General features: G+C 37.5%; 1 protein-coding gene and 3 pseudogenes across 1 annotated transcript; all 4 read right to left on the reverse strand.

Annotated features, from left to right (window-relative positions):
• Positions 1-23542: 23542 nt before the first annotated feature.
• Positions 23543-53378, reverse strand: LOC129551934 (deacylase AADAC-like; annotated as a pseudogene).
• Positions 53379-57079: 3701 nt separating this feature from the next.
• LOC129551098 (deacylase AADAC) lies at positions 57080-80600 on the reverse strand. Its single transcript, XM_055418836.2, has 5 exons — positions 80418-80600; positions 65214-65436; positions 64188-64257; positions 62811-62982; positions 57080-59477 (listed from the first exon to the last, which is right to left on the reverse strand). The coding sequence occupies exons 1-5, from the start codon at positions 80598-80600 to the stop codon at positions 58881-58883; spliced, it is 1245 nt and encodes a 414-aa protein (XP_055274811.2). The 3' UTR covers positions 57080-58880.
• A 12261-nt stretch (positions 80601-92861) lies between these two features.
• On the reverse strand, positions 92862-105112 carry LOC129551944 (deacylase AADAC-like; annotated as a pseudogene).
• On the reverse strand, positions 93727-95195 carry LOC148778864 (S-adenosylmethionine decarboxylase proenzyme pseudogene; annotated as a pseudogene).
• Positions 105113-128566: the final 23454 nt, after the last annotated feature.

Genomic DNA, 128566 nt, shown 5'->3' on the forward strand with positions numbered 1-128566 from the left:
TGTATTTCTCTTATTCTTATGGCAACTTCATAGTTTGATTGAAATCTTGTTTTATTTATTAATTTTTGGCCAGGCTGAGTGACTTAGACTAGTTCCCAAGCCAGGGATTGAACCCTTGTGATTCTCAATGAAAGCACCAGCTCCTTATCACTGGACTGCAAAGGAAGTCCCTTGATTAAAACTTTTAAACATCCCTCTGTATTTACTGAAGGTAATTTGATTAGCTGGGAAAAATATTTTCTAACAGAAGCTATTTTTTTTTTCCCAGCAAAGTATATTTGTGTGTGCTCATCTATCTAAAAAAGATAACTATTGTGTAACAATTATAGGACTAACACATTGAAAACCATCCTTTGGGACAGAGGAAAAACCTCATGCTTTCATTTATCCTTAATAATTAACCGAATGCTTTGTTCATGAAGACTTAATGCCTGTTTAGAATGAAGAAAAGATCTTCACTGAAGTCAACATTTTGATCTATTATAAATAAGTGAGATTTAGCTAACAAATTAATCTACATTTCTAGATTCAACTAGATTTAAAAGTGGGAGTTATCTAACAGCTTACATATTTAAATATATCCAAGTAAGGTATTTCATTTAAATTATTACAGATAAAAGGTTTCCCAGGCAGCACTAGTGGTAAAGAATCCATCAGCCTGCCAATTCAGAAGATGCAGGAGATATGGGTTCAATCTTTGGGTTGAGAAGATCCCTTGGAGGAGGACATGGCAACCCATTCCAGTATTCTTACCTGGAAAATCCCATGGACAGAGGAGTCTGGTAGGCTATAGTCCATGGGGTTGAAGAAAGAAATGATTGAGCAACTGAGCACGCACACAAGCATTACAGATAAAACATTAAGTTTCCTATTCACTTAGCCCCTGTCTCTAATTCCAAATTACTGCTCGAGATCTAGCCCAGATATAATGCTTCCTACACTCCAATACTCACAATTTAATCTCACTGCTATTCTTTTTTTTAGATTTTAAAAATACATACATTTAAATTTGATATTTAATTTGCAGGATAAAATTTTTTAAAGTTATGAAATTGTGGTTAGGTCTTTAAACAGATACCATATATCTCAACTTAAGGATAAAGAGAGTGAAACAGCAACTGAAATTACAACTATTTACAGCTGAAAAGCCACTCCACATGTCATCCTGCTGAACTGAACCCCACCCCTTAGCAAGAAAGCTTTGAGTAAGAGGAAGTACATATTCTAAACTTCAACTCTTTTACAGGCATAGAGTTTTAAAGATCACAGCTAAACTTGATAATGATCCTTGCTTAGAATCAGCCTCTTTTTAGGGAGGAAGAGATTTAATTTCCAGGCAGTATAATTTTGGGGACTGTTAGGGTCAGGATATAAGCTTTAGCTTTAGTCACACTATGTTTTTGGTTAACAGGACCTGAACTGGTATACCTAGTTCATCTTGTCAGTAGTTAGAGCATGTCTTTCTGACTGCAGGCTTTCTGGGTTCTACCGCAGGCATAATAGTGGGAGTCCCTGCAGAGTGAGTTACCACCTGAAAACTTATGGAAGTCAAGGCTTCAGCTTGGAAAAGAAGAGTGATATCATATTGCTAAGAGACAAATGGAGTATATGCTTATCACACAGTCAACCGTTTAGAGATTTTCTTGTAAGAGAGATATCTCACTCAGATATACCCTCTGAATGGCGTCAACATACTCTGAGGGGAAACAGCTCCAGAATGAAACATGCATTCTTATGCAGGCATCTCATCTTCTCAGAGTCTTAAATGTACCACACATACACACACAAAGTCTCCTATTTTCTAGAAACTGAAGAATGAGACACTTCCCTAACCCACCCTTGGCCTCCTTTCAGAACTCTACAATCTTTTATGAGATTTAAGTTTTAAGGGATCTTAGGCTTTCCAAAAAGGGTTGTAATTTTATTTTATAATGATGAAAATAGCCTAGAGCTTCAGGGAATAGAAGAGCTGAGAATCTTAGAAATACAATTAGAAATAATTCCAATTCTAATCAGGAGAGAGAAGAAAATACCAGTCCTGGGAGAACATTCCTATGTAGAATACTGCCTACCAAGATTAGACTCCAGTATATAAAAAAAAAAAAAGATTAAAAAACACTTGAAAAAGACAAGTCAAAATTTGTAAAATTTTAAAGACTAGAAAGGTAGTTATCAATTATAATCAATTATATTCGGTGATCTCACATTTGAACATAAAGATTTGACGTATTTCAGCTAAAATGTTCTAAAATTACCAGCCACAAGTGTGTGACTTTCCCCAACAGATTCCTTTTTTGAAAGGTTCAGCTCAGTTGCTCAATCATGTCCGACTCTCCGCGACCCCATGAATCACAGCACGCCAGACCTCCCTGTCCATCACCAACTCCCGGAGTTCACTCAAACTCATGTCCACAGAGTCGGTGATGCCATCCAGCCATCTCATTCACTGTCGTCCCCTTCTCCTACCGCACACAACATTTCCCAGCATCAGAGTCTTTTCCAGTGAGTCAGCTCATCACATGAGGTGGCCAAAGTACTGCAGTTTAAACTTTAGCATCAGTCCTTCCAATGAACACCCAGGATTGATCTCCTTTAGAATGGACTGGTTGGATCTCCTTGCAGTACAAGGGACTCTCAAGAGTCTTCTCCAACACCACAGTTCAAAAGCAAAATTCTTCGGGGATCAGCTTTCTTCACAGTCCAACTCTCACATCCATGCATGACTACGGGAAAAACCATAGCCTTGATTAGATGGACCTTTGTTGGCAAAGTAATGTCTCTGCTTTTTAATATACTATCAAGGTTGGTCATAACTTTCCTTCCAAGGAGCAAGCGTCTTTTAATTTCATGGCTGCAATCAGCATCTGCCGTGATTTGGAGCCCCAAAAAATAAAGTCTGACACTGTTTCCACTGTTTTTCCATCTATTTCCCATGAAGTGATGGGACCAGATGCCATGATCTTTGTTTTCTGAATGTTGAGCTTCAAGCCAACCTTTTTACTCTCCTCTTTCATCAAGAGGCTTTTTAGTTCCTCTTCACTTTCTGCCATAAGGGTAGTGTCATCTGCATATCTGAGGTTATTGATATTTCTTCCAGCAATCTTGATTCCAGCTTGTGCTTATTCCAGCCCAGCGTTCCTCATGATGTACTCTGCATATAAGTTAAATAAACAAGGTGACAATATACAGCCTTGACGTACTCCTTTTCCTATTTGGAACCAGTCTGTGGTTCCATGTCCAGTTCTGACTGTTGCTTCCTGACCTGCATACAGGTTTCTCAAGAGGCAGGTCAGGTGGTCTGGTATTCCCATCTTTCAGAATGTTCCACAGTTTATTGTGATCCACACAGTCAAAGGCTTTGGCATAGTCAATGAAGCAGAAATAGATGTTTTTCTGGAACTCTCTTGCTTTCTCCGTAATCCAGCGGATGTTGGCAATTTGATCACTGGTGCCTCTGCCTTTTCTAAAACCTGCTTGAGCATCTGGGAGTTCACGGTTCACATATTGCTGAAGCCTGGCTTGGAGAATTTTGAGCATGACTTTACTAGTGTGTGAGATGAGTGCAAGTGTGCGGTAGTTTGAACATTCTTTGGCATTGCCTTTCTTTGGGATTGGAATGAAGACTGACCTTTTCCAGTCCTGTGGCCACTGCTGAGTTTTCCAAATTTGCTGGCATATTGAGTGCAGCACTTTCACACCATCATCTTTCAAGATTTGAAATAGCTCAACTGGAATTCCATTACCTCCACTATCTTTGTTCATCGTGATGCTTTCTAAGGCCCACTTGACTTCACATTCCAAGATGTCTGGCTCTAGGTCAGTGATCAAGTTATCGTGAGTATCTTGGTCGTGAACATCTTTTTTGTACAGTTCTTCTGTGTATTCTTGCCACCTCTTCTTAGTATCTTCTGCTTCTGTTAGGTCCATACCATTTCTGTCCTTTATCGAGCCCATCTTTGCATGAAATGTTCCCTTGGAATCTAATTTTCTTGAAGAGATCTCTTGTTTTTCCTATTTTGTTGTTTTCCTCTATTTCTTTGCATTGATCACTGAGGAAGGCTTTCTTATCTCTCCTTGCTATTCTTTGGAACTCTGCATTCAGATGCTTATATCTTTCCTTTTCTCCTTTGCTTTTCACTTCTCTTCATTTCACAGCTATTTGTAAGTCCTCCTCAGAAAGCCATGCTTCTTTGCATTTCTTTTCCATGGGGATGGTCTTGATCCCTGTCTCCTGTACAATGTCACGAACCTCCGTCCAGAGTTCATCAGACACTCTATCTATCAGATCTAGTCCCTTAAATCTATTTCTCACTTTCTCTGTATAATCATAAGGGGTTTGATTTAGGTCATATCTGAATGGTCTAGTGGTTTTCCTTACTTTCTTCAATTTAAGTCTGAATTTGGCAATAAGGAGTTCATGATCTGAACCACAGTCAGCTCTTGGTCTTGTTTTTGCTAACTGTATACTGCTTCTCCATCTTTGCCTGCAAAGAATATAATCAATCTGATTTCGGTGTTGACCATCTGGTGATGTCCATGTGTAGAGTCTTCTCTTATGTTGTTGGAAGAGGGTGTTTGCTATGACCAGTGCGTTCTCTTGACAAAACTCTATTAGCCTTTGCCCTGCTTCATTCCATGCTCCAAGGCCAAATTTGCCTATTACTCCAGGTGTTTCTTGACTTCCTACTTTTGCATTCCAGTCCCCTATAATGAAGAGGACATCTTTTTTGGGTGTTAGTTCTAAAAGGTCTTGTAGGTCTTCATAGAACCGTTCAACTTCGGCTTCTTCATCGTTACTGGTTGGGGCATAGGCCTGGATTACTGTAATATTGAATGGTTTGCCTTGGAAATGAACAGAAATCATTCTGTTGTTTTTAAGATTGCATCCAAGTACTGCATTTCAGACTCTTTTGTTGACCATGATGACTATTCCATTTCTTCTAAGGAATTCCTGCCCACATTAGTAGATATAATGGTAGCTGGGCAGATTCTCCTCAGTTCCATGTTAAAATGCTCAGAGCACAAAGAAAATCTTAATCCTTTCTTCTGGTCACTCTGTCTCCTGCTGTCTCTGGAATCTGATGAGTTTCTAAATACTTGGGTACTTTTGTGCAGCTCAGACACTCCCCTGCCCTTCTCCCAACACATCTACCTGGGGAAAGAAACAGCTTGAGCGTAATCTATTAAGAAGAATACATGCTATTATTTGTGGGGATTGTTATGCAGGAGTTAAATGATGCTTGCACTATAGAGGTACCTCAGAAATATGTTCAAAATTGGTGTATATGATTGGTGTGTATGATAAACAACTGGTTTAGCCCCTAAGTCATGTCCAACTCTTGCTACCCCATGGACTATAGCCTGCCAGACTTCTCTATCCATGGGATTTCCCAGGCAAGAATACTGGAGTGCTTTGCCATTTCCTTCTCCAGGGGATCCCTGACCCAGGGATCGAATGTGGGTCTCCTGCATCGCAGGCAGATTCTTTACTGACTGAGTAATGAAGGAAGCATTCTTTCTGGTTTATGTGATACACTATCCCCAATGGAGTCGTGGAGCTTTGGGGCAGACACAGGAAACCCGAGACTTGCCTGAGGTGACCTAGGTAGTTAACAGTTTTATAGTTATCCCTCTTCTCCCAATCCCCTCCCTAAGGAAGAAGAGAGTAGCCTCCAATATCACTAAATCATTGATAGGACAGGCTTTGAAACTGAGCTGTCTGGGCTTGATTTCCAGACTTACCACTTACTAGCCACGTGTCCATGGGAACCTATCTAATCTCTACTCCTCCTTTTCCTTCTCTGCAGACTACAAATTAATATTTCCCCCATAAAGTTGTGAGAACTAAATGAGTAGATGTGTGTAGATACTCACACACACACTATATATATATATATATATATATACTACAAATTAATATTTCCCCCATAAAGTTATGAGAACTAAATGAGTAGATGTGTGTATATACTCACACACACACACACACACACTATATATATATATATATATTTATATTTATATTTAGATGTTCATTTAGTTCTATGATAAGTATTATGATGGTCTAAGATTTCTGTCTTTAGGAGACAGATCTCTTTAGGAGTAAGGTCTGACACGTTTTAAGTGATGCTGATTATCATTGAGAAATAAAATCACTTACTTTTAGGTCTTCTTTTCCCCTGAATAACACACACACATACATGTTTTTTTTCTTGATTCTGATCAGCATAGGCCTAGCCTTCACTTTCCATTACTTATTCAATCTTATCTAAAAAGCACTATTATTGTTACTTTTTGGTGTAATCATGCATCAGCCAATAAATCTGAGAATCTTGGTATGTAACTCATCCGGTCTGAAAACAAACCAACACAGCTCTTGGTTGGTTGATATGACAATAGCATATCTGTCCATCTTGAGAGTTGGTCATAATTTTGTGAAGTTGAAATGAAAGGAATAGAAGCAGGGTATTAGTAAGAGTGAACACATGAAAAGAACTGCATTTCCTTCATAAGAATTCTACTGTACTTATTTTATATTCTGGCAGCTATCCATCTGTTCCACATTGAAATACTAAGGAGGCAAATTTAATGCTGGACTTTATAAGAAAGCACTCTTTCAAGAACAGTAGAACTGGAGTTTCTCAGTGAACCCCCTGACTTCTCTGTCTCGTTTATCTTCTGTCCTGCATATTTGATCATTGGCTATTTTAAACCAGCTTCATTCCTGAAAGACTAATTCTAACTCACTTATAGGGAGAGATGTCAATTTACCTCTGTGTTAGGTGATGAATATTTAAACATAAAAAGACAAATCATTGACTTGACCAATGTGCTATTAGATATGTGAGCCAAGGACATATAAACAGAATTGTGGTAATATAGAAGGACCACCTAAATCTTCAAGGAAAATAGCAAAATTTCTAAAAATAAGCAACATAGAACTGTATGTATTCTCTTAAAACGCAAAGCTGGAATGCCTTCATTAATTGCTTTTGTCTGCTTTAGTATCCTAAAAATGTATCTGGCTAAAACTTGTCTTTGCCTCCTTTCGTTTTGTTCAGGAGGAAACACCAATGTTCCTTGTATGCATCTCCAATCCATCTACTCCGGTTGCTCAGTTGGTAAAGAATCTGCCTGCAATGTAGGAGACCCAAGTTCAATCCCTGAGTGGGAAAGATCCCCTGGAGAAGGAAATTGCAACCCATTCCAGTATTTTTGCATGGGAAATCCCATGGATAGAGGAGCCTGGTGGGCTACAGTCCATGGGATCTCAAAGAGTCAGACACAACTTTGCAACTAAATCACCAAGCCTTCTATCCACATGTGATTCTTTGTCGGTGTTCTGAATCTTCCTCCCTCTTATTTTCTCTGGGATGTTCACCCATTGGTCAAAATTTCCAACTCATCTATTTCGCTAACATATTGCTATTAATTAACCTTACTTTTTTCAGTTTACGAACTTTGTCAGGTCTCTCCCACATTAAAAGATTAAAATTAAATGTTTCTTTATTCTTCCTTCAATCTATCATCCTCTCGCTTATTACTTTCACAACTAAATCCCTTTAAGGCCAATGTTTAAAAAGTAATTAGCTGAAGGACTCATAGAAATAATAATCAAGGATCTCACAAGTTATAGCGCAAAAAGCAACTATGAGAAAAAAAAAAAAATGTTTTACTGCTTGAAACTCTTCAATAACTCTACAGTGCCCAAAGAATGAAAGCAAAATTGGCTGCCATTGCCCACAGACCACTGTGGGTTTTTTTGTTTCTGGTATTTATTTACTTATTTAGCTACACCGGCCCTTAGTTGTAGTATGTGGGATCTCCTATCTTCATTGAGGCATGTGGAATCTAGTTTTGGGAAGTCTTGTCGACAGATCACTGTTCTAACATCTTTGAATTAAATTACAGCTTCCCCATCAATCCCAAATATCTCATAGGATTTCTTGAAATTGTTAGTATTTTTGTGAAACTTTTGCTCTTTTTTACTAGCTCTGCTAGGAAACTTCAACACTCAGGGTGGCTGTTTCCTTTTTCAATATTCCAGTCTCTAAGCAGATGTTTCCTCTTCAGAGAGGATCTCTGACCACACAGCCCAACCCCTCCCATCCGCCCAAATTGCTCTTATTTATCTCCTTCAGAGCATTTCTCCTGATCTTAAATGGCTAATTTATTCATTAATTTGAGGTTAATTTGTTAATTTTCTCCACCACTAGACTGTAAGCTTTGTGGGGACAGACTCCTTATTTGACTGGTAGTATTTAATAAAGAATTCATTGTTGAATAAAAGAGAAAGAATATACCATCTTTAGAAAAAGAGTTTTTTCAAGGGAGTGAATAAAATAATCAAAGAAATAATAGGAAAACATACCCAAGAGGTTATACAGAGTCAAACATTTTTTTGCAGGTCAACATTAGAGCTACCCTGGCAGGCATAGTTGCTATGACATCCTGAAGTCCTCCCCTCCTTCCATTTCTGCATATCATGTGTCTCATGGTTAACCCAGAGCACATGTCAATCAGCTTGCTTATAGAGCATTTCCTTGAAGACTTCCTCACATGCCTTTTGTTTATACTCTGGATCCCCAGATGATGGCCTAATAGTATACAACTAACACAGGGTCAGATTATCTCTGACATATTGGTGAAGTTAAACAACATCGCAGATGAGAATTTCAAAGAGCTGCCAGAGTCTATTAAGTATACATAGATTGCAAGCTCAGTACAGTTCAATTCAGCCACTCAGTCATGTCTGACTCTTTGCGACCCCATGAACCGCAGCATGCCAGGCCTCCCTGTCTATCACCAACTCCTGGAGTCTACCCAAACCCATGTCCATCAAGTCGGTGATGCCATCCAACCATCTCATCCTCTGTCGTCCCCTTCTTCTCCTGCCCTCAATCTTTCCAAGCATCAGGGTCTTTTCAAATGAGTCAGCTCTTCGCATAAGGTGGCCAAAGTATTGGAGTTTCAGCTTCAGCATCAGTCCTTCCAATGAACACCCAGGACTGACATTAATGCTACTTAAACAAAGAATTTTTATGTAAAAGCTGCTCAAATGCCTCCTTGCTTATTTTTGTTGATTTTTAAAACCACGATTTCTATTATTAATATATAAACTAGAAAGCAAACAAACAAGGAACCAACATTTATAAACAATAAATAGACAAAAAATGGTGGTGGTGGTTTAGTCGCTAAGTCATGTCCGATTCTTGCTGACCCCATGGACTGTTGCCTACCAGGCTCCTCTGCCCATGGGATTCTCCAGGCAAGAATACTAGAATGGATTTCCATTTCCTTCTCCAGAGGATCTTCCTGAACCAGGGATTGAATGTGGGTCTCCTGCATTGCAGGCAAATTCTTTACCAACTGAGCCAGGAGGAAAGCTCTAGTGATTTACATATAGACCAGTCCAAATAATAGATTTATGAGACCAGAATTATTGTTTTCTCATCAATGAATAAAATGAGTTTTCAGAAGTTTAAGTAACTGGGCCAAGATGCTATATCTTAAGTACTACAGCCAGAAGAACTGAGGTGGCTAAGGATGGTAAAGAATCAGTCGGTAAAGAATGGCCTGCAATGTAGGAGACCTGGTTAGATCCCTGGGTCAGGAAGATCCCCAGGAGAAGGAAATGGCAACCCACACCAGTATTCTTGCCTGAAGAATTCCATGGACATAGAAGCCTGGCAGGTGACAGTCCATGAGATTACAAAGGGTTGAACTTGATTGAGTGACTAACACTTTCACTTTCAAAGCTGTAAACAGAAAAAATTTTAAACTTTTAATTTTTATCCCCAGATGGCCTTCCCTTGTGGCTCAGTTGGTAAAGAATCTTCCTGCAATGCAGGAGACCTGGGTTTGATCCCTGGATTGGGAAGATCCCCTGAAGAAGGGAAAGGATACCCACTCCAGTATTCTGGCCTGGAGAATTCCATGGACTGTACAGTCCAAGGGGTCACAAAGAGTTGGACACAACTGAGTAACTTTCACTACACTCTAGAATGTTTGGAAATACAAAAGGAAAATAATAATTTAAAAAATCACATCTCTACATTGCTGAGATCAGTACATTGACACCTTAGTATATTTTCTGCCATAATTTTTTTCTGTCTTAAAACTTGAGATAACCATTTTTTCAAGGAGTCCTGGATTCCTTTAGTGGGGAATGAAAGTAGAGAAAAAAATTGGCACATACTCATTGACATTAGTCTATTTTAATGTACAGAGCTAAAAAAATTCATATTTTAAAAATACATACATGAGTTTACAATGATATAAATTTAACAATACAGGATTGTTTCTTAACCTTTTATTTTTATAATTGCATATACCTTTTAAAGTAAGCATTTTATTTTATATTACCAAAATTTTGTTTCTTATGATTGTAAAATTAGAAAACATTGGTATGCAAAAAAGGAAAATAAAAAACTTTAAAGTACTCCATGGAATATTGCTTTTAAAACAAAAGAGTAAGAGAATAATTAAACTCAATAGATATTTTTTATATTCTCTGTGTATTCATTTTGGGTTTAGAAGTGGTATCATAACAATAAAAATGTAGATTTTAAAAATTAATGCAACAAATCAATGCTTACCCACCTACCTGACTTGATGACATTTCTACTTGTACACATTCAGGGGTATGTTTGCTTATGCACCTGGTAATTTAGGATTTGCTTTACAAGATATTACTTTGCCAACAAAGGTCCGTCTGGTCAAGGCTATGGTTTTTCCCGTGGTCATGTATGGATGTGAGAGTTGGACTGTGAAGAAAGCTGATCGCCAAAGAATTGATGCTTTTGAACTGTGGTGCTGGAGAAGACTCTTGAGAGTCCCTTGGACTGCAAGGAAAAACAACCAGTCCATTCTGGAGGAGATCAATCCTGGGTGTTCATTGGAAGGACTGATGCTAAAGCTGAAACTGCAATACTTTGGCCACCTCATGCGACGAGTTGACTCACTGGAAAAGACTCTGATGCTAGGAAAGGTTGGGGGTGGGAGGAGAAGGGGACGACCGAGAATGAGATGACTGATGGCATCACCGACTCTGTGGACATGAGTTTGAGTGAACTCCGGGAGTTGGTGATGGACAGGGAGGCCTGGCCTGCTGTGATTCATGGGGTCACGGAGAGTCAGACACGACTGAGCGACTGAACTGAACTGAACTTAACTTACTCTTTTGTGGTGATGTTTAACTTCCTGTGATGATGTTTACTACCCTGAAATGAGGTGAATCTGTGTCACATTTTATTGAACCTCCATAGGAATTATGTTTTTACCATTTGAGGCAGTCACCTGTGGTCTGTTCTATAAGGAACTTCCCAGAAGTCTTGGCTTCTTCAGGTAGTAATTATAATAATTATATTTAACATCACTGATGCACATGGTTTTCTCATTTAATTCTCTTCACAAGCATTGATGAATTGTTACTATCTACATATTAAAAATGAGGAAACCGTGGCACAGAGAGGTTAATTAACTCACCAATGTCGTATAGCTAATTATCTTTCTCTATCACAGTAGCTTCTTATTACAAATGAATAATTTACTTCAGTGTGAAATTGTATCTTTTTTCACTCTCGCTTTTTAATCTCTTTAAAGCAAGACATTCTGGGCTTGCATTTGGTTTATCACCCATTAGTTGTATATCTTTATTATCCTGAACACTTTATTGCTGATAATTATTTCATATTTGATTTACACAGAAAATGTCTCAAAATATTAATAATATTTGCCCAGGTGGCTCAGTGGTAAAGAATTTGCCTACAATGAAGGAGATATGGATGATGTTGATTCCATCCCTGGGTCAGGAGGAACCCCTGGAGGAGGAAATGGCAACTCACTGTAGTATTATTGCCTGAGAAATCCCATGGACAGAAGAGCCTGACTTGTTACAGTTCATGAGGGTCACAAAGAGCCGAACACGATTGAGCAACTGAGCACACACATGCATATTAATAATAATTTATTATAATTAATAAAATCACCTAGAGATTATTTAAATTTCTTTGCTGTACTTTCTACCTTGAATTCATCCATTTGCCTCAATTACACAATAAAATCACTAGAAATTCATTATTTTGTAACGTTATCAATATAAAATATGGTTAGGTTCATTTGTTTCCATTTGTGTTCAATTAGTGCAATATTCTGTATCTAAATTATTTTTATAAAGCTCAACATTCAAGAAACGAAGATCATGGCATTCAGTCCTATCACTTCATGGCAAATAGGGGAAAAGTAGAAACAGTGGCAGATTTTATACTGTTAGGCTTCAAAATCACTGTGGACAGTGACTACAGCCACAAAATTAAAAAACACTCCTTGAAAGAAAAGCTATGACAAACTTAGACAATGTATTACTTTGCTGACAAATATCCATATAGTCAAAGCTATGGATTTCCAGTAGTCATGTATGGATGTGAGAGTTGGACCATAAAGAGGGCTGAGGGCCAAAAAATTTGTGCTTTTGAACTGTAGTGCTGGAGAAGACTCTTGAGAGTCCCTTGAACTGCAAGGAGATCCAACCAGTCCATCCTAAAGGAAATCAACCCTAAATATTCATTGGAAGGACTGATACTGAAACTGAAGCTCCAATACTTTGGACACCTTATGTGAAGGGTTAACTTATTGGAAAAGACCCTGATGCTGGGAAAGACTGAGGGCAGGAGGAGAAGAGGGCAACAGAGGATGAGATGGTTGGATGTTGTCCTCTACTCAATGGACATGAGTTTGAGCAAACTCCAGGAGATAGTGAAGGAGAGGAAAGCCTGGTATGCTGCAGTCCATGCAGTTGCAAAGATTTGGACATGATTTAGCAATTCAACAACAAAAATATTTAACAATATACTACTGTATCTCTGATTATAACCCACCTTTCTGTATTCTTCTCTGTAAGGCTAGGGATGGACTTCTATAAACTGTTTTCAAACTCTTGTCCTCTGGATACTGATTACTTTCTGCCAGTAGAAAGTACTAATACAAGATTGAACAATGGGAAAGAAGAAAAATGATTCTTCTTCCTACTTTTGGTTTCTTTTGGCAGCCTTCTAATAGCCAAAGACATACAGCTCCAGCATCTTTCTGAATGACCAGCAAGAGCCCAACCACTGCCTGCTGAAGGTTTAAACACCTGCAGTATCAACATCAGTCACGTGGCCTCTCTGAGAGGTCTGAACACCAAGGTGTGCAACTGCCCTTCTTCTGTACACCTGGATTATGACCACTATCCCTTCCCTTGTGTTCATGGGTTCCTGAGTTTTTGAGGGAAGCCTGCCTTCATATCCCTTGCCATGGGAGCCTCTCCACAGGGCAACTCAACATGTTGGCTGGCTTCATTAGAGTAACACAGGGAAAGTGGGCGTGGCATAAAAAAAGAAGTCACAGTCTTCTACAACCTAGTATTGGAAATGCCGTGTCCTCATTATTGCCCTATTCTATACCTAAAAGGGAAAGCATGAAGTCCAGCTCATAGAAAGGGAAAAGATAACATGCATCTATGTGTGTGAAGAAGAAGAGACAGGGAGTCATTTTAGAAACTATCTACTACTAAGGAGATAATTTTTTAAAAAATACAAAATACTAACACTGATATTTAAAAAATTAAGGTGCTACAGTCCTATATATTCATCACAGAAGCTAAATTCATAATTAAAAATCTCACAAAGAAAACTGTAGTACTAGGTGTCTTTGAATTTGAGTTATTTCAAATATTTAAGGAAGACATACTATGAATGCTACACAAAATGATATTTCTACTCATTTTAGGAGACCTGCATTATAATGATACTAAAGCAGACAGGGCATTACAAAGAAAAGAGAAATACATCTCAATGTTCTTCAAGGACATAGATAAAAGTCTTGAGCAAAGTATTAGCAAATTACTCTTACTGAAAAAGTAATATTTTAAGATATCTTGTCTTCAGCAGAGGGAATAAAGCCAAATGTGATGTTATGGTGTGATGGTGACCAGGGTCTTTTGAATTATCCCAACCTAGCCAATTCAAGATATTTAGAGAAAATACTGCAGGAAAATGTGATTTTCTTGGAAAACCATTCTGAGTAGAATGTCCACCAAAAAATTACCATATCTTCAAAAAGGTGGCCTCATGAAAATACTGAGTTTTCTCTTTTTTGACCACTTATACTTTTTAGTTGTTTTTTTTTCTAAAAATATACATTTTCTAATTTGTATCATTAAAAAACTTTTTAATACAATTTTTAAAGGTTATGTTCCATTTACAGTTACAGCAAAATATCAGCTATATTCCCCATGTTGCACAATACATCCTTCTAGCCTATCTTACACCCAATAGTTTGTACCTCCTGCTCCCTGACTCTTATATCTCTCCCATCCCTGTAATCACCAGTACATCCTTTATTTCTGTGTCTGTTTCTTTTGGTTGTATTCACTAGTTTGTTGTAGATTTTAGATTCCACATATAAGTGATATCATACAGTATTTGCCTTTCTTTCCATTTTAAAATATGTAAATTTATTTAAAATAGCAGCCAGATGAAAGTCTTGTCAAGAGGAGGTGGGGTAGAGAATATTTGTGTTCTTTTTATTTCTTTTTAGAGTAGCTACTACTGATGCTATCTCTCCAGATAAATTAGAAGCTCAGATTGCATCAAGCAGTTGCAAAATGTAGAGATGAAGAAGGATATACACAGAGGTTGCCAGAAACAACTATGATTAAATTATCAAAGATGAATAAGTCAAAAGAAAAGGCAAAAGGCAAAGTAGAATGTCAAAGCTGAGCAAAAAGTCATTGACTTCAAAAGCTAGTAAGAAGACAAATGCATGAAAACAAGAGACCTCACATGCTATGGGATAGTCCGGGAGTCTCTTGAAGACCTTTAAAAAAATAAGTAGGCTTGGCTGTAGATTGAATGGAATGATACAGTGCCAGTATTGTGGGGAATTACACATGAGAGCACATTGTGCTGTGGTTTTTGTTGTGCATTTTTATCCCACCTGACAGAAATTTCTATTGATGATTTCTCCTTTTCGTCAGTAGAGAGCAAAGGCATCATGATAGGCAGTTGATAAAAATGTGGGGATGAATTTATAGTCATTCACTGACTGTTATGTACCCTGATGCTGACAGAGCACAATTAAGAGTCTCTAATTGGAATAAAAATCTGTTCTTTAAATAAAGAAAGGAAGAAAAGTATTATATAAAGTATTGTATGCCATTATGGAATTCATCTCTTGAATACAAAAACTGATCAATTTTGTAGATTAATCAACCAGATAAAATGAATTTTATAAAAGCATATTTTATCTTACTTTATGTAGCAACCATATTAGACAAAATCCAACAGTTATTTTCTGGTCCCAAAATCACCAAGGAAACTTGAGTCAGAAGAAAATACACACATTTGGTGAACACCAGCTCAAGACCAGGAGCTGACTGTGGCTCAGATCATGAACTCCTTATTGCCAAATTCAGACTTAAATTGAACAAAGTAGGGAAAACCACGAGACCATTCAGATATGACCTCAATCAAATCCCTTATGATTATACAGAGGAAGTGAGAAATAGATTTAAGGGACTAGATCTGATAGAGTGCCTGATGAACTCCGGACGGAGGTTCGTGACATTGTACAGGAGACAGGGACCAAGACCATCCCCATGGAAAAGAAATGCAAAAAAGTGAAATGGCTGTCTGAGGAGGCCTTACAAATAGCTGTGAAAAGAAGAGAAGCGAAAACCAAAGGAGAAAAGGAAAGATATAAGCATCTGAATGCAGAATTCCAAAGAATAGCAAGGAGAGATAAGAAAGCCTTCTTCAGTGATCAATGCAAATTAATAGAGGAAAACAACAGAATAGGACAAACAAGAGATCTCTTCAAGAAAATTAGAGATTCCAAGGGAACATTTCAGGCAAAGATGGGCTCAATAAAGGACAGAAATGGTATGAACCTAACAGAAGCAGAAGATATTAAGAAGAGGTGGCAAGAATACACTGAAGAATGTACAAAAAAGATGTTCACGACCAAGATAGTCACGATAACGTGATCACTGACCTAGAGCGAGACATCTTGGAATGTGAAGTCAAGTGGGCCTTAGAAAGCATCATTACGAGCAAAGCTAGTGGAGGTGATGGAATTCCAGTTGAGCTATTTCAAATCTTGAAAGATGATGGTGTGAAAGTGCTACACTCAATATGCCAGCAAATTTGGAAAACTCAGCAGTGGCCACAGGACTGGAAAAGGTCAGTCTTCATTCCAATCCCAAAGAAAGGCAATGCCAAAGAATGCTCAAACTCCCGCACAATTGCACTGATCTCACACGCTAGTAAAGTCATGCTCAAAATTCTCCAAGCGAGGCTTCAGCAATATGTGAACCGTGAACTCCCAGATGCTCAAGCAGGTTTTAGAAAAGGCAGAGGCACCAGATATCAAATTGCCAACATCTGCTGGATCATGGAGAAAGAAAGACAGTTCCAGAAAAACATCTATTTCTGCTTCATTGACTATGCCAAAGCCTTTGACTGTGTGGATCACAATCAACTGTGGAACATTCTGAAAGAGATGGGAATCCCAGACCACCTGACCTGCCTCTTGAGAAACCTGTATGTAGGTCAGGAAGCAACAGTCAGAACTGGACATGGAACCACAGACTGGTTCCAAATAGGAAAAGGAGTACGTCAAGGCTGTATATTGTCACCTTGTTTATTTAACTTATATGCAGAGTACATCATGAGGAACGCTGGGCTGGAAGAAGCACAAGCTGGAATCAAGATAGCTGGGAGAAATATCAATAACCTCAGATATGCAGATGACACTACCCTTATGGCAGAAAGTGAAGAGAAACTCAAAAGCCTCTTGATGAAAGTGAAAGAGGAGAGTGAAAAGGTTGACTTGAAGCTCAACATTCAGAAAACAAAGATCATGGCATCTGGTCCCATCACTTCTTGGGAAATAGATGGAAAAACAGTGGAAACAGTGTCAGACTTTATTTTTTTGGGCTCCAAAATCACTGCAGATGCTGATTGCAGCCATGAAATTAAAAGACGCTTACCCTTGGAAGGAAAGTTATGACCAACCTTGATAGTATATAAAAAAGCAGAGACATTACTTTGCCAACAAAGGTCCGTCTAGTCAAGGCTATGGTTTTTCCCGTGGTCATGTATGGATGTCAGAGTTAGACTGTGAAGAAAGTTGATCGCCGAAGAATCTATGCTTTTGAACTGTGGTGTTGGAGAAGACTCTTGAGAGTCCCTTGTACTGCAAGGAGATCCAACCAGTCCATTCTGAAGGAGATCAATCCTGGATGTTCATTGGAAGGTCTGATGCTAAATCTGAAACTGCAATACTTTGGCCACCTCATGCGACGAGTTGACTCACTGGAAAAGAGTCTGATGCTGGGAAATGTTGGGGGCGGGAGGAGAAGGGGACGACCGAGAATGAGATGGCTGGATGGCATCACCGACTCTGTGGACATGAGTTTGAGTGAACCCTGGGAGTTGGTGATGGACAGGGAGGCTTGACATGCTGTGATTCATGGGGTGGCGGAGAGTCGGACACGACTGAGTGACTGAAGTGAACTGAACTGAGCTCTAAAATACAGACCTAAAATCAAACAGTTAAATGATAGACCTAATATCAAATAGTTAAAATCTGAACACTGGAAAAACACAATAGTCTCCATTCTCCTCAATCTTTCTGTCCCTAAAATTATACTGGAGATCGTACACAGTGCAATAAGACATGAAAGAGACATAAAAAACATACATATTTTTAAGGAGTAATTAAAACAATTAGTCACAGATGACAGGATTACCTACAAAGAAAATCATAAATCATTTAGTCTAAAGCTATTACAACTAATAAGTAAATTAAGCAAGGTCTTGAGATATAATAAGATCAAAATATAAAAGCAAGTGTGCTTCTATATTCCTGATATCAACAATTATAAATGAAAATTACAAAAACTCTGAAATTTGCAATGGCCTTAAATATTAAATAATGACGTATAAGCTTGCTGCAGCTAAGTCACTTCAGTCGTGTCCGACTCTGTGTGACCCCATAGATGGAAGCCCACCAGGCTCCCCCGTCCCTGGGATTCTCCAGGCAAGAACACTGGAGAGGGTTGCCATTTCCTTCTCCAATGTGTGAAAGTGAAAAGTGAAAGTGAAGTCGCTCAGTAGTGTCCGACCCATAGCGACCCCACGGACTGCAGCCTACGAGGTTCCTCCATCCATGGGATTTTCCAGACAAGAGTACTGGAGTGGCTTGCCATTGCAAGAAAGTATAAATAGTAATCATATAGGAATTACATTTCTGAACCTCTGTTTTTGTCAAATTTATCAGTCAGTCACTCAGTCATGTCCAACTCTTTGTGACCCCATGGACTGCAGCACACCAGGCTTCCCTGTCCCTCACCAACTCCCTTCATGTTCATTCACTTATTTGGCAGAGATTTTGCTTGTTTTATGTTAAAATATCACATATAATATACACTAATTCAGTTAAGCACGAATTTTTGGTACACTGAACTCTGAGTAATATTGGACCATCTTTATTAGCTAAATTTTTCTGTTGCAGCACCCTTTGAGACAAGCAGAGGATAATGACAAACATCAGTAATGAAAGTATTCCACAAAGATTTCTGAAATATGTTTTTGAATTATTGAATTCATAATGTTTCAGGAAGTCTCCATTTAGAGGCACACACAATTTTTAAAAATCAATTTATTTCATGTAAAACATCTTCAAACTTACCTATTTCATTCCTCAATAATTTATTTTACCAGAATTATTTTAGAATACATATTAAGGATTCTTCAATATCTGCAAATCAATCAATGTAATACATCACATTAACAAATTGAAAAATAAAAGCAATATGATTTTCCCAATGGCTGCAGAGAAAGCTTTTGACAAAACTCAACATCTATTTATGATAAAAACCCTCAGAAAGCAGGAATAGAAGGAACATACCTCAACATAATAAAAGATATATATGACAAACCCACAGCAAACATTATCCTCAATGGTGAAAAAATGAAAGCATTTCCCCTAAGGTCAGGAACAAGACAAGGGTGCCCACTCTCACCACTACTATTCAACATAGTTTTGGAAGTTTTGGCCACAGCAATCAGAGTAGAAAAAGACATAAAAGGAATCCAGATTGGAAAAGAAGAAGAAAAACTCTCACAGTTTGCAGATGACATGATCTCTACATAGAAAACCCTAAAGATTCCACCAGAAAATTACTAGAGCAAATCAATGAATACAGTAAAGTTGCAGGATATAAAGTCAACACACTAAAATCTGTTGCATTCCTATACAGTAATAATGAGAAAATAAAGAAATTAAGGAAACAATTCCATTCAACATTGCAACGAAAAGAATAAAATACTTAGGGATATATCTACCTAAAGAAACAAAAGAACTATATATAGAAAACTATAAAACCCTGGTGAAAGAAATCAAAGAGGACACTAATAGATGGAGAAATATATCATATTCATGGATCAGAAAAATCAATATAGTGAAAATGAGTATACTACCCAAAGCAATCTATAGATTCAATGCAATCCCTATCAAGCTACCAATGGTATTTTTCACAGAGCTAGAATAAATAATTTCAAGATCTGTAAGGATATACAAAAAGCCTCGAATAGCTAAAGCAATCTTGGGAAAGAAGAATGGAACTGGAGGAAGCAACCTGCCGGACTTCAGGCTCTACTACAAAGCCACAGTCATCAAGACAGTATCGTACTGGCACAAAGGCAGAAACATAGATCAATGGAACAAAATAGAAAGCCCAGAGATAAATCCATGCACCTATGGACACCTTATCTTTGACAAAGCAGGCAAGAATATTCAATGGAGAGAAGACAATGTCTTTAACAAGTAGTGCTGGAAAAACTGGTCAACCACTTGTAAAAGAATGAAACTAGAACACTCCTTAACACCATACACAGAAATAAATTCACAATGGGTTAAAGATCTAAATGTAAGACCAGAAACTATAAAACTCCTAGAGGAAAACACAGGCAAAACACTCTCCAACATAAATCACAGCAGGATCCTCTATGACCCAGCTCCAAGAATATTGGAAATAAAAGCAAAAATAAACAAATGGGACCTGATTAAAATTAAAAACTTCTGCACAACAAAGGAAACTATAAGCCAGGTGAAAATACAACCTTCAGAATGGAAGAAAATAATAGCAAATGAAGCAACTGACAATGAATTAATCTCAAAAATATATAAGCAACTCCTGCAGCTCAATTTTAGAAAAATAAATGACCCAATCAAAAAAATGGGCTAAAGAACTAAACAGACATTTCTCCAAAGAAGACATACAGATGGCTAACAAACACATGAAATGATGCTCAACATCACTCATTATCAGAGAGATGCAAATCAAAACCACAGTGAGGTACTATTTCACGCCAGTCAGAAAGGCTGCTATCCAAAAGTCTACAAACAATAAATGCTGGAGAGGGTGTGGAGAAAGGGAGCCCTCTTACACTGTTGGTTGGAATGCAAACTAGTACAGCCACTATGGAGAACACTGTGGAGATTCCTTAAAAACCTGGAAATAGAACTGCCATACAACCCAGCAATCACACTGCTGGGAATACACACCGAAGAAACCAGAATTGAAAGAGACACACGTACCCCAATGTTCATCACAGCACTGTTTACAATAGCTAGGACATGGAAACATCCTAGATGCTTCATTAGACGACAAATGGATAAGAAAACTGTGGTACATACAGACCATGGAATATTCAGTTCAGTTCAGTTCAGTCGCTCAGTCGTGTCCGACTCTCTGCGACCCCATGAATCACAGCACGCCAGGCCTCCCTGTCCATCACCAACTCCCAGAGTTCACTCAAACTCATGTCCACAGAGTCGGTGATGCTATCCAGCCATCTCATTCTCTGTCGTCCCCTTCTCCTCCCGCCCCCAACCTTTCCTAGCATCAGACTCTTTTCCAGTGAGTCAACTCATCGCATGAGTTACACAGCCATTAAAAAGAACACATTTGAATCAGTTCTAATGAGGTGGATGAAACCGAAGCCTATTATGCAGAGTAAAGTAAGCCAGAAAGAAAAACACCAGTACAGTATACTAACCCAGGTGGAGAAGGGGACGGCAGAGAATGAGATGGCTGGATGGCATCACCAACTCGATGGACATGAGTTTGAGTGAACTCTGGGAGTTGGTGATGGACAGGGAGGCCTGGCGTTCTGCCATTCATGGGGTCTCAAAGAGTTGGACACGACTGAACGATTGAACTGAACTGAACGCATATATATATAGAATTTAGAAAATGTTAACGATAACCCTGTATGTGAGATAGCAAAAGAGACACAGATGTATAGAACAGTCTTTTGGACTCTGTGGGAGAGGGTGAGGATGGGATGATTTGGGCGAATGGCATTGAAACATGTATATTATCATATGTGGAATGAATCGCCAGTCCAGGTTCGATGCATGATAAGGATGCTTGGGGCTGGTACACTGGGATGACCCAGAGGGATGGGATGGGAAGGGAGGTGGGAAGGGGTTCAGGATGGGGAACAAGTGTACACCCGTGGCAGATTCATATTGATGTATGGCAAAACCAATACAATATTGCAAAGCAAAATAAATTAAAATAAATTGCAATAAAAAAAAGAATACATATTACTCTATTGAGGTTTGGCGTGTGGATATGGATATATGTATGGTGTGTGTGTTTACACATATATACACATAGTTCAGTTCAGTTCAGTTCAGTTCAGTTGCTCAGTCGTATCCAACTCTTTGCAACCCCATGAATCACAGCACGCCAGGTACCCCTGTTCATCACCAATTCCTGGAATTTACCCAAATACATGTCCATCAAGTCGGTGATGCCATCCAGCCATCTCATCCTCTGTCGTCCCCCCCCCTCCCTCCCCCAATCCTTCCCAGCATTAGGGTCTTTTCCAATGAGTCAACACTTCCCATGAGGTGGCTAATCTATTGGAGTTTCAGCTTCAAAATCAGTCCTTCCAATGAACACCCAGGACTGATCTCCTTTAGGATGGACTGGTTGGATCTTCTTGCAGTCCAAGGGACTCTCAAGAGTCTTCTCTAACACCACAGTTCAAAAGCATCAATTCTTTGGCGCTCAGCTTTTTCACAGTCCAACTCTCACATCCATACATGACCATTGGAAAAACCATAGCCTTGATTAGACGGACCTTGGTTGGCAAAGCATTGTCTCTGCTTTTAAATAAGCTATCTAGGTTAGTCATAACTTTCTTTCCAAGGAGTAAGTGTCTTTGAATTTCACAGCTGCAGTCAGAATCCACAGTGATTTTGGAACCCCCCAAAAAATAAAGTTTGACACTGTTTCCACTGTTTCCCCGTCTATTTCCCATGAAGTGATGGGACCTGATGACATGATCCTAGTTTTCAGAATGTTGAGCTTTAAGCCAACTTTTTAACTATCCTTCTTCACTTATATACATATACAAGAATATGTCACACACACATGTGTATATATATATACATATATTATTTGTTTACTTGTGTTTCTCCTGTTTGGAATTATTTACTTATACTTCAGTTCAGTTCAGTTCAGTCTCTCAGTCGTGTCCGACTCTCTGCGACCCCATGAATCACAGCACGCCAGGCCTCCCTGTCCATCACCAACTCCCGGAGTACACTCAAACTCATGTCCACAGAGTCGGTGATGCCATCCAGCCATCTCATTCTCGGTCGTCCCCTTCTCCTCCCGCCCCCAACCTTTCCCAGCATCAGAGTCTTTTCCAGTGAGTCAGCTCGTCGCATGAGGAGGCCAAAGTATTGCAGTTTCAGCTTTAGCATCAGTCCCTCCAATGAACATCCAGGATTGATCTCCTTTAGAATGGACTGGTTGGATCTCCTTGCAGTATAAGGGACTCTCAAGAGTCTTCTCCAACACCACAGTTCAAAAGCATCGATTCTTCGGCGATCAGCTTTCTTCACAGTCCAGCTCTCACATCCATACATGACCACGGGAAAAACCATTGCCTTGACTAGACGGACCTTGGTTGGCAAAGTAATGTCTCTGCTTTTTAATATACTACTTACTCTTCGCCAATCTCAAGGACCCAGATTAACCAAATGTATACGTTGCTTTTGTCTGGTTAAAGTAAGTTTTCCCTACCATCTCATCAAAATTCAAGAGATCCCGATATCTTTAATATATAATGACTTATATTTCATTTTCCTGGACTAAGGATATGAATTGTGCACTAAGAAATGTATTTTGCAATGGTGAACAGCTGATATTGAACTGGGACAAAAATATACTTTGAGAAACAACTTAATTCATGCTAGAGATATATAATATCTATCTATCTATTCTGAGGAACAAAAGTGAGTGAATTACTCTGAGACTAACCTATAAAAATCATTCCTTGACAACAACAACAGTTATGTACCTGTGGATTTTGGAAGACTGTGGTCGATAAAAAGTGTTCCTAACAGGAATCCTTTGGGTTATTATCCTTTTTTCCTGAAATTCTGGGGCTTATCTTTTTCTATATTGATCAGATTTTTACAACAGGTTTTCATGTAGCCAATTAATATACTGATTGGCTGTTCTATAACCAACTTTAGTAAAAAGAAAAGAAAGTGTTCCATGAAATGCACCCTCTATGTGGCTATGGATCACTCGAACTTCAGAATTCTGAAATCGAGTGACATACATGAGTCCATCATCTCTTTCAGTTCAGTCCAGTTCAGTCGCTCATTCGTGTCCAATTCTTTGCGACCCCATGAATCACAGCATGCCAGGCCTCCCTGTCCATCACCAACTCCCGGAGTTCACTCAAACTCATGTCCATCGAGTCAGTGATACCATCCAGCCATCTCATCCTCTGTCGTCCCCTTCTCCTCCTGCCCCCAATCCCTCCCAGTATCAGAGTCTTTTCCAGTGAGTCAACTTGTCGTATGAGGTGGCCAAAGTATTGGAGTTTCAGCTTTAGCATCAGTCCTTCTAATGAACACCCAGGATTGATCTCCTTTAGAATGGACTGGTTGGATCTCCTTGCAGTCCAAGGGACTCTCAAGAGTCTTCTCCAGCACCACAGTTCAAAAGCATCAATTCTTCAGTGATCAGCTTTCTTCACAGTCCAGCTCTCACATCCATACATGACCACAGGAAAAACCATAGCCTTGACTAGATGGACCTTGGCTGGCAAAGTAATGTCTAAGATATCATATTGACAAGTGATGACATAGGTCAGCAGTAAACCATGCAACTTGCTGTCATCAGCCAGCAATGGTGAAGCTTTCACATCTAGAAATCCCTGTATATTTTTAGCCAGCTCTGAACTACCATTAGTGGGAGTCTTATAAATGTGACCTTTCTTAAACTTCTCAGAGAGCAAAGAACTCCAATTAACAGATTTGAACAGATGGCTTGATTCCAGAGGAATGTGTTGGTTGGAAAGCATTGCTTTCTTAAGTGATCTATCTGTGGTAAAATATTCACTCCAGAATTTCACCGTGAGTAACTTGAGCAGAACTGGATAATGTGCATTTTCTCTATATGATGGTAAATCAAATCAAAATTCCGAAGGGCAGGATCTATTAAAAATTGAAACTTGAGCTTGATCTTGACATCTGGATCTTCTAAGAGCTGAAAAAATTAAAATGTTTTTTAAATAAATCTCTTAAATGAAAAAAAGAAATAACTACAATGCAAAAATGTATCCTTAAATATAAAATCCTTAAAAATACAACATAACACAACATTTTGATAAAAAATAGACATTAATATCAAGTAAATTTTAGTACTAGATATTCATAAATTATATGCAACTTTTAACTTCCAAGGCAAAAATAATGTCTTGATTGTGTAAGGTAGACAGTGTAAGATCTTGTATTTTGATGTTAATTTTATACACAAGTAACCTGAATTTGTAATTTGAAGCATTGCACATATTTAATCATCTCTTTTCCATTATTAAGAATATTTTACATATCTAAGAATGTCAACAATCATAGAGATGAGAAGGAGATAGTTCTAATACTGAAGAGATGTTTGTTCTTGCATAAATCTACACCATGTGGAATAATATTTTTTTCTTTCTTTGAGTATTACTCTGTCTTTTCTAGGGCTAGTCCCCATCTTTCCAGGAATGGTAGAAATTTATAGTTTCCTTCTAAGTTTATTTTCCTCCTATATACTTCTGCTACTGAAACAAGGAAATTATTGTACCTGTCATGAAATATGTATCTAGTAACCCATGTGTTTTCCTTTTTGCACAATAATATATGGGCAAATTAAAATTTTCAGACTCTCAAAAGTTTGTTTTTTCAAACACTACCAACTTTACTTTGCATTAATATATGCTTGGAGCACTGGCCTACTCAAGAGAAGTCAGACTGATTAGCACAGTGAAAGACAGTATTGCTTACACAATATTCAGAGCACTGGCCAGGACTTCAGGTGCAATTTGATAGTGGTAGTGTGTATCTAATTCCAAGACAATATTTTTAATAACTAACCATTAAGTATGATGTTTCTTCTAATAGTTTTTGTTTACATACAAAGTTAGAAATCTCTCTTTTTACTATTAATAAATTAACTAATAGTTTACTATTTTGCTTCATCTTAAAGATGTTGAATATTATATCTAAACAGTTTAATTTGAGATTATCATAATATTTTTTAAATTTAACTATTAATTTGGATAATTGTATTAATAGCTATTTTAATGTTAAACCTATCACATTCTACTGGAATAAATGCAAGATAATCATGCTATGCTACCTTTTTGATGTATTGCTTAATTTTTTGGCTAGTATTTCATTTCAGGATTTTGTATCTATGCTCAAAAATGTGAATGCCTGTAATTTTTCCTTCTTAAACTGACCTTGTCAGGTTAAGAATCATGACATATCAACTTCTCAAAATGCAACTTTTATTAATTTTCTGAATTCTTTTTTAGAAGTAGAGATATTTGTTTTAAAAATACATGATAGAGTTTGTGTTTAAATTTATCTGGCCCTTCGCTAAGTATGTGTCTGTGTGTAAAAATATTAAAATGACTATTCATTTTATTTCATGATAGTAGGATAATTCTTGTTCTATATTTCACCTACAGTCAGTTCTTCCTTTGGTGAATCTTTCAATTTCATCAAATTTAACAGCATAGCAGTAAAAGTGTTCAAAGTATACTGCTGCTGCTACTGCTAAGTCACTTCAGTCGTTTCCGACTCTGTGTGACCCCATAGACGGCAGCCCACCAGGCTCCCCTGTCCCTGAGATTCTCCAGGCAAGAACACTGGAGTGGGTTGCCATTTACTTCTCCAATGTGTGAAAGTGAAAAGTGAAAATGAAGTCGTTCAGTCATGTCTGACTCGTAGCGACCCCATGGACTGCAGCCTACCAGGCTCCTCTGTCCATGGGATTTTCTAGGCAAGAGTACTGGAGTGGCTTGCCAATGCCTTCTCCATCCTTTTAATATCTGTGAGATATGTAGTTATAGTCCCCTCTTCATTCTTAATATTGATTTATTAAGATTCGCCTCTTTTTTCTTGTTTTGGTCTATCTCACCAGAAATTAGGTCTTCCCTGATGGCTCAGTGGTAAAGTATTCACCTGTAGTGCAGGAGGGAAGATTCCCCTGGAAAAGGAAATAGCAACCCACACCAGTATTCTTGTTTGGGAAATCCCGTGGACAGGGGAGCCTGGCAATTAAAGTTCATGGGGATGCAACAGAGTCAGATACAACTTAAGCGAGTAACCACCACCACCAGAGATTAATCAGTGGAAGTATATTGGTTGACTGTACTGATTCTATTGTGTTTGTTTTCAACTTCATTTGTATGTTTTTCTATCTCTCATATCCTTCTATTATTTTATCTTTCCTTCTAATTTCTAGGCACTCTTTACTTTTTTAAATTTCATGAAATAGTTGCTGACTGGTTCATTTCAATAATTTTTATATATTTAGTTAAGGCTGTATATTTTCCCCTGGATATTTATATAGATGTATTTCATAAAGCATAATAATATTTTCATTGTATTGTGAAAGTCGCTTAGTTGTCTCTGACTCTTTGTTTCCCCATGGACTATACAGTCCATGGAATTCTCCAGGCCAGAATATTGGAGTGGGTAGCTTTTCCCTTCTCCAGGGGATCTTCTAAACCCAGGGATTGAACTCAGGTCCCCCTCATTGCAGACAGATTCTTTACCAGCTAAGCCACAAGGGAAGTCCAAGAATACTGGACTGGGTAGCAGTTCAAATATTTTTTCATTTGCATCGTTATTTCTTCTTTCACACTTGGATTAATCAGGAATGAGCATTTTACTATCAAAAAATAGACTGTTCTCTTGACATTTTATTGGTAATCCAAAGTATTATGCTAACTGTGGATAGAGATATAATCAAAATAACTTGATTTCTCAAATTTTATTGTGCATACAAATCACTTGAAACCGTTGCTAATATGCATATTGTTGTTCAGGAACTCTGTGGTAAGAGCAATAATTCTGCCTGTCTAATAAGTGCCCAGATACTGCTGATACTGCTAGTCCACAGACTATGCTATGAATATCAGGGGTCTATTTTGTTTCTGTTCTTTGAATTGATTGAGACTTGGTTATAACCCTGCATATGCTTAATTAGAAAAAAAATATTTTGTGTGCTTGAAAAGAATGTATTTTCTGACGATTATTATTTTATGTTCACTGTTAAATTTATTAGCCAAGCTGTTCTATTACTGAAAGAGATTAGTAAAATTCTTCCAATTTTGCTATTAATTTGTCATTTTTTCCTTTATTTCTATCAGTTTTTCTCTGTGTATTTGGAGACTATGTTATTAATTGCATATAAATTGATAGGATTTTTTTCATCTACCAGTGGAATGGAATTAAAATTAGGAAAGTTGCATGCTAACTCTAGTGATAAGGTTTTCTTCTAAGACTAATTAATCTGATTATAAAGTATTAATGATCATACTAATTAGCATTTGCATGACATATCTTTTACTAACTTTTAAATTTCCATCTAACTATTTACCTATATTTTATTGCATCTTTCACATGACTTATGGTTATGTAAAAATTTTATCATTTCCTTATTTTATATTCTACCAGATGTTTTGGTACTTCTACACTAAAACCTTATTAATATATTTGGTTTAAATTTGTAAAATGTGTCTATTATTGTACATTCTGTTTATCTCATCTATTCTTTTTTCTGTCTTTTGCATTTTTTGATGTATTGTCTCATCATTCTATTTTCATGTGATATTTTATTATTTGTACTTTTTTAAAGAAATTTTTATAGGTTACACTAAGAATTAAAATAAAATTCATTAATTTATCCATGTCTAAACTTCAAGGGAAATAGATGGAGAAACAGTGGAAACAGTGTTAGACTTTATTTTGGGGGGCTCCAAAATCACTACCGATGCTGATTGCAGCCATGAAATATTAAAAGACACTTACTACTTGGAAGGAAAGTTATGACCAACATAGATAGCATATTAAAAAGCAGAGACATTACTTTGCCAACCAAGGTCTGTCTAGTCAAGGCTATGGTTTTTCCAGGAGTCAGGTATGGGTGTGAGAGTTGGACGGAAAAGAAAGCTGAGCACCGAAGATTGATGCTTTTGAACTGTGCTGTTGGAGAAGATGCTTCAGAGTTTTCTGGACTGCAAGGAGATCCAAACAGTCCATTCTAAAGGAGATCAATCCTGGGTGTTCATTGGAAGGAATGATGCTAAAGCTGAAACTCCAATACTTTGTCCACCTCATACGACAAGTTGACTCACTGGAAAAGACTCTGATACTGGGAGGGATAGGGGGCAGGAGGAGAAGGGGATGACAGAGGATGAGATGGCTGGATGGTATCACCGACTCGATGGACATGAGGTTGAGTGAACTCCGGGAGTTGGTGATGGACAGGGAGGCCTGGCGTGCTGTGATTCATGGGGTCACAGGAGTCGGACAAGACTGAGCAACCGAACTGAACTGAATATGAATTGTATTTTTTTTATCTTCTTAGACAATAGAAAGCTATTACAATACTACAATTTTGAAATTAGTCCCTTCATGCGTGTGTTATTATCAATTTTTAATATTAATTTCTTTCTATTTTAAAAATCACAAAGCACAGCTATTAAAGTTTTATATGGTCAACATTCATTTAAATTTTTGGTTTGTCAATATATTTACCATTTTTGTTTCCTGTTCTTTATTTTTTCCTAACTTTTTGACCCTCCATCTAGGGTTAATTTTCTTTTGCTTGAAATAATCCTCTTTAAAGTCCAAAGTAACAGTCAAATTTGGACTTGGAGCACAAAATGAAGCAGGGCAAAGGCTAATAGAACTTTGCCAAGAGAATGCACTGGTCATAGCAAACACCCTCTTCCAACAACACAAGAGAAGACTCTACACATGGACATCACCAGATGGTCAACACCGAAATCAGATTGATTATATTCTTTGCAACCAAAGATGGAGAAGCTGTATACAGTTAGCGAAAACAAGACCAGGAGCTGACTGTGGCTCAGATCATGAACTCCTTATTGCCAAATTCAGACTGAAATTGAAGAAAGTAGGGAAAACCACTAGACCATTCAGATATGACCTAAATCAAATCCCTTAGGATTATACAGTGGAAGTGAGAAATAGATTTAAGGGTCTAGATCCGATAGATAGAGTGCCTGATGATCTCTGGACGGACGTTCGTGACATTGTACAGGAGACAGGGATCAAGACCATCCCCATGGAAAAGAAATGCAAAAAGGCAAAATGGCTGTCTGAGGAGGCCTTACAAATAGCTGTGAAAAGAAGAGAAGTGAAAAGCAAAGGAGAAAAGGAAAGATATAAGCATCTGAATGCAGAGTTCCAAAGAATAGCAAGGAGAGATAAGAAAGCCTTCCTCAGTGATCAATGCAAAGAAATCGAGGAAAACAACAGAATAGGCAAAACAAGAGATCTTTTCAAGAAAATTAGAGATATCAAGGGAAAATTTCATGCAAGGATGGGCTCGATAAAGGACAGAAATGGTATGGACCTAACAGAAGTAGAAGATATTAAGAAGAGGTGACAAGACTATAGAGAAGAACTGTACAAAAAAGATCTTCATGACCAAGATAATCACGATGGTGATCACCTGGAACCAGACATCTTGGAATGTGAAGTCAAGTGGGCCTTAGAGAGCATCACTATGAACAAAGCTAGTGGAGGTGATGGAATTCCAATTGAGCTACTTTAAATCCTGAGAAATGATGGTGTGAAAGTGCTGCACTCAATATACCAGTAAATTTGGAAAACTCAGCAGTGGCCAAAGGACTGGAAAAAGTCAGTCTTCATTCCAATCGCAAAGAAAGGGAATGCCAAAGAATGCTCCAACTACTGCACAATTGCACTCATCTCATGTGCTAGTAAAGTCATGATCAAAATTCTCCAAGCCAGGCTTCAGCAAAATGTGACCCGTGAACTTCCAGTAGTTCAAGCAGGTTTTAGAAAAGGCAGAGGAACCAGAGATCAAATTGCCAACATCCGCTGGATCATGGAGAAAGAAAGACAGTTCCAGAAAAACATCTATTTCAGCTTCATTGACTATGCCAAAGCTTTAGACTGTGTGGATCACAATAAACTGTGGAACATTCTGAAAGTAATAGGAATACCAGACCACCTGACCTGCCTCTTGAGAAACCTGTATGCAGGTTAGGAAGCAACAGTTAGAACTGGACATGGAACAACAGACTGGTTCCAAACAGGAAAATGAGTACATCAAGGTTGTATATTGTCACCCTGCTTATTTAACTTCTATGCAGAGTACATCATGAGGAACGCTGGGCTGGAAGAAGCACAAGCTGGAATCAAGATTGCTGGGAGAAATATCAATAACCTCAGATATGCAGATGACACTACCCTTATGGCAGAAAGTGAAGAGGAACTCAAAAGCCTCTTGATGAAAGTGAAAGAGGAGAGTGAAAAGTTTGGCTTGAAGATCACCATTCAGAAAACGAAGACCATGGCATCTGGTCCCATCACTTCATGGGAAATAGATGGGGAAACAGTGGAAACAGTGTCAGACTTTATTTTTTTGGCTCCAAAATCACTGCAGATGCTGATTGCAGCCATGAAATTAAAAGATGCTTACTCCTTTGAAGGAAAGTTATGACCAACCTAGATAGCATATTAAAAAGCAGAGACATTACTTTGCCAACCAAGGTCCGTCTAGTCAAGGCTATGATTTTTCCTGTGGCCATGTATGGATGTGAGAGTTGGACTGTGAAGAAAGCTGATCGCCAAAGAATTGATGCTTTTGAACTGTGGTGTTGGAGAAGAGTCTTGAGAGTCCCTTGGCCTGCAAGGAGATCCAACCAGTCCATTCTAAAGGAGATCAATCCTGGGTGTTCATTGGAAGGACTGATGCTCAAGCTGAAACTGCAATACTGTGGCCACCTCATGCGACGAGTTGACTCACTGGAAAAGAGTCTGATGCTGGGAGGGATTGGGGGTGGGAGGAGACGGGGACGACAGAGAATGAGATGGCTGGATGGCATCACCAACTCGATGTACATGAGTCTGAGTGAACTCCGGGAGTTGGTGATGGACAGGGAGGCCTGGCGTGCTGTGATTCATGGGGTCGCAAAGAGTCGGACACGACTGAGTGACTGAACTGAACTGAGCTGAAAGTCCAAATGATATTACGTTGGATTGTGAACTCTCTTGAATTTTATTTGTAAGAAAAGTACTCATTTTGTCCTCAGACTAGAAAAATATATTCATATTAGTGTTTTGTAGTGCTTTTTCTGTGCTAAGTCGCTTTCGTTTGACTCTATGGACTGTAGCCTCTCAGGCTCCTTTGTCCATGTGATTGTCCAAGGAAACAACTGGAGTGGGTTGCCATTCCGTCCTCCAGGGGATCTTCCTGAACCAGGGAATGAACCCGTAGTTCTTGCATTGGCAGGCAGGGTCTTTACTACTAGTCATGCATGGGAAGCCCTTTCACCATATGCTTAATGAATATTCTCACTTATTTTATTTTCTGTCTTTTAATTTCTCCGTTCAAATTACAATTTGTCTGACCTTTCCCAACATTCTATACTGTATTAAGTCAATATATTGACCAACTTCTACATTGTAAAACCGAGAGTGAACTCCAACATAAACTATGAACTTTAGATGATTATGAGGTGTAAATACAAATTCATTAACAGTAATAAATGTATTACTGTGAGTGGGAACATTGAAAATGAAGGAGGTTATGTTATGCATGGCAGAGGGTATGTTGGAAATTAAAGAATATATATATATTTGTTTAGGCTATGCTGTGTCTTCACTGCTATGAAGACTTTTCTGTAGTGTGGGGAGCAGGGGCTACTCTCTCGAGTTGTGGTGTGTGGACTTCTCATTGTGATGACTTCTCTTGTTATGGAGCATGGGCTCTAGGGCACATGGGCTCAGTAGTTATGGTTCCCAGGATCTATAGCACAAGATCAATAGTTGTGGTGCATGGGTTTAGTTGCTCTGTGGCATGTGGGATCTTCCCAGACCAGGGATCAAGCCCATGTCTCCTGCATTAGCAGGCGGATTCTTTATCACTGAGCCACCAGGGAAGTCCTGGAATATTCATATCTTCTCAATTTTTCTATGGATCTAAAACTGCTCTAAAAGTACAAAATCTTAAAAAAAACCCTACATTGAATGCTTAATTTTGATAGCTAATATTTTTACTTATTGAAGTTCTTGTTTATTTTTCAAATAAGTCATATTACTTTTAGCTTCTTCCATGAATATATTTCCAAGTTTTAAAATATATTGTTATTTATATTAAACAGATTCTACTAAAACATTTTTTCTAAGATAACTATCTAATTCTGGGTGATTGTTTTCCTGTTAAGTAGTTCTTATTTTCCTCTTTGTGTATCTGTGTACCTTTAGATTTCTATTGATAATTAAAGTAAAAAATTAGTTTTAGGGTGAAAAATGAAAAAAAGAGTTAGCTTTAGGAATAAATTGAAATCTAAGATGACATTGCCTCTTGAAATGATGACCTGTTTCTGGCAAGCCTATATACACATATATTATACCATAATATACAATATTCTGAATACATATCATGAATATACTCAGATAACATACTTTATTCTGATTCTCTAATTATGGTTATTTCTATCATTTATTGATTTCCTTTCACTAAAAATGCCTGTAAACTATATAGGAAATTGTTATCAGCATTTTATATAAAAAGAAGTATTAAAATGTGAAATTATTCTTCATAATTTTCCCTAAATAAGTAAAATTAAAAATAATGACATATTATATTTATAATATACATGTAAAAATCAAAAATTATTAAATGAAAGATAAATAAAACATGGTGGCTCAGGTAGTACAGAATCTGCCCACAATGCAGGAGACCTGGGTTCCATCTGTGGGTTGGTAAGATTCCCTGCAGAAAACAACCCACTCCAGTATTCTTACCTGGAGAATTCCATGGACAGAGGAGCCTGGCTACAATCCATGGGATGACAAACAGACACAAATGAGCGACTAACACTTTTCACTTTTTATTTTGTCAGTTTTGTGTTTACTTTTTTTTTTTAATTGGAGGCTAATTACTCTACAATATTATATTGGTTGGTTTGGCCATACATTGACATGAATCTGCCCTGGGTGTACATGTGTTCCCCTTCTTGAACCCCCCTCCCAACTCCCTCCTCCCCATATCCTCCCTCCGGGTCATCCCCATGCACCAGCCCCGAGCATCCTGTATCATGTGTGGAACTTGGACTGGTGATTCGTTTCACATATGATAATATACATGCTTCAATGCCATTCTCCCAAATCATCCCACACTCACCCTCTCCCACAGAGTCCCAAAGACTGTTCTATACACCTACGTCTCTTTTGCTGTCTCGTATACAGGGTTAAGGTTACCATCTTTCTAAATTCCATATATATGCGTTAGTATACTGTATTGGTGTTTTTCTTTCTGGCTTACTTCACTCTGTATAATAGGCTCCAATTTCATCCATCTCATTAGAACTGATTCAAATGTATTCTTTTTGATGGCTGAATAATACTCCATTGTGTATATGTACCACTGCTTTCTTATCCATTTGTCTGCAGATGGACATCTAGGTTGGTTCCATGTCCTGGCTATTATAAACATTGTTTCAATGAACATTGGAGTATATGTGTCTCTTTCAATTCTGGTTTCCTCGGTGTGTATGCCCAGAAGTGCGACTGCTGGATCATATGGCAGTTCTATTTCCAAATTTTGAGGAATCTCCACACTGTTCTCCATAGTGGCTGTAATAGTTTGCATTCCCACCAACAGTGTAAGAGGGTTCCCTTTTCTCCACACCCTCTCCAGCATTTATTGCATGTAGATTTTTGGATGGCAGCCATTCTGACTGGTGTAAAATGGTATCTCATTGTGGTTTTGATTTGCATTTCTCTGATTATGAGGGATGTCGAGCATTTTTTCATGTGTTTGTTAGCCATCTGTATGTCTTCTTTGGAGAAATGTCTGTTTAGATCTTCGGCCCATTTTCTGATTGTATCGTTTACTTTTCTGGGATTGAGCTGCAGGAGCTGCTTGTATATTTTGGAGATTAACTCTTTGTCAGTTGTTTCATTTCTATTATTTTCTCCCATTCTGAAGGCTGTCTTTTCACCTTGCTTAGAGTTTCCTTTGCTGTGCAGAAGCTTTTGATTTTAATTAGGTCCCATTTGTTTATTTTTGCTTTTATTTCCAATATTCTGGGAGGTGGGTCTTGGAGGATCCTGCTGTGATTTATGCTGGAGAGTGTTTTGCCTATGTTCTCCTTTAGGAGTTTTATACTTTCTGATCTTACATTTAGATCTTTAATTCATTTTGAGTTTATTTTTGTGTATGGTGTTAGGAAGTGTTCTAGTTTCATTCTTTTACAAGTGGCTGACCAGTTTTCCCAGCACCACTTGTTAAAAAGACTGTCTTTTCTTCATTTTATATTCTTGCCTCCTTTGTCAAAGATAAGGTGTCCATAGGTGCATGGATTTATCTCTGGGTTTTCTATTTTCTTCCATTGATCTATATTTCTGTCTTTATGCCAGTACCATACTCTCTTGATGACTGTTGCTTTGTAGTAGAGCCTGAAGTCTGGCAGGTTAATTCCCCCAGTTCCATTTTTCTTCCTCGAGATTGCTTTGGCTATTCGAGGTTTTTTGTATTTCCATACAAACTGTGAGATTATTTGTTCTATCTCTGTGAAAAATATCGTTGGTAGCTTGATAGAGATTGCATTGAATGTATAAATTACTTTGGGTAGTATACTCATTTTCATAATATTTATTCTTCCAATCCACGAACACGGTATATTTCTCCATCTATCAGTGTCCTCTTTGATTACTTTCACCAGTGTTTTATAGTTTTCTATGTACAAGTCTTTTGTTTCTTTAGGTAGATATATTCCTAAGTATTTAATTCTTTTCGTTGCAACAGTGAATGGAATAGTTTCCTTAATTTCTCTTTCTATTTTCTCATTATTAGTGTATAGGAATGCAAGGGATTTCTGTGTGTTGACTTTATATCTAGCAACTTTACTGTATTCAATGATTAGCTCTAGTAGTTTTCTGGTAGAGTCTTTAGGGTTTTCTGTGTATAGGATCATGTCATCAGCGAACAGTGAAGGTTTTACTTCTTTTCCAATTTGTATTCCTTTTATGTCTTTTTCTGCTCTGATTGCTGTGGCCAAAACTTCCAGAACTATGTTGAATAGTAGAGGTGAGGGTGGACACCCTTATCTTGTTCCTGACTTTAGGGGAAATGCTTTCAGTTATTTACCATTGAGGATAATGTTTGCTGTGGGTTTGTCATATATAGCTTTTATTATGTTGAGGTATGTCCCTTCTATTCCCACTTTCTGGAAGGTTTTTTTCATAAATGGATGTTGAATTTTGTTGAAGGCTTTGTCTGTATCTATTGAGATGATCATATGATTTTTATTTTTCATTTTGTTAATGTGGTGTGTTACATTGATTGATTTGCGGATATTGAAGAATACTTGCATTCCTTGGATAAAGCCCACTTGGTCATGATGTATGATCTTTTTAATGTGTTGTTGGATTCTGATTGTTAGAATTTTGTTAAGGATTTTTGCATCTATGTTCATCAGTGATATTGGCCTGTATTTTTCTTTTTTTGTGGGATCTTTACCAGGTTTTTTGGATTAGGGTGATGGTGGCCTCATAGAATGAGTTAGGAGGTTTCTCCTCATCAGCAATTTTCTGGCAGAGCTTGAGTAGAATAGGTGTTAGCTTTTCTCTAAATTTTTGGTAGAATTCAACTGTGAAGCCATCTGAACCTGGGCTTTTGTTTGCTGGAAGATCACAGCAATCTAGTTCTGTGCTTGTGATGGGTCTATTCAGATTTTCTATTTCTTCCTGGTTCAGTTTTGGAAAGTTGTACTTTTCTAAGTATTTGTCTACTTCTTCCAAGTTATTCATTTTATTGACATATAATTGCTGATAGTATTCTCTAATAATCCTTTGTATTTCTGTGTTGTCGGTAGTGATCTCTCCATTTTCATTTCTAATTTTATTGATTTGGTTCTTCTCCCTTTGTTTCTTGATCAGTCTGGCTAGTGGTTTGTCAATTTTATTTACCTTCTCAAAGAACCAGCTTTTGGCTTTGTTGATTTTTGCTATGGTCTCTTTTGTTTCTTTTGCATTTATTTCTGCCCTAATTTTTAAGATTTCTTTCCTTCTACTAACCCTGGGGTTCTTCATTTCTTATTTTTCTAGTTTCTTTAGATGTAGAGTTAGGTTATTTAGTTGACTTTTTTGTTGTTTCTTGAGGTGTGCCTGTGTTGCTATGAACCTTCCCCTTCAGTTCAGTTCAGTTCAGTTCAGTCGCTCAGTTGTGTCCAACTCTTTGCGACCCCATGAATCACAGCACGCCAGGCCTCCCTGTCCATCACCAACTCCCGGAGTACACTCAAACTCATGTACATCGAGTTGGTGATGCCATCCAGCCATCTCATTCTCTGTCGTCCCCGTCTCCTCCCACCCCCAATCCCTCCCAGCATCAGACTCTTTTCAGTTAGTCAACTCGTCACATGAGGTGGCCAAAGTATTGGAGTTTCAGTTTTAGCATCAGTCCTTCCAATGAACACCCAGGATTGATCTCCTCCAGAATGGACTGGTTGTTTCTCCTTGCAGTCCAAGGGACTCTCAAGACTCTTCTCCAGCACCACAGTTCAAAAGCATCAATTCTTTGGCGATCAGCTTTCTTCACAGTCCAACTCTCACATCCATACATGGCCACGGGAAAAATCATAGCCTTGACTAGATGGACCTTGGTTGGCAAAGTAATGTCTCTGCTTTTTAATATGCTATCTAGATTGGTCATAACAGTGTCCCAGAGGTTTTGGGTTGTTGTGTTTCATTTACATTCATTTCTATGCATATTTTGATTTCTCTTTTGATTTATTTTATGATTTGTTCATTATTCAGCAGCGTGTTGTTCAGCCTCCATATGTTGGCATTTTTAATAGTTTTTCTCCTGTAATTGAGATCTAATCTTACTGCACTGTGGTCAGAAAAGATGCTTGGAATGACTTCAATTTTTTTGAATTTACCAAGGCTAGATTTATGGCTCAGGATGTGATCTATCCTGGAAAAGGTTCCATGTGCGCTTGAGAAAAAGGTGAAATTCATTGTTTTGGGGTGAAATGTCCTATAGAGATCTATTAGGTCTAACTGGTCTATTGTATCATTTAAAGTTTGTGTTTCCTTTTTAATTTTCTGTTTAGTTGATCTAACCATAGGTGTGAGTGGGGTATTAAAGTCTCCCACTATTGTTGCATTGTTGTTAATTTCCCCTTTCATACTTGTTAGTAATTGTCTTACTTACTGCAGTATTCCTATGTTGGGTGCATAAATATTTATAATTGTTATATCTTCTTCTTGGATTGATCCTTTGATCATTATGTAGTTTCCTTCTTTGTCTCTTTTCACAGCCTTTGTTTTAAAATCTATTTTATCTGATATGAGTATTGCTACTCTTGCTTTCTTTTGGTCCCTATTTGCATGGAATATCTTTTTCCAACCCTTCACTTTCAGTCTGTATGTGTCCCTTGTTTTGAGGTGGGTCTCTTGTAGACAACATACATAGGGGTCTTGTTTTTGTATCCATTCAGCCAGCCTTTGTCTTTTGGTTGGGCCATTTATCCCATTTACGTTTAAGGTGATTATTGATAAGTATGATCCCGTTGCCATTTTCTTTATTGTTTTGGGTTCGAGTTCATATACCCTTTCTGTGTTTCCTGTCTAGAGAAGATCCTTTAGCATTTGTTGGAGAGCTGGTTTGGTGATGCTGAATTCTCTGAGCGTTTGCTTGTCTATAAAGCTTTTGATTTTTCCTTCATATTTGAATGAGATCCTTGCTGGGTATAGTAATCTGGGCTGTAGGTTACTTTCTTTCATCACTTTAAGTGTGACTTGCTATTCCCTCCTGGCCTGAAGAGTTTCTGTTGAAAGATCAGCTGTTATCCTTATGGGAATTCCCCTTGTGTGTTATTTGTTGCTTTTCCCTTGCTGCTTTTTTTTTGTTTGTTTTTGTCTTTGATTTTTGTTAATTTGTTAATTTGATATGTGTCTTGGGGTATTTCACCTTGGGTTTATCCTATTAGGGACTCTCTGGATTTCTTGGACTTGGGTGATTATTTCCTTCCCCATTTTAGTGAAATTTTCAACTATTATCTCCTCAAGTATTCTCTCATGGTCTTTCTTTTTGTCTTCTTCTGGGACTCCTATGATTCGAACGTTGGGGCATTTAACATTGTCCCAGAGGTCTCTAATATTGTCCTTATTTCTTTTAATTCGTTTTCTTTTTCCATCTCTGTTACATTTATTTCTACAATTCTATCTTCTAGCTCGATTATCCTGTCTTCTGCCTCCGTTATTCTACTGTTTGATCCCTCGAGAGTGTTTCTGATCTCATCCATTGCATTTTTCATTGTATATTGATTCTTTTTTATTTCCTTTGATTCCTTGTTAAATATTTCTTGCATCTTCTCAATCCTTTTCTCCAGGTTTTTTATCTGTAACTCCATTTTGCTTTCCAGATTTTGAATCATTTTCACAATTAAAATTCGAAATTCTTTATCAGGTAGGTTCCCTATATCTTCCTCTTTTGTTTGTGTTGGTGGGCATTTATCCTGTTCCTTTACTTACTGGGTATTTCTCTGCCTCTTCATCTTGTTATATTGCTGTGCTTGGGGTGGCCTTTCCGTCTTCTGACAGTTTGTGGAGTTCTCTTTATTATGTAGTTTCCTCGCTGTGTGTGGGGTTGGACGGGTTACTTGTCAAGGTTCCCTGGTTAGGGAAGCTTGTGTCAGTGTTCTGGTGGGTGGAGCTGGATTTCTTCTCTCTGGAGTGCAATGAAGTGTCCAGTAATGAGTTTGAGATGTCAGTGGGTTTGGATTGGCTTTGGGCAGCCTGTATATTGAAGCTCAGGACTAGTCTCCTGTGTTGCTGGAGAATTTGCATGGTATGTCTTTCTCTGAAACTTGTTGACCCTTGGGTGTTGCCTGGTTTCAGTGTATGTATGGAGGCATTTGGTGAACACCTATCAATTAATGTTCCCTGGAACAGGAGATCTCTGGTGTTCTCAGGATTTGAACTTTAGCCTCTGCCTCTGGTTTTCAGTCTTATTCTTGCAGTAGGCTCAAGACTTCTCCATCTGCTACTTCCAAGGCAGTTCCTTCTGTTAAAGCTCTTCTGTTTGCTGGTCTCTTCAGTGTCTAATTCCCATCCTGACACCAGGGGGCGGTGGTGGACACTTTTTCTGCTCACCTGTTCGGTCCTGCTGTGGGGAGGGAGGAACGCTGCTAACAAATATCCCTGGTGTCTGTGGGGAGTGCTCACAGTGTCTCAGCTGCACTGGGATTGCTCCCGCTCATGGCGTGTGTGCTTTCCCTGTTCATGCTGCTCAGGCTCTAGGTTGCTCTGCCAGGAGCTGTCCGTGGCCGGAGCTAGGTTGCATGCACTTCCCAGATCTGAGTGGCTCAGGTTCAGGTACTCGGGTACTCCACAAAGGTGCAGACTTGTTTGGGCCTGCGTTTTGTGTCTTCCCCGGTCCGGGCAGCTCAGGTGATCAGGCGTTTGACAAGAGCGGTTGCTGTAACTTATCGCCTTCCCAGTCCCTGCCTCTCGGTTTTCTAGGTGTACAACCAGCCCACCTTCTCAGGCGGATATTGACCGACCTGAACCCAAGAAGTCTCAGTTACCAATGAAGCCTGCCTGCAGCTTGGTATGGGAAGCCTCTCTGGGGCCGCAGTTGCCCCTTCCAGCTCTGGCCGCCCTCCCTGTCTCTGCGGGGGATGGGAGTGGGCCAACCTCAGCTGGCTCGCTCTGTTCAGTCCTTTGTTCTGTGAGCAGGGCTGGAGGAGTCTTAGGTTGGGGCTTTACGCCTTTTCACAGGCTTTTCGCCTTTTAGTTGCACAGTCTGCTTAGCTATCTCCTGTTAGCACCCTCAGATTGCCCTCAGGGCTTTCAGGCCCAGTCCTCTCTCTAAGCACTACCGTCGCGCCTCCCTGCCCGCCCCTGCTTGCTAGTGGGGGGTGCGGGCGTCTGCGCCACTTCTCCATTGAGAGTTTCCTCTGGGCACTTAGTCTGTGTGTTTTAATTATTTATTTTTTCTCCCAGTTATGTGGTCCTCTGAGGTTCCAAGTCTTGCCACAGACTCACCTGTGAGTGTTTCCAGGTGTTTGGAAACTTCTCTCTCTTTTTTTTTTAGGCCTCCCTTCCTGGGATGGAGCTCTGTCCCTCCCTCTTTTGTCTCTCTTTTTATCTTTTATACTATTTCCTACCTCCTTTCTCAGACAACGGGCTGCTTTTCTGGGTGCCTGATGTCCTCTGCCAGCATTCAGAAGTTGTTTTGTGGGATTTACTCAGCGTTCAAATGTTCTTTTGCTGATTTTGTGGGGAAGAAAGTGGTTGCCCCATCCTATTCCTCTGCCATCTTCTATCCCACTTTTCACTCTTCAAAGAACACATAGCAAGTGAAAATGCTGAGCATTTACCTGCTGTGTCACTGCTGCAGCTAAATTCCCTCCAGCACTGTCTCCAGAGATACCAATTCTTTCAGGATCTACACCATAGCTTTCGAGAATTTGGGGGTCTAAAAACCATTTTAATGCAATGTACACATCTTCAAATTGAACTGGAAAATGATACTTTGGGGCTAGTCTGTAGCTGTAGATAGAAAAACAATATTTCTTCAATCAGAGATATTTTGGTCATTTAAATTTTTATTTTATTTTTAATTAAATTTTATTCTATTTTTGAGATATAGTTGATTTACAATGTTGTGTTAGTTTCAAGTGTACAGCAAAGTAGCTCAGTTATACATATGTGCATCTCCATTGTTATTCAGATTTTTTCCACATATATGTTAAAAAAGAATATTGAGTAGAGTTCCCTGTGCTATCATCAAATCACGTACTAAAACTAGATCTGGACTCTTGATCCAAAATTGAAAGCAAAAATTTGTTTTTCACCAACATATTTGTTGGAAAGCATGCTTTTCTTAATCATAAGATTTAACAATCTCTATATCACATCTATAAAATCAAAATTTAAAGTTCAAATGTTAAATTTGGTTCAATCTTAGGGGAAAACCTTTTTAACTGTTTTCTTTTCTTGGTGGTGGTTAGATCCATGTGATATGTGTGTGTGTGTGTGTGTGTGTGTGTGTGCACACGTGCATGCATGCTGTTGCTTCAGTTGTGTCTGACTCTTTACAACGCCATGGACTGTAGCCCATTAGGCTCCTCTGCACATGGCATTCTCCAGGCAAGAATACTGAAGAGGTTTGCCATGCCCTCCTCCAGGGAGTGAACTCAGGTCTCTTATGTCTCCTGCCTTGACAGGCAGATTCTTTACCACTAGTGATATCTGGGAAGCCCAGGTCCATGTGATACTGTTGGTTAATTTCACTTGAACTGTTTCTTGACTCTCTAGCTTTTGCCCCCTCTTGAAATATGTGTACGTGCGTTTTCTCTCTGATGCTAGACTGGACAGCTTCTGACAGTAGGTTTCTCTGTCCATAGTTAATGTCATCAGAGGCATGGATTAATTTTGGCCATAATTAGACACTCTATAGTTGAATGTATATTGATATGTAAGACATATGACCTAAAATCAAATGACCACAGCTCTTACTTGGTTGATATGATGACTGCATCAAGTCTGTTCGCTGTCCATCTTAACAGAAGGTCATAGGTATAATAATCTGAATAAAAGAAAAAATATTGGACCACTTATAAGAATTGAAAAATGATATTGTTAAGAATAATGTTTACTATTGTGGCTTTATGATTACTTCTTGAAATACTACCTAAAGAATCTAACTCTAGGATCATGTGATCAATGCACATATTCATCTCAATAGAATGTGAATCATTTCCTTCAGTGATCCTTGCACTTGTCAGCTATCCTGTCGATTTGCCAAAGTTTTCAATGGGTTAGTCAAATTCACTTTGTGTAGCTGCCTATTATGTGATTTTGCCTCTGTGTGATTACAGGCTGGGAACTAAAGTTTTAAGATATGCTTTCTAACATTAAGGAACTCAAATCTATAGGGTATAAGGGAAATAATAAAAACAAGCAAAAAGATATCTGCTTTAATTGAGGTGGGTAGAAAGATATGCTAAGATATAGTGGAGAAGTCTCTCATTAATCTTTCCACTGGTTCTGAGTAGAATTTAGAAAGGATTTGAGTAGAGACTGCAAGTTTGTATAAATGTTTTCTATGAGTCTGTACATATAGGTGTGTGAGTTTGTGTGTGTGTTTTTGGAATTGGCACTCATGCAGGTACAAATTTAGCAAAATAGTTTAAGGATTAAAGCTTTGAGCAGTTGGGGCCATTTGAAAGACAAACCCACCATAGTAAAAAATTTTGTTTAAAAACAACCTTTTCAATAGCGATTAACAATATCACCTTTCATGGTAATCATTAATTAGCACTCCTTCAATTACTTTTTATGCTCCCTCTGCCAAGAGGCAATCTCTTTATCAATAGCGATTAACAATATCACCTATTCATGGTAATCATTAATTAGCACTCCCTCAATTACTTTTTATGCTCCCTCTGCCAAGAGGCAACCTGTCCACTGAAGTCCTCTTTTTCTTCCTTCTCATGGCGAGACCTGATCCTCCTTCTGTTTGCTGGTAAAACTTTGCCCTTTTATCTCTTTCAGTATTCACCCATCATAACTGAGTTAATATCCTACCATTCTACAGTTTCTGACCTCATAAAATCCATGAAATTGTCAATGAGGTTTTTTTTTAACATTTCAAGGTTCCTTCAGCATTTGGTACTATCTCCACCTTCTTTCCTGATATTTTTTTCTCTCTACTTTTCTCTTATATCTCTAACCATTCTTTGTCATGGAATGACTGTCATCTTTTCCTTCACCGTTGAAAAGTAGTTTCATGCCAACACCCACACAACCTAGAACAGTGGCAATCAGAATTCACTTCTGACTTGGGGAGCTGAAGCCCTGCTCTGGGCCCTGCATTTTGAAGAGCTGTTTGGATTTTTCTGGTTGCCTGCTTCACAATAGGATACAGACCCAACAAAGAAAAGTGGCATGTCTTACCCTTACAAACAATACTCTCATACCTTGGACCTTGGTTCTTGAACATAGTCTTTCTACTTTTAATCCACAATCCTATCTATGGTGTTATCGTACATGAAAAATGGTCCTAAATTTCTACTTTCAACATAAACATTAATCTATTTTTCTGGAGTACATCTTGATCTGGGGAAGGGATAGAATTCTCTTGGAAAAAAAGAAAAGAGAAAACACAACCTATTACTTATTCCTATGTTCTTAAGCAGTAGATGGTTTCAAGAAAGTAGACTATACCTTAACATTTAACTAACTGGGAATTTTTTCTACTTCTATATGAGCCCCTTTGGATACTTGGAAAATAATCATTCAGTCTTGAAGAATAAATCAAAAGTTTTCAGCAGTGTGTTAGTGAGTTCAAAAGACAAAAAGGCTTTTTTATTTCCTTGGTTCAGTTCAGTCACTCAGTCATGTCTGACTCTTTGCGATCCCGTGGAGTGTAGTACACCAGTCTTCCCTGTCCATCACCAACTCCTGGAACTTACTCAAACTTATGTCCATCAAGTTGGTGATGCCAGCAAACCATCTCATCCTCTGTTATCCCTTTTTCCTCCTGCCTAAAATATTTCCAAGCATCAGGGCTTTTCCAATGAGTCAGTTCTTCACATCAGGTGGCCAAAGAATTGGAGTTTCAGCTTCAGCATCAGTCCTTCCAATGAATATTCAGGATTGATTTCCTTTAGGATTGACTGGTTTGATCTCCTTATAGTCCAAGGGACTCTCAAGTGTTGTCTCAAACACCACAGTTCAAAAGCATCAATTCTTCAGTGCTCAGCTTTCTTTATAGTCCAACTCTCATATGGCTCAAATTGTAAAGCATCTGCCTGCAATGTGGGAGACCCGGATTCAGTCCCTGGGTTGGGAAGATCTCCTGGAGAAGGAAATGGCAACTCACTCCAGTATTCTTGCCTGGAAAATTCCATGGACTGAGGAGCCTGGTGGGCTACAGTCCATGGGGTCGAAAGAGTCGGACATGGCTTAATGACTTCACATATCCATACATGACTACTGGAAAAACCATAGCTTTGAGTAGATGGACCTTTGTTGGCAAAGTAATGACTCTACATTTTAATATGCTGTCTCAGTTGGTCATAACTTTTCTCCCAAGGAGCAAGGATCTTTTAATTTCATGGCTGCAGTCACCATCTGTAGTGATTTTGGAACTCCCAAAAAATAAAGTCTGCCACTGTTTCCATTGTTTTCCCATCTATTTGCCATGAAGTGATGGAACTGGATACCACGATCTTAGTTTTCTGAATGTTGAGTTATATATATCCAAGATGGAGGAGTAGAAGGACATACACTCAACTTCTCCTGTGAGAACTCCAAAATTACAACTTGTTGCTGAACAACAGTCGACAGGAGAATGTTGGATCCCACCAAAAATAGATATCCCATGTCCAGGGGTAAAGGAGAAGCTCCAACAAGACAGTAGGAGGAGTGAAATTGGATTTAGAATCAAACCCTGTACTACCCAGAGATGCTTGGAGGGCCCAAATAAAACCTTGTGCACATCAGGAGAACCCACAGAGACTGAGTCAGACCTGCCTTTGAGTGTTTGTGTGTCTTCTGCAGAGGTATGGGCCAGCAGTGGCCTGCCACAGGGCAGGGCCTCTGGGTGCAGCAGACCTGGATATGGCATAAGCCCTCTTGGAGGAGGTCGCTATTAACCCCACCATAGAGCCACGAGATCTTACACAGGACAGGGGAAACAGACTCTTGGAGGGCACAAACAAAACCTTCTGCACACCAGGACCCAGGAGAAAGGATCAGTGACCCCACAAGAGACTGACCCAGACTTGCCCATGAGTGTCCAGGAGTCTCTGGTGGGAGTGTGGGTTGGTGGTGGCCTGCTGCAGGGTTGGGGGCACTAAGTGTGCAGTACATGCACAAGACCTTTTAAAGGAGGTTGCCATTATCTTCATCACCTCCATAATAGTTTGGCCTCAGGTCAAACAACAGGGAGGGAACACAACCCTGCCCATCAACAGAAAATTGGATTAAAGATTTTATTTCCTAAGGAGCTTAATTCTGCAAAACTTGTAAGTTCTGTCTGTGAGTGATAGGATCAGAAGCTCTCATAATTTTTGTAACAAAAGTGTTTTAAATTCCAAATGTTAATAAACTTTTATTTTGACTGAGATTTCAAAAACTCCATTAATTCACATTGTTTGAATGAAATGAATTTCACAAACAGGAACATGATATTTAATTTTTAAATCATAATATAATAGTAATCATATACATTATATGAAGTAAATCTTTCAACATATCACCCTTACCATTGCTACCCAAACACCAGCCACCACCATGAACATAAAACAAGCCACCTCTTAATGATTTTGTCTTCCATTCCATTCTGACAGGAATGTTGTTAAATGTTGTATCTCTCACAGTTATATTTTTATCTGATGTTGGTGAAACACATTGAAAGCTTGAAAAGAATAGGATATCTTCCATGAAGTGGCTTAGCCCCAGTGTTTCAGCAAACAAGGCCTAAAATGAAACACATTCACATACATGTGTCTTCTAAATGTAAAGAAAGCTTTTGAGCCAAGAATTGCACATTAATCTTCAACATGTTCATAAGTGTTAGGCAGTCTCAGAAAAGTCAGTCATGATACCACCAGAAGATATATGAACCCAGATGCTTTATTACCATATGATGAATGAGCATCAGTGACATCAATCTTTCTTATACATTTACCCAATAGTAATGAACTCCGGGGGTTGGTGATGGACAGGGAGGCCTGGCGTGCTGTGATTCATGGGGTCGTGGAGAGTCGGACATGACTGAGCAACTGAACTGAACTGAATATTAATATGAAACATATTATTCTGTGTTAAATATTATCAGTATCCTGCAGACCCAGGCAAACTCTTCATTCTCATAAAAAAAGAAAGAAAGAAAGAAAAGAAAAATCAGAGTCAAATTTGTTATAAAAGGACATCCTAACATAAAATATGGCTAAAATTCTTTGAAATAGTTGTGAAAATTCTGGGGAAGGAAAAGGTTTTTGACTTATAGTTGAAGAGAAACTTTAATGGGAAAGTAGAGTTTGGATAATCAACTGAGCAGAAGGCCTTTCAGTCAGATAAAATTAGCTTAACCTAGAGAATAACAAAATTATGGTGTTAGAGAAATACAGGTCATTTGCTATTCCTATACTTCTAGACTTCATGAGGTTAAGTAAGAGGAAAGAATCCTTAAGAAATATTGTACGAAATATATACACACTTATTAAAAGCAAAACAAAACCCTAGAAGCTATGATGCATATATTAAAATTTCAGTTTTGTTGAGATTAAGAATTTATTTTTTAAAAAGTTATAAAGTATTTGAAAATACAACCACAATGTGAATAATGATACTTGCATTATTTTAATTGTGAAAATACTATTCTTTAGAATTGGCTTCCCTGGTATCTCAGATGGTAGAAAATCTGCCTGTAATGTGAGCAATCTGACTTAAACCCCAGGGTCAGTAAGATCCCCTGGAGAAGGGAATGGCTACCCACGCCAGTATTCTTGACTGGAGATATATAACAAACTCATAAAAATAAGAAATAGACTAACACTTCAATACACAAAAGACTTCAGTACCTGTTTCATCAAAGGTATAGAATGATTGGGGTTCTAAGGAACAAAAATGTTCATTTTCAAATATATCATTCCAAAGAAATGGCAGACACAAAACAATGGTGGAATAAGCATTGTTTTAACCTTCCTTCATTTCTCCTAATTTTATAAAAATGATAGTAAAAAAGAAATCTTAATATTAATACAATTATGCTAAGGAAGCAAAATACAATTGGCCCTCCACATTTTAGGGATTTTTTTAATCTGTGGTTCGTTGAAACCATGGATTTAAAATTCACTGATAGGACAACTGACTGTGTTCATGGTTCTGTACTATTTTATATAAGGGGCCTGAAAATCCACAGATTTGTTATCTGATTTGTTACCAATCTCCTGCCAGCTCTGATAATGAGGGACAACTATATTATCATCTATACCTCTTAAAAAGGTGATTCTTTATATATCTCTTATAGATGATTCTTGACTATTATCAAGAATCAGAATAACAAAAGACCTAGTTCTCCAGGAAGACACAGCAATCCTAAAATGTGTCTGCATTCAGTAACAGAGCTTCATAACAAAGGGAGCAAGAACTGAAAAAAAATGAAAGGAAAAACAGAAATATCTGAAATTGCTAGTTGGCAATTGACACTCCTATCTCATTAATTGATAGAGCAAGTAAACAGGAAAATAGTCAGTATATAGAAAATTTGAAAAACACTCTGAACCCAACAGAACTAATTGACATATTGAAGATATTCCACTTAGTGACAACAGAATACACATTCTTTCCAATTGCATGCAGAAATTTCACAAAGATGCTGTTGTTGTTGTCCAGTTATTAAGCCGTGTCTTTGTGTCCCATGGAATGCAGCACACCAGGCTTCCCTGCCCACCATCTCCAAGAATTTGCCCAAGTTCATATCCTTTGAGTCAGTGATGCTATCCAATCATCTCATCCTCTGCCACCTCCTCTCCTTTTGCCTTCAATCTTTCCCAGCATCAGGGTCTTCTCCAAAGATGTAGCTCTTCACATCACGTGGCCAAAATGTTGGAGCTTAAACTTCAGCATCAGTCCTTCCAATGAATATTCAGAACTGATTTCCTTTAGGATTGACTGGTTTGATCTCCTGGCAGTCTCAAGAGTCTTCTCCAGCACCACAGTTATAAAGCATGAATTCTTTGGTGCCCAGATTGCTATGGTGCAACTTTTACAACTGTACATGACTACTGGAAAAACCATAGCTTTGACTATATGGACCTTTGTTGGCAAAGTGATGTCTTTACTTTTTAATACTCTGTCTTGGTTTGTCATAGCTTTCCTTCCAAAAAACAAGTGTCTTCTAATTTCATGGCTGTAGTCACCATCCACAGTGATTTTGGAGTTTAATAAAATAAAATCTGTCACTGCTTATACTTTATCCCCATCTATTTGCCAAGAAGTGATGGATCTAGATTGCCATGATCTTAGTTTTTTGAATGTTGAGTTTTAAGTCAGCTTTTCCACTCTCTGCTTCCACCTTCATCAAAAGACTCTTTAGTTCCTCTCCACTTTCTGCCATTACAGTAGTATCATCTGCACTTCTGAGACTATCGATAATAGTCTGGAAATTTTGAGTTCAGCTTCTGATACATCCAGCCCGACATTTTGCATGATATACTCTGCATGTACTTTAGGTAAGCAGGGTAACAATATACAGCCTGTCACACTCGTTTCCCAATTTTAAACCAATTTTTCCACGTAAGGTTCTAACTGTTGTTTCTTGACCTGCATACAGGTTTCTCAGGAGACAGATAAGATGGTCAGGTATTCCTATCTCTTTAAGAATTTTCCACAGTTGGTGTGATCCACACAGTCAAAGGTGAAAAGCAGAAGTAGATGTACCATATGACATATTTGGGGAAAAAATCAGCAATTAGAAAGGATTAAAATAATACAGACTATGTTGTCTGTCCATTGTATAATTAAAATAAAAATCTGAAAAAAATGATTTATGAGGAATCCCCACATATTTGGAAATTAAACAATATACTCCTAAATAATTCGTTAGTCAAGGAAGAGATCACTTTAGACAAATTGGAAAAAAAAAAAAGCATTCTGAAGCAATTGAAAATGAAATCATACCATATCAAAATTTGTAGAGAGCAGGTGAAACATTGACTGACGGAAAATTCATAGCTTTAAATACATATATTAGAAGAGAAAAAAGGTCTAAGGGAAGTGAATTAAGCTTCTTCCACTAAGAATTTACAGTTAGATTATCAAATTAAACCAAAAGTATGGAGGAAAGATGTAGGGCAAACAAAACCCCAGAAATCAATAAAGTCAAAATAGATAAATAAAACCAAAGATTTATTCCTTGAAAAGAAACTATAAAATTAATTGGCCTCAGGTCAGACTAGTCAAAAACAAGAGAAGATGCAGCTTACCAATATCAGAAATAAAGGAAAGGACATCATTTTAGATGCTCAGACTCATAGGCATCAATCAGTGTGTGCTCAGATCAATTGGCCTGGCCACTCAGTGAGTGTGCAATGTAAGGCATAGTGGGACTAGTACTTGGAAAAGTATAAGACATTGAGAAAAGAAATCAAAGAATAAACAAAAATATGGAAAGATATATGATGATTATGAATGAGAACAATCAATATTGCTAAAATGACCATACTCCCCAAAGCAATCTATAGAGTCAATGCAATCTCTATCAAAATACCAATGACATTTTTCACTAGAAAAAATAATTTTAAATATGTATGAAAACACAAAAGACTACAAAAGCCAAAACAATCTTGATAAAAAAGAACAATGCTGGATGTAACATGCTCTCTTAAAACTACACTACAAAGCTACAGTAATCAAACAGTATGATATGGGAATAAAACAGATCCATACATCAATAGAATAGAATTGAGAGCTCAGAAATAAACCCACACTTATATGGGCAATTAACCTATGACAAAGGAGGCAAAAATATATAATGGGAAAAAGACAGCCTCTTCAATAAATGCTGTTGTAAAAACTGGACAGCTACATGATAAGAATCAAACTAGACTAGTTTCTCACAACCTATAAAAATAAATTTAAAATATATTAAAGACTTAATGTAATATCTGAGACCATAAAACTCTTAAAAATTCGGCAATATGTTCTTTGACATCAATATTAGTAATTATTTTTGAATATGTCTCTGAGGCAAGGGAGACAGAAGAAAAAATAAATAGGGCTACATCAAATTAAAAAGCTTTTGCAAGAAAGCTATCAACAAAATGAAAAGGCTGTCTACTGAATGGGAGAAGATATTTGCAAATTATATAACTGATAAGGAGTTAATATCAAAAATGTACAAAGATTATTAAAAATTAATCATGATCTTGCATTTGCCAAAAGTAGCTAATTTCGCTTTTAGTGATATGAACTGAAAATGAAGTTGTCTAAGTACATATTTTGTTGACCCGATGAATAAATTAATAGAAAAGGAAGCCAGAAAAATCTTGTGATCAACCAAAAACATAACATTAATAAATTATTATTTTTCATTATAACACACGTTATATCAAACTATAATTTTACAGTTTGTAACTTTTGCTATTCATGTATTCACTATTACCCATATTTTATTAGTAATGAAATGTTTTTAAAGGAAAAGTTTTACGTTTTAATGCCTTTGTGCTTTTCTCTCCAACTTTTGAACAAGGGTGCTTGCCTTTTTATCTTGAATCAGGCTCTACAAATAATGTAGTCAGCTCCTCTTGATGTACACTTGATATGCATATTATGGATGAATATAGATGCACACACAAGGGCTAGACTACTCTTTTGTTTCCATAATGTAGTATTTATGTCAGTCATTGTCATCTACACTAAATGCACCTATTAAAACACAAAGCTGGTAGTTACAAAGGTGAAGGTATTTGATATTTGCTTAGCCTGGTGCAAGCACTCCCAGACTTGTCACACAACAGCAGCATTATGACTCAGCTTAAGGGACTAACTGCGGGAAAATTTGTTTCCTGAGCTTCTTAGGCAGAATCTAAGAGAAACACAAAATAAAATTATACTAAGATATAACTTATCATTTATGTTGATAAAACAAAATTGAGAAAAATTACAATGTACTTTGTTGAGAAATTGACAGAGCATGGATATTCTCATGTCTTGTTGATTGGAGTGGAAAATATAACAGGGCAGTTTTGCAATAATTAGCAAAATTCCAAAATGCTCAACAAGCCCACTTCATGGATTTATCATAGACAAAACTCAGCCTCTGAATGTTTTTCATGTATTATCATTTTATTATTCATAACAAAATCCCCAAAAGAAAAAATTCTTGAACTTCAATAAGCCTGATTAAATGAACTGTGGTTTATATTCATACTAAATCCTTTGCAGTATGTAAGTGAATGAGGGGGCTTTATATGTGAAGCAGTGGAAACATCTACAGGCTATATAACAAAATGAAAACTGTAAGAAACACAATAGAATACTTGCTATGTTGTTTCTCATGTAAGAATGAAAAGAGGATAAGAATATATGCTTTTTATTACTGTATTATAGGTATTATTTGTATAAAGAAGCCCCAGGATGAATCACAAGAGGCTAATAAACTGGTTTTCTTCAGAGGCCTGGACTGAGAATAGAATGGATGAAGACAGGAATAGGAGCAGAAATTCTCAATGTTTACTTTTTTCATATTGATTTGATTTTTGAACTATATGGATGCTTGTGTGCATGTTCAGTCACATCAGTCATGTCTGACTGTTTGAAACCCTATGGACTGCAGCCTGCCAGGCTTTTCTGTCCATGGGATTCTCCATGCAGGAATACTGGAATGGGTTGTCATGTCCTCCTCTGGGGATCTTCCCAACCCAAGGATGGAACCTGCATTTCCAGCATCTTCCATATTCCAGGCAGATTCTTTACTGCTGAACCACTGGGGATGCCCATATGGATGCATTACTATTCAAAAAATAAAATTTATTTAAAATTATTTTTTTTAATGGAGTGGACTACATAAAACAGTAGTGAACTCTCCATTCCTGGAAATATGCATGTTGAGTTTAGAGATGTCTAGCGGTTGGAACTCTAGCAGCCTCCAGTCTCTACCACCAAACAATCTTTGTTGATTACTCTTTTTTATATACAGTGAAAGAAGGAGACAGGGACAGATGAGAAGGTTAGTTTTTCAGGGAGAGTGTTAGAGGAATAAACTGGATTAGGTTCCCAATGAAGTAGTCATAATAGAAACAAATGATCCAGTGGCAATAATCCATTGCCACTAACTACACATCTCATGCTTTTTATTAGGCATTTGCAGTCAGTGAATATGTACCACTAGAACCTATTAACATGCCTACTGTATACACTTTGGCCACCTCATGCGACAAGTTGACTCACTGGAAAAGACTCTGATGCTGGGAAGGATTGGGGGCAGGAGGAGAAGGGGATGACAGAGAATGAGATGGCTGGATGGCATCACCGACTCTGTGGACATGAGTTTGAGTGAACTCCGGGAGTTGGTGATGGACAGGGAGGCCTGGCGTGCTGTGATTCATGGGGTCATGGAGAGTCGGACACGACTGAGTGACTGAACTGAACTGAACTGTATACACTGTACTCCAAACCCATTATTAGTGTTTAATTGTCACAGTTAACTAGAAGAAGCTCAAGCACATGATTTCTGAGTTTTATAGGGAAATTAAAATTCACATAAAAGTAAAAGTAGAGAAAGTAAAACAAGATTGTCACACAAACACACACATGCATGCATACACATGATCACATTTTTACTCTACTGCTAGCAGAATAGATCACTTTAAAATTACAACCTGAATGTCTCCTTGGTCATCGTGTTAGCAGTCTGCTCTGAGATCGTTTAGAGGTATAGCATTTCACAACACCAGCAGAATTTGACAATAGGAAGCTAAGGCTATGCAGAACTTGCAGAAACAAAACAAACAAATTGGGAAATTTAGAAAATTTGCCTTTTTTGATTAGCAAGTGTTTTCATTTACCAAATATGTTGATGTTAGTAAAGAAATTTCTAACAGCATTATTTTCCATGTTTCTTCAACATTATCTGGGAGGGGTTTATAAATATAAGCTGCTAAGAAGATTCCCAATATCAGAAAGCCTAAGGATGTTTTCCCCATATTGTAACTGTTCCTTTCCTAAGCAAGACAGTATTAAGTGAAAGTGAAGTCGCTCAGTCGTGTCTGACTCTGCGATCCCATGGACTGTAGTCTACCAGGCTACTCTGTCCATGGGATTCTCCAGGCAAGAGTACTGGAGTGGGTTGCCATTTCCTTCTCCAGGGGATCTTCTTGAAGCAGGGATCGAACCCAGGTCTTCTGCATTGCTCATTTAAATGCCTGAAACTAAATAGTCTTGGGGCAAATCCCTCCCAAAATTATTACATAACTTCTGAGTCAAGGAGATTTCTCATTGGCACAAGTTGCCACAGGGCAACTTGGTTAATATATAACCTTGACATATAGATTGTTAAATAACTCCACTATAAAATATTGGAAGTGAAGACGTCTTACATGGGTCCTTAAGCTAACTCTGCTGACTTTAAGGTAAAATGAGTGGTTTTTTTTTTTTTTTTTTGTCATGATTCTGCTTTCTAAAGAACAAGAAAAAGAATTTGGATAACTACTTTTTCTATGCTTTCAAAGGAATTCCTGTATAGAGGTTGGTTGGTATAAAAGGAAAAATTTTAATGCGCAAATCTACTTGCCCAGGAGAGAGAGAATCAAAACTTAATTCTATATTTCACTAGAACACTTCTGACACTCATTTTCTTAACAAACCATGAACTTTAAATAACCCTGACTTGAATCTAACTGGAGATTCTTTCATGACTAATGATTAAGGGCATTTGTATACAGACCTATGGACCCAACAGTACTACATGGACAGCTACCTTTCAGTTCTTAATGACCATAACCATTGTGACAGATGACCTTTCACTTTTCTGTTCTCAAAAAGTCTGCTTTTCCTCCTTCAAAAATGACTCAGCAAATTTCTTGTCTGATATGCAGTCTTTGCCTGGAAATTAACTTAGCATTAAAACAAAAACATAAAGATTTTTCATATAGTCTGCTTTATTATTTGACAGTAGGGAGAAGTCAATGGACAGGATTAAATGACAGGTTAAGACTCGGGGGGAAACGTTTAAAGATTACCTATCACTCTTTTCTCTCTGTCTCTGTCTCTCTCATTTTGACTGGTTCAACAATTTCTTTTCTTAAAATATATATTTAATTTTAAAAGCATTCAGGTGAAATTAGTAATAAGTCATGGTAATAGATATAAGTAATAGAAATTGTGGGGAATAATTTTCTTAACCAAAGGCAAATCTTTCTCAGGTTAAAATAGATATGTAGAAATTAAACTTCATCCTTAAGATGCTATCTTTTAAAAAAAAAAAGGTCTTGAGGAATCTGCATACCATTTTTCAGACTGGCATTACCAGTTTACATTCCTTCCAACATTGGATCAAGGTTTTCTTTTCTTCACATTGTCACTAGCATCTCTCTCTTGTCTGTTTTTAAAATCATCATCCTAACTGGTGTGAGGTGATATCTCACTGTGGTTTTGATTTGTATTTCCTTGATGATTAGTGATATTGAGTACTTTTTCATGTAATTGTTGATGAGTTTGATGGAGGAAATTTATATATGTTGAGGTATAGGGAAGTCATTTTGGCTTATACATGATTTGGCTTGAACTTTATGCCAACCCAAAAGAGTCTGTCTTATGGCCTGTCAAACATCCACTTGCTTTAGCCAACTTTTAAAAATACAATTACTAGACTGTGTAGAAGGTCCAACTTTGAAGACAGGGATAAATACCTCCACTTCCTATGTCACTGATGCTACTTCTCCCTTGATTAGGTTTTCTTCCCAAACACCAACGTCATGCTGATTCACTGTGTACGTTCTAGTCCATCTCTTTTGAAAGCTTGTAGGAATGTACCCATCATGTTTGATATTTGTTCTTTATCTGACGGGATATAAAACTGTGGATCAGGCACCCAAAATGGGGCCAGGTAGTCATTTTATGGATGTAGTTTTGGATATGTTCCTGCATCACTGAAAACTTGAACTTTCTGAACTGTATAAAATTCAAGGACAGTATCAGCCATTCTCAAAATATCATCTGCTAGTGTTAGTGAACATGAATTTGGGTCTGTTTATCCAAAATACAGCAAAGTCAATCTATTGACCCTGGATTGTGGTGAACGAAAGCACAGCATTTAATGCAGGGTGTCAAGCAAAGAGAATGAGCAGTTAATGCTCAAAAGATCTGAACTCCCCAATGGTTTTTGGAGATGTATTTTTAAAGGCAATTCTTGTAGTGTGGTTGCAGAGTGCCTGAGAATCTTTCAGACCTTTTTAAATTGGTTGTTGGTTGAGGGTGATATTTTGGGAGTCAACATCATCAACCTTGTTTCCCCAACTGGTTTGAGGTCCGTATGCTGGTTGTTAGTAGTTTCCATCTGTGGGAGTCTGGTGTCTATAAAAACAACTTAGGAGGAACTTCTCTGGTGGTCCAGTGTTGAAGACTGCCCTCCCAATCCATGGAGTCCAGCTTTGAACCCTGCTCAGGAAACTAGATGCCCCATACAGCAATGAATATGAAAGATCCCATGGCCCCCAACTAAGACTGGTACAGCCAAATAAATATATAAACACTTTTTTTTTTAAGTACACTAGGACTGTGTTTCAGACACTGTTATCAATGTTCTACTGGGAGGCTCTGTGTCTCTGCTATATGATTGATCTATTGTTTAAAGTGTTATCAGTTTCCTGGCCATATCACTATTCTTTGTTGGTACATGTTCACATTTGCTTAATCATCAGCATTCTAAAAATTGGAGTATAATTGCTTTTACAACGTTGTCTTAGTTTCTGTTGTATGATGAAGAAATCAGCTATATTTACACATATATCCCCTCTCACTTGTGTCTTCCTCCCCTCCCCCATATTCAAACACACAATGTCATCACAGAGTACCAAGCTGAGCTCCCCTCATTATACAGAAACTTCCCTCTAGCTATCTACTTTTATACATAAAACTTACTCTCTCAATTCGTCCCACCCTCCCCTTTCCCACCATGTCTGCATGTCCATACCCCATGTCTACATCTCTATTCCAGCACTGCAAACAGATTTTCTCAAAAACCTCTATCAAAACAAATAGGCTTGGCACTAGATTGAATGGAATGAGACAGTGTCCGTCTTGTCGTAGGGATGCACACACGAAAGCACTTTGCGTGGTTTTCTTTGTTGTGCGTTTCTACCCCGCCTGACAGAACTTTCCATTGATGTTTCCTGTGTTGCTTCAGCAGAGAGCAAAGGCATCATGGTGGGAAGTTGACAAAAATGAGGGTTTAATTTACATAGTCATTCACTGACTGTCATGTATAAGGAGCACAATTAAGAGTCTCTAATTGGAATAAAAATCTGTTCTTTAAAAAATGAAGAAAGAAAAAATAATAAAGAATTGTATGACTTTGTGGAATTCATCTCTGGAGTACAAAAATTGATTGACCTTGGTGATTAAACAACCAGATAAATTGAATACTGAGAAAATAGTATGTAATTATTTCAATTTATGTAGCAACTATTTTCTTGTCCCAAATTCAACAAGCAAACTTGAAGGAGAAGAGAATAAATACATTTAGCAAAAAGCAGCTCTAAAATGTAGACCTACTATCAAGCTGTTAGATAATACACTTAATATCAAATGATTAAAATCTGAACACTGGAAAAAACACAAGAGTATCCATTCTTGCCACTCTTTCTTTCCCTAACACTTTATTGGAGATCCTAGACAGAACAATATGACTAGAAAGAGACATAAAAGGCATGAAGACTATTAATTAATAATTAGTGATAAAACTCTTATTCACAGTTGAAACAATTGTCTATATAGAAAATCATAAATCATTTAGTGTAGAGCTTTCAGAACTACTAAGTGTATTAAGCAAAGGCTTAGGATACAAGGTCAATATATAAAAGCAACTGGCTTCTATATCCCTGATGTCAACAACTAGAAAATGAAAATTACAAGAAAATATTGTAATTTTGAACAGGTTTAAATATGAAAAAAATCAGGTATAAATTTAAGAAAATAGCATAATAATACATGAATTGTTTCTGGACTTCTGTTCTTGTCTAATTCACATCCATTCACTTATTCATCAATGTTTTTGCTTATTTTATTTTAAATACACTAATTCAGTTAAGGAAATATTTTTTAGTGTGCTGAACTCAAACACTGGACTGTCTTTATTTGATAAAGTTTTCCACTGAAGAATACTTTGAGGTAGGCAGAGGATAATGACAAACACCAATAACAGAGGTATTCAACAAAAGATTTTTAAAACACTTTTTTCAAATAATTGAATTCATAATGTTTATCATAAAGTCTCTATTTAGAGGCACACATGCAATTTTCTAAAATAAATTTATTTCATATAAAACATCTTCAAACTTACCTGTCTCACTACTCAATAATTTATTTTCCCAAAACTATTTTTAAATTTATAATGTTATAGTGTGGTTTGGTATACATATGAGGACATGTATATGTGTATGTGTGTGTGTATATGTAGATGTAGATTAAATACATTGGTATATGAGCATATGTGCAAACTTATATGCACACACATATACATTTTTGTTTCCTTGTTCTTCTCCTATTACTGCTCAGCCACTCATATTTGGAGTTATTTTTTTTAGCTGACTCCTTGCCAGTTTCAAGGAATCAGATTATCCAAAAGTAAATGGTGCTTTTGTCTGGCTAAAATAATCTTTCAGCACCTCTCATCAAAATATCAAGAGATTGAGATATCTTTAGTATGTAATTATTTATATTTTGTTTTCCTTGACTAAGGAGCTGTGAATTAGAAAATAAATTTTGCAGTGGTGGACAGTTGATATAGAACTGGGACAAAAATACATAGAAAGAATAACAACTTCATTCACACCAGCATTAAATGGATCTTATCCAAGGACCTGAAACCACGCAGAGTAAATAGTTGGTATTAAACAAGCAGGCATTTCTTCTAACTGAAATAACTTATGAAGCAAGTAAAATGAAAGGAATGTAAGAAAACTAGATGCTTGAAAATGATAGCTAAAAGTGAAAAATAAAATCTAATATGCTCTGAGAAACAAAAGTGAGTGAATTACTCTGAGACTAACCTATAAAAATCATTCCTTGACAATAACAATGATTCAGTTCAGTTCATTTCAGTCGCTCAGTCGTGTCCGACTCTTTGCGACCCCATGAATCACAGCACGCCAGGCCTCCCTGTCCATCACCAACTCCCGGAGTTCACTCAAACTCATGTCCTTCGAGTCGGTGATGCCATCCAGCCATCTCATTCTCGGGCGTCCCCTTCTCCTCCCACCCCCAATCCCTCCTAGCATCAGACTCTTTTCCAGTGAGTCAACTCATACCATGAGGTGGCCAAAGTATTGGAGTTTCAGCTTTAGCATCATGAACAATGATTACCTACATGCAGATTTGGAAAGAATGCAGTCTATAAAACACCTATTCCTAATTTGAATACTCTCAGTGTTTGTCCTTTTTTCCTGAAATTCTGGGGCTTACTTTTTTCTATATTGCTCATGTTTTTACTACAGGTTTTCATGTAGCCAATTAATATACTGATTGGCTGCTCTATAACCAACTTTAGTAAAAAGAAAAGAAAGTGTTCCATGGAATGCACCCTCTATGTGGTTATGGATCACTCGAACTCCAGAATTCTGAAGTCGAGTAACATACATGAGTCCATCATCTCTTAAGACATCATATTGACAAGTGATGACATAGGTCAGGGGTAAACCACGCAACTTGCTGTCATCAGCTAGCAATGGTGAAGCTTTCACATCTAGAATCCCTGGATATTTTTTAGCTAGCTCTGAACTACCATGAGTTGGAGTCTTATAAATGTGGCCTTTCTTAAACTTCTCAGGGAGCAAAGAACTCCAATTAACAAATTTGAACAGATGGCTTGATTCCAGAGGAATGTGTTGTTTGGAAAGCATTGCTTTCTTAAGTGATTTATCTGTAGTAAAATATTCACTCCAGAATCTGACCATGAGTGATTTCGACAGAACTGGATAATGTGCATTTTCTTGATATGATGGTAAATCAAAATCAAAATTCTGAAGGGCAGGATATATTAAAGATTGAACTTTGAGCTTGATCTTGACATCTGGATCTTCTAAGAGCTGAAAAGAATTATAATATATTGTTTTAATAAGTCCTTTTAATGAAAAAGTTAACCACAATGTTAAAATAATATATTATTAAGGTTCTTAAAAATACAATTCAACTACAAATTTGATAAAAAATAGAAATCTTAATATCAAGTAAATTTTATTGTTCAGTTCAATTGAGTTGCTCAGTCGTGTCCAACTCTTTGCAACCCCATGAGCCCCCCAGCATTCCAGGCCTGCCTGTATATTAGATGTTCATAAATTTAATATGTTTTAATTTTCAAAGCAAAATTAATTCGTATCCTCCTCGTACACTGTGCAAGAGAATCATTTTTTTTAAGAGGATCCTTTACTAAATGTAATTTCTACTTATGGAACTTGGATTTATAATCTGAAGTTCTATAAATTTATAATCATATACTTGATCTTCTCTTTTCTATTATTGAGTTTCCCTGGTGGAGCAGATGGTAAGGAATCCACCTGCAATGCCGGAGACCTGTATTCAAACCCTGGTTAGGGAAAATCCCCTGGAGAAGGGAATGGCTATCCACTCCAGTATTCTTGCCTAGAAAATTCCATGGACAGAGGAGCCTGGCAGGACTCTACAGTCCATGGGATAAAGAGTCAGACACGACTGAGTGATTAACATATTTTTCTATTATTAGAATTATTTTAAATATCTAAATATGCTAACAAGCACTGAGATGGGAAGGAGATAGCTTGAGTTTTAGAGATGCTTGATTCTGGATAAGTTTAAATTATACAGAACTATTAAGTTTTTAATATTTGAACTTATTTGATATTTTAAATTATTACTCAAATTTAGTATTAAACTTAATAGTTCAAATAATATTTGAATTTTTGTGCTTTTCTAAATATAGTCCCCATCTTCCAGAAAGAGTAGAATTCTATATTTTACTTCAAAGCTAATTTTCCTGCACTGTGCTTTTGCTACTGGAACAAACTGATCATTTTATGAGTCATAAAATATGTGTCTAGTTTACTGCATAGTTATGTTTGGTAAGTTAAAATTTTCAGAACCAACTTTATCTTGTATATGCCTGAAGCACTGACATACTCAGGAAGAATCAAACTGATAAGCACACGGAAAAATAGTATCACTTGCTTATCATTCAGAGCACTGGCCAGGATTTCAACTACAATTCAGTTCAGTTCAGTTCAGTTCAGTTCAGTTCAGTCGCTCATTCGTGTCCGACTCTTTGCGACCCCGTGAATCACAGCACGCCAGGCCTCCTTGTCCATCACCAACTCCCGGAGTTCACGCAAACTCATGTCCATAGAGTCGGTGATGCCATCCAGCCATCTCATTCTCTGTCGTCCCTATCTCCTCCCATCCCTAATCCCTCCCAGCATCAGTCTTTTCCAGTGAGTCAACTCGTCGTATGAGGTGGTTGCATGTAAATAGATGTGGGTTTTTTTTTTCCATCTTCCAGTAAATGGAATTATAGTTATGAAGTTGAATGTTAATTCTAGGAATAGTATTTTTCCTCTAAGATTATTTAATATGATTATAAAATAATTATACTGATTAGTATTTGCTTAACGTATCTTTTACTATCTTTTTCTTGCATCTATCTATATACCTATGTTTTAAAGCATCCTATTCACACAACTTCTTTTGGAATTTAAAATTTTATTGTTTCCATTTTTTGTATTCTACCAGAATTTTTAGTACATCTACATCAAAACATTTATTAATATTTTTGGTTTAAATTTATAATTTATGTATTATTGTGCATTCTATTTATCTCATCTATTCTATTATTCTTTCTTCCTTTTGTATTCTTTGAAATATTTTTTATTATTCAATTTTCCTGTGATATCATTTTATTGGTACATTTTAGTAAAATTTTTTATATGTACACTACGGATAAACATAAAATCCATGACTTTATCAATATCTAATACTAATTATATCTTTATTACCTTCTTACAGAATAGAAAGTTATTGGAATAATATTTTGATATTCCAATTTGCCCTTCTGTGCATGGGTTATTGTTATCTTGCATATTAAAGTATTTCTATTTTTACATCACATGAAACAATTATTATTGCTTTATAGAGTCATGTTCATTTTCATTTTAGTTTGTGAATTTATTCCTTCTCTTTATTTTTTCCTACCTTTTTGATCTTCCATCTATGGTTAATTTTCTTCTGCCTGAAATAATCCTCTTTAAAATCCAAAGGGAGAGTATGTTGGGTTGTGAATTTTCTGGAATTTTATTTCTTAAAAAGTCATCATTTTGTCCTCAGATTAGAAGGATGTATTCATATTAGTCTTTTTGCCATATATTTAATGACTTCTCATTATTTTGTATTTTTTGTCTTTTAATCTCTCTGTTCAATACTACAAACAATTTTCTGATCTCTCTTCCAATTTTCTATATTGCTGTATTGCAGTCAATATACTAACACTTCTACATAGTAAAACCTAGAGTGAACCCTAATATAAACTATGGACTTTGGAGGATTATAATGTGCAAATATAAGTTCATTAACTGTAACAAATGTGCCACTCTGGGTGGGATTGTTGATAATGAACTAGTCTGTGAATGTGTGGCAGAGGGTAGACTGTAAATTTCTCATTTTCTCAATTTTTATATGAATCTAAAATTGCTCAAAAAGAATAAAATCTTAAAATAACTACACTGAAAGCTTAATTTTGATGGGTAATGTTTTTATTTATTGAGATTTTATTTATTTTTCAAATATCTTATATTAGCTTTATAGCTTCTTTCATATTTTCAAATTTTAAAATACACTTTTATTTATTTTAAACAGATTCTACTAAAACATTTTTCTAACAATAACATTATCTGAATCTGGGTGATATCTTTTTCCTGTTAACTTGTTTTTATTTTCCTCTTTATATATCTGCTTACCTTCAACTCTCTGTTGATTACTGAAAAAAAATCAGTTTTAGGAATAAATTGGAAGCTAGGATCATGTTGACTTCTCTCAGTGAGGACTTATATTTCTTTCTGGCAAGTATATATACACATATTAAAGTATATTATAATATACAATATTTTGAACATATGTCATGAATATACTTAGATTACACACAATATTCTGATTTCTTAATTATACTTATTGTTACCCTTTATTGATTTTCTCTCATTAAAAATGCCAATGGACTATATAGGAAATTGTTTCAGCATTTTATATACAAAGAAGTATCAAAGTATGAAATCATTCTTCTCAATGTTCCCTAAATAAGTAAAATAAAATTAGTGACAAATTTATAATCTTGATGTATGAGTCAAAAGTTAGTAAATGAAATATAAAGAAAATACAATAAGTGAAAATGCTGAGCATCTTACCTGCTGTGCCACTGCTGCAGCTAAATTCCCTCCAGCACTGTCTCCAGAGATACCGATTCTTCCAGGATCTACACCATAGCTTTCAAGAATTTGGGGGTCTAAAAACCATTTTAATGCAGTGTACACATCTTCAAATTGAACTGGAAAATGGTAGTTTGGGGCTAGTCTGTAGCTGTAGATAGGAAAACAATGCTTTCTTAATCATTGATTTTCTTATCATTTAAAATTTTTTATTTAATTTTTACTTTATATTGGCTTATATTTGATTAACACTGTTGTGTTAGTTTCAAGTATACAGCAAGGTGATTTCATTACACATATACATATATCTATTCTTTTTCAGATTCCTTTCCCATATAGTTTATAACAGAATATTGAGCAGATTTCCCTGTGCTATAACCATTGATTTTCCTGGACTCCTGACCCAAAATCAAAAGTAAAATTTTGCTTTTACCAACATATTTGTTGGAAACATGTTTTTCCTAACCATAAAATTTGACTGGGAATCTCTAAATTTTGCCATTTTTATAATAAAAATGTAAAGTCTAATTGCTAAATTTGGTTCAGTCTTGGGGAAAAACTTACTAGCTGCTATCTTTTCCAGAAAAAAAATATTTGCAGAGTGATTATTTTTGGTAAATGTTTTTTTTTTTAAATATCATTTTTACTTGTTTCTTTAGAATTACTATTATTTTATCAAAATATATCAGTTTATTATGCTAATTATTCCATTAATCCATTAACTGGATTTTCTGAAGTTTATATTTAAGAAGGTTCTCACAGTGTGTTCTATAGAAAATTTAAACCCTTTTCCTACTCTTTCTAAAGTGTGTATTAGAATGGACTTTGAGATAGGTTTTGTCTTACTTTCATGGTAAATATGGATAATATTAATGGATTACTAACTTCTAGGAACCTTTCTAAGCACTGTTACATGTATTATAACATGTAGTCCCCATGTCAATAATGAGATATGCAAATCACTAATACTTAGAGTTCAATATCCTTTAAAATATCACGCAGTTACCAATCTGCAGAGCTGACATTCAACCCCAATCCTCTGGCTCCAAAATTTTCTTAATATCCTGCTAATTATAGGGAAAGATCCAGAGGTAGTAGTTAAATCCATGTGATACTGTTGGCTAACTTCACTTGAACAACATCTTGCCTTTCTGACCTCTGTTCCTTCTTCAAATATGGTGTATGCCTTTTCTCTCCATTGCTGGAGTGGACAGCTTCGGACATTAGGTTTCTCTGTCCATAGTCAATGTCATCAGAAGCACAGATTAATTTTTGTCATAATAAGACAATCTATATAGTTGAGTGTATATTGACATGTAAGCCATATGGCCTAAAATCAAATAATACAGCTCTTACTTGGTTGATATGACAACTGCATCAAGTCTGTCTGCTGTCCATCTTGACAGAAGGTCATAGGTATAATAATCTGAAATAAACAAAAAAGTACTGGTCCACTATAAGAATTGAAAAATGATACTGTCAAGAATAAAGTTTACTGTTATAACTTTATATTTCTTCCCTTTATCTTAAAATATTACTTAAAGAAAAAAATCTAATAGTTTCCTGTTGATCAGTTTGCATATTCACATGTCAGTAGAATATGAATCATTAAGTCTGGTGATCCTTTCACTTGTCCCTGATCAGCTTTCATTTTCATTTGCCAAAGTTTTCAGCAGAGCACAGTGGCATGTCTTACCCTTGCCAACCATACTCTCAGTACACTGGACCTTGGGCCATGAACACCGTCTTCCTACTTTCAATCCACAGTCCTGTCCATTGTGATAACATACATGAAAAACGGTACTAAATGTCCTCTTTCAACATAAAAAATATACTTTTTCTGGAGTACAACTTGATCTGGGAAAGGATAGAAATGTTCTTCAAGGAAAAAGAAAGAGAAAATGAAACCCATTATTTAGTCCTATACTGTTAAGCAGGAGATGATTTCGAGAAAGCTGACTATACCTTAACATTTAATTATGTAATTGGAAAGTTTTCTCACATCTATATTGGGCCATTAGGAACTTGGAAAATAATCATTTGAGTATTGAAGGATAAATAAGACATTTCCAGCAATATATTAATGAGTTCAAAAAACAAAAAGTTTTTACTTTCTAAGGTGCTTAACCTCCATTCTGCAAAATTTGTAGGTTCTGACAGTGAGTGGCAGGATCAGAAACAGTCTTAATTTTTGTAACAAAAATGTGTTAAATTCTGAATGTTAATAAAATTTTATTCAGACTGAGATTTCAAAAACTTAATTCATGTTGCTTTCATGAAAAGAATTTCAGAAACAGGAGCATGATATTTAATTTGTAGCTCCTAATATGGGAATCATCATTTACATTATATGAAATGAATCTACCAATGTATCACCCTTACCATTACTACCAAAACACCAGCCACCACCATGAATATAAAACAAGCCTCTTCTTAATGACTTTGTCTTCTGTTGGGGCACATATATACGGACAGGAATATCGTTGAATGTTGTATCTCTCACAATTATGTTTTCATCTGATGTTGGTGGAAAACCTTGAATGCTTGAAAAGAGAGTCATTGATTTCATGAAATGGTTTAGCCCCAATATTTCAGCAAACAAAGCCTAAAATGAAATAAAAATAATAAATTTAAAATCAGAATCCAACAACACAAAAAGATCATACATAATGACCAAGTGTGCTTTATCCCAGGGATGCAAGGATTCTTCAATATCCACAAATCAATCAATATAATACACCACATTAACAAAATGAAAAATAAAAACCATATGATTATCTCAATAGATGCAGAGAAAGCCTTTGACAAAATTCAACATCCATTTATGATCAAAACCCTCCAGAAGGTGGGAATAGAAGGAACATTCCTCAACATAATAAAAGCTATATATGACAAACCCACAGCAAACATTATCCTCAATGATGAAAAATTGAAAGCGTTTCCCCTTAAGTCAGGAACAAGACAAGGGTGCCCACTCTCACCACTACTATTCAACATAGTTCTGGAAGTTTTGGCCACAGCAATCAGAGCAGAAAAAGACATAAAAGGAATACAAATTGGAAAAGAAGAAGTAAAACTCTCACTGTTTGCAGATGACATGATCCTCTACACAGAAAACCCTAAAGACTCTACCAGAAAATTATTAGAGCTAATCAATGAATACAGTAAAGTTGCAGGATATAAAATCAACGCACAGAAATCCCTTGCATTCCTATACACTAATAGTGAGAAAATAGAAAGAGAAATTAAGGAAACAATTCCATTCACCGTTGCAACGAAAAGAATAAAATACTTAGGGATATATCTACCTAAAGAAACAAAAGACCAATATATAGAAAACTATAAAACACTGGTGAAAGAAATCAAAGAGGACACTAATAGATGGAGAAATACACCGTGTTCATGAATTGGAAGAATAAATATTGTAAAAATGAATATATTATCCAAAGTCATTTATAGGTTCAATGCAATCCCTATCAAGCTACTAACAGTATTTTTCACAGTGGTAGAACAAATAATTTCAGAATTTGTATGGAAATACAAAAAACCTTGAATAGCCAAAGCAATCTTGAGAAAGAAGAATGGAACTGGGGGAATCAACCTGCCGGACTTCTGGCTCTACTACAAAGCCACAGTCATCAAGACAGTATGGTACTGGCATAAAGACAGAAATATAGATCAATGGAACAAAATAGAAAGCCCAGAGATAAATCCATGCACCTATGGACATGGAGAAGGCATGGCAAGCCACTCCAGTACTATTGCCTAGAAAATCCCATGGATGGAGGAGCCTGGTAGGCTGCAGTCCGTGGGGTCGCTAAGGGTCGGACACAACTGAGCGACTTCACTTTCACTCTTCACTTTCCACTTTCACACATTGGAGAAGGAAATGGCAACCCACTCCAGTGTTCTTGCCTGGAGAATCCCAGGGACGGGGGAGCCTGGTGGGCTGCCATCTACGGGGTTGTACAGAGTTGGACACGACTGAAGTGACTTAGCAGCAGCATGGACACCTTATCTTTTACAAGGGAGGCAAGAATATTCAATGGAGAAAAGACAATGTCTTTAACAAGTGGTGCTGGGAAAACTGATCAACCACTTGTAAAAGAATGAAACTAGAACATTCCCAAACACCATACACAAAAATAAACTCAAAATGAGTTAAAGATCTAAACGTAAGACCAGAAACTATAAAACTCCTAGAGGAGAACGTAGGCAAAACACTCTCTGACATAAACCTCAGCAAGATCCTCCATTACCCACCTCCCACAATGTTGGAAATAAAAGCAAAAATAAACAAATGGGACCTAATTAAAATTAAAAGCTTCTGTACAGCAAAGGAAACTATAAGCAAGGTGAAAAGACAGCCTTCAGAATGGGAGAAAATAATAGCAAATGAAGCAACTGATAAAGGATTAATCTCCAAAATATACAAGCAGCTCCTGCAGCTCAATTTCAGAAAAATAAACGACCCAATCAAAAAATGGGCCAAATATCTAAACAGACATTTCTCCAAAGAAGACATACAGATGGCTAACAAACACATGAAAAGATGTTCAACATCACTTATAATCAGAGAAATGCAAATCAAAACCACAATGAGCTACCATTTCATGCCAGCCAAAATGGCTGCTATCTAAAAGTCTACAAGCAATAAATGCTGGAGAGGATGTGGAGAAAAGGGAACCCTCTTACACTGTTGGTGGGAATGCAAACTAGTACAACCACTATGGAGAACACTGTGGAGATTCCTTAAAAAACTGGAAATAGAACTGTCATACGACCCAGCAATCGCACTCCTGGGAATACACAGGAGGAAACCAGAATTGAAAGAGACACATGTACTCCAATGATCATCGCAGCACTGTTTATAATAGCCAGGACATGGAAACAACCTAGATGTCCGTCTGCAGACGAATGGATAAGAAAGCTGTGATATATTTACAAAATGGAGTATTACTCAGCAATTAAAAAGAATACATTTGAATCAGTTCTAATGAGGTGGATGAAACTGGAGCCTATTATCCAGAGTGAAGTAAGCCAGAAAGAAAAACACCAATACAGTATACTAATGCATATATATGGAATATAGAAAGATGGTAACGATAATCTTGTATACGAGACAGCAAAAGAGACACAGATGTATAGAACAGTCTTTTGGACTCTGTGGAAGAGGGCGAGCGTGGGATGATTTGGGAGAATGGTATCGAAACATGTATATTATCATATGTGAAATGAATCGCCAGTCCAGGTTCAATGCATGATACAGGATGCTCAGGGCTGATGTACTGGGATGAACCAGAGGGATGGGATGGGGAGGGAAATGGGAGGGGGGTTCATGATGGGGAACACTTGTACACCCCGGGCAGATTCATGTCAATGTATGGCAAAACCAATACAACAATGTAAAGTAGTTAGCTTCCAATTAAAATAAATAATTTTTTTAAAAAAAGAGAAAAAATAAATAAATAAACAAAACATAAAAAAATACACATATACTCTAACTGTAAAAACTGTTTTGAGTCAAGAGGTGTACATAAATATTCAATATGACTCCAAAAATCTTAGTTATAAATTCAAAAAAATCAATGATTGTACCACCAGAAGATATACAAACCCAGATGCTTTATTACTGTGTGATGAATAACCCGACACTAATCCTCACTTATAAACTCACCCAATATATATTAATATGGACTATATAATTCTGTCGTCAGTGCCCAGTAGAATTAGGCAAATTATTCATCCTCAAAAAAAAAGAAGAAAAGAAAAGAAAAAATCACAGTCAAATGAAAGACTTAAGTTATAAAAGGACATTGTAATATAAATATGGGAAAATTCTTTGGAATAACTGTCAAGGTGAGGAAAAGGTTTTTAACTTCTACTTTAACTAAGACTTAAAATGAAAATAGAGTTTGGATGATTAACTGAAGAGAAAACTTTTCAGTCAGATTAAGTAAGCTTAGTCTAGAGAAAAACAAAATGTGGTTATACAGAAATACAGGTTGTTTCCTTTTCCTATAGTTTCAGACTCCAAGAGGTTGAATGAAAGGAAAGAGTCCATAAGAAGAATTTAATAAAATATACAACACACATATATTAAAAACCAAATAAAACCCAAAGGCTATGAAAGACATATTGATAAATGAAGTTTTGTTAAATTTAACCGTAATATTTTAAAAATCTAGTAAAGTGGTTGAAAAGTCAAAGCACAATGTAAATAATAAACTTGCAATTATGAAAATGATAGTCTTTAGAATATATAGCAAACTGATTACAGTAAGAAATAGAGTAACAATTCAATAGACAAAAGACTCCAACAGTTTTTTCATGAAAGGTCTAGAATGACTGAGTCTCTAAGGAAGAAAAAATACTCAATTTTCAAATATATAATTCAAAAGGAATGGCAAATACAATAAAATGGTGGAATAAGCACTGTTTTAACCTTCTTTCATTTCTCCTAATTTTATTAAAATGATGGTAAAATAAAAATCTTAATACAGTTATGCTAAGAAAGCAAAATACAACTGGTCCTCAGTATACCTAGGGTTGTGATCTCTGGTGGGTTGAATCCAGGCTTCCCAGGTGACGCTTTTGGTAAAGAACCCACCTGCCAATGCAGGAGACATAGAGGCCAGTTTGATCCCTTGGATAGGGAAGATCCCCTGGAGGAGGGCATGGCAACCCACTGCAGTATTCTTGCCTGGAGAATCTCATGGACAGAGGATCCTGGCAGTCTACAGTCCATAGTATTGCACAGAGTCGGACATAACAAGTGACTTAGCAGGCACACACAAGTTGAATCCACAGATACAAAATCCACTGATAGGAGGATTGGCTATATTAATTGGTCTGTGCCATTTAATATAAAGGTCTTCAGAATTGATATTGGTTTCTGAGGGGGTTTCTGCAACCAATTGCCTGCCACTCTGATAAAAAGACTATATTATAATATATGCTTCTGAAAAAAGGCACAGTATTAGGAATCATAATAACAAAAAACCTAGTTCTCCAAGACACAGCAATACTAAAATGTGTATGCAAACATTAACAGAGCTTAATAATGCAGGAACTGAGAACTGAAAAATTGAAAGGAGAAACAAAAAAAATCCAAAATTATTAGTTGGAAATTGACATTCTTATCTCATTTATTGATAGTAAAAGCAAATGGGAAAATAGTAAGCATATAGAAAATCTGAAAAATCTATCAACTCAACAGAATTAATGTGTTAAGGACATTTCACCCAATGAAAACAGAATACACATTCTTTTCAACTGCATAAAGAGATTTCACAAAGATGTACCACATGACAAATTTGGGGGGGGAAATATCTCAACAAGCCAAAAAAATTAAGATCATACAGAGTAGTTGTCAATCCATAGCGTAAGTAAAATAAAAACTGGAAGCATAATAGTGTATGAAGAATCCCTACACATTTGGAATTTAAAAAACATATTCTTAAATAACTCATTGACCAAGGAAAAGATACCTCTAGACAAATTGAAAAAAATATTCTTAAGCAATTGAAAATGAAATTATAGCATATCAAAATTTGTAGAGTTCAGAAAAACATTGACTGAAGGAAAATTCTTAGCTTTAACTGCATTATTAGAGGAGAAGAAAGGTCTAAAGGAATTGATCTAAGCTTCCTCCACTACAAATTTAGAGTTAGATTAGCATATTAAACTCAAAGTATGAAGGAAAGAATAAAGGGGAAAAAACCCCTAGAAATCAATAAAATCATAATAGATAAAGAAAATTAAAGATTTATTCCTCGAAAAAAGATCCCATAAAATTGATCAGCCTCCAGTCAGAATAATCAGAAAAAAAGAGAAGTTGCAGTTTACCAATATCAGAAAGAAATGAAAGGACACAATTTTAAATGCTCAGACCCATAGACACAATAGGCAACAGTCAGTGTGTGCTCAGATCAACAGGGCTGGCCACCCAGGGAGTGTGAACTATAGGGAAAAATGGGACCAGGACTTGGATAACTTGTAAGACATGTGGAAAGAAATTGAAGATGACACAAACAAACAGATATACAATTCTTATGAATTAGAAGAATTGATATTATTACTGTTAAAATGACCATACTCCCCAAGGCAATCTACAAAGTCAAAGTAATCTCTGTCAAAATACCAATGGCATGTTTCATAGAACTAGAATAAAGAACTCTAAAATTGTATGGAAATAGGAAAGACTCTGAATAACCCAAAAAATTCTGATAAAAAAGAACAATGCTGGAGGGATCATGCTTTCTGATTTCAAGCTATACTACTAAGCTATATTGATCAAATAAGGACTATACTGGAAAAAAACAAACCCAGACATCAATGGATTAGAATTGTGATACTGGAAAAAAACAGATCCAGACATCAATGGATTAGAATCTCAAGACCAGAAATAAACTCACACTTATATGAGCAATTAATCTATGAAAAAGGGCAAGAATATACAATGGGGAAAAGACAGCCTCTTCAATAAATGGTGTTAGGAAAACTGGACAGATATATGCTAAGAATCAAACAGAACTACTTTCTCACATCATTTGAAAAATATACTCAAGGAATCTTGAAAAGTAATTAGCCTCCAATTAAAATTAGAAAAATTTAAAAAAAATTAAAAAAAAAACAAAGGAATGTAGAAAAGTCTGACATGTTGCAAATGCTATTAATGTTATTGGTTAAATAATTAAAACATCAGTTCAGTTCAGTTCAGTTGCTCAGTCGTGTCCGACTCTCCGACCCCATGAATCACAGCACGCCAGGCCTCCCTGTCCATCACCAACTACCGGAGTTCACTCAAACTCATGTCCACAGAGTCGGTGATGCCATCCAGCCATCTCATTCTCCGTCGTCCCCTTCTCCTCCCGCCCCCAACCCTTCCCAGCATCAGAGTCTTTTCCAGTGAGTCGACTAGTCGCATGAGGCGGCAAAAGTATTGCAGTTTCAGCTTCAGCATCAGTCCTTCCAATGAACACCCAGGATTGATCTCCCTTAGAATAGACTGGTTGGATCTCCTTGCAGTCCAAGGGACTCTCAAGACTTCTCCAACACCACAGTTCAAAAGCATCGATTCTTCGGCGATCAGCTTTCTTCACAGTCCAGCTCTCACATCCATACATGACCACAGGAAAAACCATAGCCTTAACTAGACGGACCTTGGTTGGCAAAGTAATGTCTCTGCTTTTTAGTATATTATCAAGGTTGGTCATAACTTTCCTTCCAAGGAGTAAGCGTCTTTTAATTTCATGGCTGCAATCAGCATCTGCAGTAATTTTGGAGCCCCCAAAAATAAAGTCTGACACTGTTTCCACTGTTTTTCCATCTATTTCCCATGAAGTGATGGGACCAGATGCCATGATCTTTGTTTTCTGAATGTTGAGCTTCAAGCCAACCTTTTCACTCTCCTCTTTCACTTTCATCAAGAGGCTTTTGAGTTTCTCTTCACTTTCTGCCATAAGGGTAGTGTCATCAGCATATCTGAGATTATTGATATTTCTCCCATAGTAGAATAAAATATATATATATACTCAAAATATATTAAAGACATAAATATAAGACCTGAATCAATAAAACTCTTTAAAAAATAGGCAGTATGCTCTCTGACATCAGTCACTGCAATATTTTTTTGGAAAGGTCTCTTCAGACAAGGGAAACAAAAACAAAAATAAACAAATGGGGCTGCTGCTGCTGAGTCACTTCAGTCATGTCCGACTCTGTGTGACCCCTTAGACGGAAGCCCACCAGGCTCCCCCGTCCCTGGGATTCTCCAGGCAAGAACACTGGAGTGGGTTGCCATTTCCTTCTCCAATGTGTGAAAGTGAAAAGTGAAAGTGAAGTCGCTCAGTCGTGTCCGACCCTTAGCGATCCCACAGACTGCAGCCTACCAGGCTCCTCCATCCATGGGATTTTCTAGGCAAGAGTACTGGAGTGGCTTGCCATTGCCTTCTCCGAAACAAATGGGACTACATCAAATTAAAAAGCTTTTGCACAGTGAAGGAAACAATCAACAAAATGAAAAGTCTGTCTACTGAATGGGCGAGGATGTTATATAAATGATATAACTGATAAAGAGTTAATATCTAAAATATACAAATTATTAAAAATTAATGTGACCTTTTGTTTGCCATAAGCAATTGGTTTCACTTTCAATTATATGTATTGAAAATGAAGTTGTTAAAAGTATAGATCTTGTTGACTTGAATGAATAACTTTATAGAAAAATGAGAAAATACTTGATAAATCAAAAGCATTACATTAATAAGTTATTATTATTCATTGTAACTCATAAATTACATACATATTTTTGTAATTTGTATATGTTATTCATATATTCACTATTACCTGTATTATTTGTTGCTCCTGTTTAGTTGCTAAGTGGTGCTTGACTTTTTGTGACCCCGTGGACTGTAGTCTGCCAGGTTCCTCTGTCCATGGGATTTTCCAGGCAAGAATACTGGAATAGGTTGACATTTCCTCCTCCAGGGGATCTTCCCAACCCAGGGATCAAACCTGCATCTTCTACATTGGCAGGCAGATTCTTTACCGCTGAACAACCAGAGAAGCCCAAACATACCTAGCTCAACATTGTGTGTGTGATCAGTCGTGTCTGACTTTTGCAACCCCTGAACTGTAGCCCACAGGCTCCTCTGTCGAAGGGATTTTCCAGGCAAGAATACTAAAGTGGTTTCCATTTCCTACTTCAGTGGATCTTCCCAACCCATAGATCGAACCCTTGTCTTTTGCATCTCCTGCATTGGCAGGTAGATTCTTTGCCATTGTGTCATCTGGGAAGCTCACATATATTATATATCATGAGTAATAAATGTTTTTAAAGAAAAAGCTTTATGATTAAATATCTTTGTGTATTTTTCTCCCTGCCTTTTGAACAAGGGTTCTCGAGTTTTCGTTTTGTACCAGGCTCGAAAAATTTAGTCAGCTCTACTTGATACACACAAACTGGGGCTAGACTACTATTTTGCTTCCATAACGGAGTACACATGTCAGCCATTATCATGAAACTAGTGCACACATAGACACTGAAACAAAGCTGGTGTTACAAACAGGAAGACATTTGCTATTTCCTTAGCCTTATTGGAGCACTCCCAGACTTGTCTCACAATAGAAGCAGTATGAATCAGCTTAAAGGACTACCTGTGGGAAACAAAGTTTCAGCTTCTTGAGCTTCTTAGGCAGAATCTAATGGGGTCGCAGAGAGTCTGACATGACTGAGTGACTGAACTGAACTGAACTGAAGAGGGGCAGAAGGAGAAGGGGACGACAGGGAATGAGATGGCTGGATGGCATCACCGACTCAATAGACATGAGTTTGAGTGAACTCCGGGAGTTGGTGATGGACAGGGAGGCCTGGCAGTGCTGTGATTCATGGGGTCTCAAAGAGTCGGACACAACTGAGCAACTGAACTGAACTGAACTGAAGGGAAACCCAAAATAAAATTGTACTAGGATACAATTTATCATTTATTTGATTAAAAAAAATCAAGAAAAATTACAATATATTTTTGTTGAGAACTGAGAGAATATGGGTATTTTCATGCCTTGCTGGTTGGAGTGAATAATATTACAGAATGACTTTGCAATAATTAGCAAAATTCCAACTGACTCAGCAATCCCACTTCATGGATTTATCATAGACAAAATGTAACCTCCAAAAAGATGTTCATGTATTACTATTTTATTGCTTGTAATACCAAAATACTAAAAATAACCAAACTTTGCACATCAGTAGGGCTGAGTGAGTGAACTATATTTTATACACCTACTGAATTCTTTGCATTATGTAAAAGAATGAGGGGACTTTTTACATGAAGATATGGAAAGATCTATAAGATATATGATTAAATGAGAAATGCAAAAAACCCAACAGAATACTTGTTATGTTGTTTCTTATAGAAGAATGTAAAGGAGACAAAAATATGTTTTTATTGCTGTATTCATTATTATTAGCATCATGTGTAAAAAGCAACCCCAGGGTGAATCACAATAGCTAATAAAACTGGTGTTTTCCAACGGCCTGGGAGAAAAGAATGGAAAGAGACAAGAATGGGAGCAGGAATTCTCGATGTCCACTTTTTTCATATTGTTTTGATTTTTGAAATATATGAGTACATTACTATTCAAAAAATAAAATTTATTTAAAATTATTTTTATTTTTTTTTAATTTTTTATTTTATTTTATTTTTTTACAGTTAAAAGTATTTTTATTAAAAAAGCACAAATGCAAAGAAATGAACAGAGGAAAATTTATGCGTCGAACCTGGACTGGTCACTTATGATAATATACATGCTACAATTCCATTCTCCCCAATCATTCCACCTTCACCCTCTCCCACAGAGTCCCAAAGACTGTTCTAAATGCCTATGTCTCTTTTGCAGTCTCTTATACAGGGTTCAGGTTACCATTTTTCTAAATTCCATATATATGCGTTAATATACAGTATTGATGTTCTTCTTTCTGGCTTACTTCACTCTGTATAATTGGCTCCAATTTCATCCACCTCATTAAAACTGATTCAAATGCATTCTTTTTGATGGCTGAGAAATACTCCATTGTGTATATGTACCAAAGCTTTGTTATCCATTCATCTGCAGATGGACATCTAGGTTGCTTCCATGTCCTGGCTATTACAAACAGTGCTGCAATGAACATTGGAGTACATGTGTCTCTTTCAATTCTGGTTTCCTCGGTGTGTATGCCCAGGAGTGCGATCACTGGATCATATGGCAGTTCTATTTCCAGTTTTCTGAGGAATCTCCACACTATTCTCCATAGTGGCTGTACTAGTTTGCATTCCCACCAACAGTGTAGGAGAGTTCCCTTCTCTCCACACCCTCTCCAGCATTTATTGCATGTAGACTTTTGGATAGCAGCCATTCTGACTGGTGTGAAATGGTATCTCATTGTGGTTTTGATTTGCATTTCTCTGATGATGAGGGATGTTGAGCATTTTTTCATGTGTTTGTTAGCCATCTTTATGTCTTCTTTGGAGAAATGTCTGTTTAGTTCTTTGGCCCATTTTTTGATTGGGTCACTTAGTTTTCTGGAATTAAGCTGCAGGAGCTGCTTGTATAATTTGGAGATTAATCCTTTATCAGTTGCTTCATTTGCTATTATTTTCTCCCATTCTGAAGGCTGTCTTTTCACCTTGCTTAGAGTTTCCTTTGCTGTGCAGAAGCTTTTGATTTTAATTAGGTCCCATTTGTTTATTTTTGCTTTTATTTCCAATATTCTGGGAGGTGGGTCTTGGAGGATCCTGCTGTGATTTATGTCGGAGAGTGTTTTGCCTACGTTCTCCTCTAGGAGTTTTATAGTTTCTGGTCTTACATTTAGATCTTTAATCCATTTTGAGTTTTTTTTGGTGTATGGTGTTAGGAAGTGTTCTAGTTTCATTCTTTTACAAGTGGCTGACCAGTTTTCCCAGCACCACTTGTTAAAGAGACTGTCTTTTCTCCATTTTATATTCTTGCCTCCTTTGTCGAAGATAAGGTGTCCATAGGAGCGTGGGTTTATCTCTGGGCTTTCTATTTTGTTCCATTGATCTATATTTCTGTCTTTATGCCAGTACCATACTGTCTTGATGACTGTGGCTTTGTAATAGAGCCTGAAGTCCGGCAAGTTAATTCCCCCAGTTCCATTCTTCTTCCTCAAAATTGCTTTGGCTATTCGAGGTTTTTTGTATTTCCATACAAATTGTGAGATTATTTGTTCTAGTTCTGTGAAAAATATTGTTGGTAGCTTGATAGGGATTGCATTGAATGTATAAATTACATTGGGTAGTATACTCATTTTTACAATATTTATTCTTCCAATCCACGAACACGGTATATTTCTCCATCTATTCGTTTCCTCTTTGATTACTTTCACTAGTGTTTTATAGTTTTCTATGTACAAGTCTTTTGTTTCCTTAGGTAGATATATTCCTAAGTATTTAATTGTTTTCATTGCAACAGTGAATGGAATAGTTTCCTTAATTTCTCTTTCTATTTTCTCATTATTAGTGTATAGGAATGCAAGGGATTTCTGTGTGTTGATTTTATATCCTGCAACTTTACTGTAATCATTGATTAGCTCTAGTAGTTTTCTGGTAGAGTCTTTAGGGTTTTCTGTGTAGAGGATCATGTCATCAGCGAACAGTGAAAGCTTTACTTCTTCTTTTCCAATTTGTATTCCTTTTATGTCTTTTTCTGCTCTGATTGCTGTGGCCAAAACTTCCAGAACTATATTGAATAGTAGTGGTGAGAGTGGGCACCCTTGTCTTGTTCCTGACTTTAGGGGAAATGCTTTCAGTTTTTCACCATTGAGGATAATGTTTGCTGTGGGTTTATCATATATAGCTTTTATTATGTTGAGGTATGTCCCTTCAATTCCCACTTTCTGGAGGGTTTTTATCAAAAATGGATGTTGAATTTTGTCGAAGGCTTTCTCTGCATCTATTGAGATAATCATATGATTTTTATTTTTCAGTTTGTTAATGTGGTGTATTACGTTGATTGATTTGCGGATATTGAAGAATCCTTGCATTCCTGGGATAAAGCCCACTTGGTCATGATGTATGATCTTCTTAATGTGTTGTTGGATTCTGATTGCTAGAATTTTGTTCAAGATTTTTGCATCTATGTTCATCAGTGATATTGGCCTATAGTTTTCTTTTTTTGTGGGGTCTTTACCAGGTTTTGGGATTAGGGTGATGGTGGCCTCATAGAATGAGTTTGGAAGTTTCCCTTCCTCAGCTATTTTCTGGAAGAGTTTGAGTAGAATAGGTGTTAGCTCTTCTCTAAATTTTTGGTAGAATTCAGCTGTGAAGCCGTCTGGACCTGGGCTTTTGTTTGCTGGGAGATTTTTGATTACAGTTTCAATTTCCGTGCTTGTGATGGGTCTGTTCAGATTTTCTATTTCTTCCTGGTTCAGTTTTGGAAAGTTGTATTTTTCTAGGAATTTGTCCATTTCTTCCAGGTTATTCATTTTATTGCTATATAATTGCTGATAGTATTCTCTAATAATCCTTTGTATTTCTGTGTTGTCAGTTGTGACCTCTCCATTTTCATTTCTAATTTTATTGATTTGGTTCTTCTCCCTTTGTTTCTTGATGAGTCTGGCTAGTGGTTTGTCAATTTTATTCACCTTCTCAAAGAACCAGCTTTTGGCTTTGTTGATTTTTGCTATGGTCTCTTTTGTTTCTTTTGCATTTATCTCTGCCCTAATTTTTATGATTTCTTTCCTTCTACTGACCCTGGGGTTCTTCATTTCTTCCTTTTCTAGTTGCTTTAGATGTAGAGTTAGGTTATTTAGTTGACTTTTTTCTTGTTTCTTGAGGTGTGCCTGTATTGCTATGAACTTCCCCCTTAGCACTGCTTTTACAGTGTCCCAGAGGTTTTGGGTTGTTGTGTTTTCATTTTCATTCATTTCTATGCATATTTTGATGTCTCTTTTGATTTCTTCTATGATTTGTTCATTATTCAGCAGCGTGTTGTTCAGTCTCCATATGTTGGCACTTTTAATAGTTATTCTCCTGTAATTGAGATCTAATCTTACTGCACTGTGGTCAGAAAAGGTGCTTGGAATGATTTCAATTTTTTTGAATTTACCTAGGCTAGATTTATGTCCCAGGATGTGATCTATCCTGGAAAAGGTTCCGTGTGCGCTTGAGAAAAAGGTGAAATTCATTGTTTTGGGGTGAAATGTCCTATAGATATCTATTAGGTCTAACTGTTCTATTATATCATTTAAAGATTGAAAACCTCCCTAAAATAGGGAAAGAAATAATCACCCAAGTCCAAGAAATCCAGAGAGTCCCCAACAGGATAAACCCAAGGCGAAATACTCCAAGACACATATTAATCAAATTAACAAAGATCAAACACAAAGAACAAATATTAAAAGCAGCAAGGGAAAAGCAGCAAATAACACTCAAGGGGATTCCCATAAGGATAACAGCTGATCTTTCAACAGAAACTCTTCAGGCCAGAAGGGAGTGGCAAGATATACTTAAAGTGATGAAAGAAAATACCCTACAGCCCAGATTACTATACCCAGCAAGGATCTCATTCAAATATGAAGGAGAAATCAAAAGTTTTACAGACAAGCAAAAGCTGAGGGAATTCAGCATCACCAAACCAGCTCTCCAACAAATGCTAAAGGATCTTCTATAGACAGGAATCACAGAAAGAGTGTATAAACTTGAACCCAAAGCAATAAAGAAAATGGCTACGGGATCGTACTTTTCAATAATTACCTTAAACGTAAATGGGTTGAATGCCCCAACCAAAAGACAAAGGCTGGCTGATTGGATACAAAAACAAAACCCCCATATATGTTGTCTACAAGAGACCCACCTCAAAACGAGGGACGCATACAGACTGAAAGTGAAGGGCTGGAAAAAGATAGTCCATGCAAATAGAGACCAAAAGAAAGCAGGAGTAGCAATACTCATATCAGATAAAATAGACTTTAAAACAAAGGCTGTGAAACGAGACAAAGAAGGAAACTACATAATGATCAAAGGATCAATCCAAGAAGAAGATATAACAATTATAAATATTTATGCACCTAACATAGGAGCACCGCAATATGTAAGACAATTACTAACAAGTATGAAAGGGGAAATTAACAATAACACAATAATAGTGGGAGATTTTAACACCCCACTTACATCTATGGATAGATCAACTAAACAGAAAATTAACAAGGAAACACAATCTCTAAAATTATTTTTAAAAAACTGGAATGGACTGCATAAAACAGTAGTGAGCTTTCCATTCCTAGAAATATGCATGTTGAGATTAAAGGTTTCTATTGGTCAGAACTCTAGCAGTTTCCAGTCTGCCACCAAACAATATTTGCTGATTCCTTTTATATATATAGAGGGACAGAGACAGACAGACAGGGAGGAGGCTAATTTTGCAGTGAGAAGGTTAGAAGAGTAAACTGGATCAGGTTTCCAAATAAGTAGTCATAACAAATCCAGTGGTGATAACTGATTGCCTCTAACTAAACCTCTCATTCTTGACTATTGGGCAAACTTAGGGATATTGTGAGGGACAGAAAAGCCCGGCATCTGCAGTTCATGGGGTCACAAAGAGTCAGACATGACTGGGCAACTGCCAACAACAAACCTCTCATGTTTTTTATTAGGCATTTACAGTCAGGTTTTCTATACCATGAGAACCTACTTGCATGTCTACAGCATATATTGTGTTCCAAAACCATTACCAGTGTTTAAATGTCATAGGTAACTACAGAGTAGTTCAAGCATATGACTTCTAAATTTTGTATGAAATTCTGAAAGCACACAAGAGTAGAAAAAATTAAACAAGATTGTCACACACACACATGTACACACACATATTTTTACTGCTAGCAGAATAGATCACTTTAGAAATACAACCTGAATGCCTCCTCAGTCATCTTGTTACAGTCTGCTTTGAGATCACTTAGCGGCATAGCAGTCAAAAGAATTTGACAACAGAGAGCCAAGGTTATGAAGAACATAGAAACAAAATGAAACAAAACTAGAATCTTAGAAAAGTTAACTTTCTTGATTAATAAACATTTTCACTTACCAAATATGATGAAGTTTTTAAAAAAGTATTTAACAACATTATTTTCCATGGTTCTTCAACATTATCTGGAAGAGGTTCATAAATATAACCGGCTAAGAGGACTCCCAATATCAGAAAGCCAAAAGATTTTTTCCCCATGTTGTAACTGTTCTGTTTCTTAAACAAGACAGTATTAAACCTCATTTCAATGCCTGCAAGTAAATAGAGGCAAACACCACCCAGTTATTATGCAACTTCTGGCCATGGAGTTTCCTCATTTGCACAACAGGTTGTTACATGGCAGGTACAAATGATTAGTGCTGAGGATAAGAGCTGAAGTTCCAGTGTGCAGTTTGTAAAGGATAACACTCACATTTTGACAGGTCATGTCAAATCTGCATTCATTAGCATATGAGAAAAATAACTGTGGAACACCAATTTAGAGAAGAATATTCTCAAAGATTCTGGAAAATAGAACAGACACACACTCCCTCTGTGTGTGTGTCTTAGTTGCTCAGTTGTGTCCAACTTTTTTGACTCCATGGACTGTAGCCCACCAGGAGAGAATACTGGAGTGGGTATTCCAGGGGATCTTTTGACCCAAGGATTGAACCCGGTTCTCCCACATTGCTGGCAGTTTCTTTACCGTTTGAGCCACGAGGAAAGAGAGGAAAACAAAGGGATCCATAAAAAGTTTGATATATCTTTAATGATATCTTTATTATAGCTGTATTAAAAGCCAGTCATATACAAATTAATCATCTTAATGGCTATGTAGTGACTGGAGTAGTTTTAGAGTGAATAATGGAAAACTTTGCAGCACCCAAGCCTAAACCAAGTCTTAGGTCCATTGTTGGGTAAACCGGGGAAAGATAATGAACTTTGTGAAATGAAAGGCGCTGATGTAGACTTTGAAAGTCCAATTTTGAAAGTGTTTTCTCAGCTTAATATATAACTTGCTATTTCAAATTCTTTTTGGTTAATATATAACCTCGATTGATAATATATAACCTCAATTGTTACATAACTCCACTAAATAATATTGGAAATGAAGATGTCATACATGTGCACCCAAGCTAATTCTGATGATTTATGTAAAATGTGTGACTCTGTCACTGTCCCACTTTCTAGAAAGGAAGAAAAAGAACTTCGATAACTACATTGTTATGTGTTGTTAAGGGAATTTTTGTATAGAAGGTGGATAGTATAAAAGGAAAAATTTTAAATTACAGAACTACTTCCCCAGGAGAGAATCAAAACTTTATGCTCTGTTTAACACTTCTGAGGCTAATTTTCTTAAAGAACCATGAATTTAAGTAACCCTGACCTGAATTTAACTGGAAATGCTTTCCTGACAATTGATCAAGGGACCTAGTACACAGACCTATGGACTCCTTAGTACTACATCAGTTCAGTTCAGTTAAGTTTAGTCGCTCAGTCATGTCCGACTCTCCGCGACCCCATGAACCACAGTTCATTACTCCATTGAAATTCTTATCTCTTTCTCCATGTGGCTAACCTTTTCCATTACAGTGTTTAGTATACTCATCACTGTTATTCTAAAATTCATACCTGTACCATCTCCAGGTATGCTTCTATCATCCACTCCATCTGCTGACCATGAGTCACATGGATTTATTTTTTTAGTATCTTCAAATGTCTCATTATTATTATTATTAATTATTAATATTATTTTCTTATGAACATTTTGCATGAAAGAACACTAGAGAAACAGTAAATAATACTTCTAGGAAATGTCACATCCCTTCTTCGGTATGGCTTCAAAATTGGAGGGCTGAGTCCATCTGATACGTAGTCAGTCTGGATCTGACTTTTGCTTCCCTTTTAGTTTGATTCAGTTGCCCACTGGCTTCAAATATTTAGTTCCTCACCTTCAGCAGGTCTGAAAACCCAAGCACTTGAGATAGTCCAGATACTTCTCTATGATGTACACAAAAATGCCATTTTCCAAACCATGGGATATCTCTCTGCCTTACAGCCTGGCTCTTATGTTCCCCAGGATTCATTCCTCTGATTTTTTTCTTTTTTTTTTTTTTGTGGTGGGGGAGCCTGGAGTCCCTGCCCCTTCCCTAACTGCCTTGGATGGCATTCTGTCAGCTCCCTGCCCTGCCCCCAGCTTTGCACTTGGGCAAGATTCCTCTTACCTCCTTCAGCTCTCTGGTCCCTGCCTTCAACATATTGTCCATGAACCTGGACAAAACCTGTATTAAAATGTGTGATAGGTGGGTACAGATTTCCTCTGTGGCTGGAGCTCCTTGGCATCCTAATTTTTCACACTGACTCACACACGGTCATTATAATTTTCCCACAAGTTTGGTAGGTTTCTCTCTACCATCTACAGTAAGTGTGTCCTCTTCCTGGTTTGGCTTTGGGGGAAAGAATGACCATCTTTTTACTTCCTATACCATAACCAGAAACAGAAGTCCCTTCAACCTTTCTCCTAATATCTTGCTTTCTATAAAAGTGAAAAACACCTCTTTTCACAGTAGTTTTCCTGCCATAGGTGAAATTCCAACTCATCTTGAGTTTGCCTGACTTCCCTGAAGATGGGAGGGTGGAGACAGAGAACTGGGTATTTCTACATTTGGATGGAAAACTTGGGATTACCCCACTCAATTTCCTGACTGATATTTCTTTCTTGGGAACTCTCCCATCAGGCTAGTTGTGTGTGTGTGTGTGTGTGTGTGTAAGTGTATTTTCAGTGCCTAAGTGTTAGTGTGGGAGGAGAAGGGGACCACAGAGAATGAGATGGCTGGATGGCATCACCGACTCTGTGGACGTGAGTTTGAGTGAACTCCGGGAGTTGGTGGTGGACAGGGAGGCCTGGTGTGCTATGATTCATGGGGTCGCGGATTATACTACATAAACAGCTGCATTTCAGTTCTTAATGACAATAATTATTGTGGAGTATGCCTATTCACTCTTTAGTTCTTAAAAACATCTGCTTTTCCTCCTCTGAAAATGACTCACTGAATTTCTTACCTGATATGTGTTCTCTGCTTGGCAATTAATTCAGTGTTAAAACAAAAACATACAAATTTTCATATAGTTATTGTTTTATTATTTGACAATAGGGAGAAGGCATTGGACAGGATGAAAGAGCAGGTTAAGACTCAGGGTGAAATGTTTAAAGATGAACTATCACACTTCTCTGTCTGCCTCTGTCTCTTTCTTCTTGCTTTGTTCAACAGTTTCTCTCTTAAAATACATACTTTAATTTTAAAAACATTCAGGTGAAGTTTAGTAATAAGTCACAGTAATAGTATAAGTAATAAAATTTTTGAGCAATATCTTGCTTATCAAAAAGCAAACCTTTCTCAGATTAAAACAGATATATGAAAACTAAACTTCTGCATTAACATACTATTAATTAAAAACAAATTCTTGAGGAAAATGCATTATATTTTTCATGGTGGAAGAATAGGTTTACATTCCTTCCAACGTGGGATCGGGTTTCCCTTTTCTCAACATCTTCTCATTTCTCTCATGGCTTTTAAAAAAATCACCATCCAAACTGGTGTGCAGTGATATCTCACTATTTGAATTGTATTTCCCTGATGATTAGTCATATTGAGTACCTTTTCATGTACTTGTTGATCATTATGATGGAAGAAATTTTCATATACTGTGATATATGGAAGTCATCCTGGTGCCAAGCAAGGAGATCTCTGCTCTTTCCCATTTTATTGTTTTCCTCTATTTCTTTGCACTGATCACTGAGGAAGTCTTTCTTATCTTTCTTTGCTATTCTTTGGAACTCTGCATTCAAATGGGTATACCTTTCCTTTTCTCCTCTCTTATTTTCAAAGCTATTTGTAAGGCCTCCTCAGAAAGCCATTTTGCTTTTTACATTTTTTTCTCTTGGAGATGGTCTTGATCCCTGTATCCTGTACAGTGTCATAAACCTCTGTCCATAATTCTTCAGGAAATCTATCAGATCTAATCCCTTGAATCTACTTCTCAATTCCACTGTATAATCGTAAGGGATTTAATTTAGGTCATACCTGGATGGTCTGGTGGTTTTCCCTACTTTCTTCAATTTAAGTCTTAACTTGATAATAAGGAGTTCATGATCTGAGCCACAGTCAGCTCCCACTCTTGTTTTGGCTGACTGTATAGAGCGTCTCCATTTTTGGCTGCAAAGAATATAATCAATCTTGTTTCAGTGTTGATCAACTGATGAAGTCCATGTGTAGAGTCTTCTCTCGTGTTGTTGGAAGAGGGTGTTTGCTATGACCAGTGAGTTCTCTTGACAAAGTTCTACTAGCCTTTGCCCTGCTTCACTCTGTACTCCAAGGCCAAATTTAGTTGTTACTCCAGGTGTTTCTTGACTTCCTACTTTTGCATTCCAGTCCCCTATAATGAAAAGGACATCTTTTTGGGGGTGTCAGTTCTAGAAGGTCTTATAGGTCTTCATAGAACCATTCAATTTCAGCTTCTTCAGCATTACTGGCTGGGGCATTGGATCACTGTGATATTGAATGGTTTGCCTTAAAAGACTCTTGCTCCTTGGAAGAAAAGTTGTGACCAACTTAGATAGCATATTAAAAAGCAGAGACATTACTTTGCCAACAAAGATCCATCTAGTCAAGGCTATGGTTTTTCCAGTAGTCATGTATGGATGTGAGTGTTGGACTATAAAGAAAGCTGAGCGCCGAAGAATTGATGCTTTTGAATTGTGGTGTTGGAGAAGACTCTTGAGAGTCCCTTGGAGATCAAACCAGTCCATCCTAAAGGAAATCAGCCCTGAATGTTCATTGGAAGGACTGATGTTGAAGCTGAAACTCCAATACTCTGGTCACCTGATGCGAAGAACTGACTCATTTGAAAAGACCCTGATGCTGGGAAAGGTTGAAGGTGGGAGGAGAAGGGGATGACAGAAGATGAGATGGTTGGATGTCATCAGTGACTCAATGGACATGAGTTTGAGTAAGTTCCAGGCATTGGTGATGGAGGCCTGGTGTGCTGCAGTCCATGGGGTCACAAAGAGTGGGACATGACCGAGTGACTGAACTGAACTGAAACAAGGAGAATGAGCAATCAGTGCTCAAAATACCTGAAATCCCCAATGACTTTCAAGGAAGGGTTTTAAAAGGCAACATCAGTGGTGTGGGTTGCAGGGTGCCTGATAAGACTTTGGATCTTTTTTCTGATTAGTTGCTGGCTTAGGGAGATACTTGGGCCAACATCATCAACCTTGTGGTACCAAACACAGCCTGAGGTTAATATACTTGTGGTTAACAGTTTCCTAGTGTGCGAATCTGGTGTCTGTAAAAACAATTTAGGAGGAACTTTCCTGGGGTCCATTGTCTAAGACTCTATGCTCCCAATGCTGGGCACCCAGGTTCAATCTAGTCAGGGGACTAGAGCCCATGTGTTGCAACTTAACCCTGGTACAATCAAATAAATACACACATATTTTTAAAAAAGAAACTTAGAAATGTATTTCAGACAGGGTTATCATGTTCTGGGAGGCATGTTATCGTGTTCTTTATCCCTGCTATATGGCTGATTTATTTTCTTTATTTTTTTTTTATTTTACAATATTATATTGGTTGGTTTTGCCATACATTGATTTATTTTCTAAAGTGTTTCTGGCACAATAGCTATTCTTTGTTGCTACATGTTCACATTTTCCAAATCATTAACTTTTAAAAATTAGAGTATAATTGCTTTACAACATTGTGTTAATTTCTGTTGTAAAACTAAGTGAATCATCTATCTATCTATCTATCTATCTATATATATATATCCTCTCCCTCTTGAATTTCCCTACCACCCACCCCCATCTGACTCCTCTAGGTCACTACAGAGCCCCAAGCTAAGTTCCCTGTGCTATACAGGAGGTTCCCACAAGTGTATGTCAGTCCTACTCTCCCAATTTGTCTCACCCTTCCACCCTCCCTCCCTCTGTGTCCACATATGCATTCTCTATGTCTGCATCTCTGTTTCTGCTGTTGCAAACAAAGGTTCTCAAAGACCTTTATCAAAAAAATAGGCTTGGTAATAGATTGAATGGATTGATACAGTGTTGGTCTTGTTGGGGGGGGGGGGGTGTAAAATTCACACATGAAAGGACTTTGTGCTATGTTCTTTTTGTTGTGTATTTCTACCCCACCTGACAGAACTTTGCACTGATGCCTTCTCTTTTTCTTCAGCAGAGAGCAGAGGAGTCATGATGGCAGTTGACAGAAATGAGGGGTTTTATTTACAAAGTCATTTACTGACTGCCATGTACCCTGATGCTTATGGAGCACAATTTAGGGCCTCTAATTGGAATAGAAACCTGTTCTTAAAAAAGAAAGAAAAAGTAATAAAAGTAATAAAAATAATACATATAAAGTATTGTATGCCATTGTGGACTTCATCTCTGGAGTACAAAGTTAACATTGCAGATAAACTGATTAAAGGGGAAAAAAACATACAATCATATCAATTTATGTAGCAACCATTTTAGACAAAATTCAGCAATTATTTTCTTGTCCCAGTGAAACTTAAAAACTTGAAGGAGAAAAGAATATACACACTTGGTACAAAGCAACTCCAAAGTACAGACCTAATATCAAACACTTAAATAGTAGACGTGATATCAAATAATTAAAATCTGAACACTGGAAAAAACACAGAAGTATCCTTTCTCACCACTCTTTCTTTCCATAACATTATACTGGAGGTCCTAGACAGTGAAACGAAACAAGAAAGAGTAAAAACTAAGCAGATTTTGAAGGATAATTATTCACAGATGTCAGGATTATCTACATAGAAAATCATAAATGTTTCATCAAGAGGTTTTAGAACTACTAAGCAAATTAGAGATATCAAGGGAACATTTCATGTAAAGATGGGCTTGATAAAGGACAGAAATGGTATGGACCTAACAGAAGCAGAAGATACTAAGAAGAGGTGGCAAGAATACACGAAAGAACTGTACAAAAAAGATCTTCACGACCAAGATAATCACAATGGTGTGAATACTAACCTAGAGACAGACATCTTGGAAAATGAAGTCAAGTAGACCTTAGAAAGCATCACTACGAACAAAGCTAGTGGAGGTGATGAATTCCAATTGAGCTATTTCAAATCCTGAAAGATGATGCTGTGAAAGTGCTGCACTCAATATGCCAGCAAATTTGGAAAACTCAGCAGTGGCCACAGGACTGGAAAAGGTCAGTCTTCATTCCAATCCCAAAGAAAGGCAATGCCAAAGAATGCTCAAACTCCCGCACAATTGCACTGATCTCACACGCTAGTAAAGTCATGCTCAAAATTCTCCAAGCCAGGCTTCAGCCATACGTGAACCGTGAACTTACAGATGTTCAAGCTGGTTTTAGAAAAGGCAGAGGAACCAGAGATCAAATTGCCAATATCCGCTGGATCATGGAAAAAGCAAGAGAGTTCCAGAAAAACATCTATTTCTGCTTCATTGACTATGCCAAAGCCTTTGACTGTGTGGATCACAATAAACTGTGGAAAATTCTGAAAGAGATGGGAATAACAGACCACCTGACCTGCCTCTTCAGAAACCTATATGAAGGTCAGGAAGCAACAGTTAGAACTGGACATGGAACAATGGACTGGTTCCAAATAGGAAAAAGAGAACGTCAAGGTTGTATATTGTCACCCTCTTATTTAACTTATATGCAGAATACCTCATGAGGAATGCTGGGCTGGAAGAAGCACAGGCTGGAATCAAGATTTCCGGGAGAAATATCAATAACCTCAGATATGCAGATGACACCACCCTTATGGCAGAAAGTGAAGAGGAACTAAAAAGCACCTTGATGAAAGTGAAAGAGGAGAGTGAAAAAGTTAGCCTGAAACTCAACATTCAGAAAACTAAGGTCATGGCATCTGGTCCTATCACTTCATGGGAAACAGTGGAAACAGTGTCAGACTTTATTTTTTGGGGATCCAAAATCACTGCAGATGCTGACTGCAGCCATGAAATTAAAAGACACTTACTCTTTGGAAGGAAAGTTATGACCAACCTAGACAGCATATTAAAAAGCAGAGACATTACTTTGCCAACCAAGGTCAGTCTAGTCAAGGCTATGGTTTTTCCAGTGGTCATGTATGGATGTGAGAGTTGGACTGTGAAGAAAGCTGATCGCCAAAGAATTGATGCTTTTGAACTGTGGTGTTGGAGAAGACTCTTGAGAGTCCTTTGGATTGCAAGGAGATCCAACCAGTCCATTCTAAAGGAGATCAGTCCTGGGTATTCTTTGGAAGGACTGATGCTGAAGCTGAAGCTCCAATACTTTGGCTACCTCATGCAAAGAGTTGACTCACTGGAAAAGACTCTGATGCTGGGAGGGATTGGGAGCAGGAGGAGAAGGGGACAACCGAGAATGAGATGGCTTGATGGCATCACCAACTCATGGACTTGAGTTTGAGTGAACTCCGGGCATTGGTGATGGACAGGGAGGCCTGGTGTGCTGTGATTCATGGGGTCGCAAAGAATTGGACACGACTGAGCGACTGAACTGAACTGAAGCAAATTAAAGAAATTTTTTGAAATATAAGACCAATATATAAAAGCAATTGTGCTTCTATATTCCTGATATCAATAATAAGAAAATGAAAATTACAAATAAAGTGTTGAAATTTGTAACAGCCTTAAAACTGAAATAAGAAGAAAGAAAGTGAAGTCTTTCAGTCGTGTCCAATTCTTTGCAAGCCCATGTATGGTAGCCTGCCAGGCTCCTCTGTCCATGAGACTTTCCAGGCAAGAATACTGGAGTGGGTTGCCATTTCCTTCCCCAGGGGCTCTTTCCAACACAGGGAACGAACCCTGGTCTCCCACAATGCAGGCAGACTCTTTACCATCTTAGCCATCAGGGAAGCATGAAATACGAAATCAGTTCAGTTCAGTTCAGTTGCTTAGTCATGTCCGACTATTTGCGACCCCATGGATTGCAGTATGCCAGGCCTCCCTGTCCATCACCAACTCCCAGAGTTTACTCAAACTCTTTTCCATGAGTCAGTGATGACATCCAACCATTTCAACTTCACTTGTCCCCCTCTACTCCCACCTTCAATCTTTCCCAGCATCAGGGTCTTTTCAGGTGGCCAAAGTATTGGAGTTTCAGCTTCAGCATCAGCTCTTCCAATGAATATTCAGAACTGACTTCCTTTCAGATGAATTGGTTTGATCTCCTTGCAGTCCAAGGGACCCTCAAAAGTCTTCTCCAACACCACAGTTCAAAAGCATCAATTATTTGGTGCTTAGCTTTCTTTATAGTCCAGCTCTCACATCCATACTTGACAGCTGGAAAAGTCATAGACTTGACTAGACAGACCTTTCTTGGCTAAGCAATGTCTCTGCTTTTTAATATGCTGTCTAGGTTGGTTATAACTTTTTTCCAAGGAACAAGGGTCTTTTAATTTCATGACTGCAGTCACCATCTGCAGTGATTTTGGGGCCTCCCAAAATAAAGTCTCTCTCTCTTTCCACTGTTTCCCCATCTATTTGCCATAAAGTGATGGGACAGGATGTCATGGTCTTAGTTTTCTGAATGTTGAGCTTTAAGTCAACTTTTCACTCTTCTTTTTCACTTTCATCAAGAGGCTCATCTGCATATTTGAGGCTATTGATATTTCTCCTGGCAGTCTTGATTTCACCTTGTGCTTCATCCAGCCCAGCGTTTCTCATGATGTACTCTGCATATAATTTAAATAAGCAGTGTGACAATATACAGCCTTGACTCACTCCTTTCCCTATTGGAACCAGTCACTTTTTCCATGTCTAGTCCTAACTGTTGCTTCCTGACCTGCATACAGGTTTCTGAAGAGGCAGGTCAGGTGGTCTAGGACTCCCATCTCTTGAAGCATTTTCCACAATGTGTTGTGATCCACACAATCAAAGACTTTGGATTAGTCAATAAAGCAGAAATAGATGTTTTTGTGGAACTCTCTTGCTAGATGATCCAATGAATGTTGTAAATTTGATCTCTGTTTCCTTTTCCTTTTCTAAAACCAGTTTTTGAACATCTGTAAGTTCACAGTTCAGGTACTGTTGAAGCCTGGCTTGGAGAATTTTGAGCATTACTTTACCAGCATGTGAGATGAGTGCAATTTTGTGGTAGTTTGAACATTCTTTGGCATTCTTTGGCATTGCCTTTCTTTGGGACTGGAATGAAAATTGACCTTTTCCAGTCCTGTGGCCAGTGCTAAGTGTTCCAAATTTGCTGGCATATTGAGTGCAGCACTTTCACAGCATCATCTTTCAGGATTTGAAATAGGTCAACAGGAATTCCATCACTTCCACTAGCTTTGTTCATAGTTATGCTTCCTAAAGTTCCACTTGTCTTCACATTCCAGTATATCTGGCCTAGGTGAGAGATCATACCATTGTGATTATCTGGATCATGAAGATCTTTTTTTGGTATAGTTTTTCTGTGTATTCTTGCCACCTCTTCTTAATATCTTCTGCTTCTTTTAGAATGTTCAAACTACCACACAATTGCACTAATGTCACATGCTAGCAAAGTAATGTTCAAACTCCTCTAAGCCAGGCTTCAACAGTACATGAGCTGGGCACTTCCAGATGTTCAAGCTGGATTTCAAAATGGCAGAGAAACCAGAGATCAAATTGCCAACATTCGTTGGATCATAGAAAAAGCAAGAGAGTTCCAGAAAAACATATACTTCTGCTTTATTGACTACACCAAAGCCTTTGACTGTGTGGATCACAAAAATCTGTGGAAAATTCTTCAAGAGATGGGAATACCAGACCACCGTACCTGCCTCCTGAGAAATGTAGGTCAAGAAGCAACATGGATATGGACATGAACATGGAACAACAGACTGGTTTCAAATCAGGGAAGGAGTATGTCAAGGCTGTATATAGTCACCTTGTTTATCTAACTTATATTAGAGTACATGATATGCAATGTCAGGCTAGATGAAGGACAAGCTGGAATCAAGATTTCCGGGAGAAATATCAGTAATCTCAGATATGCAGATGACACCATCCTCATGGCAGAAAGTGAAGAGGAACTAAAGCCTCTTGATGAAAGTGAAAGGTGAGAGTGAAAAAGTTGGCTTAAAGCTCAACATTCAGAAAACTAAGATCATGGCATCTGGTCCCATCACTCCATGGCAAATAGATGGGGAAACAGTGTCAGAGTTTAGTTTTTGGACCCCAAAATCACTGCAGATGGTAACTGAAGCCATGAAATTAAAAGACACTTGCTCCTTGGAAGAAAAGTTATGACCAACCTGGACAGTATATTAAAAAGCAGAGACATTACTTTGCCAACAAAGGTCCATCTAGTCAAGGCTATGGTTTTTCTAGTAGTCATGTATGGATGTGAGATTTGGTCTATAAAGAAAGCTGAGTGCCGAGGTATTAATGCTTTTGAACTGTGGTGTTGGAGAAGACCCTTGAGAGTTCCTTGGACTGCAAGGAGATCCAGTCAGTGAATCCTAAAGGAAGTCAGTTCTGAATATTCATTGGAAGGACTGATGCTGAAGCTCCAATACTTTGGCCACCTGATGCGAAGAACTGACTCATTGGAAGAGACCCTGATGCTTGGAAAGAGTGAAGGTGGGAGAAGAAGGGGATGACAGAGAATGAGATGGTTGGATGGCATCACCAGCTCCATGGACATAAGTTTGAGTAAGCTCCAGGAGTTGGTGATGGACAGGGAAGTCTGGCATGCTTCAGTCCATGGGGTCACAAAGAGTCGGACATGGCTGAGTGATTGAGCTGAGGTATAAATTTTAGAGAATATGCATATTAATAATACACAAATTATGCTTCTGTTCCTTTCAAATTCATATCCATTGATTTACTTAGTTTATATAAACATCCTCAGCTAACTTTGCTGTTTTTGGCTCAATAGTTTTGGTACATGAGCTTAGTTTCTTGACCAGGGACCGAACTCATGTTCCCTGCATTGGTAGGCTGATTCTTAACCACTTGACCACCAGCGATGCAAAGTCCAATGACAGTGTTTGGGCTTCCCTGGTTGCTCAGGGTAAAGAATCTGCCTGACAATGCAGGAGATGGAGGTTCGATTCCTGGATCAGGATGATTCTCTGGAGAAGGAAATGGCAACCCACTCCAGCATTTTTTGCCTAGGAAATCCCATTGTCAGAAGAGTCTGGCAGGCTACCATCCATGGGGTCACAGAGTCAGACACGACTTAGTGACTAAACAGCAACAGCAGCAACAACTTCATTCATGCTAGCAATAAATGGATCTTTTACAAGGACCTGAAATCATGCTGAGTAAATTCTTTGTAATAAACAAGCACATATTTCTATCATTTATCAAGCAAGGAAAAAGAAAGGAATGTAATAAACCTAGACTTTTTAAATGATAAAAATAACAGAAAAATAATATATTCTGAGAAACAAAAGCGAGTGAATCCACTCTGAGACTAATGTATAAAAAACATTCATTGACAATAACAACAATTACATACTTGTGGATTTAGGAAGACTGATCTATTAAACACATATTCTTAATGTGAACTCTTTGCAGGCTTCTCCTACAACACTGGGGTTTACATTTTTCTATATTGATCAGATTTTTACTACAGGTTTTCAAGTAGCCAACTAATATACTGAATGACTGCACTGTAACCAACTTTAGTAAAAAGAAAAGAAAGTGTTCCATGGAATGCACCCCCTATGTGGTTATGGACTACTCGAACTCCAAAATTCTGAAGTTGAGTAATATACATGAGGCCATAGTCTCTTAAGACATCATATTGATAAGACATCATATTGATAAGTAATGACATAAGTCAGGGGTAAACCACACAACTTGTGGTCATCAGCTAGCTAAGGTGAAGTTTCACATCTAGAATCACCGAATATTTTTTATCCAGCTCTGAACTACCATGAGTTGGAGTCTTATACATGTGGCATTTCTTAAACTTCTCAGGGAGCAAAGAACTCCAATTAGCAAATTTGAACAAATGGCTTGATTCCAGAGGAATGTGTTGTTTGGAAAGCATTGCTTTCTTAAGTGATCTATCTGTAGTAAAATATTCACTCCAGAATCTGACCATGAGTGATTTGGACAGAACTGAATAATGTGCATTTTGTCAATATGATGGTAAATTGAAACCAAAATTCTGAAGGGCAGGATATGTTAAAGATTGGACCTTGAGTTTGATCTTGACATCTGGATCTTCTAAGAGCTGAAAAATATTAGGATATGTTGATTGTATAAATCATTTTAATGGGGAAAAAACACTATGCAAAAAAGGCATTCTTAAATTTTAAAATCCTTAAAAATATAACACAATTTACACAGTTGGTAAAAGAATAAAAATATTAATATCAAGGAAATTTTAGTAGTAGATGTCCATAAACTAAATAAAAATTTCAATTTTCAAAACAAAAATAATCAGTACTCTCCTCATAAATCTTGTTAAAGGATCTTTTATTATAGTATGAATTGCATAGTTATGTAACCTGCAGGTATTTGATCCTCTTTTTCATTATTAAGACTATTTTAAATATCCAAGTATGTCAAGAAACATTGTGATGGGAAGGAGATAGCTCTCATATTGAAGAGATGTTTGATCTTGAAAGAGTATAAACCATGTGAAACTATTAATTTTTAATTTTTTTTCAGCACTGCTCTATCTTTTCTAGGTCTAGTCCTTGTCTTTCCAGGAACAGTAAAATTTTACCATTTTCTTCTAAGCTAATTTTCCTGCAATGTGCTTCTGAGTGCATTGAGACAAAATGATTATTCTACCAGTCATAAGATATGTATCCAGTAACCCATGTTTTTCTCTTTTTTGTTGAACAGAAATGTTTGGATAAATTAAAAATTTCAGACTTTCACAAGGTTGTTTTTCCAAACACTACCAACTTTGTCTTGGATATGCCTGAAGTACTGGCCTATTTAAGAGAAAGCAAACTGATTATCACACTGAAAAATAGTATTGCTCACTCATCATTCAGAGTACTGACCAGGACTTCAGGTACAATTCGGTAGTGGTAGTGTGCATTCAATTTTCAAGAGAAAACTTTTAATAACTACCCAATAAGAATGATGTTTCTTCTAAGTGTTTTTGTTTGCATACTTTTTTCAAGGTAGGGAAATTTTCTTCTATTCACCATTTCCTATTTGTTTCATCTTTATAGATGTTGAATATTATCTGTAAACAGTTCACACTTATTAAGATAACCATATGATTTTCTTCTTTAAATTGACTGCTGGGTCAAGCTCACTTATTAGAGCTTCCAGGGTTTGATCTGGCTGATTGATTACCCAACTCTCTGGGAAATGCAAAGTATACAAAGCACCAACAGTCAGAATTCATGTGTCCCATACAATATGCTGTTCCATTTGGGAAAACTGCATTAAGAAAATCTATTTTTGCCTGGAAATTCCTGTGGGGGGGGTACCCTTGGTGAGACAACTTCATGAAATTCTTATGAGAATAGAAGAATCTTTAAGCCAAATCCATTGTAATCCCTAGCAGATTTCAAGAAGGGAATCAGTGCTTTCAACAAAAGGATGGTACCATAGATCTTCAAAATGAAACAGTCTCTTAGAGACAAACATCGTACTCTCACTGAGTACATAAGCTGACTGCTTGTCAGTTTCTATTACACGATTGAACACTGCACAGTCTTCAAAAATATGACCCACTCTGATCTTGGTATAATGAGAAGATCACCAGATCCTTGGTTTGTGTTGGGCTGCTGCATGGAGAACCAAACTTCCAGAAGTTTCTTGGTTTTCCTCCAAAAAATATGCAGCTTCCATAACCGTGAGACTAGCGACCCACCAACAACCACAGAAAATCAACTACATTAAATCTCTATGCCCACAGATGACGCCGCCACTGCAGATTGTTCTAGTTGTGTTAGTAAAGTTAAGGTTCGTTTTTGCCATAGTTTTATATTAACTTTAAAAAAAAGGATTAAATAAAAATTTCCTGGCTTTTGTGTGTGTGTGTGTGTGTGTGTGTGTGTGTGAGGGAATCTGAACGTGAGTCTGTTGGGAATAGAGGCAGATACAGCTGTCTCTTGTGGTCCACTGTTTCCCCATGAGAGAGAGTACAGCAAGTTGTTAGCTAACATCGTGGACCATACTGTGAGAGCCCTTTCCTGTCTTTTTGTTCCTCAATCTGGGGTTAACATTCTTCTGCCTGAAATCATCCTCTTTAAAATCCAAAGTGACAGTAGGCTGGGTAGGGAATTCTCTTTAATTTTATTTGCAAATATATGCCCTAATTATGTCCTCAGATTAGAAAGATATATTCGTATTAGTCTTTTCCTCCATATGCTTAAATGTCTATTCTCATTTTGTATTTTCTTTTAATCTAGCTATTCAGTATTACAGTTTTTCTGATCTGTCTTCCAATTTCTATATTGTATTGCAGTCGATATAACAACAAATATCTACATTGTAAAACCAAGAGTGAACTATGAACTTTGGATGATGATGATGTGTAAATATAAGTTCTTTAACTGAAACAAATGAATCACTCTGGGTGGGGATGTTGATAATGAAGGAGGCTATGTATGTGTGGCAGACGGTAGTTTGGAAATTTTTGTCTTCTTCTCAATTTTGCCACGAATCTAAAACTGCTCTACAAATAATCTTAAAGTCTATATTAAATGCTTAACTTTGAAGGTTAATATTTTTATATATTGAAGTTTTATTTCTTTATTTTTTGAATAATTCATAATTTACAACTTCTTCCATGAGCATATTTCTAAGTTTTAAAATATATTTTTATTTCTATTAAATTCTACTAAAACATTTTTTCTAAGAATAATATCTGAATCTGGGTGATTTTATTTCCCTGTAACTAGTTCTTACTTTCCTCTTTGTCTATATACCAGTTTCCCTTCAGCTTTCTATTGATTATTGAAATGAAAAGTTAATTTTTGGAATAAACTGAGACCTAGGATCAGACTTGGAGAAGGCAATGGCAAGCCATTCCAGTACTCTTGCCTAGAAAATCCCATGGATGGAGGAGCCTGGTAGGCTGCAGTCCGTGGGGTTGCTAAGGGTTGGACACGACTGAGCGACTTCACTTTCACTTTTCACTTTCACACCTTGGAGAAGGAAATGGCAACCCACTCCAGTGTTCTTGCCTGGAGAATCCCAGGGACGGGGGAGCCTGGTGCGCTTCCGTCTATGTGGTCACACAGAGTCGGACACGACTGAAGTGACTTAGCAGCAGCAGCTTCAGGATCAGGCTGCCTTCTCTCAGTGATGACCTATATTAGCTTCTAGTAAGATACATACACATATTATAGTATATTATAAAATACAACATTCTGAATATATATTATGAATATACTCAGATTAAATAAAATATATTGATTTCCTAATTATAATTATTGCTATAATTTATTGATTTTCTTTCTTTAAAATGCTGATAGACTATACAGGAAATTGTATCAGCATTTTACAAAAGTATTAAATATAAAATTGTTCACCTCAGTGTTCCTCAAAATAAGTAAAAGAAAAAATACCGACAGATTGTATTTATAATTTAGAAGTAAGAAAAAATTTTAATAAATGATAAAAGAAAACCTAATAAGTGAAAATGCTGGGCATCTTACCTGCTCGGTCACTCTTGTGGTTAAATTCCTTCTAGTACTGTCTCCAGAGATACCAATTCTTCCAGGATCTACACATCTTTCAAGAATTTGGGGGTGTAAAAAACATTTTAATGCAGTGTACATATCTTCATATTGAACTGGAAAATGCCACTCTGGAGCTAGTCTGTAGCTGTAGACAGAAAAACAATCACTGATTTATTTACCATTAATTTTTTTTAATTTTTCACTTAATTTTAATTTTCTATTGGGGTGCCCCAGGTGGTGCTAGTAGTAAAGAACCTGTCTGTAATGCAGGAGACATAAGACACACAGGTTTGATCCCTGGGTCTGGAAGATCCTCCAGAGAAGGGTAAGGCAACCCACTCAAGTATTCTGGCCTGGAGAATCCCATGAACAGAGGAGCCTGGCTACAGTCTTTGGGGTCACAAAGACTCACACATGACTTAAGTGATTTAGCATGCACATAGTTGATTTACGTATTAGTTTCAAGTGTATAGTAAAGCGGTTCAGTTGTACATATGTCCATTGTTTCTCAGATTATTTTGCCATATAGGTTATTACAAAAGAATATATAGAATATTGAGTAGAGTTCCCTGTACTATAACCATTGATTCTTAGTCATATAATAAAATGAGGGAGGCACTTCTGATCCACAATCAAAAGTAAAATTTTTGTTTTTATCAACAGGATATTTGTTGCTACAGGAAAAATGTATTTTTCCTAATAATAAAATGTGACTAGCAATCTCTGAATATGATTTTTATGGTCAAAATTTACAGTCTGAATGATCAATTTCATTCAATTTTGGGGAAAAACTTTCTAGCTGCTATCTTTTGCTTGCAACAAATATTTACAGAATGACTAGTTTTGGTAATTCCCATACTGTTTCTTGAAAAATCAGTCATTATTGCCACTTGTTTCTCCACAGTTATTTTTCAACTTTGTAAAATTACTCCAATTTGACATAATCTTTCTTGCATTAGTACATTAACTCTTTATTTTCTAAGGTTTAACTAGCTTCTCACAAAGAGTATATTCTATAGAAAATTTAAACCTTTTTCCTACTCTCTCTAAAGAGTCCTCTAAAAAGGGCTTTAGGATAGGTTCTGTCTTACCTTTTGTAGTTAACATGGTAATAGTTGTTTATTCAATGGTTTACTAGCTTCTAGGCACCATTCTAAGCACTGTTACAGGTATTATAACATTTAATCCCCATATAAATGATGATTTTTTGAAAATTATTAATGTTTAGAGTTCGCATCCTTTAAAATATCACACAGTTACCAATTTGCAGAATCTACATTCAATCCCAGTCCTCTGACACCAAAGTCCACCTCCTTCAGTTCAGTTCAGTTCAGTCACTCAGTCGTGTCTGACTCTTTGCGACCCTATGAATCACAGCACGTCAGGCCTCGCTGTCCATCACCAACTCCTGGAGTTCACCCAAACTCATGTCCATCGAGTCGATGATGCCATCCAGCCATCTCATTCTCTGTCATCCCCTTCTCCTCCTGCCCCCAATCCTTCCCAGCATCAGAGTCTTTTTCAGTGAGTCAACTCGTCACATGAGGTGGCCAAAGTATTGGAGTTTCAGCTTTAGCATCAGTCCTTCCAATGAACACCCAAGATTGATCTCCTCTAGAATGGACTGGTCGGATCTCCTTGCAGTCCAAGGGACTCTCAGAGTCTTCTCCAGCACCACATTTCAAAAGCATCAATTCTTCGGCGATCAGCTTTCTTCACAGTTCAACTCTCACATCCATACATGACCACTGGAAAAACCATATCCCTGACTAGACGGAATTTGTTGGCAAAGTAATGTCTCTGTTTTTTGATATGCTATCAAGTTTGGTCATAACTTTCCTTCCAAGGAGTAAGCATCTTTTAATTTCATGGCTGCAGTCAGCATCCGCAGTGATTTTGGAGCCCCCCAAAAATGAAGTCTGACACTGTTTCCACTGTTTCCCCATCTATTTCCCATGAAGTGATGGGACCAGATGCCATGATCTTTGTTTTCTGAATGTTGAGCTTCAAGCCAACCTTTTCACTATCCTCTTTCACTTTCATCAAGGTGCTTTTGAGTTCCTCTTCACTTTCTGCCATAAGGGTGGTGTCATCTGCATATCTGAGGTTATTGATATTGACCTTAGTACCCTACTAATTATCGGGAAAAATCCAGAGCCAGTAGTTACGTCCCTGTGATTCTGCAGCCTTGAACAACTTTTTAACTTTCTGGTGTTTGTTCCTTTTTGAAATATGTGTATGTATTTTCTCTCCAATGCTGGACTGGACAGCCTCTGACATTAGGTTTCTCTATTTATAGTCAGGGGCATGGATTAATTTTTGTCATAAAAGACACTCTATATAGCTGACTGTATGTTGATATGTAAGGCTTATGACCTAAAATCAAATGAACACAGCTCTGACTTGGTTGATGTGACAACTATATCAATCTGCTGTCCATATTGACGGAAGGTCATAGGTATAATAATCTGAAATAAAAGAGAAAATAATGGGTTACTAATAACAATTGAAAAACGGTACTGTTAAGAATAAAGTTTACTGGGGCAATATTGTAAATTTCTTCCCTTTATTGTGAAATACTAACAAAAGGAAAAAAAAAAATCTAACCCTAGTTTCATGTTGATCAATGCACATATTCACGTCTCAATAGAATGTGAATCATTTTCTTTGGTGATCCTTTAATTTGCCCCTGATCAGCTTTCTTTTCCATTTGAGAAAATTTTCAATTGCCTAGTCCAAATTAGCTTTGTTTACCTACCTTTAATGTAGCTGGAATGTAGTTAGAGGCTGGAAATGCAAATATGAAGATATATGTTCTCTGAATTTAAGGTGCTCACATTAATGAGGTATACGGGTACAGATACAGGTCAACAACAAACTTACAAAAGAAAATAAAATAGCTGCCTTAACAGAGGTGAGTGGACAGCAGTGTTGAGATATGGGGGAGAAATATCTCATTAAACCTCCCAATGGTTTTCGGTAGAATTTAGAAAGGATTTAAATAGAGACTGCAAGCTTGTATAAATATTTTCCATGAGAATGTGTGTGTGTGTGTGTCGGGAATTAGCACTCATATAAGTACAAATCTAGCAAAATAGTTTGAGGAACAAAGCTTTCAGCATGTGGGCCCATTTGAAAGGCAAATAAGCCATTGCAAAAAAAATTTTACTTTAGAAACACACTGTGTCAACAGAACTTAATAATACTGCCTATTCATTGTAATCTTTAAGCCGTGCTTCCTTATTTACTTTTCATACAATCAACTCCACATACATACAAAAAACTTACAACCTGTCCACTGAAGTCTTCTTCCCTCTCCTAGCAAGACTTGTTCCTCCTTTTGTTTGCTCGCAGAGCTTTGCCTTCAGATCTCTTTCACTTTTCATCTATCATAGCATCATTCTATAATTTCTGCCCTCATACAATCAATGAAATTGTCCATGAGGCATTCTTTAACTTTTCAGGACACCTTTAGCATTCAGTTCAGTTCAGTCGCTCAATCATGTCCGACTGTTTGCGACCGCATGAATCGCAGCACACCAGGCCTCCCTGTCCATCACCAACTCCTGGAGTTCACCCAAACTCATGTCCATCGAGGCGGTGAAGCCATCCAGCCATCTCATTCTCTGTCGTCCCCTTCTCCTCCCGCCCCAAATCCATCCCAGTATCAGAGTCTTTTCCAATGAGTCAACTCGTAGCAAAAGGTGGCTAAAGTATTGGAGTTTCATCTTTAGCATCAGTCCTTCCAATGAACACCCAGGATTGATCTCCTTTAGAATGGACTGGTTGGATCTCCTTGCAGTCCAAGGAGCTCTCAAAAGTCTTCTCCAGCACCACAGTTCAAAAGCATCAATTCTTTGGAGATCAGCTTTCTTCACAGTCCAGCTCTCACATCCATACATGACCACTGGAAAAACCATAGCCTTGACTAGACTGACCTTGGTTGGCAAAGTAATGTCTCTGATTTTTAATATGCTATCTAGGTTGGTCATCGGAGAGGGCAATGGCAAGCCACTCCAGTACTCTTGCTTGGAGAATCCCATGGATGGAGGAGCCTGGTGGGCTGCAATCCATGGGGTCGCTAAGGGTCGGACAAGACTGAGCGACTTCACTTTCACTTTTCTCTTTCACTCATTGGAGAAGGAAATGGCAACCTACTCCAGTGTTCTTGCCTGGAGAATCCCAGGGATGGGGGAGCCTGGTGGGCCTCCATCTATGGGGTCACACAGAGTCCGATACTACTGAGTGACTTAGCAGCAGCAGCAGCAGCAGGTTGGTCATAACTTTCCTTCCAAGGAGTAAGTGTCTTTTAATTTCATGGCTGCAATCAGCATCTGCAGTGATTTTGGAGCCCCAAAAAATAAAGTCTGACACTGCTTCCACTGTTTCCCCATCTATTGCCCATGAAGTGATGGGACCAGATGCCATGATCTTTGTTTTCTGAATGTTGAGCTTCAAGCCAACCTTTTCACTCTCCTCTTTCACTTTCATCAAGAGGATTCTTAGTTCTTCTTCACTTTCTGCCATAAGGGTGGTGTCATCTGCATATCTGAGGTTATTGATATTTCTCCTGGCAATCTTGATTCCAGCTTGTGTTTCTTCCAGCCCAGCGTTCCTCATGATGTACTCTGCATATAAGTTAAATAAGCAGGGTGACAATATACAGCCTTGACATAGTCCTTTTCCTATTTGGAACCAGTCTGTTGTCCCATGTCCAGTTATACTGTTGCTTCCTGACCTGCATACAGGTTTCTCAAGAGGCAGGTCAGGTGGTCTAGTATTTCCATCTCTTTCAGAATTTTCCACAGTTTATTGTGATCCACACAGTCAAAGGCTTTGGCATAGTCAATGAAGCAGAAATAGATGTTTTTCTGAAACTCTCTTGCTTTCTCCATGATCCAGCGGATGTTGACAGTTTGATCTCTGGTTCCTCTGCCTTTTCTAAAACCAGCTTCAACATCTGGAAGTTCATGGTTCACGTATTGTTGAAGTCTGGCTTGGAGAATTTTGAGCATGGCTTTACTCACATGTGAGATAAGTGCAATTGTGAGGTAGATTGAGCATTCTTTGGCCTTGACTTTCTTTTGGATTGGAATGAAGACTGACCTTTTCCAGTCCTGTGGCCACTGCTGAGTTTTCCAAATTTGTGGCATATTGAGTGTAGCACTTTCACAGCATCATCTTTCAGGATTTGAAATAGCTCAACTGGAATTCCATCACCTCCACTAGCTTTGTTCGTAGTGATGCTCTCTAAGGCCCACTTGACTTCACATTCCAAGATGTCTGGCTCTAGGTGAGTGATCACGCCATCGTGATTATCTTGGTCATGTAGATCTTTTTTGTACATCTCTTCTTTGTAGTCTTGCCACCTCTTCTTAATATCTTCTGCTTCTGTTAGGTCCAAACCATTTCTGTCCTTTATCGAGCCCATCTTTGCATGAAATGTTCCCTTGGTATCTCTCATTTTCTTGAAGAGATCTCTTGTTTTTCCTATTCTGTTGTTTTCGTCTATTTTTTGCATTGATCGCTGAGGAAGGTTTTCTTATCTCTCCTTGCTATTCTTCGGAACTCTGCATTCAGATGCTTATATCTTTCCTTTTCACTTCTCTTCTTTTCACAGCTATTTGTAAGGCCTCCTGAGACAGCCATTTTGCTATTTTGCATTTCTTTTCCATGGGGATGGTCTTGGTCCCTGTCTCCTGTACAATGTCACGAACCTCCGTCCCGAGTTCATCAGACACTCTATCTATCAGATCTAGTCCCTTAAATCTGTTTCTCACTTCCACTGTAAAATCATAAGGGATTTGATTTAGATCATTCTGAATGGTCAAGTGGTTTTCCCTACTTTCTTCAATTTAAGTCTGAATTTGGCAATAAGGAGTTCATGATCTGAGCCACAGTCAGCTCCTGGTCTTGTTTTTGCTAACTGTATGGAGCTTCTCTTTCTTTGGCTGCGAAGAATATAATCAATCTGATTTCGGTGTTGACCATCTGGTGATGTCCATGTGTAGAGTCTTCTCTTGTATTGTTGGAACCGGGTGTTTGCTATGACCAGTGCGTTCTCTTGGCAAAACTCTATTAGCCTTTGCCCTGCTTCATTCCGTGTTCCAAGGCCAAATTTGCCTGTCACTCCAAGTGTTTCTTGACTTCCTGCTTTTGCATTCCAGTCCCCTATAATGAAAAGGACGTCTTTTTTGGGTGTTAGTTCTAAAAGGTCTTGTAGGTCTTCATAGACCCTTTCAACTTCAGCTTCTTCAGCGTTACTGGTTGGGGCATAGGCTTGGATTACTGTAATATTGAATGGTTTGCCTTGGAGACAAACAGAGATTATTCTGTCATTTTTGAGATTGCATCCAAGTACTCCATTTCTTCTAAGGGATTCCTGCCCACAGTAGTAGATATAATGGTCATCTGAGTTAAATTCACCCATTCCAGTCCATTTTAGTTCACTGATTCCTAGAATGTCTCCATTCACTCTTGCCATCTCCGGTTTGACCACTTCCAATTTGCTTTGATTCATGGACCTAACATTCCAGGTTCCTGTGCAATATTGCTCTTTACAGCATCGGACCTTGCTTCTATCACCAGTCATATCCACAAGTGGGTATTGGTTTTGCTTTGGCTCCATCCCTTCATTCTTTCTGGAGTAATTTCTCCACTGATCTCCAGTAGCATACTGGGCAACTACCGACCTGGGGAATTCCTCATTCAGTATCCTATCATTTTGCCTTTTGATACTGTTCATGGGGTTCTCAAGGCAAGTATGCTGAAGTGGTTTGCCATTCCCTTCGCCATTGGACCACATTCTGTCTGCGGAGACGCGATACGCCAGCTCCGGCACAACCGACCATGTGAAGAGTTACCCCACGTCGGAGGTCAGGGGCGGTGGCTGAGAGTAGCTACCCAATCCCCGAGGCCAAGAGGAGCTACCCCACGTCCTTTAGCATTAGGTATTGCCAACTCCATCGTCTTTACTGGTATCCTCTTTTTTTTGGTGGTTTCTCTTGTATCTCTTACCATTCTTAGTCCCACAGTATGGCTGTCATCTCTTCCTGCACCATTTGAAAATATTAATAGTTTCATGCCAGCACTCCCTAAGTCACACAACCTAGAACACTGGCAATCAAACTCCCTTCAGACCTAGGGAACTGGGGCAATGCTCTGGGCTCCAACTTTAGAAGGACTGTTTGGACTTCTTTAGTTACTGCTTCACCACAGGGTATAGACCCAGCAGAGCACAGTGGCAAGTCTTTCCATTGCAAACCACACTCTCAGTATCTTGCACCTTCGCCCTGGAATAGAATCTTGCTACTTTTAATCCACAGTCCTATCCACTGTGATATCCTACATGAAAAAAAATTTACTAAAGGTCTTTTTAACATAAAAACAAAACTATTTTTCTGAATACATTTTGATCTGGGAAAGGGATAGAAATGTTGCTGGGGGAAAAATAGGAAAGAAAACATGTCATTATTTAGTTGTACGCTCTTAAGCAGGAGATGATTTCAAGAAAGCAGACTATACTTTAACATTTAATTTAAAAAAAAACTGAACATTTTTTGACCTCTATATGGTGCCATTGGGAAAGCATACTTGAAGTATAATCATTTGAGTCTTGAAGGATAAATAAGATATTTGCAGCAATATGTTAGTAAGCTCAAAAGACAAAGAAATGCTTTTATTTTCTAAGGAGCTTCATCTTCATTCTGGAAAATTCGTAAGTTCTATCAGTGAGTGGTAGGATCAGAAACTCTCATAATTTTTATAACAGAAATGTTTTAAAATCCAAATGTTAATAAACATTTATTTAGACTGAGATTTCAAAAACTCCATTAATTCATGTTGCTTGAATGAAATGAGTCACAGAAGCAGAAACACGATATTTAACTTTTAGATCATAGTATTACATGAAGAGAATCTTCCAAAATATCACCCTTATCAATACTACCCAAACAGCAACCACCACCATGGATATAAAGCATTCCCCTTCTTAATGATTTTGGCTTCCATTAGCGCACATATATATGAACAGGAATGTTGTTAAATGTTGTGTCTTTCACAGTTACATTTTCATATGATATTGGTGAAATGCTTTGAAAGCCTGAAAAGAATGCCATGAATCCACAAATTGGATTAGCCCCAATATTTCGGCACACAGGGCCTAAAATAAAACAGACACACACATCTATTCTAAATGCAAAAGGTGTTTTTGATCCAAGGAGTGCACATTAATATTCAATATGACACCAAAAGTTTTAGTTACAGTCTTTCAAAAAATCTATCATGATACCACCAGAAGATATACAAACCCAGATGATTTATTACCATATGATGATTTCCCATAAGTGACAGTAATTCTTTATTTATACATTCATCCAATAAGAATATTAATATGAAATATATAATTCTGTATTAAATACTGTCAATGACCAGGAGAAGTAAGCAAACTCTTTATTCTCAGAGCCAAAAAAAAGACCTAAGTTATAAAAGGACATCCTAATACAAATATGGGCAAAATTCATTGGAATAGTTGTAAAGATGCTGGGGAAGGAAAAGGTTTCTAATTTGCAGTTGAACTGAGATTTGAAGAGAAAGTAAAGTTTGGGATCAGCTGAGAAGAAGGCTTTTAGGCAGGTTGAATGAGTTTAGCCTAGAGAAAAACAAAAATGTGGAGATAAAGAAATACAAGTCATTTGCTGTTCGATACTTCCAGATTCTACGAGGATGAGTGACAGGAAAAAGTCCTGAAGAACAATTTAATCCATTCCCTTCTCCAGGAGCTCTTCCTGATCCAGGGATAGAACCCCAGTTGCCTGTATTTGCAGTTGATTCTCTACCATCTGAGCCACCAGGGGAAGCCCCCCACCCAAATATATACATATTAAACACAAATCCCCAGAAACTACGATCAGTTCAGTTCAGTTCAGTCGCTCAGTCGTGTCCGACTCTTTGCAACCCCATGAATCACAGCACGCCAGGCCTCCCTGTCCATCACCATTTCCTGGAGTTCCCTCAAACTCATGTCCATCGAGTCAGTGATGCCATCCAGCCATCTCATTCTCTGTCGTCCCCTTCTCCTCCCGCCCCCAATCCTTCTCAGGAAACTATGATAGATATATTAATAAATTCAGCTTGGTTAAAATTAAGAATCTATATTTTAAAAATCTTATAAAGTGATTGAAAAGACAAGCTACAATGTGAATAATGGTATTTGCATTACTTTTATTATGAAAATGCTAGCTTTTAGAATATATAACAAGCTCATAAAAATGAGAGGTAGACTAACAGTTCAAGAGTCAGAAGACGTCAATGGTTGTTTCTTCAAAGGTCTAGAATGATTGGGGCTCTAAGAAAAAAAATATTCATTTTTCATATACATAATTCAAAAAGAGTAGTATATACAACAAGATGGGCTTCCCAGGTGGCACTAGTGGTAAAGAATACACCTTCCAAGGCAGGAGATGCAAGAGACTGTGTTCACCCCTGGGTCAGGAAGATCCTCTGGAGTAATAAATGGCACCCCACTCTAGTATTCTTGCCTGGAAAATTCCATGGGCAGAGGAGCCTGCCAGGCTACATGGGGACATTAAGAGTTGGACATGACTGAGTGACTGAGCATACACATGTATCAGGAATTATAATAACAAAAGACCTAGTTCTCCAAGAAGATGCAGCAGTCTTAAAATGTTTAGGTATACAGTAACAAGTCTCATACTGGAAGAACTGGGAACTGAAAAAACTGAAAGAAGAAACAGAAATATATGAAATTATTAGTTGCAAATTGATACTCCAATCTTATTAATTTGTATGGCAAGTAAATAGGAAAACAATCAGCATATAGAAAACTTGAAAATGTTATCAACCCAACAGAACTAATTGTCCTATTGAGGGCCTTCCACCCAATGACAACAGGATAACATTCTTTTCAACTGTCACAGTTCTATGCAGAACTGTCACAAAGATGACATATGACAAATCTGGAAAAAATCTCAACAATCTAAAAAGGGTTAAAATCATACAAACTATGTTCTCTGTCCATAGTGTAATTAGTATAATTAAATATAATATAAAATATAGCTAGTATAATTAAGTTGCAGTAATAAAATTAAAAAGCCTAATGATTTGTGGGGAATATGTTTATATTTGGAAGTTAAACAGCATACTCCTAAATAACTCATTGGTTCAAGAAGAGTTATCTCTGGACAAATGAAAAAAAAAACACATTTTGAATACATTGAAAATCATAGAATATCAAACTTTGCAGAAAGCAGATAAAGCATTGACTGCAGGAAATGTATAGCTTTAAATTCATATATTAGAAGAGAATAAAGATCTTAGGGATGTGATCTAAGCATCCTTCACTAAGAATTTGGAATTAGACTAGCAAAGTAAACCCAAAGTGTGGAGGAAAGAATAAGGGAAAACAAAGACCAGAAATCAATAAAAATGGAAAATAAAGAAAACTAAAGATGTATTCCTTAAAAAGAAGCCATAAAATTGATTCACCTCTAGTCAGACTTATCAGAAAAAAAGAAGGCAGCAGTCAGTATGTGTTGAAATCAATTGGCCTGGCCTCCCAGTGAGTATGCAGTGTAAGGCATAGTGGGACCATGACTTGGAAAACTATAAGACACTGAGGAAAGAAACTGAAGATGACACAAATATGTGGAAAAATACACTGTCCTTATGAATTAGAAATGATATTGTTAAAATGACCATATTACCCACATCAGTCCACAGAGTCAATGCAATCCTTATCATATTAGCAAAGACATGTTTCAGAGAACTAGAACAAAGAATTCTAAAATTTGTATGGAAACACAAAAACACACGAATAGTCAAAACAATACTGAGGAAAAAGAACAATGCTGGTAGTATCATGCTCTCTGGTTTCAAACTATACTACAATCTACAGTAATCAAAATAGTATGGTACTGGCACAAAAATAGACCCATATATCAATGGAATAGACTAGGGCTTCCCATAAATAAATCAACACTTATATGGGCAATTAAACTATGACAAAGAAGGCAAGAATATACACCGGGGTAAAGACAACCTCTTTAACAAATGGTGTTGGGAAACCTGTAGAGCTACATGCTAAGAATAAAACTGGACTACTTTCTCACACCAAAAAAGAAAAAAAAACAAAACAGGTAAACTCAAAATATATTAGGGAGGTGGGAAGGGGGTTCAAGAAGGGGAACACATGTACACTTTGGGCAGATTCATGTCAATGTAAGGTAAAACCAATATAATATTGCAAAGTAATTAGCTTCCAATAAAAAAAAAAAAGAAAAAATATATTAAAGATTTAAAGACCTACAACCATAAAACTTCTACAAAAAAAGCATAGGAGTATACTCTTCAACATTGGTCTCAGCAATGTTTTTTTTTTTGATATGTCTCTTCAGGCAAAGAAAACAAAAAGAATAATAAACAATGGGACTACATCAACTTCTAAAGCTTTTGCACAATGAAGGAAACTATCAACAAAGTGAAAAAGCTGTTTACTGAATGGGAGAAGATATTTGTAAATTAAATAACTACTAAGGGGCTAAGGCAGAGAAGTCAATGGCAAGCCACTCCAGTACTCTTGCCTAGAAAATCCCATGAATGGAGGAGCCTGGTAGGCTGCAGTCCTTGGGGTCGCTAAGGGTCAGACACGACTAAGTGACTTCACTTTCACTTTTCACTTTCACACATTGGAGAAGGAAATGGTAACCCACTCCAGTGTTCTTGCCTGGAGAATCTCAGGGATGGGGGAGCCTGGTGGTCTTCCATCTATGGGGTCGCACAGAGTCGGACACGACTGAAGTGACTTAGCAGCAGCAGCAGCAGCAGCAAGAGGCTAAGGAGAAGGGGATGACAGGGGATGAGATGGGTGGATGGAATCACCGACTCAATGCATATGACTCCAGGAGTTGGTGATGGACAGGGAGGGCTGGCGTGCTGCAATTCATGGGGTCGCAAAGAGTCGGACATGACTGAGTGACTGAACTGAACTGAACTGAAGGGGCTAATATCCAAAATATACAAAGATTATTAAAAATTGTGATTTTATGTTTCTCAAATGCATCTATTTTCCTTTTAATTATATGTATTAAAAATGAAGTTCCTAAAAGTATAGATTTTGTTGACTTGAGAAATGAACTTTTAGAAAAGCATGCCTAAAAAATCTTGTGATCAGTCAAAAAGATTACACAATAAATTGTTATTCAAAAAGATTACACAATAAATTGCTATTATTCATAGTAATACATAAATTACATCAAACTGTATTTATTATATATGCATTGTGATTGATATATGTTGACAGATAGAGGTGAGACTATTTTATTTCCATAATGAAGCATATATGTAAATCGTTATTATGAACACTGTTGCACCTATAAACACTGCAACAAAGCTGGTAGTTACAAAAGTAGAGACATTTGATACTTCTTTAGCTTTGTGCAAGCAGTTTCAGGTCAACAGAATGGGACTTGGCCATTGCATATACATGTATCCATTCTCCCTCAAACTTCCCTCTCATTCAGGCTGTTACATAACATTGAACAGAGTCCCATGTGCTATACATTAGGCCTCTGTTGGTTATCCATTTCAAATATGTTTAAGCAGTATGTTTGAGATGGACATGTAAGTGCAATTTTTTAAAGTGAATTTATTTCTCATCTTAACATATAACTTGCTTTTTCAAATTCTATCTTGGTTAATGTACAACCTCATAGGTTGCTAGATAGCTCCACTAAATAATATCAGAAATGAAGATGCCCTACATGAAGATGACATACATTTAAGACATGTGTCCTTAATTTAACTCTGCTGGTTTTAACGTAAATAAGTGTTTCTTTTGTCACTGTTCTGCTTTATAGAAAACAAGAAAAAGAACTTGGATAACCACCCTTTTCTGTATTGTCAAAGGAATTCCTGAATAAAGGGTAAATGATATAAGAGAAATAATTTTAATTTATAGAACTACTTACCCAGGAGAGAATTAAAACAAAATGCTGTACTTCACTATAATACTTCTGAGGCTAATTTTCTTAAACAACCATTGACTTTAAGTAACACTGACATCAGTCTAACTGATTATTCTCTCCAGTTAGGTCATCAAGGAGACTTCCGTAGAGACCAATGGATCCATCAGTAATACATAGCCAGCTAGTTTTCAATTCTTAATGACCACAACCATTGTGGAGTATGCTGTTTCACTCTTTAGTTCTTAAAAATATTTTTCCTCCTCTGAAAATAACTCAGTGAATTTCTTGTCTGGCATGTGTTTGTCTGTCAATTGACTCAGCATTAAACAAATTTTCTCACCTTACTTATTTAACTTATATGCAGAGTACATCATGAGAAATGCTGGGCTGGAAGAAGCACAAGCTGGAATCAAGATTGCTGGGAGAAATATCAATAATCTCAGATATGCAGATGACACCACCCTAATGGCAGAAAGTGAAGAAGAACTAAAGAGCCTCTTGATAAAAGTGAAAGAGGAGAGTGAAAAACTCGGCTTAAAGCTCAACATTCAGAAAACTAAGATCGTGGCATCTGGTCCTATCACTTCATGGCAAATAGATGGGGAAACAGTGGAAACAGTGACTGACTTTATTTTTCTGGGCTCCAAAATCACTGCAGATGGTGATTGTAGCCATGAATTTAAAAGACATTTACTCCTTGGAAGGAAAGTTATGACCAACATAAACAGCATATTAAAAAGCAGAGACATTACTTTGCCAACCAAGGTCCATCTAGTCAAGGCTATGGTTTTTCCAGTGGTCATGTATGGATGTGAGAGTTGGACTATAAAGAAAGCTGAGTGTAGAAGAATTGATCCTTTTGAATTGAGGTGTTGAAGAAGACTCTTGAGAGTCCCTTGGACTGCAAGGAGATCCAACCAGTCCGTCCTAAAGGAGATCAGTCCTGAATATTCATTGGAAGGACTGATGTTGAAGCTGAAACTTCAATATTTTGGTCACCTGATGCAAATAGCTGACTCATTGGAAAAGACCCTGATGCTGGGAAAGATAGATGGTAGGAAGAGCAGGGGACGACTGAGGATGAGATGGTTGGATGGCATCACCGACTCAATGGACATGGGTTTGGATGGACTCTGGGAGTTGGTGATGAAAAGGGAGACCTGACGTGCTGCGGTTCATGGGGTCACAAACAGTCGGACATGACTGAGCAACTGAACTGAACTGACCTGAGAGGGAACAAGCTCATATGCACAAATACTTGTGGTGCAGGTTTTGATTAGAAGGTTTTGGAATGTGACCATTTATGGTAAGGATGGTAAAGGGGCTTCAGCACTGATTCTTCTTGTAAAACGGATTCTTTGCTTCTGAAAGGATTCTGACATTTAGGTTCCATTCACATCCCAGTTCTTTAGTTTGGTTGTGTGTGTGTGTAGGTGGGGGGGAGTCAGTGGAATTTAGTTACAGGTGTTACTTGAGGTAAAAAATTTCTCTATTGTGCCTGTTTTGGCTGCATGACTTGTAGTTCTGCTGTCTTTAGGAAACCACAGAGTATCTTGGTAGAAATAGGATAAGGCTAACTTGGGCTACTCTTTGTGTTACACGACCTCAGTTCAGTTCATTGGCTCAGTCGTGTTTGGCTCTTATCAACCCCACAGACTGCAGCATGCCAGGCTTCCCTGTCCATCATCAACTCCTGGAACTTACTCAAACTCATATCCAGTCAGACAGTGATGCCAAACACCCATCTCATACTCTGTCGTTTGCTTTTCCTCCTGCCTTCAATCTTTCCCAGCATCAGGGTCTTTTCCAGTGAGTCAGTTCTTCCAATCAGGTGGCAAAAAGTATTGGAGTTTCAGCTTTAGCATCAGTCCTTCCAATAAATATTCAGGACTGATTTCCTTTAGGTTTGACTGATTTGAACTCTTTGCAGTCCAAGGGACTCTCAACAGCCTTCTCCAACACGAAAGTTCAAAGCATCAATTCTTCAATGCTCAATTTTCTTTATGGTCCAACTCTCACATCCATACATGACTACTGGAAAAATCATAGCTTTGATTAGATGGGCGTTTGTCGGTAAAGTAATGTCTCTGCTTTTTAATATGCTGTCTAGGTTTGTCATAGCTTTTCTTCTAAGGAGCAAGCATCTTTTAATTTCACGACTGCAGTCATCATCTTCAGTGATTTTGGAGCCTCCGAAAATTAAGTCTGTCACTGTTTCCATTGTTTCCCCATCAATTGCCATGAAGTGATGGGACCTGATACCATGATTTTAATTTCTTGTTCTTTTTAAAATTTATTTATTTATTTTAATTGGAGGCTAATTACTTTACAAAACTGTAGTGATTTTTGCCATTCATTGACCTGACTGTGCCATGGGTGTACATGTGTCCCACATCATGAAACCCCCTCCCACCCCCCTCCTCATCCCATCTCTCAGGGTTGTCCCAGTGCACTGGCTTTGAGTGCCCTGTTTCATGCATTGAACTTGGACTGGTGATCTGTTTCACATATGGTAATATACAGGTTTCAATGCTATTCTCTCAAAGGATTCCACCCTTGCCTTCTCCCACAGAGTCCAAAGTCTGTTTTTTATATCTGTGTCTCTTTTGCTGTCTCGCATGTAGGGTTATTGTTACAATCTTTCTAAATTCCATATGTATGCATTGATATACTGTATTGGTGTTTCTCTTTATGACTTACTTCACTCTGTATAATAGGCTCCAGTTTTGTCCACCTCATTAGAACTGATTCAAATGTGTTCTTTCTAATAGCTAAGTAATATTCCATCGTGTATATGTACCACAGCTTTCTTATCCATTTGTATGCCAATGGACATCTAGGTTGCTTCCATGTGCTGGTTATTGCAAGTAGTGCTGTGATGAACATTGGGGTACACGTGTCTCTTTCAGTTCTGGTTTCCTCAGTGTGTGTGCCCAGTAATGGAATTGCTGGGTTGTATGGCAGTTCTATTCCCAGTTTTTTAAGGAATCTCCATATTGGTCTCTACAGTGGCTGTTGAGAACAGATCGACAAGCAGGGTTTCTGAAAGCACGATACCGCGAGAGAATGAGAAACGAAATACAAGAATTCAGAGAAAAGCGAGGATGGGGGACCAACACCACTCCAAGGGGAAGGTGCCAAAACTGAATCCAAGCCAACTTTATTATACCTTCAGCCATGACTGAAAGAATAAACGGGGAGTTAAATGACAACACATGTGGCCTTCAAGGCCAAAGAACAAAATGATCATTAACCATTGAGTAATTAGAAAAGAAGAACTGTACAAAAAAATATCTTCATGATCGAGATGATCACGATGGTGTGATCACTTACCAAGAGCCAGACATCTTGGAATATGAAGTTAAATAGGCCTTAGAATGCATCACTATGAACAAAGCTAGTGGAGGTGATAGAATTCCAGTTGAACTATTTCAAATCCTGAAAGATGATGCTGTGAAAGTGCTGCACTCAATATGCCAGAAAATTTGGAAAACTCAGCAGTGGCCACAGGACTGGAAAAGGTCAGTCTTAATTCTGATCCCAAAGAAAGACAATGCCAAAGAATGCTCAAACCACTGCACAATTGCACTCATCTCACACGCTAGTAAAGTCATGCTCAAAATTCTCCAAGTCAGGCTTCAGCAATATGTGAACCGTGAAATTCCAGATGTTCAAGCAGGTTTTAGAAAAGGCAGAGGCACCAGAGATCAAATTGCCAATATCTGCTGGATCATGGAAAAAGCAAGAGAGTTCCAGAAAAACATCTGCTTCATTGACTATGCCAAAGCCTTTGACTGTGTGGATCACAATAAACTGTGGAAAATTCTGAAAGAGATGGGAATAACAGACCACCTGACCTGCCTCTGGAGAAATCTATATGCAGGTCAGGAAGCAACAGTCAGAACTGGACATGGAACAACAGACTGGTTCCAAATAGGAAAAGGAGTACGTCAAGGCTTTATATTGTCACCCTGCTTCTTTAACTTATATGCAAAGTACATCATGAGAAGCCCTGGGCTGGAAGAAGCACAAGCTGGAATCAAGCTTGCTGGGAGAAATATCAATAATCTCAGATATGCAGATGACACCACCCTTATGGCAGAAAGTGAAGAGGAACTCAAAAGCCTCTTGATGAAAGAGAAAGAGGAGAGTGAAAAAGTTGGCTTAAAGCTCAACCTTTAGAAAACTAAGATCATGGCATATGGTCCCATCACTTCATGGGAAATAAATGGGGAAACAGTGCCAGACTTTATTTTTGGGGGCTCCAAATTCACTGCGGATGCTGATTGCAGCCATGAAATTAAAAGATGCTTACTCCTTGGAAGGAAAGTTATGACCAACTTAGACAGCATATTAAAAAGCAGAGACATTACTTTGCCAACAAAGGTAGGTCTAGTCAAGGTTATGTTTTTTCCTGTGGTTGTGTATGGATGTGAGAGTTCGACTGTGAAGAAAACTGATCGACAAAGAATTGATGCTTTTGAACTGTGGTGTTGGAGAAGACCCTTGAGAGTCCCTTGGACTGCAAGGAGATCCAACCATCGAAAGGAGATCTATTCTGGGTGTTCATTGGAAGGGCTGAAACTCCAATACTTTGGCCACCTCAAGCACAGAATTGACTCACTGGAAAAGACTCTGATCCTGGGAGGGATTGGGAGCGGAAGGAGAAGGGGACGACAGAGAATATGATGGCTGGATGGCATCACCAACTCGATGGACATGAGTTTGAGTGAACTCTGGGAGTTGGTGATGGACAGGGAGGCCTGGCGTGCTGTGATTCATGGAATCGCAAACAGTCAGACACGACTGAGCGACTGAACTGAACTGAACTGAATTAGAAAACAGTAATCAATAATAAATCAGTAACTAAGACTAATATTCTTATCTATAGATTTTCCACCAGATAGGTAAAACATGAGACTCTGAGACGCCAGTTGAGAAACAGTCTGGGGTCGCTTTTCCAACCCCAGGATCATATCTTGTTTTCAAGATTATGAACCGTTCCCTCTGGACTTTTTCCAAGAGTCTCATGCCTTATAGCATCCAGTTTATCAATAATTAATTTCTTTTGCGGCCCTTGCCAAGGCCTGCTTTTCTTTTATTCTTCCTGTCTCCTGCAATGGCTGTACTAGTTTGCATTCTCAGCAACAGTGTAGGAGGGTTCCCTCTTCTCCACACCCTCTCCAGCATTTATTGTTTGTAGACTACTTTTTGATGGTAGTCATTCTGATCCGTTAGAAAAGACTCTTGAGAGTCCCTTGGACTGCAAGGAGATCCAACCAGTCCGTCCTAGAGGAGAACAATCCTGGGTGTTCATTGGAAGGACTGATGCTAAAGCTGAAACTCCAATACTTTGGCCACCTCATGCGAAGAGTTGACTCATTTGAAAAGACCCTGATGCTGGGAAAGATTGAGGGCAGGAGGCGAAGGGGACGGCAGAGGATGAGATGGTTGGATGGCATCACCAACTTGATCGACTTGAGTTTGGGTAGACTCCAGGAATTGGTGATGGACAGGGAGGCCTGGTGTGCTGCAGTTCATGGGGTTTCAAAGAGTCGGACATGACTAGAGACTGAGTTGAACTGAACTGATTCTGAGCAGTGTTCGATGGTACCTTATTGTCATTTTGATTTGTCTTTCTCTGATATTGAGTGATGCTGAGCATCTTTACATGTGTTTGTTAGCAATCTGTATGTCTTCCTTGGAGAAATGTCTGTATAGTTCTTTGGCCCATTTTTTGATTGGGTCATTTATTTTTCTGGTATTGAGCTGCATATGCTGCTTTTATATTTTTGAGATTAATTTTTTGTCAGTTCCTTCATTTGCTATTATTTTCTCCCATTCTGAAGGCTGTCTTTTCACCTTGCTTATAGTTTCCCTCGTTATGAAAAATCTTTTAAGTTTAATTAGGTCCCATTTTTTAATTTTTGCTTTTATTTCCATTTATCTGGGAGGTGGGCCATAGAGGATCCTGCTGTGATTTATGTCAGAGAGTGTTTTGCCTATGTTTTCCTCTAGGAGTTTTATAGTTTCTGGTCTTACATTTAGATCTTTAATCCATTTTGAGTTTATTTTTGTGTTTGGTGTTATAAAGTGTTCTACTTTCATTTTTTTACAGGTGGTTGACCAGTTTTCCCATCACCACTTGTTAAAGAGAGTGTCATTTCTCCACTGTATATTTTTGCTTCCTTTGTCAAAGATGACGTGTCCATAGGTGTGTGCATTTATCTCTGGGCTTTCTATTTTGTTCCACTGATCAATATTTCTGTCTTTGTCCCAGTACCATACTGTCTTGATGACTGTAGCTTTGTAGTACCATCTGAAGTCAGGCAGGTTGAGTCCTCCAGTTCCATTTTTGATTCTCAAGATTGATTTGGCTATTCGAGGTTTTTTGAATTTCCATACAAAATTTGAAATTATTTGTTCTAGTTCTGTGAAAAATATCATTGGTAGCTTGATAGGGATTGCATTGAATCTATAGATTGCTTTAGGTAGTATACTCATTTTCACTATCTTGATTCTTCCGATCCATGAAAATGGTATATATATCCATGTATTTGTGTCATCTTTGTTTTTTGTTTTTTTTTTTCGGCAGTGTTTGATAGTTTTCTATATACAGGTCTTTTGTTTCTTTAGGTAGATTTATTCCTAAGTATTTTATTCTCTTCATCACAATGGTGAATGGAATTGTTTCCTTTATTTCTCTTTCCTCTTTCTCATTGTTGGTGTATAGGAACACAAGTGATAACTGTGTATTAATTTTATATCCTGAAACTTTACTATATTCATTGATTAGCTCTAGTAATTTTCTGGTGGTGTCTTTAGTGTTTTCTATGTAAAAGATCATGTCATCTGCAGTGAGAGTATTACTTCTTTTCCAATCTGGATTCTTTTTATTTCTTTTTCTTCTCTGATTCCTGTGGCCAAAACTTCCAAAACTATGTTGAACAGTGGTAGTTGAGAGTGGGCACCCTTGCCTTGTTTCTGACTTTAGGGAAAATGTTTTCTGTTTTTCAACATTGAGGATAATGTTTGCTGTGGTTTTATCATATATGGTTTTTATTATGCTGAGATATGTTCCCTCTATGCCTGCTTTCTGAGTTTGCTTTATTTTTATCATAAATGAATGCTGAATTTTGTCAAAGGCTTTCTCTGCATCTATTGAGATAATCATCTGACATTTATCTTTTAATTTGTTAATGTGCTGTATCACATTGATTGATTTGCAAATAATGAAGAATCCTTACATCCTTGGGATAAAGCCCACTTGGTCATGAAGTATGATCTTTTAAAATATGTTATTGGATTATGTTTGCTAGAATTTTGCTGAGGATTTTTGTATCTATGTTCATCAGTGATATTGGCCTGTAGTTTTCTTTTTTTGTAGCATCTTTGTCTGGTTTTGGTATTATGGATTTTTGAATGTTGAGTTTTAAAAGAGTTTTTTCACTCTCCTCTTTCACTTTCATCAAAAGGCTCTTCAATTCCTCTTCTCTTTGTGCCATAAGATGATGTGTTCTGCATATCTAAGGTTATTGATATTTCTCCCGGCAATCTTGATTCTAGCTTGTACTTAATCCAGCCTGGCATTTTGCATGATGTACTCTGCATATAAGTTAAATAAGCAGGGTGACAATACACACCCTTTATATACTTCTTTCCCAATTTGGACCAGTCTGCTTTTCCATGTCTGGTTCTAACTGTTGCTTCTTGACCTGCATACAGATTTCTCAGGAGGCAACTAAGCTGGTCTGGTATACCCATCTCTTGAAGAATTTTCCACAGTTTGTTGTGGTCCACACAGTCAAAGGCTTTGGCGTAGTCAATAAAACAGAAGTAGATGTTTTTCTGGAACTCTCTTGCTTTTCTATGATCCAGCGGAAAGTGGTAATTTGATCTCTGGTTCCTCTGCCTTTTCTAAATCCAGCTTGTACATCTGGAAGATCTCAGTTCACATACTGTTGAAGCCACACTTGAAGAATTTTGAGCATTAATTTGCCAGTGTGTGAGATGACTGCAATGAAGGGGTAGTTTTTACATTCTTTGGCATTGCCTTTCTTAGGAATTGGAATTCAGATCAGTTCAGTTCAGTTCAGTTCAGTCACTCGGTCGTGTTCGACTCTCCGCGACCCCATGAATCACAGCATGCCAGGCCTCCCTGTCCATCACCAACTCCCGGAGTTCACTCAAACTCATGTACACAGAGTCGGTGATGCCATCCAGCCATCTCATTCTCTGTCATCCCCTTCTCCTCCCGCCCCCAACCTTTCCTAGCATCAGAGTCTTTTCCAGTGAGTCAACTCGTCGCATGAGGTGGCCAAAGTATTGCAGTTTCAGCTTTAGCATCAGTCCCTCCAATGAACATCCAGGATTGATCTCCTTTAGAATGGACTGGTTGGATCTCCTTGCAGACCAAGGGAATCTCAAGAGTCTTCTCCAACACCACAGTTCAAAAGCATCAATTCTTTGGCGATGAGCTTTCTTCACAGTCCAACTCTCACATCTATACATGACCACGGGAAAAACCATTGCCTTGACTAGACGGACCTTGGTTGGCAAAGTAATGTCTCTGCTTTTTAATATACTATCAAGGTTGGTCATAACTTTCCTTCCAAGGAGCAAGCGCCTTTTAATTTCATGGCTGCAATCAGCATCCTCAGTGATTTTGGAGCCCCAAAAAATAAAGTCTGACACTCTTTCCACTGTTTTTCCATCTATTTCCCATGAAGTGATGGGACCAGATGCCATGATCTTTGTTTTCTGAATGTTGAGCTTCAAGCCAACCTTCTCACTCTCCTCTTTCACTTTCATCAAGAGGCTTTTGAGTTCCTCTTCACTTTCTGCCATAAGGGTAGTGTCATCTGCATATCTGAGGTTATTGATATTTCTCCCAGCAATCTTAATTCCAGCTTGTGCTTCTTCCATCCCAGCGTTCCTCATGATGTACTCTGCATATAAGGAATTGGAATAAAAACTGACATTTTCTAGTCCTGTGGCCACTGCGGAGTTTTCCAAATTTACTGGCAATTTTGTTGCAACACTTTCACAGCATCATCTTTTAGGATTTGAAATAGCTCAACTGGAATTCCCCCATCTCCACAAGCTTTTTTTGTAGTTATGCTTCCTAAGGCCCACTTGACTTTGCATTCCAGGATGTCTGGCTTTAGGTGAGTAATCACACCATCCTGGTTATCTAGGTCATGAAGATCTTTTTTGTATAGTTTTTCTGTGTATTCTTGCTACCTCTTTTTAATATCTTCTGCTTCTGTTAGGTCCATACTATTTCTGTCCTTTATTATGCCCATCTTTTCATGAAATGTTCCCTTGGTATCTCTATTATTCTTGAAGAGAGCTCTGGTATTCCCCATTCTGTTGTTTTCCTCTATTTCTTTGCACAGATCACTTAGAAAGTCTTTCTTATCTTTCCTTGCTGTTCCTTGGAACTCTGCATCCAGATGGGTATATCTTTCCTTTTTCCCTTTGCCTTTACCTTCCTTTCTTTTCTCAGCTATTTGTAATGCCTCCTCAGACAATCGTTTTGCCTTTTTCTGCTTCTTTTTCTTGGGGATGGTTTTGATCACTGCCTTTTGCACCATGTCATGAACCTCCGACCATAGTTCTTCTGGAACTTTGTCTATCAAATATGATTCCTTGAATCTATTTGTTACTTCCAATGTATAATCCTAAGGGATTTGCTTTAGGTCATACCTGAATGGTCTAGTGGTAGTCCCTATTTTCTTCAATTTAAGTTGAATTTTGCAATAAGAAGTTCGTGATCTGAATCATAGAAAACTAACCAAATTGATCATGTAGATCACATCCTTCTCTAACTCAATGAAGCTATGAACCCTGTGTGTAGGGCCAACCATGATGGGTGGGTCATAGTGGAGAGTTTTGACAAAACGTGGTCCTCTGGAGAAGATAATGGCAAACCACTTCAGTATGCTTGCTTTGAGAAGAATAAACAGAATGAAAAGGGAAAACAATACAACACTGAAAGATGAACTCCCCAGGTCAGTAGGTGCCCAATACATTACTGGAGAAGAGTGGAGAAGTTAACTTCAGAAAGAATGAAGAGATGGAGCCAAAGTGAAAACAATGCCCAGTTGTGGATGTGACTGATGACAGAAGTAAAGTCCAATGCTGTAAAGAACAATATTGCATAGGAAAGTGGAATGTTAGGTCCATGAATCAAGGTAAATTGCAAATGGTAAAACACGAGATGGCAAGAGTGAACATAGACATTTCAGGAATCAGTGAACTAAAATGGGCTGGGATGGGTGAATTTAATTCAGATGACCACTATATGTACTGTCTATATGTACTTCTAAGGGATTCTAAGAATCCCTTAGAAGAAATGGAGTACCCCTCGTATTCAACAAAAGAGTCTGAAATGTAGTACTTGGGTGCAATCTCAAAAATGACAGAATGACCTCTGTTCATTTCCAAGGCAAACCATTCAGTATCACAGTAATTTAAGTCTATGCCCCAAACACTAATCCTGCAGAAGCTGAACAGTTCTTTGAAGACCTACAAGACCCTCTAGAACTAACACCCAAAAAAGATGTCCTTTTCATCATAGTGGGCTGAATGTAAAGTAGGAAGTCCAGAGGTACCTGGAAAGTGAAAGTGAAGTCGTTCAGTCGTGTCCAACTCTTTCCAACCCCATGGACTATAGCCTACCAGGTTCCTTTCTCCATGGGATTCTCCAGGCAAGAATACCTGAGTGGGTTGCCATTTCCTTCTCCAGGGTATCTTCCCAACCCAAGGATCGAACCCAAGTCTCCCGCATTTCAGACGCTTTAACCTCTGAGCCACCAGGGAAGTCCTTAAAAGTATCAGGCAAATTTGGCTTTGAAGTACAAAATTAAGCAGCGCAAAGGCTAACAGAGTTTTCTCAAGAGAACACATTGGTCATAGCCGCTTCCAACAACACAAGAGAGGATTCTATACAACCTAAGTGTCAACAAATATATAGATCAAGAAATGTGAAAAATACACATATTTAGCCTTTACAAAAGCAGATCCTATCATTTACAAAACATGGATGAATCTGGAATGCATCATGCTGAGTAAAATAAGCCAGAGAGAAAAAAAAAAAAAAGATACCGCATAGTACCACTTATATGTAGAATCTGTTTCTTTATTTTTTTTAAAGCCAAACTGAGAACAGGAAAGTGGTTGCCAGGGATTGACGTGGGTGGAGGAAATAGGGTGAAGTTGGTAAAATGGTAGAGACTTTCACAATAGGATGAATATAAAATGAATAAAATCTGAAGATATAATGTGTTAACAAAATGACTATCACTGATACTTGAACAATTGAAATTAGCTGAGAGAACTTAATTGTTCTCATCAAAAAAAAAAAAAAAAGGTAAATGTGTGGGTGATGGATGTTTTAATTAAGGGGGGGAGAATCCTTTCACAATTTGTATGCTAGAGATCAAGAAGTTGAAGTTCTGAGTAGGGATCAAAGTAAAGAAAGCTAAGTTACATCATAACCTATGTAATAAAGGTATTTATTTTAAAAATAAGCGTATCATGTTTATAATCTTAAAGATAAGATAATTGAAACTTACACAATTGCTACTTGTATGGTCAAAGGTAAGGTTATCCTTGGAAGGAAAGTTATGACCAACCTAGACAGCATATTAAAAAGCAGAGACATTACTTTGCCAATCAAGGTCCGTCTAGTCAAGGCTATGGTTTTTCCCGTGGTCATGTATGGATGTGAGAGTTGGACTGTGAAGAAAACTGATCGCCGAAGAATCGATGCTTTTGAACTGTGGTGCTGGAGAAGACTCTTGAGAGTCCCTTGGACTGCAAGGAGATCCAACCAGTCCATTCTAGAGGAGATCAATCCTGGGTGTTCATTGAAGGACTGATGCTAAAGCTGAAACTCCAATACTTTGGCCACCTCATGTGACGAGTTGACTCACTGGGAAAGACTCTGATGCTAGGAGGGATTGGGGGTGGGAGGAGATGGGGATGACAGAGAATGAGATGGCCAGATGGCATCACCGACTCGATGGACATGAGTTTGAGTGAACTCCGGGAGTTGGTGATGGACAGGGAGGCCTGGCGTGCTGTGATTCATGGGGTTGCAAAGAGTTGGACACGACTGAGCGACAGAACTGAACTGAACTGAAGGTTATTCTTGATGCAGTAACTTCATTTATAATAAAGTCCTGTCAGTTATATAATAGGGCTGTTGTTTGAATTAAATTGCTCTTAAGTGTAGAGATCTAAGCATAAATTTTGGCATCTTGGAGGTCTTCATTAAATTGCAATGTTATCATTACTGTTATCAATATACATATTATTATTAAAATTACAGTAAGAAAGGAATACAATCAAAATTCATGCCCAGGGAATTTCCTGGATGCCCAGTGGTTAGGACGCTGTGCTTTCACTGAAGGGCATCTGGGTTTGACTCCTGGTCAGGAAATAGGATCCCACAAGCCATGAGGTATGACCAAAAAAAAAAAAAAAAATTCATGCCCAGATAGATGTCACTTCATTCATCCCCTACTTAAAACAATTTACTCCTTGGTGCTGCCTAAATTGCTGGATTGAAATATGAAGCACAGAAATTTAATGCATGAACCCTAAAAAACCACTGCTTTAGCAACGTGGGTGGCAACATAGAAAATGCCAGGAATAACCAGAGCAGAAAGTATAGTAGAATAAAGGCATAATCAACTATGAGAGTCAAAATCTTCTTCTTGACTGTTGAAGGAATGTTAATCCACTGAAAAGTAGAGCAAAAGAATTCTAATCAGAATTCTATGAATTACAAGAGTATAGCTTTTACACGAATATGTTGATTTTTCTCCCTACTCTCCACCTGGATCACTCTCTCTCTTCTAGATAATGCACACTCTGTAAGAGTCAAGCAAGTCAGGCTCTCAAGAGTGAGCTGATGGGGAAAATCTTCCTCCTTATCTTTGAGAAAACACTCAGTATAGACAAGCACTGTGCACAGGGCAAGTATGCTAGGAAGCAATGTTAAGAGCTAGGAAAAGGACATGTTTCCCTTACATAGATCTATCTGTACACCATAGAACAGAAAAAGAAGATTAAAATAATGGCACAGCATAGCATCATACACAACACTGTGAAAATACTCACAGAAAAATTGTCAATGAACTCAATTCTTGCCTTTTTTCTGATATTCATTTTCACTTATATTCAGCAAAGCAGGAGATGTGTATGATTTCCAAATTTTTAGCCAAGAGGAAGTTTCCAAAATGTTTGTGGAAAACCTTTTGGAATTTAAACTAACTAAATCTAGGTTCTAATTTTTCTGTGACCTAATTCAGTGCTAAAATTTAAATAGGTTTCCATTAGCAAATTAAGGAGTTTTTCACATGCTTAGATAATGGTTGTGATTTGAGGAAACTGTATGTCATTCTCACCAAATTGATCTCAGGTTTATTTTTGTTTTTATTAATACCAATCTTTCTTTACAAGGATTCAGTAATCTGCTCTGAAATATTGTGGATATAGTAAAAGATCTCATGGAGAGAGAACACCACAAAGAAAGTGGTTGCATTTACTCCTCTTGCCCTTCTCACTCCATCTAGGAACAATAACTTGACCTCCAGCAATCTGTTTATCAAATAGGCTCTCATTAGTTGTTGATGGATCAAAGGGATTTAGCTAAAGCCATATTTACTGCTTCAGAAAGACACAAGCAAACATGACATAAATTATGACACATACACATAAGTCACTTGAAATAAGACAATATTGCAAATTAGTGTCTCAACCTGGCAGGGCCATGGGTTGTATAATGGGAATGAGGAGAGTTAGGAAGTGGACAAATCATCTACTTCCTCCATGGACTGGCCCACATGCCTGTAGATCAAGAAGCATAAAAAATCTTGGGAAACATCTTTCCCAAAGTCAGGATTTTCATTTGTGTCAGGCTGCAACCTCTGAATGCCAAGACCTGGAATGCTTGCATGAAGAAGAAATAGTGAATGCTATCACTGTTCTTTGCAATTCTCTCAGTTTTGCAGCTTAAGAAACGTGATGAGTACAGTGGGTTTACAATATGAGGTAGTATCTATGCTTCTCTGAAAAGAGCATCAAAAACAGGCTGAACTCTGATCGGTGCATCTATACCTTTACAAATTCAACTCTATCAAAGTACTTGGCATGCTTTAATTATTTTTTAAATTTATTTTTAATTGCAGGATAATTGCTTTACAATGTTGTATTGGTTTCTGCTATATAACATCATGAATCAGCCATAAGTATACATATATCCCCTGCCTCTTGAACCTTCCTCCCACACCCCCATCCCACCCCTCTAGGTCATCACAGAACGCCGGAGCTCAGAGCACAGAGTACAGAGCTCCCTGTGTTATATAGCAGCTTCCCACAAGCTATCTATTTTACACATGGTAATGTATATATGTCAGTGCTACTCTCTCAACTCATGCCATCCTCTCCTTCCCCCACTGTGTCCACAAGTCCATTCTCTACACATCTCTAGTCCTTCTCTGGAAATAGGTTCCTTTCCTTGTGCTGTGCTAACCCAATGAACTATAGCCCCTCATGCTCCTCTGTCCATGGGATTTTCCAGGCAAGAATACTGGAGCAGGTTGCCATTTCCTACCCCAGGGGATCTTCCTGACCCAGGGATCAAGCCCACATCTCTTACATCTCCTGAACTGGCAGGAAGATTCTTTACCACTGTGCTATCAAATAGGTTCGTCAGCTGCATTTTTCTAGATTCTATATATGTGCATTAATATACAATATTTGGTTTTCTTTCTGACTTACTTTTCTCTGTATAATGGACTCTAGGTTCATCCATCTCACTACAACTGACTCAAATTCATATCTTTTTATGTCTGAGTAGTATTCCATTATATATATATACTATAACTTCTTTATCCATTCATCTGTCAATGGACATTTAGGTTGCTTCCATGTCCTAGCTATTGTAAATAGTGCTGCAATGAACATTGGGGTGCATGTTTCTTTTTGAATTATGGCTTTCTCAGGATGTATGCCCAATAGTGGAATTGTTGGATCACATGGTAGCTTTATTCCTAGCCTTTTAAGGAATCTCCATACTGTTCTCCATACTGGCTATATCAATTTATATCCCCACCAGCTGTGCAATATGGTTCCCTTTTTGCCACATTTTCTCCAGCATTTATTGTTTATAGATTTTTTTGATGGCCATTCTGACTGGTGTGAGGTAATACCTCATTTGATTTGCATTCTCTAATAATGAGCGACGTTGAAAATCTTTTCACGTGTTTATTGGCCATTTGTATATCTTCTTTGGAGAAATGTTTGTTTAGGTCTTCTGCCCATTTTCTGATTGGGTTATTTTTCTGATATTGAGCTGCATGTATATTTTGGAGATTAATTCTTTGTCAGTTGCTTCATTTGCAATTAATTTCTCCCATTCTAATGGTTATATTTTCATCTTGTTTATAGTTTCCTTAGCTGTGCAAAAGCTTTTAAGTTAAATTAGGTCCCATTTGTTTATTTTTGTTTTTATTTCCATTACTCTAGGAGGTGGGTCAAAGAGGATCTTGCTTCAATTTATGTCAACATGTTCTGCCTAAGTTTTCCTCTAAGAGTTTTATAGCTTCTGGTCTTGTATTTAGATCTTTAATTCATTTTGAGTTTATTTTCATGTAAAGTTTTAGGAAGTGGTCTAATTTTATTTTTTTACAACACAGATGTCCAGTTTCCCCAGGACCATTTATTGAAGAGGCTGTTTTTTCTCCATTGTATATTCTTGCCTCCTTCATCAAAGATAAGGTGCCCATAGGTACATGTATTGATCTCTGGGATTTCTATCATGTTCCCTTGATCTATATATATTTTTGTGCCAAAAAAATACTATCTTGATGACTGTAACTTTGTAATGATAGACTTTATAGCTTAGTCCCCCAAGATGACAGCTTACACCTTGTCTTGGAATCCTGGACGAGCCCCCAAGATGACAGATGAAAGTGTGTGGTGTTCCACTGGATTTGTGGTCTCCGAAGAAGAAGCTTTAACTCCAGGACCAAAGACGGTCTAAATCACCCAGAGTCTTGTGTTGTAGGAATTTTATTAAAGTAATAGTGACAGAAAAAGCTTCTGACATAGACATCAGAAGTGGGTAGAAAGATTACTCATCTTGCTAGTTCTAAGCAGGGAATTATATACTTTTCTGCTAGCTGTTGAGAATAGAAAAAAGAAACTCCTCAAGACTAAGAGAGTTGCACCAGGCTTCTCTCCCACAACATACATATCTGCACGAGTGGAGTCATCTCTGGACAAAACATCTCTGGGTGAGATATATTGTATAAGTCTTGAAAGAAAGCAGAACTCCAAACAAGACACATAGTTTCACTAACATAGCTTAAAAATTTTTTTTCATGAGTAAGATGTATTGTTTTGGGGGGCAGTTAGTAGCTCAAGTTTGGAAAAAAGTCACTTTCAGGTGGAACCCATTGCTATCATAGCAACACAGGATTAAAGGAGCCTCGTAAATCCCGGCTAAAGTGGGAGCGAAGGAATATAGGGGTAAAAAAAAAGATCTGCCACTTGCAGCTTTCTCCCTCCTGTGGCTTGGGGACCTCTGACCTCCCTAGGAGACCTGCCTAGCAGTTGACCCTTTCAGTAGTATAGTCTGAAGTCAGTCAGGTTGATTCCTCCAGTTCTGTTTTTCTTTCTCAAGATTGTTTTTGCTATTTGGGGTCTTCAGTGTTTCCAAATAAATTGTAAAATTTTTTGTTCTAGTTCTGTGAAAAATGTCATTGGTAATTTGATAGAGATTGCATTGAATCTGCAGGTTGCTTTGGGTAGTATATTCATTTTGACAATATTTATTCTTCCAATCCAATAACATAATATATCTCTCCTTCTGTTTGTGTCACCTTTGATGTCTTTCATCCGTGTCTTATACTTTTCTGCATACAGGTCTTTTGTTTCCTTACGTAGGTTTATTCCTAGATATTTTATTCTTTTTGTTGCAGTAGTGAATGGGATTGATGTCTTAATTTCTCTTTCTGACATGATAGTATACCTAGAAAATCCTAAATCCTAAATTACTAGAGCTAATCAATGAATTTAGTAAAGTCACAAGATATAAAATTAATACACAGAATTCGCTTGCATTTCTATAAACTATCAATGAAAAATCTTTTCTTTCTTTTCTAAGAAAGAAAAATTAATTATTCTCTTTCTTCTCTCAACAGAGACTTAACACTGAGAGCTTGTTTTGTGGCCACATGCCCAATCTCAAACCCAGAGGCTGGTGCAGAGTAGCCATACAATACATGCTTTTTCAATAAATAAAACTTTCTTTAACAGCAAAGGAATTACAATGCCTCTTTCACAAAGAATTTAAAACTCTTTTCAGTGTTTGTTTTCTTTTTAGTATCTTCTCTAATAATAAGTTGTAATTACACATATAATGAAATATTTCAATTATAAATAGGACAGTAAAATGTATATGGAATGTATCTAAATATGTAAGCAAATATTTAAAATATACTCCCAAATGTTTCTTCCGAGCCAAAGATAACTTACTTGAAATACCCACACTCTGCACTTAAATGTACATACATTATTTATAAATCAATTTAAAGAGAAAATGTATAAAAATAAACTTTCTAATAAACTGTATCCATAATAAAAATGAGTTAAGAAGAATCTATATCCTTATTAGAACTATATGAACCACAAATGCCATTCATGTAATTAAACTTTTTCTAGTATAAACATTAATAAAAAGTAAAAACAGTTTAATTTTGTTAATTGCAATTGTCAGTATAAAAGTACTAAGGTATTTTTCTACCAAGCCTTCATAAAATTATGATTGCAACTATAGAATTACACATGCAAATTTCTTAAGAATACTTAGCAGTTATAAAATATCAAATTTTGTAGAATGCACTCAAATTTTGTCAAAATATAAAATGACCATCTCAAAAGAAAATGACAACTCACAACGGAAGATAAATTTTCTTACTATACATAACATTGCTACAAATTGATAATAAAAACATAAGTGACAATAGATATAGGGAGAAATATTATGAACAGCTATGGGAAAATAAATTAAATATGCCATAACCATATCTCACATATCATGGCAAAAAAAGCAAATTAGTTCCAAGTATTTATTCTCTTTAGTCTTCATGCATTTAATTCTCTCTCAAATCTTCCATATCTTTCTCTCTCTGTTTGATGTACTCTACTCTTTATACTTATTTATTGTTCTAATATTCACTTCAGTTGAGTTTGATACGTTGTTAAAGCCATCTTTTAGGTTTTAATTTTCAACTGTTAATCTTCCAAGTAGTCAAGAATAATGGTGACCATGTAAATTTCAAACATCAAGAAATATCCTTCCAAAAAACCATACAATTCATTGAGTATAACAAATAATACTACACAATCTCAAACTCCAAATTACCTGTAAATAGAAAATAAGCTCTACATTACAGCAGAATTATTTCTAAAGCTCTTGCCAAAACTTTTCAGAGAATGGGAAATGTGAGAGTATGTATGAAAAAAACTACACAAAAGAGAGAATAAAATGAAGGGCCTGAGACTGAGGTA

This window comes from Moschus berezovskii, chromosome 1 (genome assembly GCF_049115385.1).
Source record: "Moschus berezovskii isolate FMDL1 chromosome 1, NW_MosBer_1.0, whole genome shotgun sequence".
NCBI classification, from domain to species: Eukaryota; Metazoa; Chordata; class Mammalia; order Artiodactyla; family Moschidae; genus Moschus; species Moschus berezovskii.

Bases quoted from the DNA above. Each gene is read 5' to 3' on its own strand.
- LOC129551098 (XM_055418836.2), bottom strand. From the start codon at position 80,600: ATGAGGTTTAATACTGTCTTGTTTAAGAAACAGAACAGTTACAACATG. The intron at 62,983-64,187 runs GTAAGAGCTGTA...TCCTATCTACAG, and splicing joins GCAGTTGTCATATCAACCAA to CTACAGACTAGCCCCAAACT. The intron at 59,478-62,810 runs GTAAGATGCTCA...AATTCTTTTCAG, and splicing joins CTGCAGCAGTGGCACAGCAG to CTCTTAGAAGATCCAGATGT.